Source organism: Hylaeus volcanicus, chromosome 6, assembly GCF_026283585.1.
Source record: "Hylaeus volcanicus isolate JK05 chromosome 6, UHH_iyHylVolc1.0_haploid, whole genome shotgun sequence".
Classification (NCBI taxonomy): domain Eukaryota; kingdom Metazoa; phylum Arthropoda; class Insecta; order Hymenoptera; family Colletidae; genus Hylaeus; species Hylaeus volcanicus.
This window is the reverse complement of record NC_071981.1, coordinates 21,971,350-22,115,528: the sequence shown is the minus strand read 5'-3', so window position 1 is coordinate 22,115,528 and position 144,179 is coordinate 21,971,350. Positions and strand designations below refer to the sequence as shown.

The window sequence follows — 144,179 nt, the reverse complement described above, 5'->3', positions numbered from 1 at the left end:
GAACCGAAGAAGCAGATGGAGACTTTTAAATCTTCTTGTACGTTACTACTGCGACAAAGCTACTTCGAAGCCTCTAATTTTATTTATTTAAGCGCGAATCGTTAGATGTTTGAAAGCGTTGAAATACCCGTGTGCGCCTATACATATCTCGCGAGGTGTGAGAACGAAAACACGATAAGTTTGACGGGAATGTGTAACGTCGTCGCGGATGACTGGCTTTGACGACGACTGCTTGAAATTTTTACGAGCTGCGAGCCTAAGTCGCCTAGTTCCAGACGTCATTTGTCAATATTACTCGACTAAGGTTTAACTATTAACGTAAGCAACTAATGCACGCTAAGAGACAACTGAAAATTATCGCGGAAACCGTGTAACCGCAGAATTAGTCACCCGAGCGTGGCTTAAATTTATTGTACTATGATTTGGATCATCTCTGATAACGCTTTAAACCCCGGGGACATTGTAAAGGCAAATGTTGTTCGTTTAGAATTTACAAATGTACGTGTTGAATAAATAATAATTTTAGTAGAACTAATTGAATACTTCGGTTCTTAGCGTAAGAAGTCATATAAACAAAGATTACGAAAGAACGACGAATGTTACTCATTTACAATTTATAAATATATGTATCGAGTAAATAATAATTTAATCGATGCAACTCTTTCGTCACTTTCAGTATTAATTTCTTGTCATGCGTTAAAAGTACGCGAAATAGCTGCAGTTCTGTAAAATCAAATATCAATTCGACTGTATTAATTTAATTGTAACATTCTTCGTACATTTCCCTCATAGGCACACACCGTATACGTAAAGAAATAAAATCCACAGTCAAAGTTCAAAGAAACCTTGACCGAATTCAAAAATTAATTCACTTTCGTTCGATAATCTTGCGCGAAGGATTCGCGAAGCACTGTATCACCACTGTTTCACAGCTGTCAGACGCGTTGTACTTTAAATTTCTTGTTTCCTTTTCGATTGTATCGATATTATTTAATATCATTGGTCGCGGCTAGCCTGCCAGAGGGATAAAAACTGTCGATTTATCGTCGAGCATTCGTGTAGATTCCACGACACGTTGGAGAACAGTTGCGACGGAACGCGAACCGAGCACAGACGCCTCTTGGAGCATTCATCATTCCTCGAACGGGCCGTAACGAGCACGGAGGCCAGGCCCGGCTCCGAAATCGATTCCGCGAACGACCCCAGACATTGACAATCGATTCCCGTCGATCACACCGAAGCTCGCCGCCGTGTATCGAACCGTCGAGGAGTCGCAGCCTCGTCAAACCTGTCGGACGCGGAGCAGCGACGAGTGACCTTTCGTACTCGCGCGAATTCGCGATCCTCGCTTCGAGTCGACGAATTGGAGTCCTCGAATTTCGAAAAAAAAAAAAAAAAGAATGACCACTTTCGACGGAACGAACGCGAGCAACAAAAAACGAAGCTAGAAACAAGCAAAGCTAGACCGTAACGCAAAAATCTTCACGAGTGGAGATCAAACGTACTCGTACTTTTAGCGGTTACTTCGCGATATTTAAAATAATTTAGAAATTAAACACGCGCTATCCCTGAAGGGGATTGAACTACATCTGCGCGTCCCGATAACCGTTGAAGAACAGAGTCCACGATTCGACCGAAGAATCAAACGGCGAGGAAGAGGAGCGGATCACCGCGATCGATGTCTGTCCAGGGCGCGGATCGACGACGGATTCGCGGTCCCGGAAATCGGAAGAGACGGCAAAAAAAAAAATCTCGCGAGTTCGAGGAGATATTTCGCGATGCGACAACAAAAAAATAATAAATAAAAAAAAAACTAATGGTAAGAAAAAAAGAAAGAGAGAAAAATGGTACCTGTGCTGCTTGAGATTGTCCTGCCGCTTGAAGGACTTTCCGCAGACCTCGCAAGTGAAGGTCACGTCGTCCTTATGGCTGCGCTCGTGGATCATGAGGTTGTAGGGCTTCGTGAAGCGCCGCTGGCAGTACTTGCAGACGAACTCTACCGTGCACTTGGCGCGCATCTTCTGCCGGCGGCCGAACTCCCTGCCGTGCCCCTCTGTCTCCATCGGCATTATCGCGAACATCCTTATAAATTCCCACCGCTCCTTCTCTTGGTCGACTCTCTGTCTCCTTTCCCTCTACCTTCTCTCTCGCGGTCCACTCCCTCCACCTGGTTTCAGGCCTACCTGTGCGTCTTTGTCTCTCTTCCCTTCTGCACTCTCTTTTTCTCTGTCTCGCCGTGAGAGCTGCCTCCTGGTCTCTCGCTCTCACTCGTTCTCTCTTTCTCGTGTCGGCTCTCTTCGTGTTCGCTCTTCACCTCCCGCGCAAACCTAGTCCCGACCGGCTAACTTCTGGGAGTGAGATCACTCCGGCTGTACCTCCTCGCGAGAAGGTGCTCGTACCTCTCTCTACCTGCGGGGAAATAAAGGAGCAATGATTTTCGGGATCGATTCACCGCGATCGTCGCTGGGTGGTATCGTCCGCTGCCGGATCACCGCGCATTTTTAGGATTTCTGGCGTTAACGAGGGAATCGATAGGGCCCGCGTTGGTATTTCGCCCGGAAATGGTCGCCGGGGAAACTCGTTGGTTGGGCTGGCTCGACTCTAGCGAGCGACCATCGGAGCCTGCTCAACGGGTTTTCAAGCTGTCAACTTGGAATACTCAATTTGAGGAGCGGGTGAGGTTATCGGTTTTGGTACACTGTATTCCGTACGAGTACGTCGTAGGTAAACATCGTTCCGAGTCGGAATTGTGTACTTGGAGATGTTGATTGAGGATCGGGTCTGTTTTGCATCGGGGCTCTCTTTGATCTTCGCGTTTGCGTACGAACGAGATCCACCATTTTGGTTCTCAGATCGTCGTACGACGAAAGGTACGATAGAGAGTAAGTCGGAGTTATTTTCGATGTACGATGAAACTCCTTATCTACGGCTCCAAGAACTAACGATTGTTAACCGAATACGTCGAACTACATTTTCTAACGATTCCTTTTAAGCTTTTCTTTCGAACAGCGTGGAACCGTGCCCGATTAAGGAGAAATCGCTGAGTTCGCGATTGGTAAATCGCTAATAGGAAGCGCAGGCTATGCTATCGTCACGATAAACGACGAATAGGAGAAGAGTTAGGTAAACTCAAGAATTTATCGTCGTACAAAAGATATCGGAAAACGCAACATGCATCAAAATCCAGTGGCTCGTCTCGTTACAAAGTTTAGAATAACCAGGCAAGTAATCTACGAAGAGTCGACTACCATAAAAATCGAACAACCCCTAACTCTTCAGGGTCAGGCATCCCCATTTCCAACGCAACTGAAGACTGTATCTTGAATAAACCTGAAAATCCACGAGAGGACCTGAGGTCACCCTTCAAGAATCGAACGACCCCTATCTCCTCAGGGTCAAGCATCTCCATTCCCAACGCTTGGCAATCGAAAACTGTGACTTGAATAAACCTGAAAATCCTACGTCTACGAGAGGCCCTGAGGACACCTTCCAAGAAGTTCTCCAATCCCCCAACGCGAGATACCACTGTGAAAAGTGAAGTTCGATAGAAAACTGAGGCTGACAAACCCCAAGAACTCTCCAATTCCTCAACGCGTGGTACCACCTTGAAAAAGCGAAGTTCGATGGAGAGCTAAGGGTGACAACTCCAAAGGGATCCTGAGGACACCATCCGGGAAGTCTCGAAGTACGTCGAAATGGAAGCATCAGTGAGAAGAGGCTTGCTGGTTGATCGGTAGTCGAAAAGAGTGGTCCCGCGGAGTGGAGAGGCAGCAATAAAAAAGGCCCCCGGGGTCCAATCGCGCGGTGTGGCGCGGCCATTGTGCAGGAGCCACGTCCGGTGCTACTGGTAGCGCAAGGTAAGCACACGGCGCACGCTCGAATAAAGTGGCGTGTCCGAATGAGTAATAAGCGTGGCTGGGCGTATCCCGGTTGGTTAGGTTGCCTAACGGCGGTGGGGCCTAATCGGAGCTGCGTGTTACGCGGGAGTCTGCTCTGCCCGCTTTTCGTTTTGCTCCTTTTCGCGTCACGTCGGCTCCAGGCTGACACGGACACTCCAGCTTCAGCGACTCGCGAGTTTCGAGTAATTGGCTGCTCTTCGTCTAATTACTCCATCTCTATGTCAGTGAGCTCATTCGAATCTTCTCAATGAAATTTAGAAGGGATTTTTACGGAGTCCTTCGCTCGGAATCTCACTTTATTCGATGGTAGCAAGGGACAACCTTCCTCTATAAAAAATTTAGCCAAGCAGGCACCTCGTCCTTAACCGTAAGGGATGTTCTCAGACATCGAACGTGAGCATCCACGCGTCAGCTGACTCCCTACGAATCGCGTACATTTTATTCAACGACAAAATCCAAGACGCTACTTTATCGATACCAAAGCCGAGTCGCCTCGTTAATATTTTCGCATTCCTCGAATTTTCCCCGAGCCAGCCACAGACGCGGCAATCGCAGGGCTCCTCCGACCCCGGCGTTCACGATTACCATCATCGACGTCGAGCCCTATTCCAACTGGCAAGTTCGTCTGCGCGTCACTCGCGATCGAGAGGTCAAAGCTAATGTATGATAATGTATGATAATGCAATGTATGTGAAAGCACGCAGTTAAGATCGCGTACTACGTCGGTGGTATCCACGAATGAGCATACCCACGCGAATAGCGCGACCATATAAAGCCGTGTTTCGCCCTATCCGAGGAGGATCTCGGATTTCTTTGAGGCGTTGCGCAATAAAGGATGAGAGATACGTTTGAAAAAAAAAAAAAAAGATCCTACGAGGAGGCGAATTACGGTGCCAGACGACGCGTGCAATCTTCAATGTCATCTAAATCGGTATCCAAACTCGATACCGTGGAACACGAGGAAGTCCGCGATAACGCTGTTGGGGGCTTTCGCGTCGTTTCGCAATTTCGATTCGTCGCGGGGAATAATGGAGACGTTCGAGCGGCTCTGACGGGAATACAATTACAAAATTAAACCGAGGGGGACCCGCCGTTGGACGTTGGATTTCTTAATCCTGTTAGGCACGCGTCCTGCAATTCGATCAGGCTGTCGTACGCGAGGAACGGCGACGCTAAACGCCGGTTTCACGAATGCGAGCACGTCCGACCGAGCCAAAGGTCTCGTGTACTTGTCATCCACCGAAAATTATCGTGGCTGCCCGCGTCGTGATTCGCATGGATTACGGCGATCACTGTCGCGGTAAAGTGATGCTTCCTAAGTAGCTTCGTTGGACATTAGAACGCGTGGAATTAATTTCGTGGGTGACAGAGCATAGAACGACGGAGTAATCGAGCTGTCGTGAAATCTAGTACGTAGTCCCAACGTTGAAAGTCATATTTTTTGTATCGTGATATTTTTTCACACTGTAAATGTCGCACAGGAGGACGACACCAGTGAGTGGCAATCTACAAGACATCGGCTTCGACTCGAATCGTGCTCGAGAGGGAACGCGTGACCATTTCGCCGTCTGCTCCAAAATTGGTCTCGCTCGAAGTTAGCGCTCTAAACTGTCCAGGATCCAAGACACCCCTGCGCCCGAGGCGTCTCACCTTTTCGGCGGACCTTTCATCGAGAGTGTCCAACCACCTTCGGAGCCACTCGGAGCGTCGAAGTCTCCATTTCTGGAGACTTGAACGGGGTTGGTCCCTCTCGCGACCAAGACAAGGGACCACCGCGCTTACGCTCCGTCTCTCGCGAGCAAAAGGAGACGAAGGACGGAGGGCACGGGTGAAGAGGCAGCCAATCAAAGAAGGACGGAGTGGAGCCAACCGAGAAGCCCGCTCGACGTGCGTGCACCCGTTCTCGTACGTATGGAGGAATAAAGAAGGGAGCAGTAGCCTTCGTTCGTTCGCCGGTAGCCAACCAAAGAGGAGCTGCTACCGTGAACCGCCCTACCGCCGACTACCGGTTTTCGGCCAGTAGCTACCGAACCACCAACAGAAATCCACCAAGCGGAACCACACCCTCCACCTCTGGAGAGACGTGGTACCACTGGGGAGCTCCCCGTGGAAGGACCCCTCAGGGAAGGGCAGCTTTGGATCGCGATTACCTACCGTTCTCCATCGAGAACGGAAACACGGTAAGTTCGGTGGGTGAGCCACTTTTTCGATTTTTATTTTATTTTTTTTTTTTTGAGAACTCGAGTAGTTGGGAGGAGCGAGGTGAAGGGTGTCATTTATCCTTCGAGTATTGGGGTATTTTTCTTTTGGAGAGGTCAAGTGGATAGAAGGAATGGGGAGGAGGGTGACATTTATCCTTCGAGTGTTAAGGCACTTGTCATTTGGGTAAGATTCTCTGTGGATAAGATCTGGAGTTGGATGTGCCAGAATTTTAGAATGGGGTTATTTTGTTATTAACGGAGACTTTAACCATGGATTAACGATAGACATAGAGCAATAGGGCTGTTATCGTGGAAGTGTATTTGGACACTCGTTCCTCGAGTATTTTACCTATTTTAACTTTTGATAGAATTCGTGGAAATTTCATGTATCGCGAACCATCGAATCGATAGGATTATTAGTACGGAAGAGTAATCAGAAGAAAAAGAAGGATTTCTCTGTGTCGCGAATGGCACTCAAGGGCGACCTTTATGGCTGCAGTATTTAAGTACGTAGCGCAGGCTTTAACACACGAGCCATGTTTCATGTTCGTGGATTGAAATTAATGTTTTTAGTACTTCAACCAGTCTGAGAACTTTCAACCACACCTAGATTCGAAACAAAGGAGTTGGAATATTAAATATCTACTCACAGGCAATCGGAGTAATTACCTTTTTAAGAAAAAACTCCAGAAAAATAAAAAAGAAACGAGAATCCTGAGAAAACATGGTTTTAGAAAATGCGCATTTGAAGTTCGAATAATCCTAAATCGACAGAAACGAGAAACACCTATGAGTAAAACCTGAAAAGCGAACCAAACAGAACCGATTCGTAGAAATCATCTCGTCGTAGAATTTTATTTTTCCACGACAAGAATAATTCAAACAAGAATAATTCGTTTACAACTCGCGATAGTACCAGAGTCGAACTATCGACTTATTCCCGAATTACTCCCGAAACAAAATCAATGTTCGATCGCCCATCGCTCCGAAGAGGGCCGCGAGATTGGAACGCGAATAAGGATCACGAGAAAGTTCCCAGCTATCGACGAATGAAACTTTGGGCCAAAGTCTTGCCAGGTAGCCAATCAAAGCGAAACGGCTACCGTGTACCGCCCTCTGGCACGCTACCGGTTTTGGGCCAGTCAACACGAAGACTCGCGTAGGATCAACGAATGCGAACCACACCTCTTCCCGCCCGCTTGATTCGGAACACAACGACATATCGAACAGCCAGCTCGCGACCAAACTCTCTCACCATCGGCCTGGCATTCACGATAACAGTAAGAGTCGAATCAAGTTCGATATGTCACCAAAGTACACATCAACAGAGAAATTCGTAACGTCTACGATCGTTTGAAATTTTTCGCCAGTTCGATGGAAGATCCAGAAGATACTAGATATGCATAGATATAACGACTCGAGGGATCAAAAATTAATCGTGTCATCTACGTAGTTTCGAAAATTGAGCGCGAGTGTCGTTTATCGTAGACCTAACTGTCGTTTGAAACTATCATTGTAACTCGTTGAATACTAGTCGAATGGGAAGTGTTACTTGATCGTTTACGCATAGATCTAACTAACGGTTGAAGCGTTCAAAAGTAAATAGTGTCATTCTCCTAAATCGCAATTCTCCTAATTCGCAAACCGTTTTCCAAGATCGAACACGGGCGTACATCTACATAATCCTTGAATTAATCGAAAGTAAACCCTGTCATTCGCCTAACAAGCTACTTTCTATACGATACAACCGATTACGAGAATTAACGATGTAACGACCGCTTAAATCTAATTCTTGGAATACTCAAAAATGAATCCCGTCACTCGCAAACAATCTCCCAGAGCCAACCATCGGACTGACGCTCGAAATAGTAAAAGATGAATCGTGTCATCCGTTGCGCTCGGTCGAAAGGCGATCTATCCGCGGCGGAAAGGAGCCAGCTCCTCTAAAAAGTGATCGGAGTCTCACTTACCGGTCGAAGTTCGCCAAAAATCTTGCACCGTAATTCCCTCTGACGCTGAATCTTCAAGGATCTTCGGAACGTGGAAACCGGTCTCGTTGCGGATGCAATTTCTCGTAACTCGTCGAACCGAAAATCGTGTCCGTGGTTAATCGCGCGGTCTGAGCGATAAGACGTGTGCGAACTCGTTCGTGAAATCGAGGGATGCGTCTCGAGGGATGCTGTCTTCCGGGCTGACAGGTCTGGACCGTTTGGGTGCGCGGCGTCGACTGAAGCTCCGTTTGCCTGCTCGGTTCGCTGGTAGCCCGAATAGGTAGGCACACCAGAAGACGGTAGGACGCGGTGTGTAACCGCCAAAGGTCTCCTTCGTCGTCGTCGTCTCGCTTCTTCTGGTTGGAGGACCGGGAGACACCTCCCTACCGAACCGACTCACCGATGCCCACCAGTTTCCGTCGTTACGTCCGTGTGAGGCCTCTCTCGATTCAACCAGAAACGCTCCAGGATCTTCCTTCCTTGAACAGCCGATGGTGGTGGTGGTGGTGGTGGTGGTAGCGTCGAGGAGCAGAAGAGTGGCGCGGCTCGCGGAGACCGCGCGAGCGGAGGAGGAACGGGAGCAAGAAGAAGGAAAAGGAAGAAGGAGCGAACGAAAAGTAGAGGAAGAAGCGCTCCTTATCCTGGCGGTTCTCTTGCGTCCTTGTCCGACCCGAGTCGCCGAATAGCAGCGCGGTTATTCACAAATCCTTCGACAACGCGGCTTCCTGAGCTCCTGGGAGAGTACTCGACCGCCCTCCCCTCGCCTCGAACTGTCCCGCGGATCCGCTCCCTCTCTTCCACGATCCCTTCCACCTGGGCCCCGATGGGACCGCCCTCGTAACCGTAGGATCAGAGCATCCCTCTTCGCCCACGCCAAGGGGGACCCTTTTCGAAACGCTCTTCCCACTCCTCCGACGCTCTTTCGTTTTCGCCCTCGCTCCTTGCATGCTTGCCCCCCGCGGGGGCGGTAGCCGCGCTGGGGCACAAAGGAGGTAGCCGAGGAGCCACCGCAAGGCCCCGGGTCGTCTTTCTCTACCATTTTCGAGACGTTCAATTTTTAGTCGCGCGCGGATCTCTCTTTCGCCAGTGGCGTGAACCGATTCGGCTGTCTCGGGGTTTATTTGTTTTTTTTTTTTTTATTGAAGTGCATGGGTATTTATACCCATTTTGCGCTCCTCTTTTCTAATTTATGAATAGGTCGCACATTTGAGTCTTATTTCTACTTTCACATTTAACTTGTCTTCTGATACAAAGTTTTTCATTGAATAACTGTAACATTTCTATAGGGGGTGGCTCGGGGATTCGAGAGCTGGTTCGCCACTTGCGATCGCGGGTCGGGGGATGATCGACGAAACGCTCGCGTTGATCGTTCGATCGCGGAGGGATCGACGCGGGTGCAACGTCGAGGTTGCGAGCCGGAAGCAACGGAGTAAGCAGTGATTACAATAAAAAAGAATTATGGATTTCGTAGGACTCTCGTTGCAAAATATTAGATCGTCCCATAAGTTATGTCGTATTTTATGTTACTGGAAGAAGACAACTTTTTTTGAAGCAAGTGTAGCAGAGACAACGATAAAGGAAAGTACAAATGGAGTCTTTTCTCGCGTCCACCATACATTTTTAACCTTCCGATTACCGTCTATTTTGCAACAGTTTTTGACCAGAAAGGGTTATAGAATAGATCAAATGACCGTATTCCATTTTTTGGGTATGATTCTTATGTACAATACAAAAATTATATATGATTGTTTCGTGTATTATTGAATTTAGTGTCATGTCAAATATTTTTTCATGCAATTGAAAAAGGTGTCTTTAAGAGGGTAAGTTTCGAATACTTTTAGTTTTAGTCATAGTTTTCAGTTTCTAATAATTTCGACATGTAGGAGACACAAGTCCAAAGGGTTGGAAACATTTCACCACCTGGACCAAACTGTCCTGGACCGGACGATTGCACGTCCTTGGGTCGTTTGTCGATTTTCCATCGCTATAGAGTTAAATTGCAAAGTAAAAAAAGGACGGTCTTACAGTCAGGGACCAGTAGAGCAAGCACGCGCGTTCCCATTTCGAAGCATAGCAAACTGTCGTACAATGGCGAGTCATTTGTACGTCCCTAGCCCGAGGGCTCTATCCAGCTGTCGACTTTCCATCGCGCAAGAGTTATCGAAGGCGGTAAAAAGAATGGTCTTATATAGTCAGGAGAACGAGGATACGCGTTCCTGTTCAGGCCTCTTATTGCGTAGACCAAACTGTCGTGCGATGATAAGTCGATTGAACGTCCCTCCGCGAGACTGCAGACTCCTGCGACGAAAAGTATCTAGAGTCTAGTATCCGAAAGAGTTGCGCATGGAAAAATCGGTAGTTGCAACTTGTATCCTTATCGTTGTATAGCGAAGGTCCTCTTCACCTAGAGCGGACTGTGGTGTTGTTGGCACGTGAAGAGTTATAGAGCTCAGGCCATCGACTCTCCAACGTATGAGAATTGGTAGTCGTCGAGTAGAAGCGGTCAATAGCGATCTTCCATACTCGACGAGCGATCCACCGCACCGTGCGTTGTATCCTAAACAGGCCCACCTGGCCTAAACATCCTAAACAGCCTAGCGACGGAAAGTCACTCGAGTCTGGAGGTGTCCATCAGCCTCCCGACTCGTCCGTAGACTTCCGTTAGAGGCGGTATTTTCTCGACGTCATCCTACATCCAGAGACCCAATGCAGGCACCGTATGGGTTTTTCGGTAGAAGGGCGTTCCTCTTCCCAAACTCTCGTCCCGAGGGAAAGTCGGTCCACCTCTAGCCGACCTCCGCGAACTCTCCGAGGGAAAGTCGAAATCGCGGTATCGCCCTTCGCTTCGATTCCACGGCGTTCGTCGTCGTCGTCGACGCAGCCGAAACGAGTCCGCGTCAATCTGCTCGCCCACGCGAAAAAGCGGATCAACCGAATCGGTTTCTCGGAAGAAGATCCGCGGGAGCGGTGATCTCTTTGTCTTTATCGGGCCCCTCGAGGCCAGAAAGAGCGACGCTGACGAAGGTGTGGGAGGAAGCGGAGGTGGAAGGAGCGTGCAAGAACGAAGGAGCGGGGGCTGACACGATGCCGCGGGGGTTCCCAGGGCACGTGGGAAATGCACAGTAGTCGATGTCAATCCCCCCACCACCGAGGCTCTGGGTCCTGTCGGGCCCCGACGGACCCCACCACGGGGCCCTGCTGGACCCGAGAGCCATCGCCAGCGTCCCGGGCACCGCCCAGCGAGATCTCGCGGTATCGCATCATTGGACGATTCAATGGGCTATCGCCTCCTTCGCGAGCCACCGGGATGATCGAGTGGTGGAAAAATTCCACGGGAAAGGCCGCCTGGGACCGGGAAGAAAGAACGAACGCGAAGAAGACCAGTGAGCGATCGGCAACAAAGAGGACGCCGACGTTACCGCTTGGAATCCAATGTAGCCACCGAGCTCACCGTTTCGCTCGATGATTGGGACCAACGACGATGACCAAAATATTTTCGGACTTACTTGGGCTCGCGGGGGACCGGACGGAGGAAGCTTGACGACTAGACGCGAGACGATGGTTGGATGTTGGATAAAATAAAGAAAAAGAAGGAGAAACGTTACTTTTTCTGGAAGAAATTGAATTACGAACTTTGTTTAACTTCAGGTTTAACTATGACGTATCGATGCGCTGTGCAACAGTGTACTACTATTTAAGTAAAAGATGTTTCGACGGTACGTCAACTTTTCATTCATCCGAATCGATCGAGGGAGAACCAAGTTCGAATCCCTTGGCGAAGGAACACTGTACGCGATGTCATTTTTCGAAGATGCATACATTTTTTATATCGTTCACGTAAACTTTCATCTTCTTTTAAACCTCGAAGAATCCTGTATGTTTGTCGATTTAGTTCATTAAGTAGTACTTAATTTTAGAGTAGTATAAATTTAAAATGTTTCCGAGCTATCAATGAAAAGTTAGTCTGTTGAAAACAAAAGAAAAAGAATTGATTTTTGTTCTATCATTTAGTCAACCATGGAAATGTATTTACGGTAATATAAACACCAGTTTCCCTAGCAAGGATCTCAAACATCGCCAAGGTTTCCGGGGGTCGAACCCAGACCTAACCCAGAACCCTTAAGGGGGGTCCTCCAGTCTGGAAAGTGGTGTTTCTTCACGAATTTTGTCCTCAAACACGGTTGATGATAGCTTTTCAGCAGTGGTACGAAAGCACGTGCAGCTCTAAGAATAAAATAAGTAAACGAGATGAGCTGAAGGGGAACGTACAGGTCTAACAACTTTGACAGGCGACGCGATGGTGATAAAAATGTTTGGAGAGGACGCGTTATCGGAAACCGTGTAAATACTGATTTTAAAGATAATATCCGAGAAGTAGTTTTAGATCTGAGGAGACAAAGGGAAGCGGGAGAAAAGATTTGCCGCGCATGTTACGCCATCCGCAGTCTTATTGTCACCCCTCTTGTTCATTCTTCCCGGATTTTCAATTTCAGTCTCATAGATTCGTGATGTTATTGAAAAAATTTGTCCAAATCGAACGACAGGTCTGACGTTTCAAAATAAATGTTTGGCGATAAATACACTATGTACAGAAATAAACTTTACACTCGAGGTCCTATCCGAAACTGTTGATCCACATCGAACATTCTCGAAGCTTATGACCCACGTATACGAGTAAACTTTACACGCGTATATAATTATAACGAACAATCGATTTGGAAACGTCAAACCTATTTAAACAAATTTCTTCGATAGACGTAGAGGGTGCGAATACTTATGAGACTGACAGTAAATCTTCGAATAATTACATGGACGCGCAAGGCCTGCCTTTCCAGTACTATAAATAAAATGTTAAACGCTGCTTAGTATTTCACTAACAAAGAATTCGCATCGATCCGTTACCTTTTCTTCGCACGGTAGACCAACGCGCGTAACAAATGGTTTCCACGATCGGCTGACGTCTCCTCGAATCTGTTCGTTGGTTGCGCGCCGATGGTCCCTGAACATTACGTAATCGAGAGTTTACAAAGAAACCGCACAACTCACCTTATGTGTCGTTGTCGACGATATGGCACTCGTTACGTAAAGTTAAAAACAGCTCCGCGATGCTGGACTCGATCGCGGCTGGCGCTCGAGTTTTTTAACGCTAAGTAGAATAGGTCTAATAGTCAGACCAGGGGAAAGGAGCACGAGAAGAATCGGCACGCGATGCAACGACTCGAAAGTACGGCAATTCAGAAATGCATCCGAATCCTAAGACCCTAAAAATTCTGTTCCGCTTCGGTTATTATCGTTCTTAATTCGTGCGGTTCACGTTCGCTTATGTTCGCTCGGTGGTCCAGGAACGGAAATAAAATTCCATGCCGTCTCGGTCGCCAATTTAACTTCCTATTTATCGGTCCAGAGTACGAAAATCAGATTCAATGGCCATATACAACAGTCCACTTGGCCAGCATGTCGTTCAGATCTAGACAATCACCCAGACGATTTTAATCGACTCCGAACGTTCTCTATTCCCATGATTCACGGGTCCACGCCTGTCTATGGTTCGAAATAATGAAATTCGATGGGCTCGTCGCGGAGGAAAGCGCGTATTCGGTGAGCGGATAGATCACAGAGAGGCCGCCGTGTTGGCGCAGGAAACGGAAACTGGCGGAAACAAAGCCTCGGCAAACAGACGGCATCCCACGGGGAATGTTACCAGGGCAAATAGCGCGCGTCCTCGCTATCGCCAGGCCGCGACAAATATTGTCACGTCCACGAAAGAAAAGGTACGCCACCTCGTTTCGGCCTACGTCCCCCGGCCGATAGATTAGGTCCTAGCCACACGATACCGTAAACGCCATCACACGCCCGTGGGTAGAGATAACGAGGAACGATCGAGACAGGTCGTCGAATTAGCAGGTAGATCCGTGTGCTTCGACGTCGAAGAGGGTCTGCGGAAAGTTTTCGGGATGTAGATGTTAGTGATAGCATATAATCAGCCCCGTTCCGAGCCAGTTTAACGTATGATTACAGAGACCGAGCTCGATTAATCTCGATCGATATCGCGAGCTATTGTTACACGATATCGCTCTTCCAGGGAATCGTGTGAATTTTCATGCGGGGGATGAGGTGGATGTGGGACTTGTTCAAATAGTGAGTTGACATGATCGAGCGTGATGGATTCGAGTACATGGTCATCCTTGATTCACCTTCCTCGTTAGCTTAATTTAATTTGTAAAGTTGGAAAATTCCTCGAAGACTAGTTTAAATAATTGCACTTGTTGAGGTCGTTTCAAAGCTCGTCCACACCGAAGGCTCTCGAAGCTTATGGTGCACGTGTGAAATTTCACGCAGAGAAAATGAAGAACTGGAGCTGTAATCCTCGTGGATTCCTGCGAAGCTCGTCCAAAAGTGGGAATATCGAGACTTGTAAGTAGATGGGGACGTGAACGAGGTTGTTCAACCCTAAGGCTAGGCGCGCACGTAGGGTGACGAGGTGCTGGTTAGGTCGCAATAGCGCGAAGAATGCTTAGGGATCATTGCGATGTAGTTTTCTATTCCATCTATGTTGTATCGCAATTACTGTTGCGATCATTTTCCTGCCATTTTTAGGTTCGACAGTGGCCATCGATGATCGGTGTTTAATAACACAAGGGACAGAGAAGACCACGACTTCAACGAATTACTATTCACAGATAATAAACAGAATATGGTAGAATAGTAAATCTGATAAAATTTCAGTTCGAGCTGGATCTAACGTGACCCTAAGAGTTGCGATAATTATATGGCTAAAGGAATGAGAATACAAACCGAAGGAATAACTATTTCCGGTTGTGGTGGCTCGATGCATGTAATTTGAAAAAGTGTTGTTTCTAATTGCCGGTTGTCGACGAGGAGGTATGATTTCCGTAATTGAAGGGTTGCTATCTAAGTTGACGTTTGAAAATGAATTTAACTGCTGACGCAGCGGACGAGTCGAGGAGTACCTACTCTGCGATTACCGATTTCGGAAGAGCTTGTTCGAGCACATTTTAATTTAGGTAGCATTCAACCGCACGCGTAACAGAGAAGAACGAATATATTTAAAGAAGGAACCCCTTCCAAGGGAACGATAAATTTTTCTTCGGGCCACCCAGTTGGAAAAGTAGTTCAATGTGTCTCGGATCATTGCCAGACGCGACAGCAATAAGTGTCACCTGGAATGGCGGTCACATCAAAGCACCACTCGCGTTCTTCGTTGGCGTGAAGTCGCAAGCTGAAGATACGCGGACGCGCCCAATGGGAACGCGTCTGTATGCACACGTCTCTGCTACGTCTCTTAATGGTTCTTCCACAATCGCTCGTTTCGATGTCGCCTGAATTTACCTTCATTACCGTCCACGATTCCATGGTCCCTCTATTCTAGTAGGAACAACTGAAGGGATGCTCTTCTATTTTTGATAAAAAAATGAGCGTTTCTTTTTAATATTCTTTACGCTTGAGGTCTTTAAAATGTTTCTATCAGGCTGGTAGAACAAGAAACTGTAAGAGTTTTTTTTCGGGTCAAAAACAATTGATTTGTTCTAAAATAATGTTTCGTAATCCAAGTAACGTCATCCAAGCCTGCCATGCCAATACCATTAGGAAGCATTCTTTATAGAATTCTGGTTTTATCAGCGTACGCTTGACACCTTTGTACGCGGTTTATACTTCATATTTTTATTTCACAGTCGGACTTCTATAAAGGGTAAGCACTTTATTGTCCGGCGTTATCAGTTGCACTTGTTAAGACGCAGATACACAGGCTCGCCTTTAAAATGCTCGACGATCAAAGCAGCGCACAGTTATCGAATCGCACCAATTATTCGAACCAATTCTAGTAAAAATATTTTCGGGAACGTCTACTTCGTCTATCAATATTTTATCTTGCTTGGAACTCGTTTAATTACAACCGTGTCGTTCATAGACCTGCCCTTTCGCAATTAGTCACGAAATGAGTCAAACGGTTATCTCCGACTTCGATCTTATATCTCGATAGCGAAATACAAATATCGTTGTATCGAACGACTCGCGTCAATTTATCAGAACTGGAAGATTCAATTAGAAGAATCAATACCTCTTCGTCTGTGCCTGTAGATATATGATCTCGCCGCGGATGTTTATGCACTTTCGATAAATGAAAATATGGAAAAATATAGGATAAATGCAAACCTACGCAAAATATCAAGAATAAAATGGAGGTTGCTCTGGTTAGAAGATAAGACGTGCTTATATTTAAATCTCAATTCTTCAAACATCCACAGTCTAACGATATTTCTTCTTTTCTAAAAAACGTAAAACTTAATAAATTTAACATGGCGTCCCATGTTTCGACTACCATAGTTACGTACACAACAGTAATTGATTTTACCTCGACAGAAGAGACGGATGCAGATTAGACGATTAGGGGACTCGCGACGCTGTGAACGACGCTTAATCGAGGGTCCACGGAAAGGCACCACGAGCAGTTCGCTGGCATAATGGGCATAGGACGAACCCGAGAAGAATCGTGGACTAAAGCCGCACCTTGTGCCGGCCACATAAGTATGCGACGTGCACACGTTATAATGCTACGCCCGCAAACGTACGAGAGAACTAAGGTTTTATTGCGACCACCGTAGCTCTGCTTTCACCGACCGATCTTCCACCCTCGTTGCGTTCACCTGGCCGATTCGAGCCACGAATTCGTCGAGTGTCGTGACAGTGTTGCGACAAACGAATCCATTAATGAGACAGGCTAGAGCAACGGTAAACCCATCTTTGGAGGGAATTAACACTGGGAATCTGACTTCTCTTCGTACGTGGGTGGAAGAGAATAATTGGGAAGGGGGACATTTTTTAGATGTTTTGGTTGGCTTGAAAGAAATGGTAAGAATTTCTTAAATAGGCTCGTAACGATTCACATTTAATCAAAGAACGATCGAGCGAAATTTTGTTAAAATCTTTCGTTGAATAAATCCACAGAACAACTATAATCGTGTCAAGCGCGTTGAATTCGATTATGTCATTTACATTAAAATTTTGGCATAGCCTTGTAATGATTCGTATTAAATCGAAGAAAACTCGATCGAAGTTTTGTTAAAATCCACGGAACAACCTACCGTAATCGGACTGTGGCGTGTTGAATTTGATTATGTCATTTACGGCTTGTATCTCGCGGCCGATTAGCGAATCCATCGGATGCAACGTGTTCTCGCGGTGCCATGCCTGCTTCTACAAGGAAATCGCACGGAAACCGTGTTTGCCGAGAGATTCATGTACACGTATATGTCGAAACGCGAAGATCCCGTCCGCACACGCGAAAATAACGTGACGCTAGGAGGTGTGTAACACGAGAAACCGAAGGCAAACAGCATCGCCGAGCCACTGAATTACCTTCGAACCTGACTCGAAGTTACGCGCAGACATTCGATAAATTTCAAATTTTTACTTCGACAGACCAACGTGGAATTTGGTATCTTAAAAAGGACATTTGACCGGCTTCGTTATTTTTTCGAAGGTAGCGGAATATTTCAAATGTATCGTATTTTTTTCAATTAACCATGGGCTCCTCTTCCATTCAATTTCGTGGTTGTAATTGAAAATATTGTTTCTTCATTTTACTTACGCTTTTGATTTATTAATCACTCCTATTTCAACGAAAGGGTCCATATATTTAAATATTTCTACGCGTACTTTTATCTCGTACGTTTCATTTCAACAATCGCCTCGCTTTGAATGACCTCAACCGCAATTGTTAACTAACCAGAAATTGATGACACACGAATGCAATCGTCACAAGAGTAATCTGTATCTTTATAGTCGAACGTCCTTGGTATTTCTCAGCGTTGAGCGTGCCGACCATTCGTCAGACGCGGCCATTGATAAAAGGCGTTCTTCGTAGAAAAGAATGAAAATCCAAATTAAACGTCGCGCGATATCCGAGTTGTCACTCCGATGGTATCTGAGAGGTCTAACAAAAGCGTTTCTTCGATCAGCAAACAGAAGACACACCTGGGGCCTCTTATCTTTCCTCGGGGACGCTTCGGGGAAATTTGCATACCGAAATCTCAGATGATGGTGTCAACGCCTACGTACAATTTATGCACAAAATTTCGTGATTCCTGCACAGAATTCGACGGTATCCTCAGATTGACCACACCAGTGTCACGAAAAAAACGGCATAAAAATTTAATTATTTTAAAACATGCAGACTTTGCATAAATTTTGTTCGAATTTTAAATCAAAATGCAATGCAAGAGGCAACTTGATGAAAATTTCATGCGTTGTAAAAACTAAAATTATGAACCATTAAAAAAAAAGAAAAGAGCACCCAAATCTATTTCGACGCGTCGTTGCACGTCGCGATAAGTCCTGTGTCTCTTGTATTCGTCGGCGAGTTCCAGTGAAAATTTCGGCGCAACTCAAAAGCTGAAGTCAAACATGGGCGTGTTTCACGAGGTGTCTCGGTAAATCCGGTAAAGCGCCGAAAGCAAATCCCTCTTCTGTCAGCGGCGCGCGACAAGCTGAATGCGAGGCGTTATACAGTGAGCGTAAAAAGTATTCTCGACGGTGACAAATGGCAAATAAAAGATACGCGGCACGTTTCAGAGCGGTTAATTGGCCGATTCTGGGTAAATTGGAAGATCTAGGGCCGACGTTTTACCACCTGTTTGTTTTACTTACAACTTCTTCATTTTAAGTAGTTTAAACAAATCCGTGTTTTGTTTCGAACCTGAGGAATAAAGACGACGAATGATACCACGTGTTTGTTTACAGGAAATTTCCGAACATCCTCGTGCACTTTCATTATCGTTTAACGAAACTTCGAGAATGGCACTCGTGACAAGTTAGTACCAAGCCGAGAATAGTTGTGCAAACGTATATTTTATATTTATATAAAATGTAATTATCCTTGTCGTATTGTTATAGTCATTTCTGACGATTGTCGTTCTAATCATCGCCACTCCATAAAGTAAGTACAGAATACTGATTTTCCCGATTTCAGTTTGTTGAATCAGCTTAGTTTTCGCGGGAACTGGCTTACCAACTGCTCCTAAAGTATTCTTTTCCTTCGCCAGCTGTTGGCAATGCAGGAAACTTTATTAATCGTTTACCAATTGCCCATCAGAACGCTGCCTTCCTTACTCAATGTTGGTTATGTAGAAAACATGGTCGTTCACTGCTGATACCATAGACATTCTATTATCTGCCGATACTATCGGTTCAATGACTTACCTACCGATGAAAATGTGCTGGCGTATCGTATACTTACAGTTAATAACGTCGAAAACTTGATCGATGCTATCAAATCAATAAAAATAAATAAATAAATATTTATTTAACGATATAAGCCCCGTTACAAGCAGCAATACTGGCATTATTAATTACGATTAAACTTAAGTAGACGTACGAGTGCTTCTAATATCTTTTATTTCATTTTTCTTAATATAATTTACAAACTCGCTTAACTCTCCTATATATCTAAAAATATAGATGCTCGTGCAAGACGTAAACTGATAACGTATAAAATAACAGGACACTTGAATCGTCCGCGAATTTGTAATTGATCCCGCGGACGACGTTCGTTGTACATAGTATATTGTACATTTTCCATATATCACTATACATTAGGTATGTTTAAAAATAGTACAAAATATTTTAATTTCCTTTGTCTTCCACTCTAGCTACACTTCGCTCTACCGTTACTTTCGCACGCATACAAGGAATTTCATTCGATGAACTTCCTAAAAATTAATTGCAAATGGTGTCGTCGAAAGTACAAATATGTATGTATATAGCAAATATGGGCTGAACGGGAATAGTTTATTTAATATTATAATAAATGTAAGGGATTCGAATCTAGACCTCGTCTAGACCTCCTGTCTACAACTTTTTAAATAATAACTCTTTCCTCGTATAAAAAAATCATGAACCTCTCTCAGTGGTAAACAAATATGTTCCTAAAATGGTCGATACGGAGTTCTTTGCATTTCCTCCGAAAATAAATCGCGAGCACTCTCCATGGTTACATCCCTCCAAGAAGAAGCTGGTCGACGAAAATATTAACGTTAAACGAACTAAGCCCGATCAGCCCACGTTAATTACAACATGTCCCGTCACGAAAGGTCACGAAAAACATTTCTCCGGATGAACACGCTCCCGCATGAAAGGGTTCGACGTCGAACCAACGTGAAACGAGGCGTGGAACGAGTCCGACTCACGAATTCCAAGAGGTCCGTCCCCTCGTCCCCTCGAGATCCAACCGAAAGAAAACGCGTTTCGGGTTGGCAGTAAAACCGTGGAGGATCGTTGCGGTTAGGTGCATCCCGGGTCACAAAAGAACCCGTAATGATCCTCGCCGGCCGAACAACAGAAGAAAAAGGAGAGGACACGGGCGTTGGTCTAGAGTCGGGGATATATATTTTTAGAAGGGAGCAGGTACCACCGAAAAACCAAGTAGCTTCGACACCCTATTGCACCTGTCACCCGTGGCAACGGTGGCACAGGTTGCTCCCGTGGCCACGAAATTTGCATTACCCCCTCCTGGAAACCCCGTGGACAAAGGAGCCATTCTCCGTGGACCTTCTTTTTCGACCAACTCGACGAGCTCGTCTCCTCTTTCCCGTGGGACCTCTTAAAGATCTCACCTCCGCTTTGAAAATTCACGCGTCATCCTCTCTATTTCAGCGACGATCTATATATTCGCGACATCATTCAAATACGCGTTCATTCAACGGCGTTCGCTACCACGTGTCACTGGTGTTGTTAATCGCGTTAGGAATAAATTAATTTAATTTACAGTGTGGCTCCTGGTTAACTCGGACATCAATTATAACGCTAGGTAACAATTTAAATTCTTGGAATACTAACTTTTTGTGGTGGATGATACTAAGCCAGAATTTTCTCTGATACTCTTATTCGTAGGGTGAAAACAACCCTCGAAATTCAGGATGAAGTACCGCGATGTTAATCGAGTTATATTTTTTTTAAACTAACAGTCATCGCTCTTCAGGATGCGGTGGTAGCGAACGTGTTGCAGCAGGGTGTCCCAAATGCACCGCTCAAGACGATCGGAGGATCGATCGATCAACCAAAACGTTGGAATCTAAAACGAAAAATTTTACATTCGAGAGAATCTCCTTTATCTCCATACGGATAACTTTTGAAATTCTAAATCCTCCGAACTATGTCGAACGGTACGCGCTAATTACACTCGGACAGAATTTTTTTTTTTTTTTTAGAACGGGCGTTTAACTGGATTTGTTTTTCTTATTTCTACGTTAACCCTGGGACACTCGTGCAAAATAGAAATTCGAAGATTGCACAGATTTTTAACTTATAAACGCAGTCCGCCACGCATGATCCGACGGTCACGAAATTGTTCGTTCACGCGCGACTCGTGAAATAAAATTTAGTATTCCAGCGTCGACTGAATTTCAACGTATACTTCTATATACACAATTACGCGCGCAACGCGTTAACATAATCTTCGTCGAGGTTCATGGATTCGACTGTCTACATTGTACTTTTCCCATCCTCTCCCATGCGGTATCATGGCCAGAGATTATCGTCGAGCAACAATTTAAATTGTTTTCGCAAATCAATCCTCTATGGACCGAGTGTGTCTTTTCTGCGGACAACTAGCGAGACGTTTACTTTGATATTTCAGGTTGACGGTGCCGATTGTTGAAATGAATTCAACGAATTACCAAATCTACTTTGAACCGTGCCTAAGATATTCTCAAAGTTGTACAAAAATTAGGGAAGTTTCTCTATGAAAAAAAAAAATCACTAAAAACAATTAATAGTTGAAGGCCTGAAAGTCACGTGGGCTCATAGAGGGTTAAAATATCGCGCGACAGCAAAAATATTGTCACGATTTGTTAATCGAATCGTAACCCTCTCTCACGCGCAATTTATGCAATCACTTGCTCGAAGCACATCTGTTACAAAATTTTTATACAATTTCATATAATTTCTCTTTTTGCAAATTCCATTTTGTTTTCCGCGGAAAATCAACAATCACGTGGACCCACACATTTTCTTAATTATATATCGATATGTACAAAAGTTATAAAAATCTGTATTTACCAACGTACGTTCTATTAATAGTAGCTATAAGAAGTAACGTGAATACTTGACGCGCTTAATTCTTAATATAAAAAAAAAAAAAAAAAAACACAAAAGGAGGAAAAGTTAGAAAATGCTTTGACGTTCGCTAATCATTGAACTCGACGATATAATACATGATCGGTAATTCAATTTCGCTCTCGACGAACCTCGGCTATAAAAAATATATATTTTTACATGATTTGCTAATATCGGTTGCAAGAAATGGCGTCGTACGAATTTCGTGACAATATTCCTACCGCGGTTAGGCGAATCTCTACGAAACGAGAGGCACAAGATCCAGGCAGGATAAATTCACAGTTCGATAAAAGAGCCTCGATACTTGGATCCACGCCATTCGGAGAATTCCTTTACCCGGACGAAGCGATTTACGCGTGAATTTTCAGAGGTAGCATGCAGTCAGTTGGAAACTGGATACTCGGGATGGTGTTGAATGAAAATTCGTGAAACGTGCGAAATTCTAAAGAAACAATCGCTGCATCTAATAGTCGCGCGATAGTTACAGGACGTAATATTTGAATACTGATATTTTGAGTATCGACTGAAAGCTACATCCGAAAACTAGCGCGTAAGTCGCCTCGCCTGAACAATGCCTTAACAAACACAAGCCACGTCCCTTTCCCACTCGATGCAAAACGGAACATCACTCGATCGATTCCCAAGCCAACGGCGTTTTAAATCGCATCCTCCCTGAATTCACTGGCATTCGTCGAACGTTCCTTCTACCGACGCATGATGTCCGCGATGGTGAACCCTTGCCTGGCAGGAGCTGGCCTAGGTGGCGGCGGAGGTTGAGGAGTAGGCGCTCTTGGAGGACGAGGCACCTCTTCCTCTCGTTCTCGTTCGCGTTCCCTCTCCCTGCTGTGCTCGATCTCCCGTTCCCGTTCCCTCTCGCGTTCCTGCAGCTCGAGGAGCACCCTCGAAGGACCCGGCGAACCGATTCTCCGTCTGTAGGAGGTCAGTATCAACGGCGGCGGGGGTGGATGAGCAGGTGGTGGATTCTGGGCGACGGAATGACCGATCCCGCCGCTGGTCACCGTGGACGGCTTCGCGGCGGGCAGCAAGTCTCTTCTGATCTGCAGCTGAGGTCTCTGAGGCAGGGAGGACGCTGGAGCTGGAGGTGTCTGCGTCTGGCTGGAGGATCCTTGGGATTGGTACGCTGAGTTCGTCGTGGCGGCTGTCAGAGAAGAATTCGCGGACGTGGAGGTCGAGGACGACGAGCCAGCCTCCGGTCCGTCCTCTTCGGGGCTGTCGTCGTCCCTGAGGGCTTCCTCGAGGGCCTCGGGCGGCACGTCGCCCACCGCGTGCGTCAACGCGTGCCGCCTCAGATCGCAGTTCCTGCGGAAGACCTTGCCGCAGGAGGTGCATTCGTACGGCTTGTGGTCCGTGTGGGTGAGCAGGTGTGTCTTCAGGTTGCTGCGCTGGTTGAAGCTCCTGGCGCACACGGGACACTTGTGGGGGGACTCCTCCATGTGCAAGATCTTGTGCACCGCCAGCGTGCGGCTCTGGCAGAAACCCTTGCCGCACTCGCCGCACTTGAACGGCTTCTCTTTGCTGTGGATGTACCTGGAATCCGAGAGGGGAAATTAGCGGTGCTGCGACGAGAAGATATACTTGCAAAGGAATGTATACATCGGTAGTTACGAAATATAAAATGCTGTCAATCTTCATAATTCGTAGGACGAGGGTAAAGAGGGATCGGATTAGAAAGGGAAATTGGCAATGGTGAGAAGAAATAGTTGTAAAGGGTAGTATATATTGGTAGCTATGGAATACGAATTACTGGGGACGTCTCGAATAATTTACAGAGTACACTACCCAGGACAGACCACATTTCGCCTCCAAAAGATTAACCCTGGGACCACTGCCCTATTTAGAAAGAGTTTACAACTTAGAAGAGGATTTCCTACGATAATATGTATCGACGTTAACTATCGTGCTCTCGAAAGCTCTGCACGTTTCCCTAGATCGAGTACTGCAATCGGTTCGAACGATTAAACCCGTGCCCATTCGCTCCGCGCCATCGTTCTCGATGAACAACGTAAATTACCTATGATCCCTGAGGTGATCCTGCCTCCTGAAAGCCTTGCCACAGATGTCGCAAGAATACGGCCTCTCGTCCGTGTGGGTTCTCTCGTGGATCAAGAGATTGTAGCTCTTGGTGAACTGCCGATTGCAAAACTTGCAGATGAACTGTTTCTTGGGCCTGGAGGCTCTTCCAGGAGCCCTCAGCAGTCTTCTGTCCAGGTGCTGATGGGCCAGAGGGCCGCCAGGTGGGTAGAGAGCCGATCCGGCTGGGAACGGACCGGCGAACACGGGATATCCAGGGGGTGGCTCCAAGAGGGGCGGCGGAGGCAGAAGGAGAGCTCTCGCGGCTAACTCCTTCCTCTTGTCGGCCATCATCGCCATGATCTCGTAGCTGGAGGAGGACTTTCTGGCGACGGAAGGCTCCGCGCCCACCTCGTGCTCCGAATTCGACGTCGACGACGAGGACGGGGGAGGACCTGTCAGGTGGGGATGCATTTCCCCGGGATAGGGCGCCAGGTGTAGCCTGGATGGCACGACTGGCACGAACGCTGACGATTCGCGATGATGGGGGTGACCCAGACCCGCCACCAGGCTGTGTCGATGATGGTGATAAGCGGCCAGGGCGCTGGATGGGTCGAAGCCTCTGGAGGTCGACTGCGCCCCTGAACCCGAGGACGAGGAGGCTGAAGAGGCGGCTGACCTTGACGACGGCCCAAGGCTCAGGTCTCGACCTCTGCTGGTCTCTTCCGAGACCGTGGCCGAGGCCGAGGCCGACGAAACCACGATGTCCGTCGGCATACCGATGACACCTGCAATTCAGACGATGACGATTGGTGATACTCTGGTAGCTCGTGGCTCGTAGCGAGCCATCTGGACTTGCGGGTAGCTTCTTCAGGAGTCAAACGGGACACCGATACGAGCGCAGACGTAATCTAGACGGTGGTATATCGGAAGATATCCCTCGATAGCTTATGGTAAAAGGTTGAAAATATTGAAAATGCTTGTTTCGTATTTAACTGAGTAGTTTATGCTCCGATGTAATCCGGACTTAAGTTATCTACGAGATACCTAGGCATCACTCTGTTTGTAACTATTATTAAAAATTGCGAAGTTGATTCATCGCAGAAATTTTTTGATTCAGGATCTACTTTGGCACCGATTTCACCGGGATAGATCTATCGTATCGGTGTGCCAGTCGACCCTCGAGGAAGCTAGGACGCAACCGGATGCCTCGATTGGTATTAACTGTAAAGAACCAGATCGTAAAAGCCTCGAATATCGGTTCCAGTAGCTTTCGGCCTAACTATGGAACTACTTTTATTCGGACATTTCTTTGTATTAAAAAGGGAGAATATTATCGTAGCCTGCGTAAGATCGAAGAAGTCGCTCATTAAATATTTTTCCACTGTCATTTATTTATATCACGTCTAGCCTGTGGGAAATTTAAAATACCCGAAGTGGAAATCCCACGAGCGATATCTGAAGTAGCGTGATTATTAGCATCAAAGTTACTTTCACGTTCTTGCAAAACGGTAACGTGTACCTCGATTACGAAACGCCTTGGAAACGCGATTCAAGGACTACGGCAGAGTTTACAACGCTCCTAAATCCTCGTTTAATCTACCAATCCATTCGAATAAAAAGGAACCAAACGGTTCGTTGCAGAGGTAATAATAATAAGAACAATGAGTGCGAACATTCTCGCGTACAATTATCCTTTGGGTACTACAAATCTATTTGACAAGGCTAAACGTATCCGCCATCTTGGTACTAGCGCGAGTCACCCGTTAAACTCGTGTTATTTTCAAGCGATAAATACCAGGATATTTTAATAGCGTTTTTATTTACTGTCAACATTGTTGAAAAGTTGTTTTGAACCTTCACGTGTCTCGAACACTAGAGGCAAGTCGAATCACCGAATTTTACTATTTGTATTAATTTATTTTAGTACTTTCCTTTATAACTCAAAATCTAATTTTAATTTCAGACTGCGTTTAATTTCATAGAAAAATTTATATTTTTACTATAATATCAGCCACGTGACCTACTTTCATAGATTACCGTTTATGATTGATAAACTAGTAATCGTCTTTAATGGAAGTTTTTAGTAGGAAACTTGTAAAGCGTTGTACGATAAAGTTTATCAGTGAAACGATAAAACATAACGTGTTGTATCATTTTATTATACTTGCCGCGAGATACACCGTAGAAAAGCGAGAATAAAATATTAATAGCGCGAGCACAAAAAGGTCAATAGGAACTGGATAAGCACCGACAGACAAAATTTTTCGTTGATTTTTGGCAGCTACGGTAAATTTCGAAATGTCTAACATCGTAATCAGAAAAAGAACCTAAATAACTTTAGAAGGTTTGAGAGTCGATCGATCGACAGAACCCATAGGCATTGTATGGTTTCCTCGGACAACCCTCATGTAACAGTTAAAGGTTCTTGTTTGACGTGAAAAAAATGATTAAATATCCCAGTTTATTTATTTCCATTTTTCTTGGTTAGTAAGAAGTCTTGGAAGTAAGAAGTCTTATATTAAGAAGTCTTCTCAGTTTGGACAACGACATTACTCGGAGCGATTAGCCACGGGGCCCTGGTTAATCTACACACGCCACTGCCTCAGAAGTTCCATCGTAATTTGCCTGGAGAGGTTTGTTTACTCTTTTCATTCATCAATCTCCAACAAAAATTTCACAACGGATAGTTCGATATTCCTGTTCAGGTTAGCCCTTTTACTTTTCAAAAATGCCAACGCATTCTTTTCCTCTCCCTTATTGTGATTTCGTCTGATGTAATTTTCAAGAATCATATTCATCACTAATATCATTGATATCGTTTAAAAGGTGTCCAGATTTCCTCGAGATTTTACATGTATTTCTATACAACGATATCACTCGCAATTACTTCAAATAATTATAAAATAAAATAACATCCCAAACGACGTTATTTTAAAAGTGTTCGCACGTACGAAAACACTTGAAAAACAATACAACGCGTTATTAAAAACAATCCACGAAACGATACCATTTAAAAACCGCCCACGGCTGCCCTACGGCTTCGACCACTCGTAATTTCCATTGAGCGCACCTAATCAGCCCAGGAGCCTGTACGCGGTACAACCACCGAAGGAACCCTCACTCCGAAAAACCACGAAAAATCGCGGAAAATTCATGGCAACAGAAGCGTATCCACGATTCCTCGATAATACGTGGAACCCGTTCCAGTTCGCCAGCCGCGTGCGTTCCACGAACGTGAACTGGTTATCTCGAGTCGAGCACACCTGCCAACATGGCTTCCGCGGACCCAGCGGTCACGGCTAGTCCCAACGGCCATGTTGAAATCGCGAATGCCCAACAGGAATGCACCTCGAACGTGGGCCCCGTTCGTTTTCCCCGTATCCCGCACGAAAACCGCCAGACGAGACCGATCCTCGATGAAAATGCTCACCAGGTGTACGCCGGCCAAGGAACGTTCCCAGATCACGCGTTTATTATTCTCGAACGGTCCACCCGTCGCATCTCCCACGGCGATTCTCGATCCTTGTCCAGCGATCGATCGTCGACGTCGCTGACGGTAGGAATGCCGCTTAAAGAACGGCTACATCGAGTCCTCGGCGACTCGAATTCCTTCTTATCGTGGAAACAACCTATCGGGGCACCCACGTAAGCACACATACACTGGATTCCACCACTGGCGACACTGAGAAACCCACTCGAGCTCGATCGCAGAGGATCCACCGTTTCGGTGGGCTCGATCGCTCCCAGGAGCGATCCTACTGCCTGGATCGCGGCACGTCGCTCAACACTGTCACGTATTCGAGCTTCCTGGACGGAGATCGTCGAAACAACGCGATAGAAAACCGTGAACGGCCGTTCCCTTCTTTCTGGATCGTGGATACCAAAGAGCGCGCGGTTTACTGCGTGTCGGACGCCGCCAGGTAGGCTACCTCGGCGCACACCCACGCAGACCGTGGCACACGCATGGTCCACACGCACATGGTCACACAGGTAAAAACGACCACGGACTCTTGCCTGGGAGTCTTTCTGTACGGCTGCCGCTAGTAGCGCTGCTGCTGGATGCTGTGCTCAGAGTGGCTCGCTCCTGGCCGTCGACGGTGCGACAGAATCCGACGGTGCCCAGCCAATCGGAGTAAGACCGAGACGGAACGAGAACCTGGAGCACAGGGCTCTAGAGATGGGACTGACAACCTCGCAATACCGTGTCCCTGATGGAACAAGTTTCTCCGCGGTGGGTTAACCCGAGACGTTTGACGGGCAACCGTGACGCTCGAACGGAGGAGGGAGCGATGCTCTTATCTGGATCAAAATTTCGACGTGTTTGTTGGGATTTCTTTATCGGGCAGAATAGACTGGGTTCGCGTGTAAGTTATTTCGAACGGGAACTTTCGGGAAGATTTATTTCTTCGGGAGGATCCGGAGAACGCACACTTTTTACGCGATGTTGCCTAATGGATCATTTCGAATGACGCGTTATTTTCTTTTGTAATTGTTTTCATATCTGAGTGCTATCGAGGAATTATTGATACTTCTTTTGGCGTGAATTTTGGGGGAATTGTGTGAGCGGAGGGTTTTTTTGGTGGTTGCACCGTGTACAAGCTCTCGATTAGGTGGACTCAGGGGAAATTATGAGTAGCCGAAGCTGTAAGGCAGACATGGGCACTTTTTAAACGACACTGTTCGATGGATTATTTTAAATAACACGTTCTTGTGTCTTATTATTATTTTCATACCTGTAAATACTTTTGAAGGAGTATTGTTTATTGAAGGAGTATTGAAGGAGTATTGGATTATTATTTTATAGTTATTTGGAGTAGTAAATGACGTTGTTTGTCAAAGAATATTCTATTCAAAATAACTCTCCTTATTCTGTCCTAGCGAGTACGATGTATGGTCGAGCGTTGAGTTCTTTTATGTCACGAGCAAAAGTAGCCCTGAGACGACTGAGATTGAGTGACTTTGGGCCCAAGTCTCCGAGGACCTACTGCACCGTTTGACACCTGAGTCACTGTGTATATTAGAACGGCGTAAAGCTTCCCACAAACGTTTTTCGTGCTAGCGCTTAACGTGGAAAAAATGCACGAGGAAAAAGGGCAAAATATAACGAATACGTTAAAAACTCGTTGAAATTAATTTCTGAACAAAACACGAAAAACACAAATCAACCGTTTTCGACGTAACTCTTTCTACTTCTACAAAATAGAATGCGGTTTGTCAAAGTCGATAGCCTCTCTCACCATCGCGCTAATCTAATCTGAATTGTAAAAGTGTGTATGCTTTAATCGAAGTCGTCAGTCTAACGGGAAACACGGGAAGCGAGTGATACCAGGCGTTAGATTCGCGTTTACATTCTAGGGAAGCGAGGCGCGATTAATAAAGCGCGGCGGAATTAGATAAGTCTTCTATTTCTGGAAATGTCCAAGATAATAGTCTACCAAGAAATCGGATGCATTAATGCGTTTTACGTTGTACGTCTAATCATCGAAATATTTATTGTCCGCTACTGTTCGCTACACCTCCACAGGTCTGATTCCCTACATTTTACTTTAAGCGTCAATTAACGCCAGGTTAAAACTCGCGGAGGCTTCTGCGAGATTAAAATTTGTTTTCAAGTCTATCGAAGATTAGATAACTTAAGATTCGTCGTAGTAGTTAATTTGTTCATCCCCGCCAAATTCACGACACTTATACAGATTTATTTTCGCTATCGCCTCACCTTCGGCATTCATTTTTTTAGTGGCTTAACGAGCCATTTGGTCGATGATTGGAGCTCTAATCGAGTTCGAGCCCATCGCTAACAGAGACGTAGAGCAAAGGGGACCAGAAACGAGGGAGGGAGATCCGCGGGTATTCTATCTACCAGTACCTACGATGCGATGCCGCGCAGGTTGAACGCAGAAGGTTTAGGTAGGGACGTGGTATGAGGAACAGGTGCGTAATACTAAGGTTCCGTGCCCCCCTCCACGTCCGATAAACACTGCCTACGAATCGTCCTCCTTTACAAACTAGAGTCGTTCGTCGCCTCTTTCCTTGGACTCCACCGAAATCGTCGTTTCGATTTCATCGTCATCTAGCTTCAATTTTCCCGGTAAGAATCTTTCGCTAGAGACACTTACACACCTGGCCGAGTCCATTCAAAGGATCCACCGCGTCCCAAGTCGTCGTTTCCCGTTTCGTTTGCGTTTCCATCCCCCTTCTGTGACACCTGAGACTCCGGAGGTAGCGGCACCGACTGTATGCGTTATTTATTAGGTACTTGCGCGCTTTGGGTCTCGCTATCAAGCGAATTTTTGTTTGGCACACCGCCCACGCGTCGAGGCGATTACCTGCCCGCTGAGATTCGAATTTAGAAACTAAACGAACAACGAGCGAGTAGCCAATATTAATTATCCGAGTCAATTATTTTTATTTTATTTTTATTTTATGTGCACACCATGTTCTCATTCGCTTCTTCGTCCTACTTGAATGGAAAACTCGACGCGAAGCATCTTTGATAAATTTGCCTGATCTCCACCTGTACGATCGCCTCGAACGTCACCCCAGTCCGAAGGGTTGAAATTCCAGTAGCTCCACGAATCACCCTTAATAAGAATCTATTTTCTTCCTCCTTTACCGAAAATTCTGTCCCTTACTGGATACCATATTTTCATTTGCTTTTCATTTTCAACAAATTTGCCTAATTTTCACCTGTACAACTACTTTTCACCCCAGAAGGCGCAACACCAGTCCAAAGGGTTGAAATTCCAGCAGCTCCATTTATTTCCTCCCTTACTCACAATCGTGTCCCCATACAACGATACTACCCCTCCTCTTTCCATGTAAAGAGATACGTAAATTTCATTGCATATACCATATTTGTCTAATCTTCACCAGTACAACCACCTCGAACAATGTCACCCCATTCCAAAGGGTTAAAATACCGATAGCTCCCCCAGAATCGCACACTGTCTATTTTTGTGGTCTCTCGCTAAAAATTGTATCCCCCGTAGAAAAATTCCGTCCAAGTTTGGTGGAAGGTGAAAAATCGTGGGGCAGGTTGTAGGTCCACCTGTGGGGATCTCGTCCGGCGCCGGCACTGAAGAAGGAGATCGGCTGGTGGGCGGCAAGGGGAGAGCCAAGCGGCCAGAGGCACTCGGAGAGATCGAGCCTCGATCTTTCCTCTCCTTCCACTTTCCCGTGGTTTCACCCTCTCTTTTTCTCCATTGTCCAAGATCCCTGTCCCTCTCCCTCCCCAGCTGTGTTTTCTTTTTCTTTCTTTCCGTCTCTTTCCACCGCGCCGCGTCGGCCAGCAGCCGCCGACGCCCAGCCGGTTTTACACCGACGGAATCGATTCAATCGAGTGTCTCGAAGGAACGAGGGCCTGAGTGGTGGGCACCGCGGATATATCGCGGATTTCCCTCCACTTGCCTAGAACAACCCGTCGTAATTGTTCGCCTCCCCCTCCCCCCTCCTCGAAACTCCGATACGACGATTTTAGGGGGACTTTTTCCAGGTAACGTAATCGACGTAGGCTTTTCACATATGTTTAGTTATATATCGTAACTTGTTCCATTTGGATCAACTTTTAAACTTCGGCAATTGCTTTCTTACCAACATGCTTTTCAACGATGACACCAAGGTCAGTTCCGATTTTTCTAAACGGAACCTTACACATTTATATCTATCTATGTACATGGCATTTATTTAGACAAATTTATCGACCTAGACACGGTCGTTCATCCTAACACGAAGTCTTAAATCGAAGTGTGGAGTCGGTAGATGAACTCGCGTTCAAGACTCTGTTAAATTCAGGACACATTTCGTGGACACTGTAAACCGCAAAAACCTTGAAGAAATTTCCAGTCTCCCCGATTTTTAAGCTCCACGGTCAAATCCGTTCCGATAATTCTCGCTCACGTTGGACACGGAACGTGGTGAAAGTTCGGGATAGAAAAGCGAATTTCGTTGAAAATAAACAGCATCGGGCGAATCGTGCTCCGATTTTGCAGTCACGAAGTGGAAGAATATCGAACGGAGCAGAAGTCGGGCGTTATTTGCGCTTTCACGTGGGGCAGAACAGAAATTCACGGTACATTGAAGTAGTTGATGAACACCGATAGAACGTCAATAGGAGGTTTGTTTCATCGACGAGAAAAAGAATGGCCAGGCCGGCAGCGCGTCGATGGCGTCCGAGAAGATCGATGCGCGAGGAATTTGTTTTAATATTCATGCCAGGAGGTCAACGCGATGGACGATCTATCGATCGGTATTCGAGAACGCGTCTATTGACGTCTGGGAATGCCCATTCGCGAACTGGTTTCGAGGGCGATTTTTCAAGGAGAGTAGAAAGCAAGGCAAAAAGGAAAACCTTATGATAGTTGAGACACAAAGCGATCCGTTCTTGCATAAGTAATGCCGGCACCGCTTCGAATCGAACGATCTAGCGAACGAAACTGTCCGAAACAACTCGGGGTTATGTATTACTTTAGCAGGCAAGAAAATGACGAAAAGTGGCTCGAAACTGGTAAAAATAAAAGGATCGCCCCTCGAAGACAAGGAAGATCCGAGTGGAGATGATCGATAGAGTGTCGAGAAAGCGATGAACGATCGTGGGCGTTTCCGAGCGTAAATGGTCCGGGAGTTTTCCGTCGTTTGCGCCATAAGCTTCGCTCGTGGGTCAACGTCTACCTGCAGGTGTATTTGTATTCACGGGACGACGACACGCGGTCGGGTGCACCGTCGTGTAAACGCTGTAGGTACCTGCCAATGCGGACGAATCAGCTGCGGAGGAAGTTTTTTATGCACCATCTCTGAGAGATAATGTAGTCGTTTTTTTCACTGGTCTCCTTATTGCTCAATGCGCCGCCAAAGACCGGTTACGATGAAATCGTAACGAAAAATTATTCGTGAGGTAGCGCATTTTAATAATTATCAGCCACTGGAAAATGTTCGTGATTTTTAAAATACAATTCGATTACTCGTAACTCTTTTAAAACGTTGTTTCGTTTAACGAAGCATCTATTTGCACAACTGTTTTCCATCGTTCTACGAGCTTGTACATTCCTTTTTCTTTAATGAAAGTATCGAGTTTTATTCGTTACAAACGAATTAATCCATTATTTTTTAACTAGAAAATATACAAGAAACGAAATGTCGACTAAACATATTTCCTAAATACTCGGTAGCGCGACTTTCTCGTTCGATGTTACTGTTATAAATTAAAGTCGCGAGATTGCGACGGAAGATATTAATCAGTCTTATCCTGTACGGATGCAAACGAAATCAAAAAGTGTTGTCCAGTAACCCATGGACATGACAGCAGCGAGCCATGAATAATGTGAGCGCTTGCCAAACAGCTTCTAGATTTCCTTCGACGTGTACATCACGGTTATACGCTGTAGAACTTACATCCGATATTTAAAAAACGCTATGATGCGGTGCGTCGTGTATGGAACGAGCCGAAACTGTCCCCAAAAAAACAAACGAGTTTCTCCGTCGATGGAGTTATTTTAATTATTATTCACGGTATCTTTCGGCCATTAGCTGTATCACGAAACCTCAAATTGTCGATAGGATTACTTTCATTGTCATATATGGTATCACCAGCAACCTACGTCACGTTAACATCGAAACTCCCAGGAAATTCAATCTTTACAATGTAACAATACCGCATGAAATATCAGCAGTCGTTCAACAATGTTCAATACACCATTAAAATCCTCGAGAACCAACCCCTTCCAGTTACAACGAGTTCCTCCACCGATAGTTTCGCAATCATCCATAGCGTCGCCCGGCGTCGAAGTCTCCGCGACACCTCGACGCGATTTCTCCCAAATTCGTCATTAATTCGCACGACATCGAAATGGATACCATTGGATACCATCGCTAACTAAGCGCATCGTCCTCACGCAGGATATCCATAATTTGCGGGCGGGGGGGTCAAAGAGGAGCCCGGTACAAGCTTTTAGGGCGAAGCGACAGCGTCGAGGCGTTGCTACAGCGTGCAACTGTCTCTCGGTTCGTTTTGTTCGCTGAACTAGTTCCCTCCGCCCTTTCCTCCCCGATCCATTCCAGCCACTACCACCGACGCCATCTCACCACCACCACCCCAGCGAAGCGTTATCAAGATCACCACCGTGCTGGAAGCTAAAGGAACACGGAACGAGAGAGCACTGGAGGAGGAACGGCCGCGGTTCGAGTAGGCTGAAGAGAAATCCTCCTAAAGACGTTCAGCGAGGATTCCACCGAATTTAGCCCCCTTTTCGATGAAGATTCCTCTTCGAGGTGACGTCCACCGTTTTCACTACAACATGGAGAACCGATACGTTCCAATTTGCACCGTTTAAAGGGGGATACCACGCTAGGAGGCCAGATATTAAGTGTTTTTCGTGTTTCTTTTTTACGGAGAAAATTTTCTTAGATTTAAGGCTTTCGAGGGTACTGTGGCTTGTCACTATGGCTTGGCACTATGGCTTCATGGTTTTCGGAAGGTCGACCCGTCTGATTTTGTTCCTGACGTTTCGCAAACGTTGTCCTTTCTTAATTTTTCTCTTTCCTTCCTCAACTTTGAAAATATTTTGCGTACGTTTCAAAGTGCATCCGGTAATTTTTTCGATTCGTTTCATACGAAAACCTTCGATAACTTTATACTTCATCGCGCCATTTTGGACAAGGTTTAATCCGTGCCTCGCAGAAGTCGTCGAAGAGAAACGCGCGACAGAAGTGCGAGCGGTCGACAAGAGGACAAAAAAGGGGGGCAAGAGCGAAACGCGCAAAGGAAAAAGAAAAATAATGTCCCGAGCCGAAACTCCACAAAAGTTATGTACACTTTTTGCGCGATTAAGTCCCGTCCCAAGAGAAATCAAAAGAAGAGGCGAAAGATGAAGACGAAGGTTAAGAATGCATCGCGTGGAAAGGGGATGGGAAACCTAATTAGGGAAGAAATATAGTTAAATATAAGTAGCCCTTCGACGATTTCCTTAAGTGGATTTATATTCTCTTTCGCATAAACTGGAGATTGATAGGGAACGAGGGCGATTAGGCGTGTGACCATCGAAGTGGAAAGAGAAGAAGTATACAGAGAGTTGAAGAACTTCACCGGAGACTGGTGAAAGAGGTGTGAGAAGTTTGACAGAGTAAATTCAAAGGAAGAAGTAATGGGAACAAGAGTTCTTTTTAAAATTTGTTAATTAAGGAGGAGGAAGAAGAAATAAATAATACAAAGAATATACTTCAACTGAAGCCACCTTGAAACAAAAATAAAAGAGTGTAAAATGAAAAATATCGAAATATGAATGTTCGAGGCATATAAAACTTGACCGATTAAAAGAAATAAGATACCTGTTCTGCAGATCTCCGGCAACTCTCAATGGAGGTCCAAGAAAAGGAGAAAAACGGATGCCAGGACCAGAGGAAGAAACGAAGGGCCAAACTAAAAGGAAGCGAGGGGATTAAAAAGAAATATTACGTCGTTTAAAGGTATTTCAAGCGGACAAGTAAGGAGGAACAAAATTAACGACGAAAAGAAGTATAATTTCAAGATTAAGCAAGATTCTTCGGAGAATTCGAGCAGCACGAATATTATTCTGCATCGAAACAAAAAAGTTGCGTCGACTACTAAAAATAACCGTGAATAAAATGATTACTTCTCCTTGGTAATTGAGAAGAAACCCAATGAACTCGATCTCGATATTGTGACCAAAATTATTACAAACAAGTTCTACGGAAACGTACATGAAAACATAATAAGAAACGTCCAACTGGTACGAAATTTAAAGCGTATAATTAATAATGATAATAATGATATGTGTAAATATAATATATTGTATCTGATACGTCAACGATAATAATAATTATCATAACAAACAGTGAACTTCTTCTCGATCGCCAACAAGAAGCAATAATCTATTTCCAACCGTTTCTTCATTTCGAAAATTCCCTGCAACAGAGTACAATAAATTGATTTATGGTGCGCGAACCAGAGGAGCAGACCTTTGGCTACAACCGCGTAGCCACTCGAGACGAACAGACTAAGCTAAGAATAATTGGCGAACGTCGAAGGAAGCGAGGGTTTGGGCGGGAAAAAAAAAAAAGAAGAGACGAAGTCGTCGAAAAAGTTTAACTCGCAGGACGATCAGGAGCACGAAGTCAGTGTGGACGAAGCTTCAATTCCGTTCTGAGGAGCATTGGTGGAGAAGGACAAAGAAGTCAGGAAGAAGAAGACGAAGGAAGACCCCAGGAAAAGAACGAGGAGAGGAGAAGGAAAAGAAGAAGAAACGTGGTCTCGCCGCCGCATACCTTACACGACGCGTAATGAGAACATACCAGCGTCGTTCGGCCTGCTATCTGCTATCAAACGGATACCACCGGTTCAACCATGGATAAACCGTGTATCGGGCCCCAACGCGAATTCGAATTTGTTTTACACTCGGAATATTAACAGCCACGTTGCTTGGAATGTTAATAAGATAACGATGCTTCAATATTTACTAAACTCTTGATTTTATATTATAGGTAACACGAGTATCGATCAGAGGAATGCAATACGCGTGCTTATATATCGCAGAGATTATGAAAAAAATTCATTTTTTGTTCGGGAAAGATTAGATAGAAGACTGGAAAATAATTTGCTTTGGACTAATGGTAGAAAAAATAAAATGAGATTCTGTAGAAGTGCAGGAATTACAAAAGGAAATTAATTACGAATTTGGTTAGGGAAAATTGAATGATAGAATTGAATAAAAAGTATTTAATAAAAATGTAGACATATATACAGAGTGTCCCAAAAATGTTGTAACATCTTAAAAGGGGTGGTTCGGGAGGTGATTTGAAACAACTTTTTCCTTAGCGAAAATGTTCTCCGAGACTTCGTTGAGGAGATATTAACGGAAAACGTCAACCAATCAGAGCGCGCGTATACCGTTGGAGCGGCCGCGGTAGCGAAGACTACGAACTAGGCGGACGCGCTTGTACGCGGACAAGTGACTCGACGTGCATCGAAGGACATTGACACAGCCGCCTAGCGCATAGCCTTCGCTACCGCGGCCGCTCCAACGGTATACGCGCGCTCTGATTGGTCAGTGTTTTCCGTTAATATCTTCTCAACGAAGCCTCGGACAACATTTTCGCTAAGGAAAAAGTTGTTTCAAATCACCTCCCGAACCACCCATTTCAAGGTGTTACAACATTTTTGAGACACCCTGTATACCGGTATTAGTATCGGTGGCGCCATCGGTGGGAAAACGCCCAAGTTTGTAGTGAACATAGTTCACACTGTAGCCGCTAGATGGCGAGTGATCTAGTGTGAGTGGCGCCATCGATAGGAAAACGCCCAAGTTTGTAGTAAAAATAGTTTTTATGTCGGTAAAGACATCTAAATGGCGCCAATAGTAAAACCTGTATATATATATATACATATATGTATGCATGTCTCAATTTTATCAAGTAGTTTTTATATTTTTCAGCACTTCAATCCCGAAAACAATTTTTGTTTTAGACGGAAATTCACTGTAAAGAAGTGAAATCAGTCCTTAAATTTATTAGGTAAAACTTTTCGATGGTACGAGATAAAATAAAGCTGTCAATTTAAAACTGATTCAATTTTTTATGCTCTATCGCAAGACTGAAAGAACAACTTTTCGCAGTCCGTCATTTACGAACAAATTGATTCTTCATACTAGCGTACAAGCACCGGATCCTCAATGATAAGTGTAGTTAAGCTTTTACCATTTTTATTATAAACTTTTAGTAATCTTATATAAAATGTAATAAACCTACACACGATATATGTATGTATAGCCAACACGCATAGGACTGTCCTTGCGTGTCCTGCAACTATAATATATATATATATTTATATATATATATTCATTTATTTATAACGATTCCACAGCATAACAAAGAGAGCTTATGAATGAATTACGTCGATAGTTAAAATTTAGGCAACTTAATACAGTTTAGCTCACTGTCAGGCCTTTGCTTCAATCATATTTTCAAGCAAGCGGCGAAGATCACGTGTTCTGAATTGTTAGGAAAAAAAAACAATACAATAAGCGCATTGTATTTCACACGGATATGTGTATTGTGTAAAAAGTAAGAAAAAGGTAAATAAAAGTAGGAAGTATCAACATTCTGTTTTAATGTTCCAATTGCGATGATATTATATTAACAATTTCAAAAGTATAACAACCCATAAAATGAGTGTTGTTGAAAAATTTGCAGAAATAAGAACTGATTCTTTTTAAATGCGTTGTTAGTACACTTCGTTTCTTAGAAAACGTGAAAAAATGTTAGAATATGATAAATGTTTCAACGATCATTTTGAGAAAAACAAAAAACAAAAGAGGACGACTGACGCGCGGATGTGATCGAACATCTGTAGAAAGAAACCAGTAGCAAAGACGATAAAGCAGAAATAACGTGTAAAGAAAGCACTCACAAAATGTCTGCTTTGAAAATTCTCTATATTAACTTCTTTCGGTTAAATCTCGACATTAATTTTCTTTATCGCATTATAACGCTATAAATCATCGAAACTCTTCTGGAGAAGCACAGTGTAAGAACATCTGGTGTTATAGACACGTAGTACATCGATACAATACACGAACCTTGGCGCCATCAAACACGAATCGTATTAACAGAAACAGTACGTGCAAGAAAAAGCAAATCAACCAATCATACACATGAAACTATCTTATCAAAATTAGAAAAGCACAATTTTGCTGCAAATTTGTTTTTAATGACAATGTAATAAGAAACAGTATAATAATAATCATAATAATAATAATAATAATAGTAATAATAATAATATTAATTTTTATATTTATAAATTGTTGTGTAACACTATCTGGCTGATTTATTCAATAAATTTCTGCTTTCTTTTTCATTCTCATTTTTTACCACCGATGTAATAATAATTATTCAATAATAATTATAATAATATTAATAATATTTTCCTTAGTTTTTATCTCGGTAATCGGTATCGTCTTCCTTACGCTCATTAATGTCTCACACCTCAGAAGAATAAAAATATCGTGTTTTATATTATTAAGGAGACACCGTTCATCATTTGATCATTATCCATTTGTAATTAACTCCCCTGCGAGTGCTGTCGTTCGACTTACCTAATAGAAGGAACACGCGCTCTCGAGTTTTATTTTATTCTTTTTTTTTAGTTGCTTGTCTCCTTTAATCTATATAATCAAATCTATTTGCTTTTTTCTTTATTTCAGGTTATAAATACCCTCCCGCCCCCCCAGTAACCCCAAACCCCAACCCACATGTCTGTGCATACGATGTATGTGCTTTTCTTTGATGTAGAACATTTTTTTGCTTCTTGTGTAGATGAGTGTATGTTACAATTAACAGTAGTTCGCGAATAGTTCGTCTTGCCGCCGATTCCGTTTACTCTTTTTTTTCTTTCTCGTGCGTACTGTGTTCGGCTTGCGTCTCTTGCGTTATTATTCGTCGTTCTCGAAATTGATTAGCAATCCCAATCTGTGGTCACAGTTGAGCAACTTTACTCCACCACTTTCAGCACCTTACCAATTGCGATAGTCTTATCTGGAAATTACAGGATAAAACCGGTTAGTTCGATTAGCGTGCGCTTATAATTGGATCTCGTAAGTATCCGCTTATTTTAAGACCAAAAGTCGCGAACGGTTCGACGCTCGCGATACGAAGTTATATAAAATGAAAATGTATACTTACTTTCATCCCTGAGGGTGAAACGTCCCATCTGTGGAAATAGTTTAAATCTTTCAAGGCATATGACACCCGCGCATTCGATTCTCATTATTGCCACTTGATCTTGCTTGACGAACCTCGGCCTGGTTTTACTCTTGTCGCCTGTTTTCTTGTCAACCAGACAAATCAATGCCTTCACTCTAACTTCTTCCGCGGCACAATGGATATGCATCACAGCACTGTATCCAGCACAAATGATACTCTTATGCTCCAAAATAACAACTTGCGCATCAAAGACTTTTCCTGTTTTTATCGGATTGTTGTTATCGCACAAAACGAATCCGGGGCTAACATCTTCCTCTTCGATGCCTTTTAACTTAATCTTTACGTTCTCTCCCGGACCAACGGATGTCACCTCCTCGTCGTCCGACCATAACTGATCCACCGTCACTGCCGTCTATGGAACACGACAAAGTATATGAGACACGTGTTATCGATTAATAATCGAACAGCGTGTACGAAAACGAAAGGATTTATCGTCTTTCTTACCCTATTCGGCATAACAAGCAACGACTGTCCTTTCTTTGCTTCTCCAGCTTCAACTTTTCCCATCACCACTGTTCCCATATCCTTATATTTATCAACAATTGGCATGATGAAGGGTCCGTTGTTCTTACGATTAAGCGAGGGTAAAGAATCAATGAAAGATATGAATGGTGGACCAGAGTACCACGTACAAAGATGTTCTGGTATTGGATCTTTCAAACCGATACCAAGCTGCCCCGAAACTGGCATAAACGTAAGGTCTTTCGCAGGATTGAATCCCAGTTTACGAAGGTACGGCAATATTTTGTCCCTAAATAACAAAGCGATAGCAGGATTTAAAAATTGTAAAATCTTCTTACTCTTAATCTTCGTACACATGCAAGTCGTATATTACACACCTGCACTCGTTGTACCTTCCCTCGTCCCACTCTACAGTTGGATCATCCATTTTATTTACTAGCACAACCAGATGTTTAACGCCAGCAGTTTTAGCCAGCATAGCGTGTTCTCTCGTTTGACCGCCCCTGTCGAAGCCCGTTTCAAACTCTCCTTTTCGCGCGGAAATAACTAAAACTGCAAGATCGGCTTGCGCCGCGCCGCCGATCATATTGGGTACAAAACTTTTATGACCAGGTGCGTCTAAAATCGTGAAATGCTTTCTTTCGGTTTCAAAATACGCTCTACCAACTTCCACTGTCTTTCCCTTCTCCCGTTCCTCTTGGTTCGTGTCTAGCGCCCAACTCAAATACCACGTTTCTCTACTTCTTTCCTTAGCTTCTCTTTCATATTTTTCTAAGGTCCTTTTATCAACCATTCCAGTTAATGCCATTATTTGACCACCGATCGTTGATTTTCCTGCATCTGAAATATACAATTCCATAAATCTGTCTATCGTTTTGTTGATAAGTTATCGATTATCAAATTCATTACTTACCAACATGTCCTATAAAAACAACATTAACATGTTCCTTTTTACTCTTAGTGTCTTCCGTTACTTTAACAGGCTTTTTTTTAGGTACTTTAACAACCATTTCTTCGTCCTCCTCAATGTCACCCTTAAACAGTACGGAGAAACAAAATTACTCGCAATTAATAAAAAAAATCTGTTAAATATTAAATGTTCAAAGCAAAACAATTTAAGCGTACTTCTTCATTTTCGGAAGGTATGAGAGGATCCACATCCACTGCCGCTTCTTCCCAAGAATCGGCTGGTTGATGTTCGGGGCTAATATTTATTTGATCTGTGACGTTTGGAGGCGGAGCCCCTCCTCCGGCAGGTGGTTCCTCCACACGACTGCCCACTGGATCTGGTAGAACTGCTGGAGTGGCATTGCCTGTAATGGTTACAAAAGTAATTATAAAGCAATTTGCTTTCAGAAAATATTCTAAATGAATTTTTTTGTAGTTTTCATAACAAATGGTGGTTATTATTATATACTTAATAAATAAAATGTAAAACTGCTTTGTAGATACAAACAAGTCAGTGTAATAATAAATATGTGATACTAAACGCCAATGTAATTTAGAGTATGAATACGAGTGGGAGTAACTATATAAATGAAAATATCTGTTAAAATGATATCTGTATTTCATCTTGGTGTCTTTAATCGATGTTTGACACACGCATCTTACATCGGAGCGTTCTCTTAGATTTGATTTCTTAATAAAGTAACAGTTACTTACATCGATTCGATACAAGTACATAGACATGTGCTCGAGTTTAGAGACAATCTCTGTGTCTCCCACTTGTTATCAAGAATCATTTCAGAAACAGCCATACATGTGGACACAGCAACAGGGGTTAGTCGAAGCAGTTGGTAAAGGAAGAATAGCATTGACGGTAGATTTGTTTTGAGGAAAAAGTCTAAAAAGGTTTCTAGGGGGTTGCTGCAAGATCAATTTGAATTCTGTTTGATGACTAACCATGATGTATTTCGGGGGACATAGAGGTGGTTACAGTATTCGTCATGACAGCGACATTGCAGGAACTGTCGGCAGCGTTTCTGTTCTGCGGTGAAGAATGAATGCAGAATGAAGGCACGAATTCCGCAGCGTTCACATTCAGGGTCGAGAATTTGCTCTCTATGGACTTATCCTGTGGCGGAGCGATGTCTCCGTTGTCCGCCTGCTGTTCCCACGAATCTGGAGCTACACTGTTCGCCATATTTAACAGAGTTCGGTAGTCGAGCCGGCCTCGTATATTAATCGTACACAGAAATCACGCTACGCTACGTGCAGGATTTCAATTATAACCGCGATTACAATTGGGACGGGGCTTAAAAAAATAATTATTTACGATATCCGCGCACACCGTAACACGCGTATCGGTACCCCGCGTGCGACCCCCGTGGTCTGTTTCGTTGCTCCACTTCGCCGGAACTACAAACATCAAAACACCAACTTTCAACTCGAGAACGTTCTTGAGTTTCGATAGCGCGCGCTTCGTCGATTCACTGGCCGCCACGAAAAGAAATTTCCGCGTAGAGAATTACGGAGGCACAACAAACGACCTTTAATTTTTTTTCTCCCAATTCCAATTTTACCTGAAATATCTCTAGCCGCGACCGGTAATGTTGGTACCGCGAACTCCATTCTTGGCGCAACACCAAAAACTGTCTGCGATAGCGTGGAGGTTCCGCAAAAAAACATATGCCAAAGAGAAGCTTCGTTTTCACGACGTTACATTCTCTCATAAAGATAAGAATATCTTCCAACCATACGTTCGTCGATGTTTCCGACCCTATAGTTCTGTTATATTGCTAATTAACCTAGTATGCGGATATACATGTATGTACATAGACACACTGACAAGTCGTTATAAATACATAACACTTTATCAAGTTATGATTAAATCGCATATGTGGACGTCTGTATACAATCATAAGAATACAAATACTTTTTTTCTTAGAACTATTCATTTCTTACCGAGGGGAACAAACATGGTTCAAGGAGTTTTTATTATTTCGTATGTTAATTAAATTTTATATTTGTCGAGTAAAATATTTACAGAGGTCCCTTACTTCATTTTTCTTTATATTTAATACACACAATATACAAAAACATACGGAAAAAAAATCTGTCAAAAGATCAAAATATCACATTATCGTTTCTTTCGTCTTCGTTTCTTTTTGCTTCCTTCGCTTTTAGCCTTATCATCCGATGGTTTTTCTATACACGCTGCATCTATTTTTCGTTTCGACAATTCTTTTGTACTTTGTTCTTGTATAGTGTCTGAAAATTCTGTGTTTCCTGAAGGAATGCTGAAACCTGGGATCTGTTCAAATATAATTTTACAAGCGGTTAAAATAAAACGTAAAGAGTTTAACGTAATAACGATTAACTTGATATGATTCATTGCGATAGACTTACGTGTGGTTTAACAAGTTTAAATACTAATTTCTCGTGCTGTACATTAGATCTGTCCAAACTTATTTGCACTATAACAAGATCGAACGTTCGAAATACGATGTCCCCGCAAGTTTGCGAATGATCTTCGTCATGGTATTTGAACGATACGGATGATTTCTTATCGTTCAAATACAACGTTCCTTCTAATCCATATTTAGGAATCAGTATTTGTAGCGCGTTCTTACGTACAAAAAGTATATAACCTTCTTCATCTTGAATTTTACCTCTGAAGAATAACTGGAAAAGTGAGAAGTAATACTGTTAGCGCGAATGCAATTGAATCATAAATTTAAAGAAAGCGTAACAAATACAAACATGTGTATTAAGTGCAACCGATGCACGGCCAGCGAACTGAGCCATTCTGTTTCGATAATTTAGATTGTGACAAAGCGCGTGATTCTTCTTCTTGTCCAGTAAATCAGGATAAGTCACGTCAGCCCCTATGCAAACTGCCAATAAACGATGAACCATTACATCGGCGTATCTACATGATAAAATAAATAAAAATATTCAAATCACGTTATTTAAGTTACTTTCATTTTTAATTTTGGACTTTTACCTCCGGATAGGCGAGGTGAAATGGGTATAGATTGGACATGCTAAACCGTAATGGAAGTATTCGCTTTGTTGGTGCATACCGCTAACGAAGTATACAGCCTGCATCATACACCGTGTGGCAAGTATTCTTAGCATAGTATTGAAGTAAGGATTGTCCTTTTTGTAACACCTGTCTAAAGATTCTGCCAATTCTTTGCCGCTATTAATGTTTATAGTGAAACCCTGTTGAAAAATTATTAGTTATTATCATTGTACGTAAAACAGTTGTATTTGATTCTTCTTCGAATAAGTTTTCCATACTTGATTTTTTCCAGCCTTTATAAGAGGCTCAAAATTAGCAGGCGGTGGCTCAGGATGTCTTCTTAACACTGCGCATTCTGGAAATTCCTCCACGATCTTTTTAGCAACCGAAATATTTGCTAGCAGCATAAATTCTTCGATCATGGAATTAGTGTCTTTAATTTTTTTCGCTTCCACATCGATGGGATCGTGTGTTTCATCGTCAACTTGAAAACGGATTTCTGGAGATGCTAACACTAACGCGCTACGATTAAAACAAATTCAATTAAACGCGATTAGTACCGCAATCGTTGAAAAACAAACTAATTTATTATTGGAACGCCATGTTTCGTACCCGTTTTCTAAACGTTTCTTCTTTAATAGTTTTGCTAAATTATTAAGGTTTCTTAACGATTTTGCGATTGAATCTTGTTGAGTGGAATCATCAATTTTTAGCTGAGCTTCGTCGTAAGTCATAGCTGCTCGCGAACGAATTACAGATTTACAATATCTCGTATTAATTATATTTGTATCCTTGTCCATTTCCCATATACAGGAAAACGCTAATCGTTCTTCGTTTCCTCTTAAGGAACAGAGATTCGTGCTGAGCAATTCTACGATCATTATTTTTAATATTACATTGTAAAATTCGACATATATTACGAATGAAAAAATTAATGTATATTCGAAAGTTAGAAGTTATTTTTACCTGGAATCATTTGAATCCTTGTATCAACCAAATATACAGTCGTAGCTCGTAGAGCTGCTTCTTTATCTAATGCTGTACCAGGTCTAATAAAATGTGTTACGTCCGCGATATGTACACCTACTTCGAGATTACCATTCGGCAATTCTATACAATGAAGCGCATCATCGATATCTGTGCACCCTGGCGGATCCACTGAACATATATCTAAATGTCTAAGGTCCTCTCGACCTTCCAAGTCCTGTATCGTAAAAAGATATATACGATTAACATATATATCTAATTATTTTAGTCGCATTATTTGTACATACAGTTTCCGTGATGCTCCAAGGCATTTTTGGAAGTGAGCTAAGAACATCATCAGAAAATCGACTATGCGGGACATCGTGCTCTAATAGTATTACTTCGTTTTCAGTTGCTTTATCTCCTATTTCACCTAATGCTCGTACAAAGTGACCCAAAGGAGACCTAGAATTTCGCGGCCACGAATCAATAGCAACGATAATTCTTTGTTTACTCAACACCTTGTATTGTCTGGTTTCGATTCTTATTTTAGGTATTTTTCGTTCGGCTGGGACGAACAAATGACTTATACTCTAATTAAATACAAAACAAGGTTATGATATACAAATAGTACATATATAATAGACGTTTGAGTTAATTATTATAACTGTTGCAATTACCCCTTCAACATTATTAGGCTGCAATATTCCACAATACTGCCTCCAGTTCCTTCTAATGATACCAACAATCCTTCCAGTTGGAGTTTTTTGCATTTTGTTCGAAGAAACAAATTTATCTAACACTTTCTCTGTTTCTAAAATATCGTCCGCGTCTGCTTCTCCCTCATCTTGTAGAATAATATCACTGGGAGATGACCACTGGTCTTCTGGTAAAAGTTCAATTGCAACTGTATCGCCATCAACAGCTCTATTAAGGTTGCTTCGACCTTGGATCAAAACCTACAACAAAATATATGTAATTGAAGACATATTTAGTCGAGATGAATAATAATAGAAGACAAGTAAGCACTCACGGAGTTTTCCATTCCTTCTGTATTTACGTATCCCTCTAAAAAGTTTTCTCTCGATGCCGAAAATTTTCCTTGCATAAGTTCCCCCTTTTTTATACCATTGTGTAGTTGTGTTGGAGCAAGGTGACAAGGGAAAACTTCCCTGCCTTCGTTTTCCGAGCCATAACTTAGTTTGCATAATTTATCTACTAAATAGCCTGCATTTTCCAACGATGCCACGTAATCCTCCACTGAAAAGTAACAATAGCATAAAGTGAAATAAAGGTTATAATTTATCTACAACTTCAAAAAAAGAGCTTTACTTGAAAGAACAGGGATCCCTTCCTTTTCTGCTAATTCTCTGTTTCGCGCGTCGTCTGTTAATAGTACTGTCTTAATATTACAATTGTTGGAAGCTAAATGCTCATTGTACCATCCTGTCGCGACTCGTATAGATCGATCGTTTCGATCGTTTGGGCTTTCACCAGGATTACGTTCTATATAAGTATTTCTACACAAAATTATAAAATATGATTTACAACAATACATAAGATAGAAATGCTACTCTGAAAGTGGAATAAATAAAGTTTAAACATACTTGTGATGTTCGTTAACAAATACATAAAATTTCCTATGCGTGTGACTAATTATATCCTTTAACTTTTTATATACATTAGAACTTTTATGTCTTACTTCTTCCAACACTGTTTGCAAAATTATTACATTGGAAATAACATCTTCTTCTAAAACGTCAATCTAAAATTATGAATGAATTAGTAGATTATGATTAAATTAGTAATGGTATTAAAATGTGGTAAGATTATTCTTACCTGGTTTAAAATAATATTGGTATCCAATAAAAGATAATAAGGATATGGTAGTCTAGAACTTTTAGCACCTGAATCTTCGTCGTCTAATATAATATTTCGATTTCTATAAAGACATTTATCGCAAGCTTTGGAACCACAGTGGATATCATCTCTGAGGTAGTGTTCACGGACAGTCTAAGAAAAAGTAAAAGAAAATGTAAATACTCGGAGATTTTTACCTTCAGCAATGACAAATTGTAATTAATGAATTGTGTATTTGATCTTGGGCATCGCTTAAATGTCAATCAAAACATGTCAAGCCCTAACTCTGTTTATATTACCTTAAACACTTTTCCTCCCTTTGTTTTTCTAAAGAAAACCTTTGTTTTCAACATCTTGCTTATTTTTATTACACAGACAGATGTTTAATTATTGATGCACCCGCTTTTCTGTGAAAACTAAAAAGCGTCTCTTAAATTCGAACATGTATATACATAAACGATCAGATACTACACGTGGATCCAATCCTCCATTATACGAAATATCAATGCATCGTCATGGCAGGAAACTGTAAAAACTAAAAGTAACCATAGTTAAAGAAATTTAGTACTATATTACCATACGATCCTATTTCCATTGACATAGTAATAGAGTTTACAAATTTATTCCACGATTACTTTTTTCATTTTGTAAATTTATGTACTCGTCTACCGCTGTTACCGTCATGCTTCAGAAGCAATAAAATATCTTTAACTGAGAAAGCTTTCTTGTTTCCTGTTTTTCGAGCAAGGGCCTCGCAAATTACGTAGCCAGCTCTAGTGACAGCTCAGGCTCTAAATATGTAGGGACTATAACGACTAAAGATCGTTTCACATTCAAAAGCACGTGAGTCTCGGCATTTTTTTCTTTTGTTACCAAGTGCGACTCAATCCACTACAGTAATTACTCATCGGTAAAATCGTTATTAAAAAAAAAATTTACCAATTTCGAATAATATTCTATGTCGTTGAAAAATCGCCTGTTATCGAGTGTGATAAAATTTCTGAATACGAAATTAGTCGATCGATCGAGAACGCGATTGTGAATTTCGATTTATCGATAGGAGAGAAGGTTCGTCACTGCGCTCGCACGTAGGAATCGTAGGTGATGGTAGAATGACAGTTCTCTGAGCAACTATTGCGCGAACATGCATGATCGTTTATTCCACTGTCAATTAATCCACGTGATGATCGAGGATTCATGATTGTTCCTTTGATTGTTACGCATTGTTTTCTCGGACGCGTGGCTCCAATGAAAACCTCTTCCACCGATGTCACGGCTGCGTGTCATGGATAATCGAAAGGGACCAATTCGTAAAGACACACTGCGCTGATCTAGAACACCAAACGCAAGGATATTCGTATAACAAGAAATGACTTGTAGGCGGTTTATCAAATCGTCGAAAATGTCGTGTTGCTGATGTAACTAACCGATTGTCGTTTGGAGTTCCGCGGTATACGTTCTCGACGTATCGTCAGCGAGAAATTTGAAAATTACGTCGTACATTTCGTCCCGACAGTTGCTCAGTTGATGAAATTTTATTTAAAATTTATCAGAAGCTCCAAAGGAATGTGTTAAATGACCTCGCGATCAGTGTAAACAACGTTAACGACGCAATGGAAAAATTTGCCGTTGATTTGGACAAAGTTCTCGACGATTTTGAATTTAACGAAGGTGAGAATTTCTTTTTTTTTTTCATAGAATACGAATAACCATATCTTTGTTTGTAAACAGTTTCAAATCCAATATCTGTACTCCAAACTCAAATTGAATGTTATTATAATTATTGGTCCTATTTATTATAGATTCCTATCGAATAATATAATAAACCTATCTTTCAGATTGTGCAGAGCAAATAGCATCTGTTAATCCTTCTGCAAACAGTGCATCGTCTTCTGCGAGTAAGAGTAACTTGGAACCATCGGATTTAAAACCTTATAATTATCATTTGATAGAGTCTAGGACAGCCAACAAAGAATTGGATGTGGTATCTCCTCTGGAAAGGCATAAGGATCCACAGGAAACGGCTGGAAGGAGTATATGTGTCCAAGACAAGAACGTAATTCCTGATGCTCTTACCTATACTAAAGATGAAACGTCGCTAGATAGCTTGGACAGCGTAAATCATTTTTATATGCAAGAATGCGCAAACGACAATAAATTGACGCAAAAACAAATTGTCCCGCCGTATAACTCCGAGCAGGTTCCTTTGACGATACATAACGACATATCGCAAAAATTAATTCAAAAACAGCAAAATGGTAGTAGTAGCCCAAAGATTGACAATAGGTATGATAAAAAACTGAATCAATTTAATCTCAAACCCAGTGTTAGCAATGTCTTCAGTAGTTTAAACGACTATATAAACGCGCCGCCTGGAAGTTCGGACTGTATTCACCCTACGTTAGACGAGCAAGAAAGAGAATCCAATATAGAATCTAAACCTATTTGCCACGATAGGGAAGCACCTCGGTTAATTCAAAGTTCTGTGAAAAATACAGACGAAAGTACAGCGATTAAACAAGGAAGCAATACGATTAATAGTGGTAAAGAAGCTTCCATTTCAAGTCATCAGGATGTCGCGGTATCCGTAGCATCGGAATTTCCCGATACGCGTGAATCGAATATCGAAGAAGATAGTGTAAAAAATATTCATTTACCAAGTTATGAAGAAATAAAAAATGAATCTGAACTCTCTAGAAACACAATGGTAACCGAAACATACAGATTAAGTACCGATGCAGAAGTAGTAAACGAGAAACTACATAGTAAACTCAATTTTGATCGGGTGCGTGAAAATATTGATATCGTAAGCAGAGAGAATAATTCGAGATTTGAATATCTTCATGGCGCTCAGGCGACTAGTTGCGAAAAGAAGTCTGTAACACAATCGGAAGAAAGTAAACCGTTAGATGTAAAATGTTCTGTTACAACTGATAAACATAAAGTCAGTTCAAATCTAGTACATAAACCACTTGGATTCAGTAGTATCAATGATTTACCAGAGGAGGAACTGACTAAGTATTTAGCTGAAATAGAGGAAGAAGATACGCTAAACAAAGAAAATAACAAGCACGAAACTGTATTAGAAAATACAATGCAAAGTACATCACAAGATCAAAAGAACGAAGTTCAAACCTTGAAAAATATTATAGAACCTTCAACGACAACAGAGGAAGAATTAAGCAAGAAAATAGAAAATATTTCGGTAATTGATTATACGAAAGAAGATACAAATAAAGAAATACAGACTGATTTATTAGAGAAACAGAATCAACAACAATACAACGATCAAGCGAAAGAAGATAAACGTAGCGACGTGTTAGATAATACAAGCAGTAGAAAATTCGAATTATCGCATATAGACGATGATGAGAAGGAAAAACACGAATATATTCATGTAACGTTAGAAAGCGGATCTATATCTAATACAGAGAGTATTAAGGACGTTCGAGAAGATTGTACATATGATTTAAATATAAATCAAGAATCATTGACTAACGATAGAACTGAAACGCAATTAAAGGAGCAGAAAGAAAATTTTGGGCAATATAGTCAAGCTTGCGAATTAAAAATGCAAAGCGACATCGATAATAATTCCGAAGAAAGCATTTCGATATCATCCGAAATAAAAGTACAAAGTAATACGATAACGCATTATGATGATACAATGCCTAAATCTGTGGAGGCTTCCATAAGATCAAACACAAGCGATACCAGCGATGAATCAGAGAAGCCAGTGCGACCTCAGACTTTGGATATCGTTTTAACAAATAATACAAGCGAACATCCGACACTTGGTTCTACAAGCGATACATCTGGTCAAGTGCAATCGGATGTCGATGCTATGAAAGAAGATCAAGGATCTTTGCCAGATATCTTAGACAATTCCTTACCAGAATCTAGTTTAGTTTTGGGAAAGCAACCCCCATTTTGGGTTCCAGATAGCAATGCACCCAGTTGTATGTTCTGCGATGTAAAATTTACAGTAATCAAAAGGCGACATCACTGTCGCGCGTGTGGAAAAGTCTTATGTAATAAATGCTGTAGTATGAAATATAAATTAGAATATCAGGGAAACATTGACTCCCGTGTTTGCGTTTCCTGTTATCAGCTTCTCACCAAAGGTAATTTCTACGATATAACGTTTGATTATTAGAACGTTGTTAACTGTATAAGGAAAGAGGGAATATAGTAACGGAAATTTTATTTTGCAGCTGAAACTGAACAAGGTTTGGGAGAATGGACTTCTGGTTATTCAACGTGCATGAGTAACAATGATATCAATTCACCTCAGGTACGTTGAATGCAAATTATTTTATAAGAGATTGCTGTGTATTTTTTTCATGTATGGACCCATAAATTCTAATAGTAAATATTAACTACCAGTAGTTTGTCACATTTATTTTCTATTAATAAAGCGTTGAATTATTACTGTCGATCATTTACTATTTCCATTATTGTACTAACTTAATTCAATTGTTTACGAGAATTACAACATAGGATGTTACATTCCTTGCTGCCTGGTTGCATAACTCCATTAGATTCTTATTTCATGTAAATATTTGATATTCTTTTGTTTATTAATTCCTGAGTTTCTATTGGTAATAAAAGATCTCTAATTTAGTTATTAGTTGCATCAAATTTTTGAAGAAAATGATAAAGCTCATATATCATAAATTACATTTAAATAAAACATTTTTTCTTAAATTAATCTAAATGTTAGCATAAGATTATTAATCACCTATAACAATTTGTTGAATACTTCTTTCTTATTATTTCACATCGTTTCGTAGATGAATTTAGATTTAAGACAGAAACTTTGCAATCTTCTCACAATTATAAAACAGAATCAAATGTCTAATGTTTCAACTGATTCACAGTATTTAAAATTGATACTTATAAATTACGAGAATGATACGATTGTAGTAGCACGTTCAATTTGTTTGCATTGTGTTCTTTTTTCATGTTATAAATATTTGTTTCTGGTTCGTTTTTTGTTAGATATTGATTTTCGTATTACAAATATAAGGCATGCTTTTTTTTTAACTAGCATTATTTGCGAAGAGTTACTTGTCTGCTTTATATTTTAGTTGCAAGAAATATCCAGTAAACAGAAAATTGTCGCGATTGAAGTAATTAAGTTATGCGAACATACTAACTGCGATCATTTGTAGTTTAATACTTAAATGTCGTTGAATTTTTATTATGTTACTGATTGTTTACTGCTAATATTTTTTATTTTTTTTGTTAGGACTTTCAAACATTTTCTTTAAATAAAATTTTATCGTAAAGCGAATATTTCTAAATAACAAAGTATCGATCGGATGATTATCGTATGAATAAAATATATAGATCATAATTAAATGCAATAAAGGAACATTCTATTATTTTGTGTGTGCAATCTGTGTTTACTGGATGAAGAAATAAATGTGAATGTTAGGAGTATTCGAGAAATGGTTATAGGGGAGACAGCCTAATCCAAATAATCCCATGGAGTACTGTTCAACTATACCACCCTTGCAACAGTTATCTGGCGGATTGGCTCCACCGCCTACGGTCATGGTACCCGTCGGAGTTCTTAAAAGAGAAGGTGGTACAAAGAACAGGCCTGAAGTTTCAAAATCTGTTATGTTTAGCGATGGTAGGTAAAAGTTATATACAGTATTCAATGATGTTTAAATTTATTCATTGCAAAAAGAGTGAAGTATGTTTGATTTTTAAGACTTACAGTTGCTCAAGCACTCGAATTGCATTTTGTTCTAACAATAGAAAGTATCATATTTTTCTAAACTTAATATAATTAATTACTAGACAATTAACACGTAACACTGTAGAGATCGTAGATACAGCAACCCTACACTTTAATCTGAACCTGATACACCTTGCATTAAGTTTTGGTTTTCTTGAGTTGACGTTATATTCCTATATCTGTGTGCGATATTATTTTTTTGCCTCCCTGAAACGTTTCACCTCGTCAATGGCCCTGTTCCTTCCTGTTTGTTTTGGTTTTATGCACCTATAACTAAAACACAGGAATAAGGCCTGGCTGTGACCTGACAGAACTAGACATGTCGTGGGACTTGAAACGGCCGTACCGGAAATTGGCGAGCATGATTATACCGACACCTGGATCGTCGGTGCCGAGTACTTCTGTCAAGAGGCAGAACTTGCCGCATTTGGATCCAAACACTGAAAGTTACGTGCCACACGAACCGAACGCCCTTCCGCCAACCGTAACGATACATAAAGGACGTAAGTAATAGATCTATTGACAGATAACTATGTTTTGCTTTAACATAACGTTATACAAGTTTATTTAACTTTACAGAAGTATCGTACCACCCTGTAACAGACGAGGATCTTCTCTACAAAACACTAAAAAATGATTGCGAGCCACCAGTAATGTTTGCAATTAATCGGAATCTCTATGCCTACGTTAAGATAGTAAATTGTAAGCGTGAACTGGTAGTAATTATTGCAGGTATTAATTTGATAGTACTTCTAACGAAACGAATTCCATGCATCATTTTTAGTAAATTGCTGCGTAAATAAAACATGTTGGAACGTTACATCGAAAGGACTCGCTTGCGTAGGACAAGACGAGGTAATACTGTTAATTGAAACGTTGCCCGATGAAACCCAGATACCGAAGGACCTCCTTATTTTCATCAACGAGTTATATCTCGAAGCTATCGCAGGTATCGTTTTGCATGTTTATTTCTAACGAATTTACAACATAATTTAATAAATCATCGATACAGGACACACGGTCTCCGAGTTGGGATTCTCGAGATATCATGGAGGAAATCTTTTGGGTTCTCGGAAACATGCTGGATTCCTTTTCATACGACAAACGTTTCAATGTTTACAAAAGATCGTTTTACCTCCTGCCCCTTTCCTAGTGGGTTTACTGGTGCACAGGTTTGTTTCATTAAAAATTGCAATACAACGATTATCCATTTAACATAAGTTACATAATTCGCATTTTTTTTTATCGTTTTAGGTGGGAAACACCGTGGGCTAAAGTGTTTCCGTTGCGTCTTGTCCTACGAATTGGTGCGGAATATCGCAACTATCCTTGCCCGCTATTCTCCGTGCGATTTCGTGATGCCTTGTACTTCGAGATAGGACACACTGTTATGAAAGTGTTAGCGGATTTTCGAAACTTCGGGTACACGTTACCTACCGTGAGAGGACTGACTATACATTTCAGGAATCGAATAACGGATGTGATGTTCCCAAAGAATCGATACGATCAAGTGATCAAAGGTTTGAACAATTCGAACGACCACGTGCTAGCGTATGCTTCGAATTTCAGCATGGCTGCCGACTCGCACTTAGTCTGCATACAAACCAACACTGGCGACGAAAGCAATTACCAAACGCAAGCGATAAGTATCGCGAACAAACCAAGAACAGGTACGTATTTGATTTATAACGAATGTAGTGAAGGATTAATTGTATTTTCAAATGCTAATTAGTCCTTACAATCGATTCAGTGACAGGAACGAGTTTTATCGTTATCAACGGCGCGTTAAAATCGTCGATGGGTCTCTCGGCCAAATCAAGTATAGTGGAGGATGGAATGATGGTAGAAATAATGCCAGAAAAAATGGAGGCTTTAAAGGCGGCTCTCAGAAACATGCAAGATTTTTCTATTGGTTGCGGTCGACAAGGAGCACCCGAACCAGACGAAACAGTAAACATAAAATGGGTCGAAAACGATGTAAACTTCAACGTAGGGTAAATGTCACGGCAGTTAATTTTTCGATTCATTTTTCATTTTAACTGCGAACTATTTGAATTCGTTATCTGATTTTAGAGTTAAAAGTCCTATCGATGGACAACCAATGGATGGTATTCCATCGATTAGAGTACGTAAAAGTATCCATTGCAAGGGAACAAGCAGATTTATTTGTTGGAGGGAAGTATTTATTATTAAGGTATGCGCAGCGACGAATATAATTTTACTTTCGCCCTACTTATGTTATCAAGCGTAAAAATATTTTTGTTTCTTGAACTATCTCTCATTGATCAAAATGTCATTAAATAAATGTATTTCAAACTGTTTATGTTCAAAGTCTGATGATCATCCGAACGGGGTTCACGATCCAGTGGATATAGATAAATTATCCGGAAATATAGCGAAAGCAACGTGCACAGCTTTGGTGAAGCTACTAGACCTTCTAGCTACTGCTGGTTTAATGAAACTTGGCGTAAGAACTACCATTCATCCCGATAACGTGAGTTCCTTGATATGATATAATAATGACGATAAGCAATTCTATAGCACTTAGCAGTTTGGAATAGTCTCTCATCTGAAATTTAAAAAGAAACGTATAATGAAGTTGTAATATAACACTAGGTGGGTTATGAAGCTGGTAGCGAAGGTATGAAATTGCCACCGATCTACATGAACAGTTTGGACAACGAATTAATTCAAGTTCTGCATAAAGCAGCGCAAAGCAGTCAGGATACACATACGGTGCTTGAATTAATTTTTTACATACTCGACTATTGAGACTTGTCCCTGTTTACTCCTGTTTTGTTAACATCTTCATCGAACAAAATATTGACACGCATATTGTCGTGCAACATTTGTACACCCGCCATGTACAATTTAAGGATTCGTGGAACTATTGAAATAGATGATCTGAAACGAGGGGGAAATATTTTCTATTTAAATACTAACCACATACATAGACGACACAAAAGCGCTTATATATATGTACATCATAAAATGTACCGAATCATGTCCAGTAAAGATACAAGAAAATAACTACTAATACACAAATATAAATAGTAACTGCTGAATATGAAGGTACATACTCACATTTGCTTTAAATTGTATTAGCCTCGCTCCTCTGGGGTGTGGCAATCGAATTCTGTATTTATAATTGTCTTTTATTCGAAAACATTGACGATAAATGTATTGTTTTGTATAAAGAATTTTAGGAACTTTTTGTGGCTGGAGCCGAATGAAGATACCATCATTTTTTATTTGCATTATGTAAATATATACGTTTTGTTGTTATTCGTGTAATATTTGTATAATGATAGTTAATAGTACTTTTTTGAAGTGTTAACTTGATAAATAAAATGGTTTTTGTTAATCTCTATGCGTTTTAAAGAGATCGAAACTATCTCTGGTGAATAATTGAAAGAAATTCGCTGGAATGTTGGGCTTTGAGAGATTGTATGAGCAAAGATGAAGTTAACCTAAGTAGTCCAATTACGACATAAGGAAAAGTGCAATTTTGTTTAACAAAAAATTATATTTGTTTGTTAGCTTTATTAAACAATTTATATGCAATCGTACACATAAAGTTGAAAAAGTTGAAAGACATATTGTGACGTTAAGGTAATATATCAAATTTATCATTTTTATGAATATAATTATTATGTAATAATAATTATCGATCCTTTAGTTAGTGGCGAAATCTAGTAGGAACATTGAGAACTATTTTCACTACAAACTTAAGTGTGTTACCACCGATGGCGCCACTAGTAATAAAACCAGTATTAGTATTCATAAATGTGTATATTGTAAAACTAACAATAACGCACTCTAAATAAAGCTAAGGAATATCTCCAATAATCCTCTATCGTTTTGGTTCTGTTGAATTCCATTATTTTATATATGCAAAGTACTTCTAGAAGTTGAACGTAGCAGTATACGTATCCCATAATTCGATACAAAGGAAACGCAACAGTCGATATAATATCGATATTCGATATCGATGTACTCTCGTAAATGATTGACCAATTGACTTCCGAGTTGAGTATAGAAGTCGGTGACAAGCAGTTATTACGGTAACAGAGAATACAAGCATTGACTTTTTTAATTATTACTTAGCGTTCGTATTATAAGTAAATGGCAGTATAAAACAAAAGTAATTATTATTCGCAATTGGTTATAAGCAGTGAGTGCGAAAATGACGCTCACAAATAGGGTAAGTGGGTTAATTTGAACTCGATATTAGATTTCGGGCAATTCTTTATTTTTTAAACACTTTAGATGGAAATAGATGAAAAGACTGCGAAGGGAGAAGGTTTTAAACCTTATTACATTACCAAAATCGAAGAGCTGCAGTTAATTGTAGCAGAGAAAAGTCAAAATTTAAGGAGGTTACAAGCGCAACGTAATGAGCTTAACGCGAAAGGTATGCTTTACTTTTTATACCTATATATCACATCTACTATGATCAATAATTTCTATTTCATTGCTTTTAATATTTTTTATACTAAAAATATTGTTATTATCACTAGTGCGCATGTTGCGAGAGGAATTGCAACTTCTTCAAGAACAAGGATCATATGTTGGAGAAGTTGTCAAACCAATGGATAAAAAGAAGGTCTTGGTTAAAGTGCATCCTGAGGGCAAATTTGTTGTGGATATTGACAAAAACATTGATATCAACGATGTAACTCCAAATTCAAGAGTTGCATTGCGTAATGAAAGTTATACTCTGCATAAAATCTTACCAAATAAAGTCGATCCACTTGTTTCTCTTATGATGGTTGAGAAAGTACCAGATTCTACATATGAAATGGTTGGTGGCTTAGATAAACAGATTAAGGAAATTAAAGAGGTTATAGAACTACCTGTTAAACATCCTGAATTATTTGATGCTCTTGGAATTGCTCAACCTAAAGGAGTTCTTTTATATGGACCACCAGGTAGATGAATAATCAGAAGAAAATGCTGGTTTATTTCTTATCAGAAAACGATACATTATAAATGAATTTACCATTTATTTTCAGGTACAGGGAAAACTTTATTGGCAAGAGCTGTTGCTCATCATACAGAATGTACCTTTATTCGTGTATCTGGTTCTGAATTAGTACAAAAGTTCATTGGCGAAGGTTCGCGTATGGTTCGTGAACTTTTCGTAATGGCAAGAGAACATGCTCCATCTATAATATTCATGGATGAAATAGATTCAATTGGAAGTTCTCGTATTGAATCGGGATCTGGAGGAGATAGCGAAGTATGTTTTATATTTTGGATTTTAAGGTTCAGGAGTTCATTGAAACTAAATAAAAATTTTAATTAGGTTCAACGAACTATGCTTGAATTGCTCAACCAATTGGATGGTTTCGAAGCAACAAATAATATAAAAGTTATCATGGCGACAAACAGAATTGATATATTAGATCCTGCTTTATTGAGACCGGGACGTATCGATCGTAAAATTGAATTTCCGCCACCAAATGAGGAAGCGCGTCTCGATATTTTGAAGATCCACTCGAGAAAAATGAACTTAACTCGTGGTATTAATTTAAGAAAAATTGCAGAACTTATGCCTGGTGCATCAGGGGCTGAAGTGAAGGTATTTAATATTACGTCTGCAGAAATAATGGAGTGTTTTCAAAGATTGGAATTCTTTAGTCATCTTTCGTACGTTCTCATATTTTTAGGGTGTGTGTACAGAAGCTGGCATGTACGCTCTTAGAGAACGTCGCGTTCACGTTACTCAAGAAGATTTTGAAATGGCTGTGGCAAAAGTTATGCAGAAGGATTCAGAAAAGAATATGTCGATCAAGAAGTTATGGAAGTAATTGATTGTACTTTCTGTATTTCATTATTTCTATATTGTTTGCATTTTTTGTAACTCCATGTAACTTCAATTGAAATGTGTATGAGAAATAAAGATTATAGTTATAAGAACAAAGGAATAATTTACTTTTTGTTTAAGAAATACTTTAATTTTTTCACCTGAGAATTTTCGGTTATTATTACAATAAGATTTATTTTAACACTGATTTACAAATTAAAGGTGTGGGTGTCTAACAGTGGGGTTGAAATTATTTGAATATTTTTTAGAATGTTTATATGCTTCCTCAAAACATGAATAGCCAAAATATTCGAACTACAATCGCATAAGATTGTTAGCAAAACTGATTTCAGAAGCGAGAAGGAAAACCTGTTCTTTCTTCGATCTCCGCTTGTCCCCACCAGTCCCCACTCTTGTCAACTCTTGTATGGTAATAACCGCATGTGGTTTCGCACGACATGTGTTCCTTAGTAATTCAACATTATTTATTATAATTGATTTTCACTAATTAGGTACGGCTGTTTATAGTTCAACATGGGTAAAAAAGGGAAGATTGGAAAACAACGAAGGGATAAATATTATCACCTAGCAAAAGAAACCGGTAAGTGGAAATATTTTTGTTACAGACTATATCATATTTCCAATATAATTAATTCGATGAAAGTTATGGAATAAAATATTTAGCAATAAATTAAAAACGCTTGCCAGCTTCTATGTTTGTTGTGTGTTACACGTTCCTCACAGGTTATATTTTATAGGTTATAGATCACGTGCTGCTTTCAAATTGATTCAGTTGAATCGAAAGTTTGAATTTTTACAAAAATCTCGAGTATGCATAGATTTATGTGCAGCTCCTGGTGGGTGGATGCAAATCGCTCGGCAGAATATGCCAGTATCTTCCATAGTCATTGGCGTAGATTTGTTTCCCATAAAACCAATTCCAGGATGTATCAGTTTAACAGAAGATATCACGACAGATAAATGTCGTGTTTCAATATCTCGTGAATTAAAGACATGGAAAGCTGATGTTGTGTTGAATGATGGAGCACCAAATGTTGGAAAAAACTGGCTCCACGATGCATATCAACAAATTGTTTTAACTTTAGCTGCTCTGAAATTGGCAACACAATTTCTGAGGCCTGGAGGATGGTTTGTTACAAAAGTTTTTCGATCAAAAGATTATCATGCATTGATTTGGGTTTTGAAACAGTTATTTAAAAAAGTACATGCAACTAAACCTCAAGCATCACGATCAGAATCTGCTGAAATTTTTGTTGTCTGTCAATATTATATTGCTCCAGACAAGTTAGATCCTAAATTCTTAGATCCAAAATATGTTTTTTCTGAATTAGAGATAGATTCAACAAATAAACTGAATGTATATAATCCGGTAACGAAGAAACATAAAGCAGAGGGCTATCCAGAAAACGATTATACTTTATATCATAAGTTATCAGTTAAAGATTTTATATCACATGAAAGTGCTGTGGAAGCATTGCAGAATGCTTCTGAAATTGTTTTCGATGATGAAACAATAGCAAGTCACGAGAAGACAACCAAGGAAATAAAGGAATGTTGTAAAGATATTAAAGTATTAGGTAAAAAGGATTTGCGGCGTTTACTTAGTTGGTGGAAAACAATGAAGGAATGTTTGAAAGAAAAACAACCGGTAGAAGAAGATGCAGAAAAAGATGTGGTGGATGAGTCAACAAAAGTACCTATGACTCAAGAAGAACTAGAAGATTTGGAAGATGAAGAAATTATGAAACAAATCGAGGAACTTCGAACTGACGAAGCTAGAGACCTTAAGCGAAAGAGGAAAAAGGTTAATAAAGAAAGACAAAAGTTAAATGAACGTCTGAATTTAAAAATGGTACATAAAGGAAACGAAGGACCTATATTGGAAGGAGACGAAATGTTTAGCTTGAAACAGATTAAGACATTACAACAGTTAGAAAATGTAACTGATCAGAATCCTGATGTAGTAGCAGAAAGTGATGTAGATTCGGATGAAGGGCAAAGAAAAGTCAAAAAAGTTACATATAACAAAGATGAAGGACATTTGGATAGCTCTGGATTGTATTATAAAACAGAGAATAGCAACTCAGAAGATTCAAGTGATTCATCAGATGATGACTCTCATAGTGACAAATCAGGCTTAGGTTTGGATGAGTCTGATAATGAAGATAAAAATGAAAGATTTGCAAAGAGAAAGAACGTGGATGAGGATTCAGAAAATCCTTTGTTAACTGATTTAGATCATAGGGATAAGAAGACTAAAAGAATTCACAAAGCAGAATTATGGTTTGAAAAAGATGTATTCAAGAATTTAGAAAACGAAAAAGATGAAGATTTTGAATTAGATAAAATGGTAGAAGAGTACAAGAAAAAAGGTGGACATTTAATAGGGGAAGATAACGAAGAAGAAAACACAACTATGCAGAAGAAAGTTATAAAAGAACAAGATGGCGACGATGGCAATGGTAGCGATGACGATAATAGCGAAGATACAAATTCTGATTATGACATGCAGGAAATGATGGCTACTAATAAAAATAGTGTTAAAAAAACTCAAATTGGGGGCAAAAATGGTTTTGAAATAGTATCACAGACAAATGGTATAAAGCCAATAAAGAAGAAACGTTTGTCAGAAGAAGATTTAGCATTAGGGTCATTATTAGTTCAAAGTAAGAAAACTCGAAGGGATCTGGTAGATTCAGCTTGGAACAAATATGCGTTTAACGATGAAAAGTTACCAGATTGGTTTGTGCAAGACGAAGAAAAGCACATGAAGAAAGAAGCACCTGTACCTACGGAACTCGTCGATGAGTACAGAAAGCGAGTAGAAGATGTGAATGTTAGGCCAATTAAAAAAGTATTAGAAGCAAAGGCGAGGAAAAAGCGACGAGCAATGCGTAAATTAGACAAAGCAAAGAAAAAAGTGGAAGCAATTATGGACAACACAGATATCAGCGACAGAGAGAAGTCGAAACAAATACAAGCGTAAGTATAATTTTCTGTCTACTATTTTTTATAATGAATAGATAGTAGATTGTTTTTTTATGTATACTTGTTTGCATTTTTATTTTAGGCTGTACAAGAAAGCTCATAAAGAACCGAAGAAAGATGTTACTTATATTGTGGCAAAGAAACATATGGCACAAAAGAAAGCGGCGAGACCCGCTGGTGTTAAAGGACGTTACAAGATAGTCGATCCCAGAATGAAGAAAGATTTACGTGCGGCAAAAGCAAAAGAAAAAACTAAAGGACGTGGAAAGAAAAGTCATGGCGGTAAACCACCTCGAGGAAAGCCTAAAGTTCACAAAGGAAAGAAATCAAAATAATTTCATGTACACAAAAAAAAGAAACAATAAAAATACAAAACACACAAACATCTTTCAGGTGTATAGTAGACGTCACTTTGCAATGTTTTGTAATAGTGTATATAATATAGTGCGTTTTGTATATACATGTGTATTAATGTTTATTGTGTTTATTACACAATAAACGAAATTAAACTATTTTGTACATAAATATGTTCTATATTGAAATTATATTGTTTTACTAAAATTCGGTTCAGAACTTAAACGCGTCCATAAACAGAGTCGAGATAGGTTGAACATATTTATACTATTACCAAATTTATTCTAGTGATTACATTATAGAAGGCAATATCGCGTTCCAATTTGTAATCGAATTATTTTTGAGTTATAGTTGAATATACAGATTATTTTTGTTTTGCAAAAATACATATACGATAAACATAGAAGTTCCAAAAGGCAATGCAATTTATAAAGCGGTGTTCAAGGTTTATCAGTATAGATCAATATCACCGCCCACCTGTTTAGTCTACGTGAGCGTCTCCCATTATCATTGACTAACATTCACAAGCTCCCCACCTTTTAGACCTTACAATGCTAACGGCATCTTCGTTGGGTGTATTCCGTGCATCGAACATTCTGATGCAACCGCAGCCTGCGTAGCGTCGGGACGCTGCGGTCGATGTCAAGGACAAGGCCGATAGCATTTAGAAAGATACTTCGACGTCGTTGCAATGAAAGTGGCGTCGACGAAATTTTTTTGGCTCGTCGCCAAAAATTGCATCACCGCCCTTCCGAACGAAGTGGCACGACTTCTAGAAACATACATTTGAATTTCCCACCCACGAAAATCTTAAAGTCGAAAAACTCGAAATCAATCGATAAATCAATTTAGAAAATCCAAGATGATATCGAGGTACTCGCATACTTTAATTACGGTAATTGCTTTAATTACTGGTTGTAGCTAATACAAATATAATAATTATAATAATAACCTCCGTAGATTCAGTTACCATCAGAAAGAATTCCTCTATTACCATCGGAGGCTATACCATGCGTGGGTACTCCTAATAGGGAAGTTAAAGAATAATGTGGAAAAAGGGCTATGTATACTGTTTTATCATAACGTGAGACTGGTACAGAAGATCTCTATCTTTGTTCGCACCCTGATAGATGGCAACCGGAGCGACAGGCCGACTGGCGGGTTGCGTTAAATCTACCGATAACGAACAGGAGTTCCAAGCGATTCACAAACTCCAATTTAAATTTGTATACTTGATATAATTGATCTCGTACTATAGATTAATAAATTTATTTAAATAAATGCTATCTTATCATGGATAAAAATACGTGGTTCCATTTAATTTTATAGGGTTTCATAGAAAATTCAAATCGTATTGCATATGAAGTCTGGTTTAGAAAGTCATAACAGGTTTAATTTTAAAGGACACCGGTAGATCCCTGGCGTAATACCCACTTGTTCCAATTTGATTAGGGCGAGCCAAGTTCGCGTCGGGCGCCAAACACTTGTAGGTGGTGCAACCGGGACTCGTAAATCTTGACGCACTAGCGCCGGTACCGAAGTGCTTTTAACTTTCGATTTTCCTTGCGCTTACGATACTCTTGGCATTTCATAAATTCATCAGTTCCGTTACAAATCGTACGCTCGGGCCTGCGTATACCACAGACGATACATATCCTCGTTGCAGTTTAAACTATTTCGATGTAATAAATGCAGGCTCCGTGTGCTTCGTGTAATAATAGTAAACAATCGACGTGCACTGCACGGTGCAATTTTCTTGGCGTAGGCAGCTTCTATGAAAGGCTGTCAGTGTGTCCGAGTATCTTTACGTGGTTGGCGCTTACGTCAAGGGCGACCTCGACTTTCCACCGTCTAATCTGTGCGAGAATCGGTCGAGACAAGCATTTCGTTTCAACTATGTGACCCCAGATAAAAGTCATGATGCCTTTCATGAAAACGTTGCAGGCCTTGCCTTGTTAATGCTACGACGTTATTCAAATTAATTCACTCATCTCGCTCGAGTGAAATCTCATTCAGTTCTTTGGTCAGTGGCGTTTTAGCGTTTTAGAGCCTTTTGAATTAAAATTTTCTTTCGCCGCAACGAACTAAAAGAAAGTTCTATGCTCTGAAAAGACAACAAATTTAGATTCAACTTTGGTTCATTTTCGAATAGTTTGATATTTATTATTACGGATTAGCATTTCTGTAAAGGAATTATTCGCGACATTTGTTCCCTCGGACACAACGTTTTATTCTCCTGAAATATAATTTCGTTTCAAAATTCAAATTCTAATTTTTCATTCAACGAACGACTGGTAGGAAGTTCATCTTCTATTCATCGAGAAGGATTTTGTCCACGTCTGTGCTCGTATACGAAGATAAAATAATTCAAGCTTTTAGCCAATGAGCGTTTTAGACGATATTAAACGATCCTTTTGGTTTCGTTACAGTAGGATAAAATTCTGTGATACAATTTAAAGATAAAGTTGTCGAGAAAGTTCAAGGGGATCGGCTATTAATTATTTGGAATAATTACGTGTTGTTGATTAAATACGAAAGTGGATGACCCTGTTCGATACTGACGATAGTTAACGATATCAAATTTCATCCTACGAGGAATAAAATGGTGTCCGTCTTCTAAGCCTAGCGTTTGAATAAGAATTGATGCGAATCGTGTGTTGCGTCGTATCGTAAAATCGTCAAGGGACGAGATCAAGAACGTTCCTCGATATCGAATGAATGCTCATTGACTGGAAACATGAGTTCATTCGATGTGTAACCGAGCGATCGAGCGGACCAGAAGTTGTTTTGATTGATAGTAAAAGTTAACTCACGCGATCGTATCGGAACGAACCAGCCAGACGTTCGACGGAGTAGAGATCTAGGCGTTGGAAAAAGGGATAAAAGGTTGGGCTGGGGCCGTTGATATAACGAGACAAGGGCTGACGTGCGGTAATTGAGAATCGTTAACGCGTCCTCGAGGGAGATCGAGCGGCTGGATTTTGTCGGTTCCTCTCTTACTCTCAACCGGCGTTAACCATCAGCTCGTCTACCTCTTTTCGTCCCGGCTTCCTGGCCACGGTGCTGGTGACCTTCAACCGTTCAGGAGTGGATGGACCTTGTTGGCCAGCGGGCCGAGGTATAAGGTCAAGGTTACCGTTGTCGGTGTGCACGGGATATGCGACCTCCGGATGCATCGAGCGAGAAGCGCGCGCAGCTTGCACATGCGCGCTCGTAGGGCAGCTTGTCGTACGTCGCAGCACGTCGAGCAAGCCATTGCCAAGGTCTTAGCTGGTCACGGGCAAACCGTTATAAGTAGCGATGGGCACGATCCAAAACTTCACTCGACCAACCAGATACACCTATCTCACGATTTACACGGAAGATCGGCTCCTTGGAATGTACTCTGTAAAGTTTGTTAAATCACCTCTTCTTAGAAACAATTCTCTACCTAGTCCCGATTACAGAAAATTGGTGGTCTTTATACACGGCCTTTAAGAGTTGCAATCACTCTATTCGAGTAGTATACTATGGACTATATATCAAATTATATATAGTAATTCTTTTTTTTAAGTATCCAAAAGAAAAGAGCTTACCAACAATGTATTGCAGATAATATTTTTACCTGAAATACCGTCGGCAACTATATCGAGAAAAACCCAAACTTTCTGGTTAAAATGTTTATAATAAATCATGTTTGCGAAGGGTACATGTATTCGTATTTCGTTCGACTTCGAATTACTCTATCGCAATTCTTTTTGGAGTGACTGAAATTTCCAACGTTAGAACACGAGGGTATCAGATCCATCGCTATCCGTAAGTTGCTGGTCGAGACTGATGCGAGGTCGTCGACGATTGTTTCAGGATAAGTTGTACTATTAACGCTTGCCCCACCGATCTTCTTTTATCTCCTACGCTGGGACACCGTACGATGAATTTCATCGGATTATCGAATATTATGGGTGTGATGTTTCAAAGCAATACCAGTTGGCGTTTGGAAAATTATAATCGATAGGAATGTAAATTTAACGGTTACCCCATTATTAACATAATTGAATTAGTCTTTCAATAGTGTCGTAGATTAACTTTCGTTAGGGTCTTGGAAGACCATAGGGTTTGAAGAAATTTATGCTTATTATGATTAACGACTATTTTACCGAGCTCGAGTGTATTAAAATACGAGTAATTATCTAGCTATTCTCGATAATATCCTGAATAGTAGAAAGAAAACAATAGGTATATAAATTTCCGCGCAATTGAGGAAAATTTCGTAAAATTTATTCGCTTCTTCGTTTGATTTCCGCTATTATAAGTATGACACAGATGTTTTTACCGTGTCTCGTTGATACTACGATCTCTTTTCTGATGTAACCTAGTTATATCCTTACTATAGAACGTATTTTCCAACGTACTCGCTGCTCGTGTATCCATAAAAGGGATTTACACAAATCTGGCGTCGATGGAGCCTCTTTACTCTATAGAAAACTGAACTGCAGGAATGCTGAGGCTGCATCGGTGCGGCCATATGACTCAATCTGATAATCCGATTGCATCTAGGGGTCTATTATAACGCTCAACAATATTCGATCATTGCGTAAGCTCTGTTTGTCGAGTTCAGCGGGGCGCGTAGTATTTAAACATTCTGACGCAACGAATTATTTTCAAAAATAGACATTTTAAACAAATACACGCATTTTATTTTCACCAAAGTCAGAAGGTCGGAAGTTCTGCAGATCCTCTCCGTGAAGTATCGATACTCTGAAACCATTTAACGAGCCTTTGAAATGCAATTTCTCAAACGAAAATCAAAGACGTAATTTACGAGTTAGCCTTCGTGGAAAAATACACAGTGTTCTTTGTTTTCGTTCTTTATAATTGTGATGGAATCATCGCTTTCAACGACAAGGAAACTGTAGCAAGCGATAATTAATATATAGCTCGTGAGAAAGTTTCGTCGTTAACGCGTGTTTGTTTGTCACTTTTTCTCTGAAATTATGGCAGGTAGATGGGTTCGTAAAAAGAACAAATGCGCGCGTCGGGGCGCCTGCGTCACGACACCAGGCGTGCATCCATGGCCAAGGTCCTCCCCGGTCACGGGCAACCCGTTATACGTGGCCGGGAGCCGACACTTGCTCGAGGTCGTTCATGATTGTCTTGTTCGCCCCCAAGGCTCGAGAAAGGTTGATCTGGAGACAGATCCCACCTAGGGCATTATGAAAAGGCGCTAGGTTTACAGAGATAATCGGAATTTCAATTTCATCGAGTTTAACGATCACACGAAGCCACTTCACGTTGCGTAATAATTTTTAAAAAAAATTGAGAATTTATATTCTTATCGAATACAGAGTAGCAAGTATTTATTCTTTTAGAGTACAAGGTTGTAATTTTTAATATTATTATTCGAGTCGATAATTAAGTAAACCTTGAACGCTATATTTTCGCGAGGTACGTGTGTACGTATAGATACAAGGAGAACCAAAAATCTAGTGTAACTTATTTCTTTGCTTCAAGTTGCGCGAAACCCGAGAACCTGTGCTTCGTTTTCGGTTAAACGAAAAGTTGGGGTGCTAGGAAAGTCGATAATGTTTACGCGTACGAAAGCAGGCTCGCGAATTTTCGACGCAGCAGTACTTTCAACAGGTGACGACGCCATTATCGTGTACCCGTACTGTCGCTATCTCGTTGGATCGTGACCAATTTTTAATTCAATTCCGCACGGTCGCCAGATACGTGTTTTCAACGAACGATGTTTTCGCGTAGGTCAGTTCTCGTTTTGGCGGATACCGCGAGCGCGGAAGGTTGCGACCTGTCGTGGAATGCGGTACACTTTAAGCTCGGGATATTTTTCTTGTCTCCGTTAAGAAAGAAATCGGATTAATCCTACGTTAATTCCCAGAAAAATAATTCCTTCGTCGAAAGGTCGAATAAAATTCATGCAACAGACGTTTCAATTAACTCGTGTTAGTCGAAAGACGTAGTGTTTTGCGCTTCAAGGCTGAAAACGCGAGAAGTTTAACGACAGAACCGAGAGGTAAATTCCCAGTGGTGTCTTTAGATTTCTGGTTATTTTCTTCCCTTCCTGAAGCGTGTTCCCGGTATCCATACTTTTCCCAGAATGGAAGGGGATTGGGGGTTGACGTTGGGGGGTGGCAAGTTCAAGGTCGACACGCCCGGGCCACGTCCGGGCATGCTAACCCAAATACGATTACGGTCTGAGGACAGCGGAGAGTCGAGACAACAAACTTGAGATCCGGTTGGAATTCGTCAGGGTTAACAGTAGTACGATATAAAATCCAATTCCTCGTTGGGATTGCCTCGAGTGGACTTGCTGTTAGGGTTGCCGTCATTGGATCGTAAAAAAAATAATCACAGGAAAAAAGAATTACGTTCTTTAGAGGGGAACGCAATTAGGGCTGAAATATGATATTTGGGATTTTTTTTTTTTTAACGACATTGCCGGTGTAATATAAGTATTTTGAACGCGTGTCAAGAGTGCATACATCGAACAATATTCCTGTCGATTTTCATTGAAAAATGTTAATTTATGTGGAAGATATGAATATTCTTAGACATCATGCTAGATTTCTCTGATACTAATGATTGGAATTGATCATAGAATTTTTGACGCTAGAATTTCGGCTAAATATCTCATGAAAGTATCGTCGAAATGTTCAATTTTATGGAAATTCGACAAGCGAGGAAATTTACTTTTTAAAGTCGTGGAATAAGTGTTCCTCTTTAAAGAGATAGTCTCGCGTAACGGATCCAGAAGTGGGCAATCACTGCGATTTTTTTTTAGCAAAAACTACACGACGGATTAGAACGAAACTTGTACTTATCAACATACTCGTGAAGATATCACATGAAGTTTTTTTTTTTACATAATTCACTTGGTCGATGCGCGTAATTTCGTCCGCCTCTGTTTGCGGCTCTTTGTTTTTTACAATTATCGAGTGGCTCGCGTAGTTCGACGATCGTCAATATTTATCAATGACGGGACGGCTTTCAATTGTGTAGGTGAACCGGACTACTTTTCATAATAAGCGGTTTCATGAAATATTCGCACCTCTTGACTCCACCGTTTTAATTTGACATCGACGTGTTCATGAATATTTATAGAGGACACTGTTTTTTTTCTCTATTTTTTCAAGAGATCCCCTGTTTCTCGTTTGCGTTGTTTTTCGCAACGTTCACGAATTTGTCCGCGATGCTCGAGGGAATTGTATATCTCGACGAGAAACCAACCTTTTCGCACGTGATGTTTTAGGTGAACATTAGGTAAAGAAACTGTTCGTCAGCAAGTGGGAATAATTCGCGACGTTTAGCATTAAATCATTTATTGTACTTTAATATTTTCATGGAGGGTTCTTTCCAGGACGTTCATTTGTAATATTAATAAATAATCCTTACACGTATCGAGGCGCTGTCGAAAGCAATTAACGCTGATCTCTGATTATACCTTTAAATCTGGTTTCATGCTTAATCGCGATTCATGAAGTTGCATCATGCTTGCAAAAGAACAATAATACGTAGTAGCGAGGCTTTATGTCGATTACCTTGAACACTGAGTCCGTGCATTGTGGATACAATTTTAATATTTTAATGTCAGTGGCTAGACTATCTGTAGCGATACGTTTTTTTTATTGTTTAGCTAACTAAATTGTATTTATGAAACTACAAATTGGAGTGATTTAAACAAATAAAACGCGAAAAGTATAAGGTCTATATTCGAAATAAAATTTACATTTTACAGTATATAAAATCATTTTAATTAACGGAATGCCTATTTACGTCTGGAAGGATTATTTTATTTCAGTCACATTCTTAATTAATTCATTGTATCGTCCGTTTGCAATTAAGCCCGTTAACGACCAACTGCCGATCACGTATGTTTCTTTCTTTTGTAACAGTTAGTACTAAATCTCAAATATGTAGACTTATCAGTTTTGAAGTTATCTCGTAACTTACATAGCACTTTGGCTCGTCATGAATTAAATCTTTTGGCGCTTACGCGCCTCAGTGTTTCGGTATGCGTACGAAGCGCATCGAAACTCTATGTGGGAGGATGCAGTGTGCCATAAGTTGGCTGACATCGTCGTTGCGCTTAGTCACGAGGATTATCGCCTCGTAATAATGTCGCTAGGACGTCTCATTAGAAAACGCCCACCGAACACGCGGCTCTCGGAAACGAGCGAATCAGACGAGCAAATATTCTTGTTTATCGCTTCCTTGAATTTATCGGTAGCTCGTAGCACGCCGCAGGTGCATCATCACCGATGTCATCACCGACACGTAATCGTAATTAATGGTCTTACGTGTTCGTAATTACCCAATGGAAACGAAAAACTTCTCGACGTTATTTACCTGGTGAATTGTCGCGATCGATCCGTTGCCCTAACGCAGATGATTCTTATCACAGGAAGGGCGTGTTACAATTTCGTTGTAACTCGGTGACTATGTAATTTCGAAAATTCGATAAAAAGACTGGTTGCAAGAAAGTTTGTTGCAAATTAGAATGTCAGAGTGGATCGTAATCTCAATTTATGAAAAGAAAGAGAACAAGAAAAAAATGAATGTTTTGAATAATGATCGAAACGTTCGAAATAACATGTTAACGGAAATAATTATTAACAAGTTTGCTTACGAATTACTCGAACAGCTGTTCGTTAAGTATTACATCATTTTTGAAATCCAGCTTACATAAACATCCAGGAGCAGCGAATATTCGCGAGTCACGTTAGAGTATCGTAATACACGACTCGTTATCGCATTCAAAATGCGTCTCTGATGTTTCTTTTCGGATGCAAAGAACTGTGTATTCTTTATGGTTAAAATGTCGAGCGAGCAATTTCATGCTAATATCGATTATCCGAAAAGAAACTCGAGAAAAGGTATGTATCGCTAATGAGAACGCTTCGAGCGAGTCTCGTTTCCAGTCGTGGGAGCTGTCGATTAGAGTTTGGAATGGTCGATTAGGAGATTGCAGTATCCCTCGAGTAACAAACTTCGACCATGGATTTCCTTGTAGAAATCGTTCTACACCCTCGACATTCGAGCACGGATAGGCACAATTTAATTTGGATAATAGTAGACGAATAAAAAGACACTATAGTGATTTATCCACAATATATTAAAATGTAATATATTGATACAAATATAATTCAGAATAATAATTTTATATGTAGCAGTTTCCACTAGTGTTCGTGATTCGGAGTTGTACAAGGGTACTATTTATAGTAAAAAAAAGTTTTATTATAGATTTTGCCCCTGATCATAATAATTTAATTACCACCCTTCTCTTCTGGAACCGGCCGCTTTTCAAATGAAAATCGTACCTATCGCGTACACTTTTCGAGCTTCCAAGGAAAACGAGGACAGTTTTAGTTTTCCTGATAATCTTCCCCTGGTTATTCGAAATCTTTTATTCGGACGAGTATTCTGCCCTTCCCTGGACCGTTAACGTTTTTTCCGCGAAGCTGGGAAATCCGCTCGTCCTCTTTTCCTATTTTCCGCGTGGGACGTGCATCCGTACGCGGTAACCTTGAACTTCATCCGCTATCCTCCCCTCCTCCGTCGTCGCTCATCGTTCCTTCCTCTCTTTTTGCGTTCTATCTCTGTTCTCCTCGCTCTCCATAAACAAACGGTCTCCTTCTCTTTTCCCTCTATCGCGTTCCTCCCCTCTCTGCCCTCCGTTCTTTTCTCCCTGGCCGTGTGATCCACTGACGTCACGGCTATCGACCCGAAATCCCGAGCCGGGGCGTATCTATAAATACGGAAAAGATTCTATGCACGTGGAACGTTCGCACGTGTACATATGTACGCTCCTCTCGCTGCGTTCTAACCATTTACGCGTGTTTACACGAGTACGCACGATTCACCAGCCGGTGTACGCTTCCGTTTTATCGGAGCAGCCCGACTTCAGGCTCGATGACGAAAGTTCACGACGGGGTTTGCACTTTGATAAACGTCGTCAGCTGCGTCAGATCGTATCTTTTAAAAAGTGTACAGGAATTCGTATTTGATAGCGATAGAGGTTTTTGATATTTGAGAATTACGAGGACGGTCTCGTGTAAATAATTAAAGTCGAGTGTCATACTTAAGGTATTCGTACTCTTTGTGTTTTTTCAAGAAATTTGTCCGAATTAAATGGTACGTTTGATGTTTTCAAATAAGTGTTTCATTACGAATACGTACACGAATAAATTGTACACGCGTGTATATATATATATATATATATATATATATATATATATATTTATAATGCAAAATTAATTCGGAAACATCAAACTATCGTTTAATTCGGACGAGTTCCTCTAATGGACGCGAAGGTTACGAATAACTATGGGACAGACTGCGTATGCTTTATTTATTTTTACTTCTCGTAGTTTTATTCGAGTTCCCGTTTCTCAATTTCTATCTGTATAATGTAAATTTACAAGAAAATATAAAATAGCCAGAGTAAGTGACGCGAACCCCGATCGTTTGTTTATAAATGCATTATTGATTTTATCGATGATACTTTTTCCTTTCACTGTTTCCAACGCATAACTATCTAGCGGCGAGAGAATCGGTTCCCTCGACCTATCCCTCTTCGATTGATAGCTAACGTCTAATACTCCAAGGTTTCGAACAGTAAACGTTATTCGAACGAAGATTAGATAAATTTAGCTGACCTGTTCCCGTATCCCGATGTAAATACAATTATTTATTGCTTTTCAAATGTTAATAAAACTTCAGTAATTCCTTACGTAATTCCTTGCAAGAAGGAAAAGCGCCGACAAAATATTTCAATCTAATGTATCGATACATAGAGAGGAGGTGGGGGCGGCGGGGGGAGAGGGGGTGAGGGGCAGAACTGCAAACTTATGCCATCTAAAAACTCTCGTTTCGCGGTGGCCGATAAAGTGCATCGAAACTCGGATAGTAACTCCTAAGTAGAGTAGAAATCCGGAGCAATTTCGGCGATTGAACGTCGAGACCTGCCATTTTCCGGATTGCATCCGTTACTTTCTCATATTTTTGTACCGACATCCTCCGAACGTCCAGCCGAAAAGAACAGATATCTCAGAATTCTGTTTCTTAACAAAACTCCGCTCCGTTCGTGTTTGTTCAAAGAAATAAAACGTCGAAGCCTCTTTCGAACAAATCCTTTACATCCAGGGAGGTTCAGTCGTTCGTTCGACGATCGGCGAATAACGCAATCACGATCTCCGTTGCGCAACGTCCATTTCGTCCAATTGCGGATGGTACATGGCGGCGTCTTTGATCAGCTGACGACCAACGTTTCCGCGACAGTTTCTCCGCGCCGCGCATCGAGTGATTTTTGTTGACGCACGTGAAACCACGTGGTCGTGTGTACGTATTCATGCATCGCTCGACACGTCACGTCCTCGTGACCTCTGCGCAGTGTATGCGCAAAGTGCACGTCAGCGTGGACTCGTGTAAGTCGCGTAGGGGCATCGCCAAGGTCGCGAGGATTCGCGATGGAAAATCACGGTTGCGACGACGGAAAAAACGAGGTGAAAATTAGGTACGTAATCCTAGATGCTTCTCGCGGATAAATGCAAGCAAAGGATAATTGGGACTGTTTGTTCATCGTCGTTCTAAAATGTAACGATGAACAAGCCTCGTAATCGGCACGTTATTAGTGGCAATTGGGTGATTTTCCAGTGGATCACAGCGGTGTACGATCGATCGAATGGTTTCCTTTTTTTTTTTTTCTTCTTCTTCTTCAAGAAATTCCGATCTTAATTAGCATGAAAAGTGCTCTCGCGAACGTGGAACACGCTATGATGGATGTCGCAGTGGAACAAAGGAAGAATAACGAGCGATGGCGCTTATGCTTACGAAACTGGCGTCGCAGGAATGCGAAACTTCCGATCGTTAACGATACTTGATGCAGGAAAAACGCGCACCTACCGAAACGGGAATCAATTATGGATTTTAACGGAACATCAGCTTTCGAGAGGTCGAGTACATTCTTCTAATACAGTCTGATACAGTGATAGAGGTCGCAGATATTTTATATTGCTGAGAATACCAGAGACCCTCCCTTGATTTATTCGCCAAAAAACCAGCAGTCTTCGGCCTATTATTATCAGCTAGTCGAACGTCAGATCGATCGCTATTTTGGTTGAACGGAGAATCCTCAACGATCATTCAGTGGCGATCGATCATTATAGCGCGCGAGAGGAAGTCAGGTGCGAGAGGAACGAGCGAGGCGTCCTTGACATCCACGGCCTTGTCAAGAATTTTTCCGCGTTTGATTGTTGTTCCAAGCAAGCTCCGCGAACTGCACTTCGGTGGAGGGAGAACGAGGCAACAGACAGAGATGGAAACAGGGAAACTGAGCACGACGAGGAGATCAGCTACTGAATGATAGACGCGGCTCGACCTTCGTGGAGCTGTAGGATAGAAAATAAGACGGATATAGTCGGTGGAACAAATATAGCGATCTCGTTAAAACCGCAGGACGCCGAAACCGTAGCGTTCTTTACCAACAGTGTGCTCGCAACCGAAAGCCACCAGTCTAGAGAAAATACTATTCCAGTCTTTAGAAAAATGCAGAAAGATAGATACTTTGAAAACGTGAGATTAGAATACTTGAACGAATTTTTTGGAACCGACATGTCGACGGTCGGTGTTGCCAATCGACACTTAGAACTTGGAACGCGTGTTTAGAATACTTACAGCTGATAAAGTTTAATACTTGCAGACTTTTAAATTAAGTTATTATTGCTGGACGTGATAGAACATAGCAAAGACTCAACGATGTATCGGATATTTCTATTTTGCAAGGTCTCTTCGAGGACGAGGAGACTAATAGAGAAGAGTTGGACGCTGATTACTATTTTGTGATCACTTTCGTAATGATCGATCAACGAATCGTGAATCACATTTTTAATCAATCATCTGTAATCTTTCAGAGCATGTCTGGTCTGATTATTCAACTATCGTTAATAATGAGTAGACCGCGGTTCTTTATGCATTTATACATAGGAAATTTGAACGTGCAAGAAACTACAAAATGCAAGAATATAAAAAAGATTGAAAGTAAAGTTCGCGTTATAATATTTGCAGAATAAAATAAATTCCTATTTAGGTTCAATTTTCGGAGGCGCGTTCGCGAAAATTTGATTTTGCATAAAGATCCGCGGTGTAATAATGAGTTATGTACTAATCGTAATAACGGATTAATTCTTGCCCATCATCGACCCACAGAAAGTTAAACACCGTTTCGAAAATCTGTTTTCAGTCTGTCGGTCGTCTCCAACGGCTTGCCTTTTCCGAAAGCGTCACAAAGACCCCGAGAAACGGACTGGCAAACGTTTACGACCTCAACTTTTCTCTCATAATCGACTACACCTGAAACTGGGAAAACATCATGTCGTCCTCTTTTGACTGCTCGGAATTTACGACACCTCGTGGACCGTTACGCCTTGAATACTGACAAAGTTTCGGCCCTGAAATGTCGTAATGGATTTCGGGGGGAGGTCGAAGGGTAAGTGGAAGATGATTTACGGCCGCCGTTACTCCTCGTTCTTTGTCATCTCTTCGCGCGAAGAACAAAATCCTTCGGGGCGAAAATGAACATTTTTTTAAAGGCCAAAACGAAAAATCCTTGAGTTGTTCTTTTGTCGCGTTTAATCGACTCTGATACTCGAGAATCTTGGAACCATTCTTCGAGAGGTCACTCTTAGGAATTTGGAAGAATTTTTAGTTGATCGACGGGCACACGAGTACCGATACATTTTACGTTTCGAAAATGAGTATGAATTAATTAATATTCGCATCGATTCTTACAAACCTAATAAATTAGATGGACGGTGGCACGGGGAATAAACGATTAGGTAAATGACGTATTAAGTCATAGCTAGCACAAAAATATTAATATTTGCCACGTTTTTGCCTAATGGTAGCTCTGATAATGTCCCCATCTCACACCGATGACATCAAACCATCTTCACCTGTTCCTTTTGATAACGGACTGTCTTATAATCGACATTTTGAACAACGCTTTACTGTTCGTGTTTCCATTGAAGTGATCATTTCCTTTAAAAGACCTCGAGTCCGGATAGAATTTTTCCCTTGAAAACGAGTGATTTATGGGCGAATCGTCGTAAAAATTCCCCGAGCTCGTCCTTCGACTTTATTCGCAAACGAAAATCATGTCTCTTTTGAAGCATCCGAGACCTCTAAACGCTTCCCGATCGACAACAGGCAGATTGCTTTATAAGCTGCACGACGTTTCGAACAATAGCTCGTAAAACGCTCGATGACTGCAGGCTCGTGTCACAGTCGCTTCGTTGCAGTCAGTGTGCGATCGCTGCCGATGCTCACAGTAGTGTTTGGTAGGGTTACCGACCGTACATTTTTCTATATTTGTACGTGTAATCTTCTCGAATTCATTTCTTTACAAAATTTCAATTTCTTGTAGTACAAAGATTACAGTCTAAATCACCCACAGAATAAAATATTCTACAATTAAAATTTCACCTTTTCGATAGAATGAACGTCACGAGTAGGATTCGAACGAAATATATATATTTGAAAGAATTTATCTTTGTATGTAAACCTATGTCGAAAGAAAAGGACGGTACGTGGATCCTAAAATCGTTCGCGACCTATACATCTTCCACACAGGCGTTCCTTCCTAGCGTTCAAATTAGTCGACACATATCGGTTCCATTCAAGGTCAACCTGTTATATAGTTGTTATTAATAACCGTAGTCAGTGGCGAAAGTCACGCCATGTCGTACCGGGATACCCTTGCACCGGAAATAGTCAGCTTTCTGAATGAACCGTCGTCATCCAGACCGATAGAACATACGGAACTCCGTCTGAAAATGTCTATTATTAAACGTGACTTCGAGAAACTTGGTGGTTACTTGGAAAGCTAGCCAATTGTTATGACATTCGTTGTACTTCCTTTCGATTTCAGTTTTAGCTGCGACACATTCAAGAACAATAACTGACACAAAATGAAATTCAACTCACAATGCTACGACCTCAGCTGACAATGCTACGACCTCGAGATGATCATGAACTTCGATCGCCATCCTCGAACCTTAATTCCAAACTAAAATTACCAAAGGTAATAGTCGAATCAACGCTTATAGTTCGCGATGAATATATAATGTCCAGAGCCGGGTGGAGTAGGTTCGCGATCTTTGGAGCAGGCGAAAAAGCCTGACGTGCTATTCCAGTTTACCGAAGTCGATTCGATTTCCGTGTGCGCGCCACGGTTATTGTTAGAACAACGAAGTTACGTGCTCGTTTACTCAAGTGGTTGATGTGCCGGCTTTAACGTGTGAGCGCGCGTTGTGTAAAACAGAGGCCAAAGTGCACCTATGCCCGCGATTTCAGGCTAAAAACGGAGCCAAGGATATCGGGACAATAAGCAGGGCTAGAGTAATTCGAGCCCAATACTGCGCTGGTTCTTTGTTGACCAAGGACTATCATCAATTCCAAAATTGGTTTCGCACGCGAACCGTAGACGCATCATTGCTTCTTGGTTTTCTTCATTCGTTGACTTTCGATTGAACCTTTACTGCACGGTGTTGGAAAAAGTTGTCATACTACCGGAACAGTCGAACGTACTTACAATTAATACGAACTGAACAGTATTGACACCTTTGTGTTCGTTACTTGTAAATGTTATTTTTTTAAATGCACATTTTTTTTTTAACATCACAAGTATGACGAGGTTAGAAGAAGAATATCGTAACTATTCTGTCATTCCATCGATAAATCGAACTGGATGTAATTGCATTTAGCGAAGAGCGTAGAGAAAAATAATAAAAAATTGAGATTTTTCTATTTGACCCGACGACAAAAATTCATATATAAATTAAAAAGCCCAAAATCTTTGGAGCTCTCGGTTCGGTGTTCATATCAATAAAGACGTTCATCTTCCTTTCCACGTGTTCGATCAATCCCCAAAGCGAGTATTATTACTCCGTTTACATTCTCATTTTCGTGAGAGAACATCCATCACGATTCAAAGTCCATGGACTTCCCTTCTGTTCGTCTGTTCATCTTTGCCCAAGGCAGTTCGGGATCGCTTTTCCGTTGAACATCCTTGGCGAAGGCGAGGGTCCGCCAAGGTAATCTGGATGATTCGTCAAGGGTCGTCTTCGTTCCAGAGAAAGCGCGACTTTCTAGAGATGTTTACGAAAGTCATGAGGCTCCAAGGGCGACTTCTCGAAACCGAGTTTTCACCGCACCGAGTGCTCGACAGACCTCGCTGCGGTTTCTTACCTTAAATTTCAGATCGATTCACGCTGGGAACCGAGCCCGATTTCACGGTTCTCGTGGCCCATTTGTCCCGAGTGAAAACGACCGAAAATTTCGGCCACGTAAACGTCCTCGTGGTGTTCGTTCCATTATTCGAACGGTTTCCTCTGTCTTCTGTTTTTAATCTGTCCTCGATCAATCGATATCACGTAGCAATTAATAAGTATTCGTGGCTATTTCTCCGCGATGATGTACATAGTATTCTAACGTTAAACACGTTATCGTGCAAAAACAGACGGAAAAAGTCGAATTTATTATTTCCCGTAACGCGCAGAAGACTGTAAAATCTGGATGAATAAATATGCCGTCACTCGATACTGTATATTACCACTTACATCGGAGGTATAATAGAAAACTATTTGAGAGTTTGTATGTTTTGTAACGTAGCTTATCGAGGAGACAAAGGATCAAACAGAGGAAAGTAAAGAGCCTCGTAAAAGCCAGCGCGGGTAAATATATGGCTAGTGGCTACACGGGACGACAGGAACGAGCTCGGAAGGGTCTGTGATTTTCGCGTGCAATAATCGTATTTCGCCGGCGTCCGTCACGCGTTGGGGAAATTGACCGTTTTACGCTCTCCTCGTTGAATGCGAAGTAATTGGATGAAATACAATTCGTCAGTTACAGGCGGTCGTAAATCTCGGCCAGCTATAAACGAACGATTCTTTTCACTTTCGTTGAGACGAGCGGGAAATGTGTGTCAGGAGGTCATCGTGCCATTGGCCGTGTTCCACTTTCGAGTCTCCTTTCCCTTTTCGAGAGCGAACACACGCTGGGTATACTCGGTGTTCGAGTTTCGAGAAAGGAAACCAACGCAGAAGGTACGAACTCTTTTTCCTTCCTGCTTCTTTTTTTTTTCGCGCCGCGCAGGAAGTGGCTCGCTGAGAAATTTCGCCATTTGTTTCGCGGTCGTCGAAAATTGTCGATTTAAAGTAGGTAGCACGGGAGCCGAGATGAAACGAATTGTAAGGGAATGCTTCCTCTTCGAAGAATATAGATTTCTATATCTATTCGGATTTTCACCGAGTCATTTAAAATAATTGAGAAAGGTAAATAGATAAATTAAAGTATTTCGTGCACGAATTAAGAATGGAAAATGTCAAGTATAGAACCTGCTATAAACAAATTAAAAGATATCATTCCATAGTTACGGCATGATCTATAGTCGCGTATTATAATGTAGAGGAAAACATAAACCTGAAACTGTGTCGATAACTGGGACGCTAATCTCGTCCGGCAGTTGTCTTATTATAGTTACGGCAATATTTCGTATCGTGTTCGGCGTATGATCTACATCCTGTCCATTGGTACTTTCAACTGCAACCGTTTGAATACCTTCGCGAGCCATTGACCAAAAATACCTGCGAACACAGGCGGAAATAAACCCGCGGCGATCGTGCCGACATTAATATCAGCCCACCCTTTCGACATAAAATTCTTTTCTCCTCCATAGTTACATAAATCCATTTCAACGGTGCAACGTCGCTAAACTGGTAATACAGGGTGTGCGTTGTCACACTTTCTACCGTAATTACTCCATCGGCCAGGGACCAGATTTATCATCGCGTTAAAATCACAATGCGAGTAGACCGGCTTTGAAATAGTACACCGTAGGCATTCGACGTTTCGTCCAGCCGAAAAATACGACTGGTCGAAAAATCGCACAATAGGCCGGAATTCATGCGTAGCGTGACAAAAATAATCGAGTCATTCACCGACGACTATCCACGGAATTCGATAATTTATCTAACATTTTTGTAGTGGATTCAATTTGATACTGTTCACAGGTGAAATCAAAATATGAGAAGCACGTAAAGTTTCGATTTTAATTGTATCATAGCGTAGAGATTATTCTAGGATTACGTTAAAATATTAGTGTTTCTTTTGGTATTTAAAATTCCTATGATTAACCTTCGTTTTGTAGGCACAGCGATTTCTTACGTAAACAATTTGTCATACTAGAATCTTAAATATAAACACAGAAGTAAAGGAATTAACACGAGATGAAAAATTAGGAATTTCCTTAGTGAAAGTGGTTATCCTATAACGCTACCCTCTGTTAGTTATCCGATTTATCGAGAATGATTACTCGAATCTAAAACCGTAGTCTCGGCCAGTGTCGAAAATATAACCCTTTTTATTCGAACGCGGCGTGTCGTTCGTTCCAGACATCGTAAATACCGGCGCGGATGGACAGGAATCGTGTAATCGGCTGGCCATTAATATCAGTCCGCCTCCTCGATACAATTTCAAGCTCAATTCAGCATGCTTATCCCGGAAACGGCTTTCACTTTCTCCCCCTCCGTGGTGCCAAGGTAACTTTCACTAACGAGGCCCTCGTGCGCGCACCTACGATCGCGGATCAGGAAAAATGAGAGGAAGAAAGAATCGGGTTTCTGGGTCGCAGGGGACGCAAAGAATTCCCGCCTTTTCTTTCCAACAGACGACCTCGTGAACTTGTTTTGTGTGTACCTGTCTGGTATAAGCGTGTACCGGTACTGTTCTACTGTTGTCTACGAATAGGTTCGCCATCCTTGAATGGAGCATATGTCTCGCAAGAAATGAATGTTCTTTAACCCTTTGACGAGTAGGATAGCGTATCGGTGTATCAGGACATTTTCTCGTTTATTAGAAAAGATGCATGTCGCGTTTAGTCGTTTCAGTTTTCCATGTCCAAGTATCACTTTGCGATACTTTCGAATCACAGCATCCAGAATGTACCATTTCTAACGGCGATAATAACATTTTCGTAGAATTTTTCAAGTGTCGAGAAATTGATTCGTCGGAATTAGTTTAGGGAAAGCGTGAGCCACCAGAGGCGAAGATGGCGACCAACGGTGTTAAATGGCGAGGAGGAACGCGTGCAGCGTTTCCCAGGGTTGCCGGAGGGGCTCCGACGAACGGTGGTAAAATCGAATATACACCGCGTTGCAGGCAGACACTCGCAATTATGGCCGGGCAATCGAGGCCCGTGTCAATAATCGTAAATGCATAAACCCGTAAATGGCGGGCACGAGGAGGCACGCGAGGGCCACGCTCGTAGCCTCGTAAAAGCGGAAAACGTCCCCGCATGCCTCGCGGTCGGTTTTGCGAACAGACGTCAGTTAGCATCGATCGATGCGACCTTTGCTTCCTTCCTTTTTCGGCGTTTGACGTTTTTACGGCCGATGGAAGCATTCTCTTCTAAATTCCGTTTTCGATCTCGAGCCAGGATGGACGCCCTCGACTCGTGGCCATTAACGTGACTGCTATTTATTTCGACGATCGTCCCGCAAGAAATTTCTGCGTTTATCGTTAGATCACGGTGGGCTCAAGGGGGTAGTTGAGAGAAATATTTGTTTGGGAAGTTACGATGATATCTTGTCGAAAAGAAAATAGGATCGTCTTTGAACTGTGCTTGTTCAATTTTGAAATTAGATAAAGCAAGATTATAGAGGGAATGGTAAAGATAATCGTTTCGAATAAAAGTGCTCCAAATGGAGGCCACCTGACTCTGTTTGATAGAAATGATCGTCTAGAAAATGAAAACAGGTTTTAGTTGTACGACGGAATGTTTCGTTTAAATAGAGGATATTTCAATTAGAAAAATATAATTTTAAATAGAAAAATAGCGTTCGAAATAATGGTTCTGAATTTTGTCGCGTGAGCGTAATGGGGTCAGTCGAACGAGCTATGGTAGAAAACGGTTAGGCGAGCACAGACGGAGAGGTCGATGCTCGTGTAACACAAAGACTGTATTATGCGACGGCGGAGCCAGCGATTCGAATCTGGTGCGCGTATCGAGATGTATTATTCGGACTGATATCGGACGTATTATTCCGTCGGTTCGTGGCCTTCGCAAGGGATCGAACAGGGACGTGGTAAGCACGCCTCGAAGAGCTAAAGTGGGTCACGACCCCGAAATATATGCCACCGAACTGTCTCCTCGCGCGGGTTCTATAGCACTCTGGTTTTAGGCCGTCTGCCTTTCGAGGTTAAAGGTCAGCCGGCATCTACGTCTCACTGAAAATATATTTATAGAGGTAGGATTGTTAGTTCGACTCAGCTATCGCTCCTATCGATCTGGAACGAACTTTCGCCGACGAGGGGATGGACTTTCAATTGGAATTTATTATTAGACCGAACGGGAATTCCCTGCGCTGTGCTCGGTGAGAGATAAAATTGTCTTCTTGTTGAAAATGTACGTTCGATCAATCGTGAAATTAATTATTCAGATAAATGAATGAGTGAATTAATTCTACACTCTTTTCTGATCGTAGAAAGAATCTATACGTTGGATTAAATAAACCTTTAATTTGATTACCTTGAACCTAATCATTTATACATTGTTTAGCTTGTCTGAAATTGCTAGAATATTTATTTATATGTTTTCGAGCGAAAATACCGTAATTTGTACGAGGATCAAGAAGAAAATCAAAATAAAACAGCTAACGCCACATTACTCTATTTCGTCCCAGATTTCCCTCAGTTCACCAAGCAGATCCTGCCTCAGACGCGACCCTATTAATCGTTAAGTAATCTGTTCCGACTAACTGTGTACTAATGAACGATCGAGTAATTAGATGCTGTTCAAACGATCGATAACGTCACGTATAAGGCAAATAAAACTAACGACGAGTTCGACCAGCAGATCCGTGATGAAAGGCCACGATATCGTATCGAACGTGTTAATTATTATGAACGCGATTGCACCCGCCCCGAATAAACGAAATTTCATTACCTATGCCCCTCTCACCCATAGGATTCGTAAAATTTGGAGTTTCCCCGAACGGAAAACACAGATTCGTCGATTTTTCAAAGACCTCCGCGTCTCAGTCGCCCGGCAACCACCTTCCACGGTTCGATTCACTTTCTGCGCGATTCCGCAAATAGTTTCATGCGCGCGAACGGGACTGATGCATGCCGATGGGTCGTCGGCAAGGAAAACGATCTCTCGACCTTGTTTGCGTTCGTCGAAAGTAGAATTCGTGCGAGCCGTCGTCGGGACGAATTCCTTCGGGCTCATTGTTTGTTCGCGAACAATAGGGAGGGGAATAAGCTAAACGCGAAGTGGGTGAATAGGTCAGAGGAGGTACAGTGGAAGCGGAGCAACGCGGTCTTTCTCTTTGGGAGGAGAGGACCGCGAGACACGGGGCTAAATCGAAAGTCGACGCCGCGTGTGGGAAAGCTTATGGAATGATACACTATTGAAATTCGTCGCCGATTCCTCGCTCGCTCGCTTTCGCCCGTGATACTTAACCGAATGTAAAAGTTTTCGCCGCAGGTTTACGCCGGCATCTTTCGGAATCGAAAATGGACAAAATTCTTACTCGACCCGGCGCTGTTCGTCGTTTTCGACTGTCCCCGATATTTAATCACGGCGTGAAAAATAGAAACGGGTTTTCGATATTCAAACAGAGCGAAACATTCTTTGTTTTGTAAAATTCATATTCAACGGTCGAGCGGGCCCTCGACCCTTGACTGCGGTCTGAAAAGTGGAAATATTGGATGGTTCATCGGGGCATCGTTACACGTGCAACAGGCACATGGGGTATTTTTGGGAAAAGTAAATTGTTTTTTTGGTTTAGAAATTTCTTACTTAACGTGTAGAGAGTCTTAATCGTATTTTATGGAGGCCCTGGTTTACTGAAATAAGGAAACCTAGTGTGCATCAAACAGGGCGCCGAATAAGAAGTACAGAGTTGCTAAAGATTGTAATGGGAAGGTTAGATACGGGATAGTTAGAAAATAGTCCAAAGTTTGCATAGATGATACTCACTCGTCTATGATATTCAAGTACGTTTCATGAAGATAGGTGTATCAAAATTCCTTAAAATGGATACTTGACTACAATTTGTTATTCAAATGTATAATTACACATATCGCGCTAGAATTAACTGACTCTATTAAACGAACAAGAAAATGACTTTACGAAATGCCTTTACGGATAGGTTGAAGCTGTTTGTTTATTAAGGTAAACATAGGACAGACTGTAAAAGGCTAGGACACCGTCAAGAAGTGCTGCCCTCTGGACGTTGGTTCCCCGAGCGAGTAGTCGCGGTGGATCCCCGATCCACTGGATCGTTCGAGCCAGCAGCAGCTGCATCACGATCGCTGTGGAGGTTTGCTCGATCGTACTTTCACTTTCTCTGCGATATTCCCGACGACCCGGTTTCAGGCGACACAGTTTGCCCCCGTGAAACGAGAAAGTGAACGCAGTCTCCTTCTTCTTTTCCGTCTCGTTTCCGCGGGAGAAATCCTTTCTGCGTAGGTGAGACTGCCACGAAAGCTTTTGTCCACGCGGCGCACCGCGGTAATCAGTGACTCAGGGAATTATTACTTTCGTGGAACGACAGTGATAAATCTGTTTTAGCGACTTCCTAGTAAAACGACAGACCTCGATACGGAGAAAGCTTGGGCACCAGGCTAGACGCAGCTTTTCACGTGTGGGTTTCCGATTCGATATAGCGTTTGAACGCTGCGTAGAGACTGTCACCTCTTGGTACTTTGCTGTAGGCTATCTCACGCCTAGGAATAAAAGTGTCGAATGAACTATATTCTTATACTATATTTTCTTGAACTCGGGTGCGAGGTCTTTAACTAAAGGAAACGTTGATCGATCAGCGGATGGGGATAAGCTTGCTTTCGAATGTATGATTCCTCTGAACAACGATACGCTGGCGTAAGCTGATATTTCAAGTGGGATGATAAATGCAAAGACAGACTGACGTCAGGGATCATAAATGACGGCATCATTGTCACGGAGGTCGACGGTTCGTTCCGTCGTAAGAGGAAAGCACGAAAGTCATAGAGGAAGTAGTTTATTAGGGAGGTTGCTTAAACAATGTGCATTCGATACGTGGTGCCTATATTTAGACGCTACCGAACCTCATAACCGAGAGGACAATCTTGGTTGATTCGTTTGCTTTGTACAAATGTTTGTTTCATCTTCCATTTACCAACGATCTTGTTTTCGGTAGTAATTAATTTTCAAACATTTTACTTTGGAGCAATTCGTCCGTCCAGTCCCTTTAAACGAGAAAGACTCGATCAGACTGTTTTTCTATCATCGTTCGATTGGTGTTACCTAATCTATATGATGGATGGCGTACGTCGTCCATCGATGGCTATGCAAACAAGTTTTCTTCGTTTCGACGAATGCACTTTCGTTCGATGACGATTAAACGTTTGATAATTACTCCGTTCTCGCGTTGATGCGCGTTTCTGAAAATGTTTCGCGCGCGTTGCGCACGCGTGTTGGATCGTTCACACATCGAACGTTCTTTCCTACGTGAGTCAAGGTCGGTTTCCAAGGTTCACCGAAGCGTTTCCTAGTTGATTACGTTCAATGGAACGCATTATGCATGCGCGTTCGACTGGATGTCAACCGATAGCTAGTCGTCCTCAAACGCCTGAATTTGCTCGCCAGATGCAAGTGTAATTGACGTATCGGTTCTCCAACGCGTCACTAATCGAGACGGATCGTCGATTTACTTTTCTTTTGGTCGAACAGATCCAGTCGTCATCGATTCGACACTCGATTCTTCGCTTTTCATGCTCGATGCTTGTAGCCAATATTAAATATGCTGTCAGTCCCATAAATGCTTCTGTGTCTATTGAAGTGTTTAAATTAAGTGGTAAGTTCGGTGTTTCCAAAATGTTTGTATAAATATGTTGATGTATATATAAATATATGTATGTATAAGCTTATTCGTATATATATATTTTAATGAAAAATTCATTTGGTAATATCAAATCTATTATTTAATTTAGTCAAATTTCTTCGATATATATAGAGGGTAGGACTATTTATGGGATTGACTGCACGTAGAATATTCTTTCTAATTAAAATGTATACAGGATGTCCCCAAAAAGGTTGAAGGTCCTTGAAAGGGGTGGTTCAGGAGGTGATTTGAAACAACTTTTTCCTTAGCGAAAATGTTGTCCGAGGCTTCGTTAGGGAGATATTAATAGAAAACCCCGACCAATCAGAGCGGGCGTATACCGGTGGAACGTAGGCTTACGCGCTAGGCGGCCGCGCTTATTCGCTACCGCGGCCGCTCCAACGGTATACGCGCGCTCTGATTGGTCAGTGTTTTTCGTTAATATCTCCTCAACGAAGCCTCGGACAACATTTTCGCTAAGGAACAAGTTGTTTCAAATCACCTCCCGAACCACCCCTTTCAAGGACCTCCAACATTTTTGGGACACCCTGTATACCTGAAAGCAGTCTTCCTGTGGATAAATAGAGCTTCTCACCTTACCACTGGTTCGCTGAAACCATCGATACCCAGGTCTGCGAAGAGAGAGGCAACAATGGAAGGTTGCCTCGAAGAGCCGAGTCGAACAAACAAAATGCAACGGGATCCCCTCCGCGCATGCATCGCAATGTTACACGAATGTGTAATGGCGACAAGGTCTACGGCTCGAGCAGTTGAACGAAATGCTTAGACAAAGGAATCGCGAGTCGAGGCCTTCGTAGCACGTGTGTAACTGCCTTTGACGTTATGGGGAAACATAAATAAAGTCAGGGTCGAGTGACCACACGTCATCGTCCCTTCGTGGCACGCTGCCGTCCCGTTCCGCCCAGTAAATGATGGTTATTCGCTAAACACGCATTAAGCTCGAAGAAAGTTTTACTGCCTGAGACATTCAGGCTACAAGGACTCCGAGACCTAGTATCCGACAAAATGTTGTTTTCTGGCGCACCAGATGGTGTTAGCTTATTAGAAGAAGGAGAGAAATTACAAAAATTAGACGTACACTGGTTGTCCCGATGAAAATTTTCATTTGTGTTTCGTCATATCCGTATTACTGACAAGAATTCACTTCGATGTGCTACCGCCTATTATGAACTCACGAGGTTTACTCAGTCTCAAGATATAAAATCGTTACTTAGGATACCTTCGCGATATTAAAAGAAAATATTCGACCATCGAGCTTCGCGTGTACCCCATCTTTTATATCCACGTGTACAAAATTGAATACTGTACATTCCACAGATTCCACGTCCCTCCAAATCTTTCTAAATCGGCCTGTTTCTGAGGCGGTGTCAGGGTAGTCATGCGCCGCCTTAAACGCATCAGACGCCTTAAACGAATTAGGCTCGACATCGTCTAATGGGCGAGTCGGAGTCGGAGTTTGCAGGGAGTTACGCGCCTAACTAGGACAAAGACAATTTGCGGCGTCGGAGGACATCTGCTCGTTTGTATAGACCGAAGGTCCTACGAGGCTTTTGTTGCACACAATGAGGGGGGAGTTGTTCAGTTAGACGTGGAGGGGGGACACGCGCGATATTTGCTTTAGCCTCTGCGCGCTATGATCCGCGCCATTAACGCGATTGTTCCAGGTAGATAAACAGGTGTGGTAAGGAAGCGACATGGAAGTCGAAATGATGAAAAATCCAGGTGTGTTGGTCCTGTGATCCTTTGGATGAAATTTTTGATGTGTAGTATCCGCGTCTCCCATACCCAAGAATAAGGTATCAAAGTTATTTTTCGTTTAGTCGCCTACGATATCAAGGGTGGCGCTTGGATTACCTTAAAACCATCGGTGTCTGCGACGATTGGCATTCGACGAAGTTGCTAATAGTAATTGGAGGCTGGGAACGACAACGACCGTCAAATATTTATCAGCGTGTTGCCTTCGACGCCGTGTACATAAGGACGCCTTCGGGCGAGGACCGTTCCCAGTTTCTTTTTGAGGCCACTTTTGCCCGAAGGACGCGTGCGTCGACCGATTAAGCCGGCGCAATTATCGCACGGGGACCAGTTCCCGCTATTCCAGTTCTACTCATCGTTACGTAATCCCGATTGTCGGATCGCATAAATATTCTCGCGGGATCCGTTATGCCGTTGCACGCGTGAATGAGCCAACGCAGGCCTTTATGCAACGACCTTCTTCCGATTCGAAGCCGCGCATTCACGGCTGCATTCTTCCACGGCGATTGCTCGGCTTCGGGAGAGGAAACGGTGATTTCATCCGATGAGGTCTTCTTTGGCTGGAGATGACCCGTGGAAATGTTCCTCGAGATCGTTTCGTTGACTGCGAGGGTAGCCAGGAGATGGATAAAAGTAAAAACTGGGTGGTTGGTTTCCAGCAATTTGAAAGGATAAGGAAAGGGGGTTGAAGTCGTTTAGAAATAATCGAGAAGGTTGTTGAAGAAGATTACCAGTGTTGGATTAGGAGCTTTCAAAGTATCTTGGGTCAAATATGGCACCCCTGTGTCAATGTCTCATCATCCCCCAAAGATCAAAATATTGAATGGCATCGATGCCTTATACATAGAATTTATTATACCAAATTATCTTCATACCTATAGAATTGTGGTTGTTTTCGCATCTTGAAGTTTAAACCTTCCCAAAATTTCACCAAACCTCCCTTAATCTATTTCATGAAATTTTTACATACTTCTATCTTATCTACAATTCCAACAAATCACACGCGATTTACGTCCCAAAAATTTAAACAAGTTATTTCAAGATAACCTCTGCTCATTAAGACCAGGAGAAATATTAATTTTCCCAAGCAAAACAAGCACGGGCTCGCATTATTGCCATCATAAAAACAATCATGCCTGAAAGACAATCGTAATCTTGACAGTCGTCACACAAAGACGTTACGATGTAATTATAGTAATTGCTACTGGTTCTAATTGCGGCACGGCTAACTGCATCGCCGACAATGTTTTGTTTAGACCGCGTCGGTCTAAACAAAGGTGGCATCGGGACGGCGAGTAACGTTAGTTCTAGTTTTCTCGAGAAAAAAAAAATCTCGATCGAGAAATCAAGAGGTCGTGGTGACGTGTTGCGAGTACCGCTATCCTCTCACCTGCGTGAGAGGTGTCCTTCATCGGCCTTGGAGTCTTGTCCGTTTTCTTCAATGACAGCGCGAGCTAATTATTCATCCGTGATTGTTCCACATTTCTCTCGTTTCCTTTTCCACTTCGTTGCTTTATTAGCGCCGTCGGTTCTACACACTTCAGATTCGTTTCTCCGTCTATACCAGTGTTTTTTTCTTATCCTTTCCGAGCTGAGGGAGACGATTTAATGGAAGATCCTCGGCGGTTTGCACTTGCAGGGTAATTTAGAGGGGAAAGTACCTTAGACACTTTTTAGACTGGAAAATTAAAGTAACGCGTTCAGTAATAAATTGTTTGCGGAGCGCGGATGGAATGGGAGGCGAGATATGGAGCAAGTGAAAGTTTAAACATAAATAGAGAAGAGGACTCCGTCTGATGTTTGTTTTCCAAACCGTGTAAAATCAAAATTGGTCACGGCTTGTTGTCACAGATTAATGTCACAAGAAAAACAACATGGACGACCAAGTTCTTTCTCCATTTCTTACCGAGATACGTCTCACTTATTAACGTCCCAAGCAAGAACGGATCGGTCTAGGTGTACCGTACCGTGAGTATTAAGCAGCAAGTACACGTTCAGTGAAAAGTGTACGTTAGAGTATCCTGTGGTCAGAGCTGACCATGGTCTACATTTCCGATGACGTGTGCGATCTTGAAAATTGTTTCAATGCGTCTTACAGAGAAAAAACGTGAATACTTTTTCCTACTGGAATACTTGCGTTGTCCACTTTTCTATAATTCGTATTCTAGAACTATTTTTACGCTGATCGATCGTGCGAATTGCCCAAAGAATGGCACAATCGAAGCGATACGAGTACTTTCTCGAAGTGGAGAAATACCAATGTGATTTTCTATACATAAATTAGTAGTTGTTGTTAATTATAATACAGTACTTACTATTCTAGTCTTTAGTCTAGTACATCTTTACCCGAAGAGTACTTGAAAGAAGAGAACCAAAGTGTTGTGCAATAGGAATGTTCTCCGCGTTGTTTTTCTGTAAATAATTTCTCGTAGACATCGACAAGACGGTTTCGAACTCCGTACATTCCGTTTGTTTCGAATAATTATTTTCGCTTTTATTGCAACGAACGATTATGACGAATGCTTAAGTTTGTTTGGTTAAGAAACGTCGGTTTACGATTATGCAGCTGTGTCGAGGATATTTCAGTAATGTTTATCTCCATCTACATCTCGAAGGACACCGCATAGAGAATGACACGATCGATATCTTGGAATTGTGCTTCGCATTGTATGCAGTTTGCTATAACGGACCTCCGGCTAGCAATCAAGCTGACCTTTGTCGCGTCACATTCTTTTCACCGTAATTGAAAAATATTGACTCGACAGTTCCCTATGATGGATTTTGCTTGACATTGAAAGGTGTTGTCGCGAAACTCCTGTTTCTTCTTCGACTTTCCTATAAACAAAGGCTGTTCAAGCTTTTTGTGTCGTCGACTTTGAAAACTTGAGAATTTTGAAAGCTCGAAGATTGAAAACTCGACGATTCTATTACTAAATTCTCTAATCAAATAATTTACGAACGAAAACGAGAACTCATTGGTTCGCGAGTAACGAGCTCCTGGTTTAATTTCAAAAATATAAAGTTCACGGACCAATGTTTATCGGGACTTTTGTCTCGGTTACCAGACAGCAAGGACACTTTTAAACATTCCCAGCTTGTAAATTCTTTTTATATCTATCCGTGGTAGGAATGAGAGCGAATAAAAACAACGAATCGATAGGAATCATATGCATGTCGTGTCTCGTCAAAGTGTCAAGGACGTCGTAACAATTAATTGCCCGCAACGTCCAGATTGTCAGCTTTAAGGAAGCGTTCGGGATTCGTCTAGACGGAAATGTTGGTAAAAGGAAGGCATCTATCAACCGCAACGTCCTGTGTCGCATTACGAACTTTCAGGGTCGCTGTGAACGTGAAAGAAAGCCATCATACTTGCTACTTAACCTTAAATGTTTTTTGATCGAAATTGAAATTATTTATACCGTTTAAGACGAATATTTAAAAGACGAACGTTTTCGAGGATTTAGAGGTGGAAATTTGTATAGCGATGGAAATTGGTGGACGTTTCTCTAACAATAAAGTGGAACCAACAGCGAGGGATTACACGTTCGCTGATGCCAAGTAAATATCGCAATGTATCGACATCTCCAGTATTCATACTGCCATTTATTCGTGAACACCAACTAGACGTAGAATTTCGAATTGGTTGTCCTCGAATGGCTTAAAGTTAAATCCTTCCAATCCTCTCTCCATATTGTTGGCACACTCTATTGTTCAACTACATTCAGTCCGTCTCGCGTTGTTGTTCGATCATGTTGTTATTCGTGCTTAGGTCCATACGAAGATGGACGCAATTTATTTGAATAATGCACTTAGAATAAAACCAACTCGTACACATGAATTCGACGAACAGTCAAATTTTTATTTGTTCACTGGAAAACATTTTATTCTGTAATTGGAAGTTTTATTTTCGTTCCAGGAATTGATCGTTTTAAAAGCTTTCCGTTTTTTCCTAGGATTATTTTGCGCGATTGTTTGAACCGACTGAATTTATTTTATTTACACGAGCAACTTTGACCAAGAATTAGGGTTGCTGGCCACTCTGAGATACGATACTCGCGACAATTTGGAGCACGCCTGTCTAAATTTTATGCAATCTTAATTCGCATCGGCCGAGGCGTTTCGCAAGGGCCGCTTTTTCGCATAATTCCAGAACGAACTCATTCCACGTTGGAAGAGGGAAAGTACAACGTCCCCGAATTCGCTAGCTGCGGGAAGTTGCGGTTTTTAAACGCGATTGTCGTTCCCACCGTCAATGGGAAATAACATCGTATGGTCGTTGGTGAAATGTGACACAGGACATTGCGGCCATCCTCGACAACGTTTACTCCTTGCATAAACGCAGCCCTCGGAAAGCCATGCGATTACTTTCCCACCATTATTAACGATGTACGAATGCGTCGCAACTAACGTTTTCGAAACAGAGGGGTTGCTTGACAACTTTCATTTTATTCTATTCGAACAGTGACACAGGAACTGTCTCAAACGTTCAAAGTAGGATAAGGATCTTCGAAAGAGAAGAGAAGAGATTCTTCGATGTATCTTAAATATCCTTACAAAGGACTCAGGATAACATAATAATATTTTTGAAGCTTAGAACGTTTCCGTTTCCTGATTATTTGATTTTTAGCAGAATCTTTAGAATTCTTAATATAGACATTTTAGAATAGAAATTCTTAGGATTCTATGGTTTCTGTCTCCATGATTTTTCAACAAACAATCGTCTCGTTATTTTACATTCCAAACGGTAGAGAAAAGGTTTTCGAAAATATTTACAGACAAGTCCTCTTCCCTTCTCAACGACAAACTAACAGATTGTTCGCTGAAACTTTCGCAAACTGTTCCTCCGCTACTCTCCAATTTTCTGGATACTTAGTCTTCGAGGTTCCGCAAGACGATACGAAAAGGGGTCAGCGAAAATGTCCGAGGTCGCCGTATCCTCGACACGTCGTTATTTAGCTTTGACGGCACAAACTCGAGTAGGTTTCAATTGAATCCGCTCCTATTGATCGCGCGGGTTCAACAAACTCTTCGCGGACGGCGATAGGAAAATAAAAGAAGAGGAAGCTTTATCTCGGTGCTCAATTATCAGCGAGCGAGCGATTCGAAGTGATCTCGGTCACCCTTCAAGATCTGACCTGACCTCGGATCAGAATTGAATGTCGGGACTTAAAGCGCGCGAAGCAGCGCTGCAATCCTAACCAATCAGCGAACAAACAGACGCGCCGGGAATAAAGGTGAGCCTAATTGGCGCAATTCATATTCAAACGAGGTCCACGTCCTTGACTGTTCATCGCGCGTCGAGCAAAATTGATAACCGTTCGCTTAAGGGTTTAGGGTACGTGCGGACTTTAACGCTGAACCTGGCTACTTAAACCCGGGACAAACAACCGTGTCACACGCGTGGCTTCATCCAATTTTCGGACCTGCTCAACCACGGTTCATGAGTTTTTATTTCTTAAATGCACTATCGCGTGCTATCTATATTTTTTTGGAGAACGTATTTACGCGAGACGGTTTATTTCTTTTTAATTAATTGGTCGATTACTTTCCTCGGTTTTCGGAATAATTTCATGCCAAATGTCGCGAGGTATTGTCGTTTGCGAGTATCTTCATAATTTCTTTAATGTAAATGCGAGTTTGCGAGAGTGCTTAATTGAGGCAAAGATCGATATGTACTTTAATAATTAAAACTGATAACAATATTTTTCATTTTAATAATGAATACTGAACGAGGAATACGACCTTCGTTTGTACCGATTAATTCATGACGTTTTCATTTACATTGTTTGTTAAACGAACTAGTTGATAATTCGAACTCTCCTCCTTTCAATATTTTAGAAAGAGTACCAAGCTTCCGTTTAAAAAAAAGTGTTTGCAGCCCGTTAACAAAATTTAGACTGCACACTCCCAACTCGACAAACGTGTCTGTCCATGCTTGAATTCCTCGAACATTCGGTGAAAAATAAATTGCAATAATTACCTAATTAATCTCCCCGCTAATAGGGATCCTCGGTCGAAAAGAATACCACGCACGGCCAGGAATGCGGCTTTAGGTGGCGACAAATCCTGACGAGACGTACTCGTTGTCGTGGTCGTTGTCGGGGTCATTCTACGCCATTATCAGCCTTTTATTTTACTTTCCTCGCGGGGACGTTGCACCCTGAGGAAGGTCAGGCTGCGGCATCGCTGATTCTCCCTCGCGAGGAAAACAAGCCTCGAAGAAACCGCGCTCCATTATCGGAAATTTCAAACGCATACTCGGAATCGTTGAGCCGTGATCCCTCGTTGTGCAACGATTCTCATGCCTCTGGCAGACCGACTGATGGTCCAGGGAAACATTGGGTCGAGCAATGAATTCGTTCGAATTCCTTTAACGGAATGTCGACTCATGTTATGTCTGCGCAAACAATGTCTAGTCGGGGGCGAGTAGGCAGGGTGGAATCGCTATGACATTTCAATTTTTTTTTACATCTCGAGTACGCGTTAGCATACTTCAGATATCAGGTTTCAGTTTCGAAGTGCTCCCATCGAATTTAAAAATAATACAAAAGTCAATACAGCTATGGTATCTTCCTTTATAAAAATATATCCAGTGTCCAAATTGTCCTGTTATCTTCAAGTTAACAAAATTGCATATTTAATTCTAGCCTCTTTGTATGGCTCTCGTATCTAGTGCAACGTTTTCTAGAAGTATCTTTGTATTTTGATTCCATTTACTTCAAAGAATACCTTTGTTGTTTTAATTCGTTTATCGATAGTTCAGGATAAGCGAATCGCGCGGACAGAAGACACGGAACGCTGTTTAACAAATTTTACCTGGCTCGAATCGTGAGGTGCGCTATCTAATTAAATTACCATTAACACCGGCTTTCCAGTTATCGTGTCAGCTATTATTGCCTCCTGACGCGGTCTGATAAGACCCGAAGGGGTCATCCTGCGAGGCCATTGGCGTTTATTTTACACCTATCAGCGGGATATCGCCCCCTGAGAAAGGTCAGTCATGGACTTTGATCGCGTTCTCACAAAGAGGTGGTTAACATTGGTGATTGCAAGCCGGCGGCACTTTATCTTTCTCCTTTATTGTTGCGACAGGAGCAAGTGTTCCAAGTGCTTCGCGATTTCATTTGGCTTTGTTTCGTTTACAATGAAATTGCAGTTTCAAACTGTTGCCGGATATTTAAAAAGACCGTACGAATACTTAACCTCTTTCATCGTGGATTTTTTTATTTCTCGAGAGCGGAGCTTGAATCGTTTCAATTTTTTAACGTTGGAATTTTATCGTTGGGTTACTAATCCAACGCGAGGCGATAAGTCCGATTGCTATTTCTATCATTAACTTTAATTCGAATTTCGGCAGACTTAGTTTACACAATGTGGTCCTCGTTCAGTCGCGAAATAAGCGCTGAAATTCATGGGTATTCAAATGTCATTCGCAGGTCGCCCGTTTGAAAGTTTTAACGAAATGATCGCGGACCTTGTTTTGACATCGCTAAATTAGGATCGTTCGCATTGGAAAGGGGGAGAAAAAGGAACGACCAATTACGTAAATGAACGAGTAGCGAATCTGTTTTTTTTTTGGTTACTACCTTCTTGGAATTTAGGTAAAAATTCTCTTTTCACTGCAAGGAGGATTTCCCTTCAAAATATTTGAAAAATTCATGCGAAATATTTAATATTTATCTACGAACTTAAAATTTCCTCAGAGATCGTATCGAAGGATTTTCCGAAAAGGTGTTCAAGGTTTCGCGTTTTAAGAACAAAATACGTCCGTAGACGACCTTGTATTTCGCGTTAAGCGCATTTCATTTACGATTAAAAAAAAAATCGGATATATTCCACACGACCTGTGTATTACTTAAAAACAAAACCTCAAAGCCTCTTTTAAAGAGGCTTTCGCGTTAACGCCACGTCTATAAAAGCGTCTACTTGAACGTCCTCGTCGCCGGGAAAGGCGGTTTTTCATCGCGGAGGGTGAAAGTAGTAGCGCAGAAAATGGTATTAGAGATGACGCGTCTCGATAGCTCGCGGTACACTGTGAACTCGAAAACGGTCGAAGGTCGACGAATTCGACCTTCACCGACGCGTTGATTACTTGAAAATGGTCGTCGTTCCAAGCAACGCGTGTCCAACACGATGGAGATGTCCTTCGGTCGCGTTCTTTCGGCATTCCGCGTATGTACGCATAAGTACACACGTGTGTGTTTGTTCTGTGGATACACGAACACGCGTTTGCGTGTTTGGTAACGATGACATCAAGTTCAACGTGTGTATTTAAAAATATCAATTATTTCTGGAGCCCAATGTTCATTTTGACAGAATCGAAGAGTGCCTGTGGAAATAAACGTTTTACTCGAGGGCCGGGAAGGTTTAAAATTTGTATTTAATAATTCCATTTAATAAGTAGAGTCAATAAATGCAGATACAGCAAAGTCACAGCTAATTAATGCTCGTTGAACTATTTAAATTTATACAAAAACAAAACAAAAAAAGAAACAAGAGTTTGATCTGGAAATATCCAGACAATTCCAAGAGATAATAGTTTTGCCCAGTTTGCTCGTTTGTTTGTCTGTAAACAACAAACAACTTCGATAACCTTTGATCCTGAGCGCAGCACTTGGCCGTCATTAAGATTTGCTTCATTCAAACTGGAATAATTAAAAATTAGAGCTACGCTATGTAGAGCTAGTACAGACTGGACTCGATTATTGCAGAATTTTCAACCCTAATTTTGTACAAGAATCAAGGTTCTAGTATGTTCTTTTTACTCCGAATGATTTACATGGAACGTTACATTAAAAAGACCAAGTGCAACTAATATTCTTATGCACGAAACAATTCGTATCTTATTCAGAATTTAAGAAATTTTATAACAACGTTTAGATGGCATCAAATTCAAGATTTTCCTCCACAGATGACCAAGTCAGCGGAAAGATTCCGACATTCAATTAAACGGACGAGCATGTAAACATTATCTGACATTGCTTGGACACGATAGTGGAATGTAAACAGTCATAGTTACACACCGAGCGACGATAAGACCGATGGTTCGCACTTGGCGTCGATAGCGCCGTGCAAATATCATATAGAGTAGAAGTTTTGGTTAGCAGATAACACTAACAGCGGCTGCACTTTCGTCGATTAGCTGAGTGTTCAACGCATGAATGGCAGGAATAAGAAGAAGCACGATAATTCCTTTTTTTTATTTCCATCCTCCTATCAACAATCATAGCTTCTGTATTACGTTTAAAACATCGTAAATATTTATCGAGTTTTGGCATTGAAATATATCATTGAAGGTTATCCATGGATAGATTTAACTCGTCAACGATAACGTACGTACGAGATACGATTTAAGTAGATTCAAGTAGAAGACTGCGACATACTCCAATTTGCACAAAATTTGAGATGCTGCTCCGTGACAGAAGGAATCAGAGTTCTTAGACTTCCTCTATATACAAACGAAAAATAAAGAAAAATTTCTCACGATTAATGTCTTCAATGAATACTTGTACCGAACCGTGATTGTTACTAATATGTAATGCTAAGTATTGCTATACAGGGCGAGGCAGCTAAATGTTACAGGTAATAGAAAGTCACCCCTTTTCAATCGTTGTTACAGTAATTCTAGCTTGAAAGTGGTCAAAAATAGGAGTGCAGGATTTTTGCAGCGTTTTCAATCGGGCCACGAAGTTCGATCAGGTGGATCGGTAGAATGCGCTTGGAAATTCGGTCAAACATTTATCAACAGCCCGAATAGAGCGGTCTCTTTCTATGAACGAAAGTTTCGCCTATTTGGACGTCGTTGTCCGTTAAAAGGCAACGTCCACCGTTCACGTGTAACCCTACGGGGTGTGCCCATTGCAATCCCCTCGACCTACTTTCGCCCGTGTCTAGTGGAAATCGAAGAGGGTCAGGCCCGATGACAGGATATCCTGGGATCGTTATGTGCGTTGCGAACGAGCGAGAACGTAATTTGCCGCCATATAATTTGCCGTCATTTGTACACGTTCGCAGCGCCCCTGCGTTAGCTGGAGTCAAGTTCACGGGTGGAGAAGACAATGGCCGTTTCTTATCGTATCGCACGGTCGATGCCACTGTACTTCCACGATAACGAATTCTCCGAATGTTATCCTATAGAAAACCGTTTGGAAAATTAACAAAGGCAGTCCAGTCGCGTGAATTATTTTTCAAAATTCTCTCGATTTTGAAAATAGTTTGCAGGTACTATTAATGGAAAAGAAGAGCGATATCCTGTTCAAAAATTGTAGAATTAAATGGGATTGAATGCTTCCTCGACAACTTCGTAACGTACCCTTTGTCAAATGACCTCTTAGATATCACTTCAAAGCAGAATGTGATAGCAATTATTATTACGTTTCTCCAACTCCAAACACTCGCCAAAAATTATTGTAAATTAATAGATAAGGTACAACGAAGAAAAAATTTAGATTAATTGACATCGGTAGAAAAGCTTCTACGCAATAACCAGTAACGGTTTATTGCATTAAATATCGCAATTTTTAAATTAAACCACGTTTATCGAACTGTTTCCGAGCAAATGACTGGACGCGTCGATGCATGGATAACATGTTGTCTGCGCAGAGAAACAAATTCAGGACCCGGGGGGTCAATTGCACACCGTTATCGAGTAATCAAGCGATACTTCATCGACGCGTTGCGATGCTTGCATAATGCATTTCCACAGTGTCAAGGCGACGCGGTACCATTGCACGTGAATAAGCTTACGTTACACGGCGAAGTGTCTAGCTACCAGAAACGATTGACCTTACGATACCGAGAACTTTGGTACTCGTGTTACGCGAATAATACACACGTATATGCACCGTGGATGCGTACCAGTTGGCTGTTCAGTAAGATGCACGTGCCCGTAGAGCATGTGACTGGAGTAACTTCGTGTGTCGTAAGCAAGATATTGCGATGTTCGTATCGTGGAATTCTAAAAATCTCGAATCAATTCCGCACGAGAATCGTAGATAAAAGCGGCGATAAAATAGCGTTAGATTTGTCCCGAGCTGAATATGTGAGAATTTTTATGCAGCCGTGCGTTTTATTGCAATGGAGCACTCGGTTTCGTGGAAGTATTTGTTGATTTCATTGTTGGAGTAGTATCTTGCTTGTTGGTTAGAATTTTAGCCTTCTTTTGGGCCAAATGAAACCCTACACCTACGTAAGAATAGTCTACGAGAAACGTAATCATTCTTTGAATTATGCCTCGAGTTCAGAGCGAGTTTCGCTTTCGTTTCGAGGACGGTACATTTCTTCGCGTCGATTTTATCTACGTATCTACTCATTGTGTTCTACGTTTTTCCATGATTTCTTTTCCCAGAGACGACGATTAGTTCAAATCAATCTTAATTCGAGCCCAAAGTCTCTCTTATCGTTACTGTTTATTCTCGCATCAGATTAAAGCGACGCGCGTCTTGGCGCCGGTTTTTCTTCTTTAGTTACCTTTTCCTCGTTTCACATAAACGATCGCATATATATATATAAGTGTGTATACATATAGACTTCCAATTGAAAAAGTTAATCGTCGAGCGATGTGTCGCGATTACTTCTGCGTAAATGTGACGCGACGCGTCGCACACGACGGCTTTTTACTTTCTTTGGCAGCCAATGTCACCGTAGCCTTGATTCAGTGATCGATTAAATCCCCTCGTACTCGCAACTTGTTACGGAGATTATTACTTTCTTTTTTTTTATAATGCAGTCTCTTTTGTTGCGAACGAAAGAAAGTATTCAAAAATTTGATTATAATTTTTGCCATCGAACGTGGTTGTAAGCGGTGAATCAAGCTCAAGTATCCTCTGTGTTTTTCTTTGTGTTTAGAAAATCTTCGAATAGTAACTGAAAGCGAGAAGTGTCGTTTTCCGACAATCGTTTTCAATCAGAAGGCATTATACGGTTGGCATCGAATTAGCATAATTCGCGAACTCAGTTGCATCTGACGGCTCGTTTCGAAATTATGCATTTAAGCTTATATACGATGTGTTTGCGAGTTTTAACTCGGTGTATCGTGCGTTGTTAATTTTAAAGCGAGCCACCGATACGATAAACATTGCGCAGTTGTTTTGTCGTTTTCAGGGACGCATAAATTTGTTTTTAATTCATGCAAATTGTACATTAAGAGCTTAGTATCCTCAATCCTGGCGAAGATACGGAGAGAATTCGATTCGTATAATAGGCGAACGAAAGGTCTGATCGAACAGTCGTTAAAATAAGCTTTCATTCGATCTGTATAAAACGTTATTCGATTTTGTAATTCAGGTCGCGACTTGTATCGAACAAATAATGCATCGTCAATGTATATTTCATTCGTTAGTAGGAATTTTGATTTAAACGAAACGTTCCACGCGTTTGATCATTATTTTGCGTGGTTATTAGGAAGAGGCTTGTTTTAAAGACAATTGCGGGAGAGTGTGTTCGATATTTTTAACACAAAGCATATGTACGACGTATAATTATTGGAAAAATATTCTAAAAGGTAGCACACGGTATGAAAGAAAATATTAAAATTTTTAAGCGACTACTTTGTTCAATTTGATAGAAATTAGTACAGATGTTAATGTCGCGTAATTAAAATCTTAAAGAGAGAATCGACTTCGAAGTCCGCGCGTCAGTTGAGAAAACGCTGTTTACCATCCTGTTTTCATCAAAATTGTCGTTTCCCTGAATAATTCGAGCGCAAAGATAGACGATCACGTGTCCGCGTATCCTTGAACTTGACGGCGGTGACGCACCAGCTTTTAACGTTAACGCGACTATTTGCGCCACGCGGCTGATAACGCACGATTGTCATTCACGTGCCGTTTTTCTCTGTCCTTCAGCAACGAATCTATATTTTTCCGTTCAATCACGGCATTACGTGCCACTATGCAGCAAAAGTTACACAAGTGTAAAGACGGCCAGCGAGCTTTGTACAAGCGAGATACGCACGCGAAGGGACCGATCGGTGAAACTTTTTGGCAACCGTTTAAAAACACGATAATCTTGAAAGTAGCAAACATGAAATGTTACGCAAATGTTTCTGTTTTTGCGCTATCTACAATCGGACACCGCAAGGTAATCCTCCGGTGTCCTTGTCGGAATGGTTCGTAATCGGTTGATTGTTTTGTTTTTAAATCAATGTTTTATGGATCGTTAAGAGACACGGATACGTGGGATATAATAAAATTTAAAGAAAATTGGATCTGTGATATAATAGATAGTTTTTTTATCAGGATTGTGGACAAATTAGGCTACGTGTGCTGCTAACGATAATGTTATCGAAAAATGTAAAACACCGTCTCCTCGAAGGTTTATCGTTGTATTATTCATTATTATATATTATTCATAATTTTTTGCCCTCATTGTCACCGAAGTTTCCAGTATTTATTTTTCACACATCGAGGCGTTCGTACATACTCAGCTAAACCGTCGACACATTAAACGATATAAATATCGAGTATTCTTAAAAGTAACCAACGAAAACACAATTTTATTCTTACACATATTACCGTTGACCGAGCAAAAGATTTTTAATTCGAAGTTGAAGTAATTCTGAATAATTAAGAATTCGTTAAAAGGCATCTATGACGATATTACCTAAGCTAATTAACGTCAGGTGAACGCGATAGGTAACGATCCGGAATCGTCTCCGCCGCGTAAACGCGTTTGTTTGAGATTATTCGCGAGAGGAGTCGACCTTTCGTAATTAAGATAGGATTCTTAATAAGGTGCACCGAAGCGACGGGAATTAATTGGATGACACGATCCACGAGGTGTAAGCTCGGTTCACTCGGCGTACTCGCGATAATCTTGTAATGATTAAAACGGTCCGCCGATGGGGAATGACAATTCCGTCGATTACTCAAATTAAACGAAGGTGCGTGGAGTCGATATCTGCGAGTTCCAAGGGCGACTATCGTCCCTGATAACGAGCCACGATACGCGTGGAAAGCTGCACAGTTTACCACGCAGTTTCACGGAGAACGGGAAATGAAAATTAACGAAACGTGAAACCGCATGATCATCGAAGACTCAGAGACCGCGATACTTATCTGGATAAAACTTCTAAATATCGAATAAAAGATAAAGTAAACGTCCTAATTGTTTATAAAGTTTCCACCGTCGCACCGAATGGTAATAGGAGAATGTTGTATTTTATTTATATTTGTTTATCGTCGAGAGCTTTTGTTCATTCTGTTCATTCTTCCCCAAAGACAACTGGCCGTGGTTGCCATGGTTGCCAGAGATTGCTTCGAGACCCACCGAGCGAATTTTTGTAGAAATTGGATACAATCATCTCTGATGGCTTAAATGCATCTTCCATTCTACGGATGAGTAATCGAATTCAATTTTTAAGAAGCTTTATGCCTGCGTGCATCGTTACGCACGAGTATGCTGTATTATACTTTTTACTACTTTCATTCTTTGCATCAATAAAATTATTTCCGTCGAATATCGAATTGCAGTAACTGGACATTCGTTTGACCTTTGCGAAATAATAATCATCGTTCTTTATTAGGCTTCACCCTCTCAAACTTTTTCTCTACGTTGTTTCGATCCCCACAGACAGTTTATTTCTGTACAGCGGGAACACCATTAAGATTAAATGGCTCTCCAGGTGACGAGTGTCGCGTTAAAAAGTCGAGAAGCTGTAGGAAAAATTCCGAATGAATCCGTGGGAGTCGGTACTCCCTCGTAGAATTTTTTTAGCCTTGACCTCTGACTTGTCTTCTCACAACTGCGTCTCTTTTGATCCAAATTGGCGTCTACTTTTTCTCCGACCTTTCATTATTTTTTTTTTTTTTTTTGCGAGACAGCACTGCAACCGGAGGAACGTGTACTTTTATTTTCCTTTTATTTCGTTATTGGAAATAAAACTGAAAAGAAAATTACTACTATGCTTAACGAACAACTGCTTTTTCCATCGTAGTTAACTCGATCGATCCAGACATAAGATATTGCGATTAATCTGATGAATCGACATTCAGATTTCTTAATTATATAATAAATGTGTAAAGATAGTTTCTTTCCGTTCGAATAGAATGTTTTTCAACGAATTCGAATTCGTGGAAAATCAACTGACTTCGTTTCTTGCAAATCCGTGGATCAATCCGTTTCACTTTCGTCCTTGGTTCGTCCCCAGATTGTTTCCGAACTAACCATGATTAATACACCCTTCGGTAGCTTTCATGGCGGGGGATGACAGATTTCATTCTTTCCAAACCCTCTTCGAACGGCCACGCGGCCATTTCAGTCGATGAAAATGTTTCGCCCTTGGAAAGGAAGAAGTTCCAGCTCTGTAGAGCCACGCACGTGTTCTTGGGATATTTGGAGGTCATTCAGGAGTGAAAACGACGACCACCCACCCCTTCTCTGGCGAGCTGCCTTCTGGGTATATCTTCATCCCTCTTCTGTTTACGCGCGACCCTCTCGGACTGCCGCGAGTCCTTGAATTTTCGAGACCTTGACTTCCATTCCAACGACTGTCCCTTCATTTTACAGCGAAAGCAACCCTCGGATTCGTCTTGACGATTTAAACCAAGGCTGATCTCTGATTAAGCTTCGCCGAGCCCTGGGCTCTCCCGCCACGATAATAAAGTGGCCGAGCTGTCTATTTCCGATTTCGTTTCGCAAGACCCACCCATCGCGGAGGGAACACGAGCTAGAGAGCCCTTTAATTCTCGTTACCAGGCAAATTGTACTGCTACACGAGTCCTCTTGTCACGTTACTGGCCATAAACAGAGGGACCAGGGTCTGTTCGATAATGTATCGCGGGGGTGGTTCTCGCGAACGAATGTTTAAGGGGTGGTCGCTGATGAAGACGCATCATCGGTGGCAACGTCCCCACGCGAGCGAACTTTTTCTCTTTGAGACCAAAGAACGACCCTGCTTCTTCTACTTTCTCCCTCTACGGGGCTAGCTTATGATCCACCCACGTGGAAAGGTGCTCCTCGATGTCTTTTTCTCGATTCGAGTTCCTGGCCAGAATCCTCCTCCCACGGGCGAGCTCGATTCCTTTGAAGCACGTTTCCAATGGAAAATTCTCCTCCTCGAATGCAAAATCGTGGCAAAGTCTGAAATGGTATTTTACTAATTATCCGTGGAAGTGATAAAACGGACTTGATTTTTATTGATTCTGGGAGCAGTTTTTCTTTCATGGTCCACATACATGTGCTTTAGAGTAACCTTTCTCGCAAATTCGAGTTATTTCTCGAAAATTTCGAAAGGTCGGTTTAAATTAACATCTGCTTCCAGAGACTTCGTACCGGGGCAGTGAAATGTTAGCTCAATCCCTGTTTCGAGATGAATGTTTGTAGTTCACTTCAAATAATGGAATAACATTGAAATTTTACATATTATATGAAAACTTGCACAATAATTTAATAGTAATTTTTGTATAGGCAAGCCGTAGAATTCCATATATGTGGATAAAACTATAATTTAATAAGTTGATAGGATAAAATTGGCTAGAGGTAATTTTCTAACGAGTGATAAAGTTTTCGAGTGAATTTCGTAACGTAACTTGTACGTCTCTCGCCTGTTTTCAAGTTCAATATTGGGCTGAGAAGATTCAGCTTGGCACACTTTGCATTCAGATGCGATTGAATTAGTAGAACGAAGAGTCAAGTGTGCCCTTGGCGGGTGACATCGTAGTAATAAAGCGGGAATTTAGAAGGAAGAAAACGTTGAACATTTAAGAGAAGAGCTGCGACTGTACGCTTCTTTTTAATATCTCCCATTTTGATGATAGTCTTTTAATTACCGTGACGTTCGCGCCACCTTGTGAAGCGTTTAAAGGCTCGTCCTCTTATTTAAGTATTAAATTAGGCACTTGGTTTTATTCGAGTATGGAGATGTAAATTGACCAAGAAATGGGCAGCAATTAAAAATGAAAGGGAGAACGTCAATTAAGACAGTGGTTCGATAAAATCATAATAAATATATATTATGAAAGTTTTCGTCTGCGTTAGTCGAGTTACATTACGCGATAATAAACACCAACTATTACGTTATAGTTACTTTCATCGAACAAGATACAATTCACGTAACATACTGTATTCGGTTTCATTTAACTTTTTCAATTACCAACTTCAAAGCACTCAGAGTCTATTCATCCGAGTCAGGAGCAACGAAACGTTGTATATAAAACCCCCGAAGCTTTAAAAAGCATCAATTTGTCTCGATGCTGTTTCGAGAAGTCCAAGTTGTCGCTCGATCAGGGAAGCGAACTTAATACGATTCCTCCGTTAACCGGAGACGCGTAAATAGCTGCCTGTTGCTATGGTTGAGGGGGTGGAAAGTGGCGGGTCGTTGCTAGCTGGGTTGTGCACCCCGCTGCAAGCTGCATCGATCCGTCGTTCTAGCCGGTGCAACAACCCACGCGTACTGACCTCACACGTCCTTGTAGCTCGCGGAAGGATCTCTGACACAAGGTGTTTTTGAACCTCGACATTTCCTGCGCTCGCAGCGCAATTGGCGTCGATAACGCCGACGTGTCTCGCATATTTAACGTTTTCTTGTCATCTACGGAAGACATTATTTACATAAAAAAATCGGCCACCTTAATCGATTACGAAGGATTGCAAAGCATTGCAATTTTTCACGAGATTGAAAAAGTCATTACGGCTAGGGAGAATTGAGATTCGATTTAGTGTTTATATTGAAATAAACTTTGTAAAGAATTCATTCACGTTTGTGGAGCCATCGCAATTTTCCAGGTTTCCAGGATACGAGCGGTTTTTTTACGCGTTTATTCGCTGTATACATTTCCGTATCGAATATTCGTTTCTCTCGACGGGAAATTGTCGAAGTAAAATAATTGACGCGCGATCAAAGCCACTTCGTCTCGCGATCCTGTTACATACGAACACAGATTTAATTATGTATAGAAATTGTATAAACTGCCGTCGTTCGAAACGTTGCGAATTAATCGCGTAACAAGCTTGTTTAGGTTGGTTTTTCGTTTTGTATTTTACAGCTGGAAGCCAAGCGAAAATAATTATCGCTTTAAGGGTTACAGTTAGGAAACTCGATGGATTTCGGTAATTGTAATTTCGAGTGGAAAAAGGAGTAAACGGTGTAGAAGGAACGGTAAAGTGATATGATTTGTCGTTTGATCGTATATATCGATCGTTTAACAATTATTAATACCGATAATTGGGTTCCATTTTCCCTTGTCATTTTAACTTTAGTCTATATTAACCGCGAGTGAATGTGCAATTAAGAAACATCGACAGCGAGAGAACAGCTGCTTTCGTCATTCCGGTGGGGTAAAGTTTCCTTTGATCAAATTTTGCCTTTTGTTACACGAACGTGTGGAACTTGTATGACAAACTTCGGAATATGTCAAAGGTTATTCGGCGTGAACATGAGTGCAAGGGTACGCGAGAACGAACAGAAGAATATTAAATATATACATGTATAGACATGTTCGATATAACCTACAAATCGTTTCTTAATTATGGGAGATCGGAGCAACACTTTGCACTCTTATTTTTTAATAACGAACTGCGTTTGTAATCCACAATTGTAATTACTTATTTGATCTATAATCATTCAGAAATAATTGATATAAAATAATAGAGCTATTTAATCGGTGACAATTTTTTTTCTATTTTTTTGTTATAATTGCTTGTTAGTTATGTATAATTTTTCTGATATGAACCATTTGAAACGATGTTTATTCCGGGAATATCGAAGGGTTCTACCAAGAGACTTCGGTATTCTGAAGGAACGCATGGTATCGCTACTTGACTGAGATCGTTATGCAACTTGCTTAGGAATTCCTTTGACGGCAAATGACCTCTCAGGTGCAACCACTTACTTCTTGCGAGTCGATAAGATATCCTGGAATACGTCAAAGCGAACTTTGTATCGAATGTTGTGCAGCTTATCGGGCCAAGGTCATCCAATATGGGAACCGAATTTCAGATCAATACCGGTATCGCCAAAAATTATGTACAATTTACTCGTTGATATCAAGAAAGGTCATGAATAAACAGCGACTACTTTTATTTAGTTTCTCTATTTGGTTAAAAATTTGTATGAAAAATTTGTTCGGTTTCTGTAATTAATTGACGGAACGTTAACTAAATTTTTACAACTTTAAGAAGGCCTTTCTGAAGGCCGGTACTTCGATCGACTGGTTAAACTCGATTCGCCGGAAGCTGAATATTAACCTCAATTAACACCGATATTCCTATGCCGTGGCGCTTTGCCATGAATAATGCGCGGGTGACTAAGATTCCTTCTTCCTCTTTCTACCATTGATTCTTAAGTGATTTCATCGCGTCGACCCACCGAGACCTCGACTTTATTTTGTTCGCCACGCTGCTCTATTTACTAGTCGCTGGGGCCGCATTAATTGCAACTCTGGCTATAATCGAAACACTTCAATATGCATTGTCTGAACTTGCGTTTCGCATTGAATTTCAAACCATATACCGAAGCGCGAATCTTATGTATCGTATCGCAGCGCGTGGAACTACTCGTTGCTTCGATGGGCAAGAAAACACTTCGGGGCTCTCGTTTTGCTCTCGGCGGAGCCCGTCACGAATATGTCGATTTTCCGTCGAGTAGTCGTGAACAACAGATGGGGAAAATTGCAATCGGATAAAGGGTACCTAGCACAATTTTATTATATTTTAATATATTTCGAACTTCTTTTCAAAATTGTTCAATTATTAACAATGCCTTTGGCTATATTTTTTAAGACGATTATTACACTAGAATACAAATTATATTTGACTTTTGATACTACAAGTATTATTTACTTCTAGCAATTCCAGTTGGTTGTGCAATAAGTCTCGATAGAACGTTGCACAGATGCAGATTAAATAGTATCCCTTCAATTTCAACGCGAATGTCACGCGTACACATACATTACCTTCGCGGAATAGTGCAGCCTCATCAACGAATTATCTTACTTTCTGGCTGGGTAACCACCCTTCGTTTGTTCCTACGCGATGTCGCTTATTAGCGCACGCCCGCGTTCTGGATTACATGTGCGCGACTCTGTGTACATATAATATCGAAGTTTAGTCCAGCGAAGGCCTTGGCACCGTTTCACGTTGGTCAGGGTAGCGAGGTGAAACAGCGGCCAACAAGAATGCCGCGTAAGGTCTTACAATTAGTTAATAATTCCTGGCCGACCGTAATTTCGCGTCAACACGAACACGGCTGTCCGCTTAATTAAACGTACCGATCGAAACAAAAACGGCTCGTTACGTGTCCCCGACATTTTAAGCACGTCCGAATGGAAATATTACGATCGCTATCTTTATTGTTTCCACTTTCGCGGAAACCATTGTCTCCGTTCTTGGTCGGTTCGCCATTCGATCAGCGTCGAACGCAGGTTAGACGTGTAACGGATTTATTCTTCTCACGCGAGCCAATCTTTGTGCATAATCTTAGACAAGAGTATTCCAAAGAGTCTCGAAGAGGCTCTTATTTTGGGTCTGTCGGGCCTGTCACAATTTTTTACTTGACAGGAATCGTCTGTTGATTCTTTTTATTATTTATTCGCTTTCTCGGTTGTGTTTGTACATAGTAATGTAACGTCATGCATCGCGGGGTTGAGAAAGTGATGTTGTAACGCTAATCTGTGCGAAGTAGCGCGTTCAAAATTTCTACTTTCTGTTTCTTTCTGCAAACCTAGCTGAACTGTTGTGTACGCTCGAGCTGAAGCAATTTTGTCAGAATTGGAGGCGCGTTTTATTCAGAGAACTTGCTCGACAAATTAAAACACCTACTTAAAATTCTCATTCAGAAAACATACGTTCGTTCAAGATTCAGCATTCTAATCGATCGATTTCTGATCGTGTCGTAGGTAATCGTAAGTCGCTTGACATCCCGTCCTTCGTAAAGTGCAACCTTGGCTGGGAATTACCGTTCGATGCGGTACAGCTTTTAGGTATATTCGCTAGCTGGATGGAAGGGTTAATGGTTTAATTAATTTTGCGTCGCTTTCGCCCCGTAAGTCAATTGAGCGCAGCACTTTCGTCTTCCTCGGTCAGAAGAGCTAAATGACGCCGGGCACGAAGAAACAACTGGGGCGAAAAATTTCATGTAACGTCAATCGAACATTTAACGACGGTTGGACACGCGCAGGTCTCGAGTATAGCGTTAAAAGAACACTCTCTACATTTATACTTCCTATTTCGAACGGGCAAAACTTGAAAAACGAAATATAAAAGTGTAAAAAATTCATGTAATCATTGCCATATGTTTGAATACCATCATACTGGGTGGCGTCATACTCCGCATTATTTACATTTGTATTTTTTTTTCTTGTAAAAAAAAATAAACACAAGCAAAAGTTTGCAGCCTTTGCAAGCTGCAACGCGACTAATTTATTTCTTTCCAAAAAGGAGGATCACCTGTTTGCATCGGTTGGCGTTCCCCTAGAATGCCAGAGATCGAATTGTCCGTTTCAAAACGCGAAGGACGATTTCACCTCCTTTCGTCACTCGAAAGAGTCTGCGCACAGAAAGTATCAGGACCTTGAAAAGGGGGTCGCACCTGCGACCGACTGTGGTCTTCAGGGTCTTCTGCGCCTTCCACCTGAGATAGGAGAACTCGCGTGTTCTTTGGCCGATTAACATAACGAGGCTGATCTTGCGCAAGAGTTTTTTTTATTTATCGAGGCTACGAGCAGCTCTTCGACGATTGATGTCGTTACCGTAACGTTTCGAGAACTTTGGCGCGGTCTAATCCGTTCCAAAGAAGAAACGGAATGATTGTTTATCGAATAATCTCTCAAAGGAAAACGACCGTTTTCCAAACAAGAATGAAACGAGTTGTGCTCCACTCGAAGGGGTAGTTCCAGACTCGTCCAATGTGTCGAGAGCCCTAGATTTCTTTGTCTGACAATATGGAGGAGATGAAGCGGGGAATTGGGTTATACTTGGTCGCGAATCAGAGTTCCCTTCATCCTGGAGTTATTTTCGGAAGATTTCGGTCCGCAGGATTACACGCGTTTCGACTCGACAACGGTAACTCGTGACTGGTGGCACGTGGTTGGGCTGCCACCTTCGTCGTCGATGGAGAGGGCGAACGAGGACCCCGAAGTGTGAATACAACGTGTGGAATACATTCAATAAAAAAAACGGGCAGGTGGTTTGGGACGCGGGCAACAGCGGTTGGCTCGTAACACCTGCCAGAGTAAAGTACTTTTTATGAGGTATCAAACTCGTGCCTGACATCTTGCCTCCGCGGGATCTCGGTCATGATCGATCCACTTTATCCCCTTGCGTAAGAACAAAGCACGTAGTTGGGTAATTAAAGAAAACATATTTCCAATTGAGGACACCATTAAAATCCATAATTATTTACGCATACAGCGTTAGTGGTTCTGGTATCGAAACAAATCGAGACGCGAGCGTAATTTTATTCTATCGAAGTAAACATTTATTCCATTACCATCATCATTTTGTTGTGCTATGTTTTTTTCTTTTTTACATTATAAGTAACTGTTCTTGTATTATTAGAAATGCGAAAAAAATATTGATAGTTTGATGCGACATTTAATTCACAAAACGTACCTCTCTGTGACATCTTTTTTATTTTATATTCACGAACATACTTACCAAACGTAAAAATACTTCGAGAATACAAATTATATTTATAGAATCCTAACAGATTCGCCTGAAAACGCCCTGAACATTCGACAGGGGCGAATCGTTGCGTTAGAATTCTCGTTCGTTGTATTTCGGTGATAAATTAACGGAATGGTATAATTCACGCGAATCCGTTGATCCATTATTTACGGTTTGAAATTTCAATCAACGGGATATGTCCGATTTCTCGACCTGCGCGAATAATTGGACTCCGATAGTTCTCCCAGAATGAATATACTGTACGCACACGAGCGGTATAGCGCACATATGTACGTACCTATGTAGGATATATCCCAAAGTGACCCGGTGCTCTTTCAGCCACAACTGCGGACGTTATAACCCCATGCAAGACTTATGACCTACATAACAATATAGATGGGCTGCCACAGATCATCTGCCAACTGCACTCCTCGTACCTCGTAACGCTGTTATTAATTTCGTCGTTTTTCTTCTTTGCAAACATTATTTTCGACGTATCGAATTTTTGGAAAATGTCATCCTCATTTCCTAACCGAAGTTGGAATCCCAGGCGTAAGAAATCCAAAGAATACATCGGTATTGTTAAGACAGATATTTTTGTATCTACTATTTTACAATTAAACGCTATATATATATTACATATTCGCCAAACTAAATTCCTAATACGTGCTGCAGTTTCTACGTCCCTCGCTCACTATTCTATACAGATGAAACTGAATTAATGCTGTCAATTAAAACTGAAGTATACATGCAACACTCGAAATATATTTTCACGAGCTTAATTCTCTTAACATTCCCGTTAATGGTTTTCTCAACAAAAATTACCCCGGGGAGAGAGAACGTTTCGTGGAGGCGTGTTTTTCGAGGCATAATCTAGAGATCAGCCGAGAGGTTTAATCAAACCGTTCATCATAGGTCCACGCACGGCGCGTGTGACCTAGATCTTGCCAGTAAAATGTGTTCCCGACAGTCATGTGCCAAACGCAGGATTCGGGGTGTCCGTCTGGCGTGACGACCCAGAAAATCGGCGTTGTTTGGTTGCCCGCCTGAAACACCTGGCGGCCTTCCCGGTGTTGGTTCGTTTACGCGATCCCCCGTCTGTCGGGCAGGCCTTGGCCAAATACAAGAATTATTAAAACTGAAACGTTTAATCTGCCTCTGATAATAGCCAGCTGGACGCATCCGTTCCAGAAATCGTCTTTTACCTCGTCGATCCAAATTATTCGTTTCCCTTTGCGGCCCTCCGATTCTTTGCCTTCCGTTAGCCTTCGTTTGACTGTTGGAGCTCGTTTGCTTCTTCGGTTGGTGATTTTGTGTACGAGTTCGGCACGTGACAGTGTTTGCGATTAAAAGTAATTCATGGGGGTAAATGAGGGTGAATTCTTCGATGAGCAGTGTTCGTTATGTCGCTCTGCTGTTTATGTTCTTATTTGTTATTTAGAGATATCATTTGGATCTACAAGGTATTATAATTGATGTTACTTTAGCAAATTTAACGTATAATTTAGAAGCAGTATTTTGTAAATACTGAGCGTGTCTAAACAAAATATAGAAACTTAAGGAACGATAACGCATATCGTTATAAACTAATTTTGAACAGACTTCTGTCTCTCATAAATTCTAACAAAGTACATTGAAATTAAGAATGACGCAGAAACGAACGAACGAGGAGATGCATTGAATTTAAAATTAACCTTCTGTGCGTTATAACTTTAATACGGGATCGCTAGCATTTTGCTTCGCTATTGTTTGAAAGAAGCTCGCGTTTTTAATAGCCACGAAATAGTTAAAAGCCTGAGAAAAATTGAAAACGTGGCCCGTTCGTTCTTTTTCACGTGCGATGTTTTTAAAAGCGTGGCGTTTCATAATTGGACATACAAAAATTAATTAAAATTAACGCTGCTATACTTGGTCTTGTCGTGCATACGTTGAGATCAAACGACGTCAGGGGAATCGTTTGATGGGTGGCGTCAAAAAAATTCATTTTACATTCGACTGAGTGACAGAATTGCGAGCACTCGCAATTATCAAGCGACGGACGTGATTTTGCTAAAACAATTCGTGGAACATGAAATTTTCATTCGTTTATGCCAGACATGTCAAAACTCATTTTCGCCCGGGGGCCAATTTGCACTTCGCTATCGTGCCGTGCAATTATTTTGTCACTGTTGAAAATATTTTGAAGGCCATTTCTTTAAAAACGAACATCGAAGAAGAATTATAATTTCCACGGAAATGAGCATAAAGATAAATAATAATTCGTAACATTTAATGATTCTTAAACAACATTTCATTTCTGTTTCAGGGTGGAACCATACTGCGGACACCGAGACGTCAACATGGGAAAGGAAATGTATTTGGAGAAAGGTATGCACACGTGAATCGAAGGTATTAATTATCGCTAGGCTGCGGATGTTTTGCATTTGCGGATGATATTTTATTTTATATATCATATTTCATTCTACATGGATGGACAAATACTCGTCATCATTTCGTATTTTTGTACAGTTCCAATTCGAGTGTTCCCAATAAGAATCACCATCGACAAAGATCGAGTTCCCGATACTTATTAACCGTTATGAAGAATTACAAAAAACATTTCTTGCAAAGGGCCAAGTACCGTTAACTTTTATTCGGCACCTTGCAACAGTTGCATGCACACGTAACAGTCACGTCAGGCTCTTCTTAGCCCGAGGGCCCATTTGCAAGTACTTTGCTATCGTGTTGCAGGCTGCAGATGTACGACAACCTGCACTTGGAGCTTAATTATAATAATACATTCCTTTTATTAACATTCGAAAAACATGCTTAATATTCATTTCCAACTAAAAATAATCAACTATCATGATCAAACACACTGTTCGATATTGAAACGGAAGGGATCTTAAAGAATAGCCACGTTTCTTCGTCGATTCGCCACTATTAGAAGGTAAAACTGACGATTCAACAGCGTGATACCTTCACCATTCAAGTGCGATCGATAAAACGCTTCTCGAGTCTCCGCAAGTTTGCATCTCCTTAAACTGCTCTCGTATTCGAAAACGAGCAACGACCTCGAACCAGCAGGATCGTTGGGCAGGTGGCCGACCTGTGTCCCCACGAGACGAGGATGGCCAATCACTACTTCAACCGGTGGTATTAAGTTCGATCCGGTCGGGATTCTCCCTTTCGACACTACCAAAACCATGTCGAAGAATTACGAAACTCTAACATTGAAATGCTAATCGAAACGAAGGATTATAGTCACAGTTCATTGGGAAATAAAAGACCGGAGGTTTCGGTGTCGTACATCCTCGAATTTCGATCGATTCGAATAGGCTCGAATACATTTCTTTACGCTTGGGTATAAATAGTAACAGTGATGCAAGTTTGTTGCGCGTGTTCACTTTGAAATTATTTTAATGTCACATAAAAATTGGCCCTATTTCGATATTTTTCCGTAAGGGAATAGGAGAGGAAACATGGACGGCAACGATGATGCTTCGATAGAATTTGCTGTAGTAGTTCTTCCAATGTTGAACTTTGGACTATTGCTTCAGTTTCCCAGGCTGTGTCATTCAGTAAGAGGATATCGATCGCAGATTGCGAGGTTGCAGGTTCATTCGTTCGTTGCAGACGCATCCCTCCCTACGCTTTTCAACTCTTCTTCGTTTTTGGGCAATGGACCACCCGAAAGCGGCGCACCCATCCGGGTGGACGAGGGTAACTCGAGATTTTGAGGTGCTCGTGCTGGTACCCAATGTCAGGACTCTTCCGTTGGTCTTTGTTTCTCAGAGGAAGCTCGAAGATCATTGAAGAGGGAGGGTCCGCTCCAGACACTCGCTCTCGGATCCTGTCAGCGTATCCTGCGGGTACGCTCGAGCTCTTCTCCTCCTTACTATCGACTTTTCTTCTTTTTGCAGTCTTAAACCTGCAATTTCTTATTTGAGATATTCTTGAACCACTCTACAAGTTACGAGAATTGATAAAGAAATTTCATCTTGTTCAGAAATATGACTCTGATCTGTCGAAAGTAAAAACCGTTTTTCACCGTTTTGTCGTATCAAATAAGAATCGAACAATTTAGTTTCGATATTAAAATATTTTAAACGGCCTTCAGGTTATTGAAAAATATAGTTTCTGACCTAGAAACTAGCAGTTAAAGGTACAGCAATGACGTACAAATAGGGTATGCGTTGAGAAAGAGCACGAATAATAGAATTGATATTTAGAAAGTAAAGAAATGTAGAAGGGTAAAGGAAACTCAACGCGTCGTAACGAGTCTTGAACTAAGGAATTATTTTGCCAGCGAATTTCTTAACACATTCATCGATGACGGCCGATGCAGCAACAAGGAAGTCATTAACGAAATCGCAATCGGGTTCAACCTTGCCGACCCAATTATTTTACCGCATCGGCACACTCTTTTCGAATACCCTGTATTCTTCATAAACGAGGGCTGAAGATCGAGGTCGATTCAAAGGCGACGCCGACGAAGGCATTTCTGTTTTGTATTCGGCGCACGAAGCCAATTATTGGAAGAGTTTCCACGGTGTTCCTCGAGCTTCGACCTTGGACGAATGAATAGTCGATCGGAGCCTCCCTGGGGCAGATACGATTAGAACGTTTCAATGGCGTCGCTTCCCTCGCAGATGAGAACCAATTTGCCGATGCCGCATTCGGCGAAAGACAATGGCGTTGGTTTAAACTGGGATAAGTGATATCAGTTCCCTCGAAATCTGCTTTTAATTCGGAACTTGTCAGTTCGAAAGGGCTCGAGCTGATAGTATTTCTTGATCGGTGTTTCCATCGGGGATGGATGTATTTTCTTCGAGTAAACGGGAACTAAAAGCAGATCGTTTGGAAATTTTTAACAGGAAACTATACGACGTGTAGAGGCTTAAAGAAAGCTTGAATTGTTTTCATGTAATAAATTGCAGAGTAGTTATACAGTAAATTTCTTACATTTAATTTTGTTTAATTTAATCCGAGGGTAGTTTATAGAGTACACCGCGGTATTTTATTTACGAAGTCGCAGCACGTTCAAACTTCACTCTGGATAGCTTTTCCACAAGAGCTGAATATAGTTTGATGGAAACGTTCCGAGTGCTGGCCGATGATAGCTGAATATCGAGAGCTTCACTGTCTGTCTGAACATGCTTGATCGTGATTTAACCTACTTTGTCATGCGGCGCGCAGAACGTTCCTTTCCGCGTCTATATTTCATTTTAGCGAACTTTGATTGCCTTTTATCATCAAATTTATATCGAAATCAATATGTTACTCCGAAACTGTATGTAATTTATAATTTCCCTCTTTCTTCTAAAAAGTTCTCGGTAGAAGATTCGTCGCGCGAAAATTAAATCTTTTAAAGTTACTTCGTTTATTTTTAAGTAATTTTTAACTAATTCATATTTAGGCTACGTCAAAGTTTGACCACGACTCCACGCCGACTAAGAGCAACCAACTCGACTGCTAGGATGCAAATCCCAAGCATCGAGATCGATCAAAGTCCTTTTTCAACTTCCATGGCCTATAGAGGATCCTGCGCGAGCTGATTAGCCACAACTGACAGGGCAAGTCGAAACTTTACTCAGCGATACGAGGCCGTGGACCACCACCATGACGGTGCAATCTCATCAACCATATCGGCGGATTGGAAACTAGGAACTTCATCAGGCCTCTGGTTTGCAGGTTTGGGAAAAATTTCGACCTCTTCGCCTGACCCCTGCGGGAACTATTTAGACCATGGCCGGGCTTTCGTGACATGATCACCAGCGTGTCCGGGCTAGTTCTGTCATGTTTCACACAGATCCAAAGTTTAAGATACGGTCTTGAAAAAGTTCATACGTAATAGATCATCGAGAAACGCAGTTTCCATTCTTCTAGATGAAGAGACATTGCAATAACACATCAATTCTTCCAGTACGTTAAAATCGTTTCCACCCGAAATTTAATATAACACTAGGAGTTTAACCTGGACTTTTACCTGACGATTGTCAGCAAAAGTCTCTTTATTAATCGCTCACGAGTTTCAAGGTCTCAAAGGCTCGAGGTGTCGGGACTTCTGAACAGTATTATCCTCCTATATCCTACCCAACGAATAACCACCACGATTCGAGCTAACCCCCTCGTCGTCATCCAATTAATCAAGAATCGTTCCGGAATTAGATCGTTCCCTTCAGGTTCGTTCCTCGCTTCTGGAGTCTGATATACCGCCACCAAGTTTAACCCAGTAGAGTAGCTATTTGAACGATGCACGAGGGTTAAGGTCGGCAGTCAACACTTGTGGCCGCGTCCATCGATCGCTGGGTGCACTCTCCGTTCTTGGGGTCCCGGTATTTTCCATAACGAGGGCTCGAGTTTATTCTCGTCTAGATCAACAGGTTGGGCCGCCTCTGTGGCAAAGCAGGACGACGAGGCGCGGCTTGCCAGTAGGAAAAGGCCAGCGTGGTCTGGTCGCGGCAAGAGCGGCTCGGAACGAAGGAGTAGGCAGGCCCGTGCAAGGGCGAAAGAGAGGCTGAGGAGGGTGTAAAACGAAAGGGGTTGCGCTCTGACGTCAGGATGACGCAATGCCGATGCAACCCCTCTCGCCTCGTCGCGCATCTCCGCCCTAGGACTGACATTGACACTGCTCGAGGCATCGATCTGTCCTCGAACGAGGTGAGAGCCGACCGACGAGGGTCACCGCGACCGTTTCACTAGGCGTTGTTTGATCGGAGGTCATCTGAGTGATTTGCCTCCTCGGCTCTGTTAACCGTAACGCTATCGATCAGCCGGACGTCGCTCGAGAGTCAATTGCTATTGGATTGGAACGATTTGCTCTGGGACACCTCCGTCGACGGGGGATGATTTTCAAATCTCGGATAGCTCAGACCGTAACTTGATCGATCAACCCCTAGGAGTGACACTGAATCACGTGTTCCACGATAATACAGCGACGATATCGGCTGAACGTGCACGGGTGGATTTGTCGTGGGTAGACTTTAGTTTTAGCTTCTTTAAACTGATCGTTTCTTTTTTTATTGTGGACTTTTAGTTTTGGTTGCTTCAAACTTGAACAAAAATCACTGTACAACCGCGATAAGATTTTTTTTTTGTTATCGATACCTTTTGACTGTATTTTGTTCCTTTTTAACCAAGGCACGATGTAAATTTCTTATTAGAAGCGGCCACGTAGAATCCGAGTTATCGAAGATTGCTGTCGCAGTTGTAATTGATGTTTACAGAAGCACTAGCGTTTGAACTGTCAGTCATTGTTTCCTTTGTTCTTATCGAGGACAGAGAAGTGTGAAATTCCGTTCGTTTCTTAGAGATCATAACTCTTGGAATGTTTTACGTTCTGCGATTCTATTATGGGAACGCGATCGATTCGTTGACGTTAATAACGAGAATATAAAACGATCGATTGTGCTCAACTGGCTCGTGTTATTATTGGCAAGGGTGATCGCTCAAACTGAACTGGACAAATTTCAGCTGACAGAATGCAGATTCTTCGAGCGGGATGGAAAGAGCTTATTTTTACTTAGTATTTATTAATTGGCCATTTTTCACTGGTCCTTTTTTTTATTTTCCTATCGTAGAGATAAAGATAAAGGTTTTTAGTTTCCTTTATCGAGTAGTACGAATGGCTTCACGAACAGACACTGTACGATCGAAGTCCTTGGTCTGTATTATAGTTCGATGCTTTTCCTTCGGTGTTAATTATATCGAGTTCAAGGCTCGTTTGTGGCACGACGCCTGTACCTTTTGTTAACATTAGAAACAGTGCTAACTTCATGTGCATTTCATTATGTAAATGCATTTCTCCAACCGTGCAACTTTCCTTGATACGTCGCACATTAGCACTCGTTCAACCAAGATTTACTACTTACGCTTTCATCCACTTTCTCAAAATACAAAATCATTTCGCGTTATTTTCGTCACATTTCACGAGTACCTTCGACTTTCGTTCTATACATAAACCATAATATTACAGAGTTCTTCTTTTAACACACGAAGCGTTACTACAACTCTGCGCTCTGTACATGTCTCAAATCATCGGACCGCCAATTTTGACGCACCCTGTACATTCTCAGAACGATATTCCACGATCGAGACGCGTTCGCTAAGTATTTATACATTTGCTAACATTAGCGTTATTACTCGTCGACGGAAATATGCCCGCTATAATTAAACAACCCAGATTTTACTATGGATTCATCGAGAAGAAACTATTAATGGAAACCGATAATTTTAACGTTCCGATAAGCAACGCACTCGCTATTCTCCGCTGGCTGTTAGGCTCGGTCCACTGTTTACGAATTAACCCCAAATGCGATTAGCCGATGAAATTTCACCAAATGGTAACGAACGATAATGGCGGAGTTGGGGAAGACGGAAGCAACGGAAAGTCCCTTTGTTCGCCCTGAGTCACGAGACTGAGTCGGTTCTCGCTGAACAGCACGATAGCGTTTAAAATGTAAATCCACGAGACACGACCACGCAGCTCGCCTTCCTCTTATGGTGTTTTACTGAAGGTTGAATTCTGGCTCAGACCATCATTTACGAGGCCCTTTATTTCAGATGGTTTTCATAGCGACGTACATGCAATAGTAAAATGAATTCTGCAATGAAATTAGATATATTTGTTTGTTTCTCATGGCTCGTGCATAGAATAGAAATTATACGTCACACGAATGCGTTCGATAAACTTTCGAGGAAGGATATACGCGCCTTTCGCAGCGAAAGGGTTAAACGGGCGCGCGCAGGGTTCTATTCGTCGTTTCCATGGATAAACGTTCGCGGCACGGGGGATGCAGAAGACGTTCCGAGGGGATGCAATGCACTGCGTGGCAATCACGAGCACGTGCCAAGGTCAACCTACCGGAGGATGGGTTTAAGGTCAAAGCTGCGTCTCCTTTTCAAGGGTATCGTCGCGGAACTCGCGAGACCGTACGATAATAATAATAATACGAGATAGACGTAGTCGTGTTATATACATTTCATTTAAACAGATTTTGCCACGAGGCGACGAATAAAATATACCAAATAAAATATACCACTTTATTCGATTTAATAATTAAATTTTTGTTTGATCAACGTAACTGCGAGGCACTCCTCTCTGTAATCTAAATTTAAAGTTTATAACCCCAACTATAATATTATATTTACAAATACAATAAATAATTCTTCCCTAAATAAATGCAGATAAAATAAACGTGAAAGTTAGAAATTGAATTGGACATTTAGAAAGCTCGACGCTGAAGCGATTGAAAATATATGCCCCGGGATCGATCCACAATTCTAGTTTCGATTACAAGGAGACATCAGTATTTTTAAATATCGGATGCGTCACGCATAGCCGCAGATACGGGATTTTTTTTATAACAATCTATGTGGGCGTCGCGGCATAGGGGAACATTAATTTAGCTATTGATAACCATAAGACCTTGGCCTTGCTCGCTACATCAAACTGCTCGCATTCAATCAAGATGATTCACACGTGCACTTGAGCGGAATCGTGCCCCCTGATATTTTTAGAGCAGGCCACGCTGTTCGTTGTATTTTTTTCATCGAGCCTTTTGATCCGCGCGATAGAACGAAGGAAATTCTACCCATTTGATTTTTTCACCGTACGTTAGATTAATCGCGTGAAATACAAATGACAACCTCTTTAAAAGTACAATTATTATTAACCAAATGATATAAAACTGTACCGGTCGACAGTATCGGGTCTGCAATAATTCATGATACGTGCGCCAGCATCCAATCAAGACTTAATTAATAACTTTTGATTACGTTTCATCCTGCGAGAAATAATATCTTAAACAAAGTCTCTAGAATTCTATTGATCTCCAAAATTCTATGGAATCCTTTGCTCTCGAAAGAAACATAGGAATAACTCGAAATGATTACGAAGACCAGCTATAGAACAAATCTTATAGCTAAAGGTATGATTCACGGAAACTGGAAATGTCGCGTCGTTTCGTGCTCGGTGACAAAGCGATTTTCTCGCGGAGTATCCTCGCGGAAAGTTTCTTAATTAAAAGACTGTGCAAGGAGTTAAAGAGGAGCCAGGGAAGCTTCAGAACTGCTTCAGCAACACAGTAACTCCGGAGCAGCAATTAACATCAAGAATTTAACAGACGTTTCCCCGGATTAAGCGCACAATCGTTCCGAGACGATGCCGTGAGCTTTAGACGAAGATAGATATGCTAATTGGAGAGACTAACGAGTGGAAATGTTCGTGTTTTTCTTGCAGCTAATAAACCGAATCGTTAGATCTAGGCGCAGTCACGAGATCCTTAAAGGCGAACAATTCTTCGACAACAGTATGCACGTGTTTGTATCCACATATATATATATATCTAAGAACGAAGCGGCGAAAAGTATAAATTTCCCGGCAGACCGTGAAACGTTTAAGTAAACTTTCGGCTCGGATATTCCAAATAACAGTCCCTGAAGATGGAAATACAGGGAAGCGAGACACATGCGATTCATCTAGATGTTGACTCTCCAGAAATAGTGGCGAAAGTGTACCGTAAACGCAGGGCGCTGGTATGCGTGCATATAGCGAAGTGCCATTGAATGCTCGCGTGAACCGCGTCGCTTCTCCACTATCCTTTCAAAACCGCTTTTAGTTTGGCATTGAAAACCCAAAGGGTGCAAGGAACTTTACACTGCTGGTAACACTCTACAGCTGGCGTTTCTCGCGATGGATCCAACTGCTTTGCAAGTACCTACACCGGCGCCTCTTCCTTCCTCTCTATGTTCCAACCAAATGATCTTCGAGTATCGATCCAATCGACGTATAAACGTCGAACTGGGTCTCCCACCCAATGATAACCGCGGTTTCGTAGGTAACCGTGTCGTCGATTCGTAAAGAATGCGCCGTTGGTTAACGAGCAGCACGACAATAAAAATAATTTGGCGATGAACGAGGGTAGACGGTATTCGGGAGGGAGAGACCGACGTAAGATATTTTTATTGGACGTCTGCAGTCTGGATGCACAGTCGGACGTTCACCCTGGTGCACTCATTGCTCCGTGCCAATCCATATGGGATCCACTGGCTCGATTCCTCTTCGCTCTCCATCTTCTTAGGCTACTCTGCGCGCCATCGCACTTCATAACACTCGTGCCTCCGCGTCGCGTGACTCGAGCCTCCACTCTCGATACGCATTTAGACAGAGGCTCGACATTGAAACCAAACGTGCCGTACCAAAAATTCGAAAACAATACGGTTTGTTTGTCTCCTTGGAAATCGGACGTGTCAAACTCATTCTGGACTCAAAATTGATTCGATCTTTGGTACCGAGTCGCGGGACTGCGTATGTGTTATTGTTTCAGGATAGTTTAGATTGATTTAGATCAGTAGGAATCACTGTGAGTTTTAACGCAAGCTTTCTATAACGTTCTTTCTGCTGTTGGACGTACAATCGTTATTAATGTTATATTTACTTATTAACGGAAGCCTTCAGCCCGAGCTCCCTGTAGGCCCATTGGCCCTTACACGTATTTATAATATGTTGGACGCGTTGTTACCACTGTTACAACCACGATGGAGACGTTCGATGGAGTCCGAAAATATTAGGCAGTTTGCGTTCTTCGGTGGGTTGGTTTCCAAGCATCGAATCATCATAGCCGTTTGTCTTGCGTAACAACGTGACGCGCGCGAAAATTACGGTCGTGATTTAATTGCAACAGCCGGGAGAATTATAGACGAGGCTACCCTTGTATTATTCGGAGCCATGTGAAATTTTAATTTACCGCCGACAGCGCGCGTCCACATGCCGCTCGTGAAACCGCAAATTACCGCGACGGGGGTAAATCCAACGCTCATCCCTCTTTTTCCTTCTTGCTTTTTTCTCAAAATTTCCCAACACTGGATCACTCGAGCCAGTTCATTATTCGTGGAAGCTTGACGATACTTTACAAACGTTCTTTAAAGGTTCTAAAAATTCTGTTATAATTAGGGGCCGATTTTCACGATGTTTATAGCTTGCTTTGATTTTCCCTTGATTAATAAAAACGAGAAAATTTGTATACGTCCTGCAAGTAAAAGTAAAAAAATTCCGAAATAACGTTGGCACATTTTTTCGACGCCGTAACGCAGTCTGGACGCGGCCCATACGGGGCGAGCAAAAGTTTCTCCGGGTGGTTTCGAATTCACGTGCCAAGTAATTCGTGTTCCGTTGTCGTTTTACGCCTTCGCGGACGATTTACGATTCGCGACCGTAGTCACTCCACGAGCGACTCGAACGTTTTCCTTTCCCCATTCTTGACTGCCGCTGCGAGTGGTTGAGCTGTAACATTGTCGTGTCAGTGGTAAACAGAGAGTTGGCAACGGTACAAATGTCGATGGCAAGTGGCAGACAGTATCATTAATCCCTACTTCTTTTTCTTGTCAAAATTTAGGTGAGTTTGGAGACGAGACCAACAGATTTTCCTGTTTATACTCCTCTGTTCCAGTTGTCTTTTCATTCAAAAATGCGGTACTTACCTTTCCAGGTAAATGCCATTGCGATTCCAATGTTTCTTTTCGATGTTTTAATAGCGGTCACGGGGGTTCGATTAAAAAACCAAAATCCTCATCTAAGGGACCGATCGACTACAAAGATTCGATTCTCGTCAGAGTATAACCCTGATTTCGGAGCTCCCCCTCTACAGAATTCATTTTTCCTCGTTGGATCCCGAACGCGTAGATCTCGATCATGCTCGCGTATCCCTGAATCCCGAGGCGTAGGCCTCGATCATCTAGCTCGCGTAACCCTGAATCGAGTCAGCCTCGTTGCGTCGATGATTTCGGCCAATTGGAGGGGATAACTGACATCGGTCGTCGGTGGTGGGGGTCGAGGGGGCGGGTCGAGAGACGGTCAACCGTGGCACGGACAGACGAACGTACAGGGTACCGATAGGGATGCACCGACCTTGGAGGGATTTTTGCGTCTACCGTCGTACGTTCACCCCGTCAGCAGCGGAGCGAACGTACCCGCGCTTGGTGCGCCGAGAAACGCGACTCCCTCTTCCTTGGGCTCTTTGTCTCCCCTTTCGCTCTCGACCCTTCACCCATCCTCTGCCCACTACCGCTGCCTGCCCTTTTTCTTTTTTACACCGTCCACGTCTCAGGCCTACTCGAGGCTCAAACTCGACAGGAATCGGCCGCCTCACCCTCGGATCACCCCGGCGACCCTCCAGGGGCGGAATTTTTCCTGTGGCGTCGTCCGCGTCGCGACCATTATGGTCGTTGACTAAAGAACGGAGTCACGTATATCTTGTGGGTACTTCTCGTGTAAATTTGTTATTGATACTACTGTGCGAGCGGAAGAGTTCACTATGATCTGGGTTAGAGAATAAAGCCTCGATTGTGTGTTTCGGTTAGCTTCGAGCTAACACGAAAATAATTAGAAACGAGAAGAAGAGTGATACCAAAAGCCTGTTTTACTAGGTATTCTATTAAGCACCGAGATTCTTTTAACGTTCCTGAGCGCAGATAAAACATTTTTAATATAAAAAATAATTGAAGTACATACTCAACGCGAAACGTTAGTACGAGAAGTAGGAGTTGCTATCACAATAGGATCCTTCTTTCTCGAGTTTGGTAAATGCATCGCGTTGGTGGCGCGTGGGTATCACGAGCCGGCCCTGGCGTGGCGATGCATCCCACAGATTAGGCTGCACGTACGCAGCATGCACGTGCGTGGCGTGTGCCTAATAGTGCGTGCATCGCTCTCTGTACGAGGTAGGGGTCGTGACCTTGATGGCAGCTGTAAAAGGGTCGGTGCTTAGGCTGGCGATTTACGCGGTCACGAGGCATGATCTGGGAAACTGATAGCGTTGCGTTTAATTAACGATGCTTTTCACGTATTACTCGTATCAGCGCGTATTCATGGAACGGAGATAGGAGCAATTTCGTTCGAATAACAGATAGCGAACAAAGAATGTATAATTCCTCTGCAAAGGTTCTCCCGAAAGAGACATCAGGATTTTCTTCTGTAATCAAATGTAAATGCTATGAAATATATATCTTTTTTTTATTTTAAACGAAAGTACATATGATTATAATTAATCGTGAGCAATGATGCTTAAAATCTACCACCAATCCTAAGAATGTTTTTCAATTCCAAAGTTTCTTTTGGAAAATCCTTTAGAAAATGAACAAAGCAGGAATCATTCCTTTGTGTAAGATTTATCGTTTGTTTTCGATGGGTGACTTCGTATTTTGTCAACATTTTAAAGGTAACCGCGAGGAAGTAGCACCGAAAGTTCCCTACCGTAGCCAACTTTTAATCTAGGAAGGACTTCTGTTCGACAGGAAAATGAAGTTCGTTTACTTTGAATTCGAGGGGTTCTTCTTTCAAAGCAGAGTTTATTTATTCTATTAAGTGTACACGCGCTGAGCCTCTTTGAAACGTTACTGCTTGAGAACCTTAGAATTTGATCTTTAAGCGAACGGATTAAAGCGTGAACGGGAAGAAAACAAACAGCTGTGACATCTTCTTTTTGTCAAGAAATCACATTCTCAGTTGATAGTGAAGTGTTTCAGCAGGAACGTTTCAGAAGACGAGTTTCGAGCTGCAGTAGACAGTTTATATAACGATGTATGTACTCGAAGACTTACGAAATATAAAAATTCCTAAATTCTACATTTTCATACAACTATCATAAACTTGTGGACTCGTACCTTTTTCTTCATTTTTACCATATTCAAATGCACTCGTTATTTATAAATTGTACGAATATTCAAGTTTTCGACTTGTTTCGCAACAGTTTGAAATAGTTCTAAACTAATAGTTCCTAGATATGGAAGGTTCTACGGTATATGCAAAATCTTTTAAAAAAGGGATCTCTGGGGCTGTCCTTGCTAAAAGACTCGTCACTGATCCCAGAGGTCAGACTTAATTAGTAGGAGAAGCTCGACGACCATTGTCGTTCAATTAATTGCCCGTCGGCCCGAGCCAGATAAACCCACGGGCGTGTACCCCCCAAGAGCTTCGAATCGCTTCATAATCGCCCGGCACGCGATAGAGAACGACGAATGGATCAAGGTCCTGCTGGTCGAAGAAACGAGATTGCTCCTGGAACCGACCATTTTCCACCAGCGAAGTGGAAGAACGATTCGAAATGATTTTAACGGATCGTAAAAGGTGATTATGATGAATCCTGAAAAAACAATTACATTTTTTTCCAAATTCAATGTTCTTCGGTGGGATTTCCGTGGACACCGAGGGATCGATCGATCAGTGGACGTTTTCGTTAATCGCTCCCACAACCGGGGGAACTTTTTCGCTCGTCGAGTAATTATCGTTGATTGGTCCTGCTATCTTTCTTCGATGAATATTGAATCACGAAGCGTAGTCTGTAATTAACTCAAAGTACTTTCCATTCGAAGGTCTTTCGGCAGATAGCGATTGAGCGAAGGAGTAGATAACGTGGTCAAAATAGTGCTTCCGAGTAGAAAGTAGATACCGTTGTCCTTCAAAATAATGCTCTTGTCAATGTCTACTATATCCTCCATTATTTATGGCAAAGTCGAATGCGTGAATATAACCTGTGTAATTTTCAATAATTCAAAAAAAAAAAAATTGTCGTCTGCCAGATGTTCCACGAATATCAGACGAGGCTATGCTAAAAATCTGACGCGACGAGTATCGGCCTGGTTATTTTCCGAAGCCACGAAACAAAAGGGATGGACGCTCGAATTACTTTCAATTGAAGCAGCGAGCTGCATAAGAAAATAAGGACAGTTAACAGGCAATTAATAAAGCCACGAGCAGAAAAGGAAATAAAGCTGGTCGTGTGGGAACGAGATGGCACGACCTCGAAGGGCGCGGTCGAGTTCAGGCTAGACTGAAGCTGCCCTTGTGCCTAACCGTCCTTGAGACAGCCCGTTTCGCCATACCCTGACTCCAGCGGCCCCATGCCACGGACGCATCCTCTCTTGCAACACAAAGACTGTCCTCACTGGGAGTCACCTACGTCCCTACGAGGAATTTTGCAAACGGAGTTTCGTCGTTTTGCGGGGACCGTCCTCTAGGAATCTTTTGGACAGGTGTCCGCCAACCCCCTCGTTCCTTTTGTAGCCTCCCCCCCCCCCCACACAGTTTTAAACGACGCGCGACGGCCGAGTATGCCAGCGAATGGCAAACTCGTTTTCGTTTTTTTCAGAAAAGATCACGGACAGCTTTAACGCTAAAGCTTTGTTTATCGTAACGATTTAGTTTTCCGACTCGGGTCGCGTCTTAAGTTTCAATTATTAGAATTACAATTAAAATCTTTACTTTTACAAGTTTCGATATATAAATGAGTACTCCTGAGAGTATGTAATTATTACGACTGAATTGAAATTTTTATTTTGCTGGGTTGGGTATTTGAAAGAATATAATAGGAGTACACAAATTTATATATATATATATATATACATGCAAACAAGTCAGTAGAGTAGATGTTGTTCCTAAGGAAATTTTGTTTTTCACGCAGCAGAATGTTATGCGTTAAAAAGTTGTTAGATACACTCTGCAAGTAAAAATATGAGTTTGATGGTCGAAATGCATTTCTCTGATGTAATTTTCAGTCCGTTGCTTGGAAGTGTGAAATTAATAGTTGTATTAAATCGTACAATGAATAATTAGTGATTCATGGAAAAAAAAACAATCATGTTTCCGCCCGGGATCGAACCGGGGACCTTGTGCGTGTGAAGCACACGTGATAACCACTACACTACGGAAACGTTGAAAACCACATCGTTTCTTACGAATCAGATCCTTTAGACTAGTTGAACGTAAATTTGAATTAATATAATAATTCGATAGAAAATTGGAGTATAATATAAAAACAAAGAGCTATAAAAAACAGTGGAAATAGAAAGAATATTCTTCGAAATTTTTCTTCGCTCTAAATTTTGATAGCAATACATCACTTATTGCTTGTCTGAGATTTTCTATTCGTTTATATTAGCAGTATGCGCGCATAAAAATTCTACCGTGATTTTTTCAGCATGTATTTTTGAATCTTTGCGAATGTTCGATAACTGTGCAATTATCGTAAAATTGTTTTTTGGCAAACTGACGCACAAAATGCCCGGGAATCAAATTTATGCAAATTCCTGCTCACATTCTGATCACGTTGTTTTGCACGAATTTGACGATTCGTTGGTCCCAGTTTCGCGGGAAAAAGTGGAATTCGGACGTAAATAGAACTGACCTGCGCTATCGGATCCGATGCGTGATCCTTTGTTCGAAGCTTTCTGGAAATACCGTTGTTTGTTCTCTGCAGGATACTGATCGATCAGTTTTCTTCTTCGTGGAAGTCAGCAATTCGTTCAATTTCAAGAATTCAAAGTATTTATTCCATAAAATCTAACCAATCGATTGCTGCTACCTTTACTAATAAATTCTTCATTTCAATTTCAGTAGTAATAATTATGAATCACAAGATGACCTAAGTTCAACTCTCATGATCTTCTCTCCCCGTACAATTCCTCTCAAATCACCCGGAACCAGAAATTGACAGTCCTTTCTCTTTTTCTCTACGATAAAAATGCCTTTGGAAGTTCTGGCTCGTCCACAAACGAACATTTTTCAAATCACAGGTTATCTATTTTGAATGATGCTCTAACGATATCAAACGGTGTACTTTTTACGGTGAGAATCAACTTCGAATTCACAGCTGACTCTTGATACCGTGCAAATCACGAGGCGGACCACCGGTTGAGCTAATTTCAAGCCGCGAGACGTTTAGGATGATCGTCGGGCTGTGTTTCCCGTCTGAAATACGCTGAAATTGCTACAGTGCGAGATTGTCAGGTTGCAAAGGATAGGATTCGAGGTGGGCTTCGTGGATTGGCGTAATGTCAGACCAGCGAAACGGTGGTCGATTTTAGCATAATCGAAAGCCGGAGCAACGCGATCCTGCCCCCGTAATGAAAAGCTGCAGCGAGAGGTTGACGTTCTTGCAATAATAGAAAGCCGTGGTTCAACCGACAGACTTGCTAAACTCGTTGTTGCACCGCGTTGTCGCAGTAGACGCTGGCGAAACTTTTACTTTTACTAGGGAGAAAGTGCACTGTTGCTGCACCTATCATGATCTTGCTTAGAATGCAACGTTCCGTGTAATTCGCGATAGTCGAGCACGCGTGCGAGCCTCCAACATCTATCGCTCGTTAAAATCATACATTTTTATTGCGAACGCGGTGGAAAAATGTAACATTGCTGTTTTTGTTGCTGTGTCGAGTACTTTGAGTTTTCGAACATCGTCTTTAGATATTTTCTGAAATTATTCCTCATTCTAGTAATCATCGTAATAAAATTTCCAAAATACAATATGTGTGTCTATTATTTGTGGCTACACTTTAACCATTTAACAGAATGCTCGAGCACGTGACGAAACTGTTTAATTAAATTGCATCAGTGTCAATCCATCTTCGAATAGAAAGTTTGTTTCTAACTCGCACAAAGTTACTAATGCCACATCGCAGACAACAAATGTAATTAGTGCATGATTTATAGGCTCAAATATTAACTTCCCTGTGTGCACTTGTTACGCGAATTAAACATAAATTACACCTATTTCACTAATTGAGTTGCATCTGGCATCGATCGAATGTTTTATTTACCCGTCAGATCGACGTTGTAAATCAAACTATCGAACGTGACGGTAGCGATCATTTATTTTTCATTCTACGTTACCGTTTTCGAAGAAGACAATGCGTTATATCATAGAAGTATTACTTCATTAATTTCAGTTCAGCATTTCCACATCGTTAATCTCATTTCTGGTTCTGATTTGGCATCCATTAATCATCTTCGTTTGCCTCGCAACCCTCCTTCCTCCTCCTACTTAATCTTTGCTCCGATCGATCCATGACTTGTCTACGAAGTGTTGCACAGGATGTTCTTAACATAAATTTCTGAAAATTTTAAATAAAATAATTGTATTCGTCGTTCGTTGAAAAAAAGTACCACGAGTTATATTTTGATGTTTATATTATTCACAGTTTTCGAGTAATAGACAGAGGTATTGATAAACGTAAAAATAACGTAAAAACATTATTTAAATAAAACATCGACTAAAGATCTCTGTCCCAGCCGTGCAACGGATATAGAAACAAGAGTTTCAATCGTTGGCCCATTGATCAGTGTTTAAGGCAGATCCTCCGTGTGACTTTCGACGTTAACGAGTCTGAAGAACGTTAACGGCATTGTACTTTTCCCATTTAAGGGGCGACACACTTTCCGCAGCCACGATCGCGTGAAATACGTACAACTCCACGGCGGTTCGATTCATTTCCTGGTTGGAGCAACGATCTGGCCGGTCGTTAGCCGCGGCACGTTGCATCGTGTACACTCTATTGCATATTGCATCGTCCGATTGTCTGAACTCGCAATCATAGTGAAATATAGGAAAGCTGCGAATCAACCAGTCATCTCGTAACCAACCCTATTTTTATAAAGTAAAGGAGCCCCCTTAACATTTCCTCGTACCGCTCCGATCTTCAAACAAGGAAGAAAGATCTCGTTCGACTCTGATCCTACTAAACCTCGCATTTTTCATCGTGTGAAAAGTCGTTCACACAATTCGGTTTGTATGATTACTTTCAATCTTATACGATTTTTTAAGTACGTATTATGGTCAAAAGAAATTTTACAATAAAATATTGTCGACAATCTCTATCAACTTGCTTATAACTGTGCTTTTCGTTAGTTCGGTAATTTTCTACTAGAATTCATTGTATATAGAGGCTTCTTTTCGAGTGGCCAGCTGCTTAGTGACTCTAGTCGCCTAGGAATCGGTGGACCACACAGCACGGGTGTCCTACGGAAAAGGCTCGACCCAATTATCCATGCGCCCGTAATGGAAAGTGGAGCGACTGGCAGAACTTTCGGTTTCGCTGGTGTAGTCTTTCACTCTGTAACCTCCATCTGTGTTGTCAGTTTCGCGCGTTCCCATTTAACACTTTGGGGTCGGCGCAAATCCATCTCGTCAGGTCTCTTACTACGAATTTGCTATTTAATATCTTCGTCAATAATAAACAGTGCGAGAAATATTCCAATAATACCAACGGGTCTAAATTCTATCTTCCAACAGAGAAGTTATTCCCATTTCAACGATGCAATGTTGCGTAAAATGAAATTTTCCAAGATTCCCTGCGCCCTAGCCCATAATTCAGCCAGAACGAATAGCCTCGTCCCGATCGCTTCGCCGATTCACCGATCAAAGCGGCGGATTAGGTGAAATTCAGGCTATCCCGATGGCTTTTCACGCCGTGCTCCGTAGTCGCTGAGATCCAGGAAGATGAAGAGCGTCTAGATAGCGTCGAGTTTCACAGGCCACTCTCTCCTGCTCGGCGGGGTCAGCGGGTCACCCACGCCTCAATTACTCGAGTTCTATCGATGCGAACGGCGGAGGGGCCCCCGTGGCTGTTGCGACACCTCGACTTTACGACTGGCCCCCTTTCGTAAAAGTTCGCAGATGCTACTGGGTCAGAGCAAAACTTCGTCGTGGTGGTTCGTGCACTTTCTTCGAGACTCTTACTTTTCTTTGCTAGCACCGACCGCGGCGAGCGTGCGCCGCTTCTTGGATCAACGACACCGCCGATCCAGGAAGATGAGCGGTCAACTTTCTCCGCTCGAACGGGCCTGCGACTATTTAGCTTCATTGTAACGGGCCCCCTTTGTCCCGTGGTGAAATCAAAAAACTCTTGTTTACGGACGCTGGTTATCGATGGTACGACCATAACTAACAGACGCCATTTGTATTGCGCCAGGGAGCACCGTTCGCGAAGATGTAATCCCGGATTATGATTGCTGAACAAACGATGAACACGTGGATATAAATTATAGATCGTAATTGCACGTATAATTCGTTGAAAGATGTAATTAGTGGAAGACGAACGTTTATCTTAGGGGAGAATGAATATAAAATTGCGTAGCACGAGCATTGCTGTTGGATACTTGAAACGTTAAACGATCCTATTATGTAAAAATATGTCGAAAAGATAAAGTAATATATAGTTATTGGAAAAAATAATAGAAATATAAAATATAAACCTGAAAGTGCGATATTGGTATGATGTAATTGATTTCCTTGGATAAATGCAATGTTTATTATATCAATGTAGATTAGCATTGACGAGTGCAATAATAAACTTAGGTCTTGCAAAATAAAAATTGTAATTTTCACTTGAATTCCAATTTTTACGAACGTTGAGTTACCAAAAGGCACTTATTAAATTACGTCAAAGTTGAATTATTTTACGCCATTTTCTGCTAGGAAGAATCAATGCTACCAGTCGACTAGGATGACTTTCGGAACATCCTACTGCATCTCTACCGATGCTACTTGTTTCACAGTCGCTTAACTGCTCGAGCGGTCGTCTCGATTTTATTTGTCCGCGGAAGTTAACGAGGAAGATTGAGATCAGGTGTTGCGACCAAAGCTCGAGCCTCGAGAGCAATTTGTCGAAAAAGTGGGGAGTTATCGATTCGAAATGAATCACGAGAAATTTCGAGAAATAATTGTTGCCAGTTAATGCCGTCAAGGTCTTGCGAGGCGTAAATATGCGCAAGGCCGTGATACGTGAATTACAATTCTTATCAATTCTACGCACGGCAAGGTCATCACGTTTATTATCAACAAGTCGTGTCGCTGCTAATATGGTTACACGTGTTCCCTGCGATTAACGGCGAAAACATTTATCTGGCCATCACCGTTTCAGGGGCATTGTTCGATAATTCCGCTGTCCTTAGATAAATTGCCCTAATTATCAAAATATTCGAGAATTAGGAGAAAGAACGTACACTTATTATTCATTGGAACGCGTAACTTAATCTTCGTAATTAATTCCACTGCTCCAGGGGACACAGAAAACGGTAAAATCTCCTCTTCGCGATTGCGAAAACGTTTGGTTTGGAGGAAGAGAAGGGTTGCAGCGTGGCGAAGGTAGAGTTTCTCTAGGCGGACGGTTAACAGTTTTTTCTTTTTCTTTTTGGGCGTCAGAGGTTGACGTAATCAGTCTCGCGAGCAATGGCGACAAATCGGGACAACTAGACGCGACCTACATATTGTTTCGACTGTGTTACACAACCTGTAAACGAGCGTGAGGTGAGGTCACTGGCCGCCACCGTCGCCATATTGTGAAAGCGGGAGCCGCCACCACGTGCACCACGTGAGCGACGCGTAACGTAGCGTCTCTGAAATTGTCTGACAGGTCTGTCAGGGAGTGTCCCATTGTCGATGTTTCAAAGTCGGATAATGAGTCGTGCTATTGGCGGGTAACGATGCTTTTGGGAACGTGTTGCCGCTGTGCAGAACAAGTGGATCAATTTTGTTTACCAAACGACAATGTTTACATTTTGGAGCAGTCCTTGCTTACTCGACGCGGTGATAGGAAAGAAAGAATTCAATAAATTCAATTTATAGAAAGGAAGACTGTATCGGTCTTTTAAATGAGCCTCTCCAAAGTGTTCATAATATTCTAATAAGAACAAGATGTATTCAACTATGTATCTAATTATTCTCTTAATTGGAACTAATAATTGTAAACGTTGTACCGTGCACTTGTACCCAATTATCTTCAGATTTAATTTATCGGCAATATGACACATGACCTCGGAGTGGCTGTATCGTCGAGGCTTAAATTTTGTTTACATTTTTAACAAAAACGCGAAAACAATTAACGAGAAATCTGAGAGATGCTCAGGCACGTATTGCTTCTGCTGGTAAAAAGAAATTTTAACTGGTAAGGAATTAGATAAAAGATACGACAATTTAGTAATATCGGTTCGATTAATGACTCTTTTCAGGAGACAGCGTGTATTTAGCCAATAACAGAAATCTGATCGATACCTGATGAATTGTTATGCAACGTATTTTCAATCTAGGCGAAGGTTTCCACCGGTGATTCAAATAGATTCATTGATCGTGCATTATCCAATTGCGAAAGATATTTTGTCGACACTCTGATTACCAGTCTGCCATCATCGATCAGATGAATAACGCGAGTCTCGTTAAAATTCTTTTTCAACACGAAAGAATTTAGTTTCAGAAGGATCCACGATTAGGAACAAAGCATCATGCGAAATATACGTGATCGATGCGACACCCACCTGTTATTTCGTACAAGTACCTGAATATAATCCTCAGTTTACTACACAGCAGTTACTTAATTCGCTCTTTCTGGACTGCGATTAATTTGAAAGAAAAGAACAAAGTACAAAGCTCCGGCGATAGAGTATGTAATCTTCGAGTGCTCGTAGAAGTATTCTCCACTTTTGACGAATCGTTTCGTTAGCATTCGCCTCGGCCAAGGTTTCAATGGCAGATTGGGTTCAAGTATTCGAGATAAACAAGAATTTGTTTGTCTCGAGTTCTGTGGCCACGAAAAATGATATCTGTCCACGATCGACGTTGAGTCTCGTTTCGAAGACCACTGCAAATCTTTGGCACGAGTCTTGGTTTACCGTGCCAAACCAGCGTCAGGATAATTACAATTACTCGGAAGTAATTGGGAAGGAATTCGTTTCGTTCGCGTGTCTCGAAACCTGAAATACTTTCCCTAATTGAAATTGGCGAATTAGTCTAAAACTTGAAATTCAGAGTAAATCAAGTACCGATTGGGAAAATTTCAAGTTAGACGTTCGTTACACCATCCGAATGTCGATGTCGAGAATAAAGTTGTTAACTCTGAAAACGATTATGCAATCGAAGGAAAATTTACTTTCATTATAGTAATTGTGATTAATCGTGTCTGCCGCGAATCAAATCCAATTGACCCCCTTCTGTGGCATCGGAGAAAGCAATCCACGAGGTATACAAATTTTCAGTGATCAATAAAACACACATAATTGCATCCTTTCCCGAGAGTTTCGCCAAGGAATGATAAATGAATAAACGTCTTGCAATGGCACGTGAATGACGATTTCATTTCCTACTCTACTTCTACGCCACGATTTACTTTCGATGAATGTACATTTTATATACATTTATGTTCTCCGAAGTTGTTCTGGTCGTGAAACGAAGTCGAAAGTTGCTCTTCCCGCGAGTGAAATCATAGTCCGTAATACTGATTAAGTCGCTTTCAGTTGGCAGCAGAGCTCCGTTATTCCTCTGAGCGGATGAGTAAAATTCTCATTTAGATGAAGCACGAGTAACTAATAATAAAATTACTATTGTAATTATACAATCATCGAACTAGGCTTCGCGTTTATCTGAATAAATTTTGGATAAAGTAAACGTGATGAATAAATCGTTGTGCAGTATTTCTAATAATTATCTATTATTCGAATAAATGTAACGAATCGATCTTAGCTAGAGCTTTTATTCGTCATCCATAACGCAAATAAAAGTCTGTTTCGTTGCGAGGGTCGAACATTTGCGATTATTTCGACGAATTTGTTGTTTTATCAGCGAGGAAGATAAGCCACGCTCCATATTGATATTTGGTAAGAACGATGGAATCGCTCGATGCGAGCCCATTTGGTTGATGTAGCTTCCCGTCGGTAATTATTCTGGCATTGACTCGCCATGGGTAACCAGACCACGTGTCAAGGACACCGCATTAATTACGGCCACACGTGCTGTTTTTAGGTTCCTTTGGCGTTCTTATACTCCATAATCAAATTGGAAATAGCTCGGCCCCAACGCGGAGAGAAAGATGAAAAATAAAAGGTTGTACCGTAGGACGTGGAATTGACTTTAATTAGCTTTATGGGCCTTGCTCCAATTAATGAGGTTAGCCACTTGACCCTTTGTTTCATGCTGCCTATTATTTTGTGCTACATTTACTTTCAAACGATTCGGTGGCTTAAATACTTGGCGACCGTCTTCCACAAAATTTGGTATTCGAATTATTCAGAACAAATACTTTTGTATTTGCGAAAACGATTCTTATTTACCATAAATGGTACACTTTTCATTAAGGACCTACGTATTGTTAAATAAATATATTTAAGATATATTGGGATGCAACTGTGGTGTACATGTAAACAATTAATGCAAGAAAACACGAAGTAATGGCATTCTAAAAAAAACTCTCTTTTATCATATTTGACATATTTTATTCGAGTAAATTCTTCTGATGATATTACTATAGTATTCCTTTTGTATGTAAACTATGTAAATAATTTAAGAAACAACGACTTCCATAATCACTTTCATCTGTGTCCAAACAAAACGTATCGAACCATGACGTCTCTAATTCCATCGTACAGGCCAATCGATCCTCGATCCTAATCTCTCTATGGTTTCAGGCCATTTTTTCCTGCGAGCGTCGAGCGTGGCCGCAAACGAGGCCAATCTGGGTCATCCGAGAGACACGAGGGACGCGCCATCACGCTCTTTATATCAGTCGAGAGTGGATCATGATTATCCTCCGAGGAAGAGTCCTCCCTGGCTGCTGGAGATAGTCCACTCTCACTGTCGGACTCGGTGAAAGTAAAGAGATTACATACTTTTCCCGCCATCGCTCAGCCACCTCCGCGATGCCAACTTCTTCGTGGCTGACAACGACTCCGCCGTCGCTGGAATGGCCAATAATGCGCGGGATGAACTTTCTTTCTGTTCAAAGAAGGCTAACCTTTCCGTGGGAAACTGGAGCCAACGACCAGTTAGAATAGTTTGGTAAGTGAGGTTAATTTTTAACCATCAACACTGGTAGCACACGAGTCATATTTGACTCGAGGGAATAAAGTTTCTTTTTTTAACCCTTTCGGCTCCTAAGGGAGGGGTTTCCATTAGGCTAACGATACTTCGACCTTGAGGTTCTCGAGTATTCCTTATTCACTTTTCAGAACTACGTGTTATTTTTATTTTTTGTTGCAAGGACAGTATAATTTTATTACGACGTTGTCACTCGTAGCCAAACACCTCTCGACGATGTCTTCGAGCCATAATTATTTAGATATACATATTGTAGATAGTTTTCCTCCATTTTAGTCGCTCATGTTGCATTTAAAATTGCTTTTCAGCTTTCTCTAACTATCAAACAAACTTCCTTCTACGTTAAGAAATCATTTAGTTTACGGTGCAAGGGGACACGAACCGCCATCAAAAGAGCGCGATCGAAGTTAACGTCACGTGGAAAATTGCTCTTTTAAAACCAACTAACGCCGAGAAAGAAAAAAATGTTTTTATGACCGTGGACTCCGATGGAATGGAAAGGTCGAACTTTCAGCCTCGAGCGTTTCAGTGCTCGCGACCCGATTCGCTTTAATTTTTACACGATTAGAAGAAATTCTCGAGTTATTTGCTTCGATGGTATCCTTGGAACGACTCCCTCCATCCGTTTCCAAACATCGCCTTTCAATTTTATCGGTGACAGTAAAGGATTTCACGCGCGAACGAGCGAGAAAATCGTCCCCAGGAAACCTTCTCTATTTTCTACCCTCTTCATTCTCTGACAATGAGATAGCATCATTCTCCGAACGTCCACTTTCCCTCCCCCCTCGGACCTTTTATTTCCTCGAGGACGTCTCTCGAATCCCGACAATGAACTTCCGCTCTTTCTTTCTGGATTACCGCTGCTCGCGTCCACCCCCGCGTCAAATTGACTCCACTGGTTTGGTTTGGTGGCAAACGTTGCCGATGGTAACAAATCGTCCGTTGATCCATAGAGCGGCATTTCGAAAATTTTATTGAGTTCGTGACAGATACAGCAAAGGAAAGGGTGGCCCTCGGGCTCTTCAGTTCCTTGGCTCGTATCTGCCCGCAGCTTGGCATATTTAGGGTTAATCGAACGCCGTAATTTCGAACTTGTCCACTTCTACTTGTTCATTGCACCGTGCATGGAGAGAGGGCCGAGGAACGTTTCTAAAAAAAAAATGGAGGATCAGCAAGAAACGAAGGCGAAGAACATTGAGAACGAAACGACACCCCTGGTCCCTGCGGCGAGGCGTCACGGCTGAACGTCGACTGTAAACATGCAAACTTGATTGTCCTGTTTGCCCGAGTGGTGGCCGCGTAATTTCCCCAAAAGTATGGCCCACTCGTAGGAGGTTTACGACACCCAGCGAAACGCCTCGCGAGCTGGTTGCCAAGAACGTCGTCGATGACCAGCGAGAAGTGCAGACGTTGAAAAAGCGCCGGCAGAAAAAGCGTAATCGCGCGAACGTCACCCCGGCCGGAGAAAGTTTCAGAAAATATCGACCAGCCTAATTTCGGACACTGGGATTGTCTCTTCTCCTGCCCGCCCCCTCCCCCCCTCCCCCCCATCCGAATTCGTGACTACAATTCGACATCGTGGTTCGGCTTTATCGTCGCCACGCTTTTTGCCAACTGTAAACAGAGCCGTGAACGCGACGATGATTCTGACAACTTTATCCTAACTATCGGTTCTGCGGCGCGTTGCACCGGCTTAATATGCGTATTGCATCCGTTGTCTTCTCGATTTCGGTCTGCTCGCTGCTTCGTGGAAACAATCGGCGAACAAAGCGTCGACTTTCGGTGACGGTGCTGTTGACTCGGAGTTCGTTGAGGGCGTTTGAGATATTGTCGCGTTGGTACGAGTTGCCGGTTTCGTCGAGGGGTAGGGGATGAATTCGACGATTTTTCAGTGCTGGAGATGGATACTGATTCGAAAAGCTTGGGTGGGGTAACCGAGGGATAAGCAACGGTGGATGTATCTCGACGAGGATTTGTTTGATACTTGGTTGTATAAAAGGAGATTCTAAAGGAAGCCTGAGATTTGCGAATTTTCGAGAGGAATGTATTTTTTAAAAATATTCTTTCACAGTCGCTGGGAATACAGTTTGCGAAGAAGTTGGGACAAAAATATTGACGTGAATGATTCAAGCTACAAAATTTAACAACAACTTAGGATCTGCAGCTCATCTCTACATTAGCATCTCTACTCATACTCATACTCTGTACTCATCTCGCCGATTCTATCACAACGATACCCGAATCAACCTAACAACAGTCGCCATCATCGCCTTCTATTCACATGAGATCACATATTCACTTCGAGCAAGAATCGCAGGACTAACGGATACGACCAAAAATGGTCGCCGCTGGATCGTTCAGTTCCAGTGGGGAATAGGACTCGTTCCGCGAACTACATTCTCATTCCTTTCGTCTCGATGATTCCAGAACGAAAGACGAGCGAAATTTTATTTCGTGGCAAGGGAAAGAAAAGGATACGAAGTACAAAGTACAATGGTTACGGTGAAATTACCAGAACGGGTCATAATAAATTCTGAATAACAAATAAATAAGTTTTGGAGCAACATTTGTTCGAACCTCGCTGTGACAAACGTGCAAAATGTCTTGAATATCAGTTTTATACTACGACTTGCTTATTTTGCAATTCTAAAGTAGATACACGGAAGACTTGTCATACGTAGTATTTTACAATTGAAACACTCGCGTATATCGCTGAGAAATATGAAAACGTGAAACGGCGTACGTGAAACATTCGGTGGGAATCGAGCGTGCCCGATCACGAAACGAACGTTTCGCCAAGAATTTCCGGGAGTTTGATACGGTGGCAGATAGGCCACGTTCTGGACGTCCTCGAGCTGGACGCAGGAAAACATGTGGTTCCAGCTGAATGGTGCCACGTACCGTGCGGCACGTGATACATCCGAAAGACATGCTCCCCGGCCGTTTGATATCGAAAAGCCCGTGACATCGATCGTCAGACCCGACAGTCCACGGTTTCTTTCTTTGACATTTCTGAAAGAGCAAGGTCTACGCTAATGAATCAACATTTCGATGCCTCGAAGAGAATATTCACCGAGGCGCCGAGGACTTTGGTGCAAAAACTGGTCGTCTCCATTTTTGGTCATTTCTAGGATACTTTTTGGTCATTTCTAAGGACTTATCCCAATGATTGAAACGAACGTAGCTTTTTTTTTTAATTCTTAGAAGATGTTCGCTTCTGAACATGATCGATTCCTTCATTCGTGGCTCTCGATTAACAACGGAAGTTTCCGTTTCGAACGATGCTCGGATTCGTAGAGAAATTTCACGTTGTCGTGTCCCCCGAGAGGGTCCGTCCCTCTCGATACGAGCACGAAACCCTCCCTTCCCGACTGGAAGCCTAAACTGCGACGACGCTAAAAATACCGCGGGAAGATCGAGTTCGCGCGGATCCGAGCGACGGAACAATGAGCACCAATGTTTATCCTCCCTGTCTTATTATTATTGCCCGTTCGACCGTAGGAGGACCGCGAGCTGCCCGCTGAAGGGCACGCGTGGGCGTGGAATCGACGAAAAGGCTGCGTAAGCGGGAGGAGAGTGCGTGTTAGCGGACTGCCTTTGAGTTGAGTGCGTGCACACGCGACTCGTGGCTCGGGCTGTCTACGTGCAAATGTCAATGACGTCTAAAAATAGTCGGACGGGTACGGAGCGTCTCCTCCAGATATACTGGAACGGTTGCTCGGCCACCAGTCGCAGACGTTCTGGATCCTATCGCACCAGCGCGACCTTGACACGGCTCGACCGAGTCGAAATTACGGGGGGATGGTCACCTTGACGCGACGATGACAGGATACACGGGGCTCTAGTTCTTTTTTGCTGGTCGCCCGTTGGACGGATGCGGTTCTTTCCTGTTATCATTATTCTCGTCTTCGTCGCTGCGACAACGGACGTGGCTCTCGCTCCGCGTATTATTCCGCGTTTAACGTCGTCCAAGGTATTTTCGATAACCTTCAGACGGCCGAGGATCGGGTTAAGGAAAATATTTTGGCGGAGCTTAACACCGTGTATCGACCAGCGACACGAAATTGCGCGCGATTGACATTATCGTGCGACAAGAATTAGGGATAGGGTATCTCGTGGGTTTTCGAGACGTTCGCCGCGAATTACGCGCATTTCCCTCGGTTATCAGCTTCGTATGCCAACGTTTCCGACCTTAAAAGTTTCCAATCCCCCTCCAGAGGTACGGAAACCTTGAAATAACACACCGAATGGTCGGCACCCACGATTCAACGCACAGATAGTTATAATAGAGCGAGTTAATGCAGCAGAGTTCAACTTATCCAATTAAACAGACAAGAACGTCGCATGAACGTGTTCAATTTTGTCTGCGACATTTATATTTCCCATCGCCTGGGGACAGGTGCAGATTTCCCCCAAGCATTCGACCTATTAAACTGCTCAACTATCCGACTCGTGGGATATTCTATCGGAGTTTGTACGGAGAGCCTCCAAAACCGTTTATCAGCCGCCACATTAACATCTGTATCGCGAGGCAGATAGAAAAAGTCGGAGCGGAGGTCAAGAACGCGGGAATGTTATGTAATATCTTTCTAAATGTGTCATCACTCTTTCCCGCCGTGTCCACGCCCACGATCCTCGGGAACATCGTCTCCTATCAACGGAACGTTTAATTTTACATAACGAGAGAACACTTGGGGAAAAAGGTAGTTGAAAATTCGAAAACTGTTACCCTCTCGTAATTAGGTTGTGATTAGATGACACCAACAGTTTTGATTCTAAGAGTAGAGATTACACTGTGTCCTCGTGCTTGGATGAACTAATTGACGTGACATTGTTTGAACGGTCTGTCGAATTAATTGTGTACTAGTAAAGTATCGACGAAAATATGTTTAGCAGAACCAGTTACGAATACTCTGTCTGCTATCCAGAATCACAGGGGTATAAAAATGACTGTGACTTGGGAACACGGTCCAACGAGGCACATGGCGATGTGGATATTTTCACTCCTCTTACGTGTTCTTAAGCACCCTGCACATAAATTTGTCGAACTAGCCAATCTTAAGCCGATCCATTCGATATCCACTCGGAGTGCGTCCTAAAAATCAAAGGACATCCAACGCAACCTCACGCTTTATGAAATTTGAGACATGCTCCACCGAAATTTGGGTTACGATGAACTCAAGGACGATCGTATATTTCATGGCGAAGATTTGGAATTTCTGGTTGAGCCACTCGAATCAGTTAAAAGAACCGCGGTGTTCCGTAACAGACTCCATTTACCTACATCTGCAACGGAGCGTGTCGATGACCTTGTAACATTCAGCTCTAGGTTAGGTTACGGGCGGGCAGACCTTGCCGTCCGGACGACAGAATGATTAGGCGTCGAAAGGAATGTCGTTAGCGTAACGAGATACCTTTTTAACCGACTTCGAAAAGGATGTTACTCAATTCGACGTGCATATATTTCTTTTTTCTTTTTCTGTTCGGGGAGGATCGTCGCGGTTACTTAACAGCTAGATGTTGGTAAATATAACCTTCTCCGCTCGATCGGAGGTGGCTGTGCAAAGGGCGATAGCGCCGGTTCTTTAAAAAGAGCGATTACGGAACAGCGGATGAACCTTGACCCACCTATTGAAAAGTACGACGATGAGGAATCGGATGAACCTTGACCTGTCTATCCGAACGCATGATTGCGCGGATACGAACGGACCTCGACGTTCTGGCGGATAGATCATGAAAAAAAAAAAAAGTGGACCTATCATCAAGAAAGCGGCGTAAGGCCGATTTATCTGTGTTTCGAGAGACAATAGATTTTGCATAACAATTCGCCTGGATAATACTGACGAGCGTTAATTGGGCAGTTTTGTGTTTGCAACGATCGATAAGTTGATGTATTTGATGTTTGAAGAATAGATCTCACCTTGCACGAGGAAAAGATTACATTTCAATGGAATAACGAGTGAAATTAATGTACAGCACTTTGTCAGTTACATTTTTTGTCGTCTATCGTGAAATATTTCATTCTGTAATTAAAATTCTTATTTTTATTTGATACGCATGTTTTTGGAAAATAAATGACGAAAAATGATCATTAAAGGAATAGATAAAGTATCATTAGTTTATCAGTATCGACGATGTTTAGGTGAAATGTATCATGGCCTTCTTCGGGTCATCTTGAATATAAAGATTAGAATAGTATAAGATAAACTAAAAATACAATATATAAGAGAAGCTAAATCGAACTTTAAGCACTCTTCTTGTTTATTCTTGTATCGAGTGATAAAACTGTAAATGAAAAATTGCCATCATTTTTTAAATTGACAACTTTATCGCAATCGGTTGCAGTACTTCTTTGATTTAAAAATAGAATATTCACAGAAACGAGTGGTCCAGGTCAACGTACGCTATTTAAATATGGAAAACTGTATAAATTCTGCATTGGTACACATTTCATCACTCGACGAGCATGATCGTTAATATTGGCCTAACTCGAGATAAGTTTGCTGACCTCCAGTGCAAGGTATAGACTCGGCGAGGGTTAAGGTTAAGAATAAAGAAAATAAAGAGTACGGTTCACTACCGTCGGGCTTTTGACCGGCGACAAGACGGCTCTTTAATTGAGATTCAACTCCTGGCACGGGTAATCGAGTGAGTCAGCGTTTGCAGTTGCCTATCTGCCTCCCTTTCTGCTGGCTGGAATTCCAGCCTGACGAATCAATCGACGATGAAAGCGAGTCGCAATCTCTTTATCGATCGAATCACGTCGGAAAATCCAGGCAACGATGCTCTATCGTTTCTCATTGCGGGTTAAAGGCTCTAGTAAAGATTGAGGGGTTGGTCTGGTTAACGAGATTCTAGGATTTATTTGCGAATTAAACGAGGAAAAGAAGTAGTGAAAATTCGTTTCTCGAGTTATTCATTGTAAAAGTACAGAAAGCTCGGTTTTAGTTCGAGAGCTTGGTCGAGTCTAGAGATCAGAGACAAAATTTAGGAATATTACTAAACAGTAAAAAAAATATTTGTGTATTTTGTCACGTTACTTTTTTCGCTCCAAGAAAATCTTCTCCTCCTCTGATTGTATAATGTTCTATTTATTTTTCGTCGAGTGTATTTCCACGTTTACACTCCGGTGTCGCTTCGATTCTTTATAAATTCCTGCAAGGTTTACGCGACGTTCCTCGTATTCGCGTCGGTTTCAATGGTATATGCAAATCCCTACCTGTTTCTCTTGAAATGTGCACATAACTGTGACCTTAACAAAGTTTACAGTGCTTCGCAAACATCCTGTTCCGTGCCGTCGTCATTTTTGTCTTTTCTATTCGATAATAATTTCACTCGGTGTTTACGGTAATAAACGCGGAATATTAATAATCATTATCGCAATATTCTTTAATCCCACAGCTTTTAACCGGACCCTTGAATAAATATTTTAAATAAAAAAATCTCGTAATCCCAGTTCCCTCTCAGATTTTTTTTTTTTTTTTTAATTGACATGTTATCGTTGGGCGTTGGAGAAGTTTACCGATCGAGAATAGCTCTTTGATACCGGGAACAGCATGAGTACCATGATCGTTAGGTCTCGAGGTGGACGCACGATATGCGCAACCTTGGAGGTTCGAAATCAATGCGAGTCGCATTGTTCGCTCAAACGAGCGTCCGGCGGGGACCTTGGATTCGCCTTCGTTCTCTGAGTTATTAGGGCAACAAACGTCAAACGTTTGATTTTAATTGGTCGAATAACGCTATAGAACGCGCAAGCGTCCGCCGCGAAGGGAGAATTGCTCCTTGAGTCGCGGTGGTACGAGGTCGACGGTCATTTAATAATTTTCTGGGTGCACGTTGCACGGGCATCGTGATTTGCATCCGTCCATTACTCTTTCGTCTTTAAATACATTAGAGCGGTCTTGGCACTGTTAACCGAACGAAATGATAGGGATGAAACCGCTTGCTCGAATACCTGTCGCAAGTTCAGATGCGGTTCATTGTTCCATTCGAAGCAGGCCTGCTTTTCATTATGTATTATTAAAGGAGGAATAAAAGGAAACATTTTTTAAAAAGGAAATAT

The 144,179-nt window shown here is 41.7% G+C and overlaps 7 protein-coding genes, 1 long non-coding RNA gene and 1 other non-coding gene across 16 annotated transcripts in view; 4 read left to right on the top strand and 5 right to left on the bottom strand.

Moving 5' to 3' along the window:
• LOC128878307 (protein drumstick) overlaps positions 1 to 9,675 on the bottom strand; it is a 12,072-nt gene extending 2,397 nt beyond the window's left edge. The window contains exons 1-2 of one of the 3 annotated variants that reach the window (XM_054126419.1): positions 8,071 to 9,675; positions 1,852 to 2,409 (exon numbers count right to left, since the gene is read on the bottom strand). In XM_054126419.1, the coding sequence (XP_053982394.1) occupies positions 1,852 to 2,081 (230 nt within the window). In that variant the 5' untranslated portion in view covers positions 2,082 to 2,409; positions 8,071 to 9,675. Of the gene's footprint in view, positions 1 to 881; positions 2,410 to 8,070 lie in introns of those variants that run through there. The other 2 variants (XM_054126420.1, XM_054126418.1) reach the window with 2 other exon arrangements.
• A 9,814-nt stretch (positions 9,676 to 19,489) lies between these two features.
• On the bottom strand, positions 19,490 to 28,426 carry LOC128878355 (protein bowel-like). 3 transcript variants are annotated; one of them, XM_054126487.1, is made up of 3 exons: positions 27,689 to 28,426; positions 24,257 to 25,043; positions 19,490 to 23,772 (listed from the first exon to the last, which is right to left on the bottom strand). In XM_054126487.1, the coding sequence occupies exons 2-3, from the start codon at positions 25,030 to 25,032 to the stop codon at positions 22,929 to 22,931; spliced, it is 1,620 nt and encodes a 539-aa protein (XP_053982462.1). In that variant the 5' UTR covers positions 25,033 to 25,043; positions 27,689 to 28,426; the 3' UTR covers positions 19,490 to 22,928. The 3 variants fall into 3 exon arrangements, with proteins under 3 accessions (XP_053982462.1, XP_053982463.1, XP_053982464.1); XM_054126488.1 differs by lacking the exon at positions 27,689 to 28,426 and adding an exon at positions 27,266 to 27,680; XM_054126489.1 differs by lacking the exon at positions 27,689 to 28,426 and adding an exon at positions 27,329 to 27,680.
• Positions 28,427 to 38,357: 9,931 nt separating this feature from the next.
• Positions 38,358 to 42,940, bottom strand: LOC128877795 (eukaryotic peptide chain release factor GTP-binding subunit ERF3A). Its single transcript, XM_054125327.1, has 7 exons — positions 42,391 to 42,940; positions 41,614 to 41,801; positions 41,402 to 41,522; positions 40,866 to 41,328; positions 40,471 to 40,777; positions 39,946 to 40,378; positions 38,358 to 39,798 (listed from the first exon to the last, which is right to left on the bottom strand). The coding sequence occupies exons 1-7, from the start codon at positions 42,629 to 42,631 to the stop codon at positions 39,755 to 39,757; spliced, it is 1,797 nt and encodes a 598-aa protein (XP_053981302.1). The 5' UTR covers positions 42,632 to 42,940; the 3' UTR covers positions 38,358 to 39,754.
• A 479-nt stretch (positions 42,941 to 43,419) lies between these two features.
• LOC128877794 (exosome complex exonuclease RRP44) lies at positions 43,420 to 47,782 on the bottom strand. The gene is made up of 14 exons (XM_054125325.1): positions 47,581 to 47,782; positions 47,261 to 47,434; positions 47,029 to 47,186; positions 46,754 to 46,941; positions 46,455 to 46,681; positions 46,102 to 46,380; positions 45,730 to 46,014; positions 45,422 to 45,659; positions 45,068 to 45,326; positions 44,734 to 44,977; positions 44,435 to 44,655; positions 44,191 to 44,359; positions 43,837 to 44,112; positions 43,420 to 43,741 (listed from the first exon to the last, which is right to left on the bottom strand). The coding sequence occupies exons 1-14, from the start codon at positions 47,632 to 47,634 to the stop codon at positions 43,568 to 43,570; spliced, it is 2,946 nt and encodes a 981-aa protein (XP_053981300.1). The 5' UTR covers positions 47,635 to 47,782; the 3' UTR covers positions 43,420 to 43,567.
• A 377-nt stretch (positions 47,783 to 48,159) lies between these two features.
• On the top strand, positions 48,160 to 56,400 carry LOC128877792 (zinc finger FYVE domain-containing protein 9). Of its 4 annotated transcripts, none has more exons than XM_054125322.1 (13): positions 48,160 to 48,952; positions 49,120 to 51,405; positions 51,496 to 51,575; positions 52,745 to 52,922; positions 53,342 to 53,533; positions 53,610 to 53,732; positions 53,815 to 53,979; positions 54,043 to 54,202; positions 54,285 to 54,700; positions 54,781 to 55,024; positions 55,104 to 55,224; positions 55,363 to 55,524; positions 55,647 to 56,400. In XM_054125322.1, exons 1-13 carry the CDS (start codon positions 48,895 to 48,897, stop codon positions 55,800 to 55,802), a joined length of 4,341 nt encoding a protein of 1,446 aa, XP_053981297.1. In that variant the 5' UTR covers positions 48,160 to 48,894; the 3' UTR covers positions 55,803 to 56,400. The 4 variants fall into 4 exon arrangements, with proteins under 4 accessions (XP_053981297.1, XP_053981296.1, XP_053981299.1 ...); XM_054125321.1 differs by having other exon boundaries at positions 53,315 to 53,533; XM_054125324.1 differs by having other exon boundaries at positions 48,161 to 48,952; positions 52,808 to 52,922.
• A 648-nt stretch (positions 56,401 to 57,048) lies between these two features.
• On the top strand, positions 57,049 to 58,963 carry LOC128877796 (26S proteasome regulatory subunit 8). Its single transcript, XM_054125328.1, has 6 exons — positions 57,049 to 57,234; positions 57,300 to 57,444; positions 57,551 to 57,961; positions 58,046 to 58,272; positions 58,339 to 58,614; positions 58,703 to 58,963. The coding sequence occupies exons 1-6, from the start codon at positions 57,217 to 57,219 to the stop codon at positions 58,841 to 58,843; spliced, it is 1,218 nt and encodes a 405-aa protein (XP_053981303.1). The 5' UTR covers positions 57,049 to 57,216; the 3' UTR covers positions 58,844 to 58,963.
• A 289-nt stretch (positions 58,964 to 59,252) lies between these two features.
• Positions 59,253 to 62,421, top strand: LOC128877797 (pre-rRNA 2'-O-ribose RNA methyltransferase FTSJ3). The gene is made up of 3 exons (XM_054125329.1): positions 59,253 to 59,440; positions 59,598 to 61,842; positions 61,931 to 62,421. The coding sequence occupies exons 1-3, from the start codon at positions 59,374 to 59,376 to the stop codon at positions 62,181 to 62,183; spliced, it is 2,565 nt and encodes an 854-aa protein (XP_053981304.1). The 5' UTR covers positions 59,253 to 59,373; the 3' UTR covers positions 62,184 to 62,421.
• Positions 62,422 to 73,568: 11,147 nt separating this feature from the next.
• On the top strand, positions 73,569 to 136,038 carry LOC128878463 (uncharacterized). Its single transcript, XR_008457408.1, has 5 exons — positions 73,569 to 73,711; positions 75,437 to 75,682; positions 112,804 to 112,865; positions 115,897 to 116,171; positions 135,706 to 136,038. It is a non-coding gene; the product is annotated as an uncharacterized LOC128878463 (long non-coding RNA).
• On the bottom strand, positions 127,115 to 127,187 carry Trnav-cac (transfer RNA valine (anticodon CAC)). Its single transcript has one exon. It is a non-coding gene; the product is annotated as a tRNA-Val (tRNA).
• Positions 136,039 to 144,179: the final 8,141 nt, after the last annotated feature.

Excerpts from the sequence above, each read along its gene's own strand:
- LOC128877797 (XM_054125329.1), top strand. The coding sequence starts at position 59,374 with ATGGGTAAAAAAGGGAAGATTGGAAAACAACGAAGGGATAAATATTAT. Across the intron at positions 59,441-59,597 it reads TCACCTAGCAAAAGAAACCG|GTTATAGATCACGTGCTGCT; the intron begins GTAAGTGGAAAT and ends TATATTTTATAG. Across the intron at positions 61,843-61,930 it reads AAGTCGAAACAAATACAAGC|GCTGTACAAGAAAGCTCATA; the intron begins GTAAGTATAATT and ends TTTTTATTTTAG.
- LOC128877794 (XM_054125325.1), bottom strand. The coding sequence starts at position 47,634 with ATGTTGAAAACAAAGGTTTTCTTTAGAAAAACAAAGGGAGGAAAAGTG. Across the intron at positions 47,435-47,580 it reads AGGGAGGAAAAGTGTTTAAG|ACTGTCCGTGAACACTACCT; the intron begins GTAATATAAACA and ends ACTTTTTCTTAG. Across the intron at positions 46,015-46,101 it reads AGCCTAATAATGTTGAAGGG|AGTATAAGTCATTTGTTCGT; the intron begins GTAATTGCAACA and ends GTATTTAATTAG.
- LOC128877792 (XM_054125321.1), top strand. The coding sequence starts at position 48,895 with ATGGAAAAATTTGCCGTTGATTTGGACAAAGTTCTCGACGATTTTGAA. Across the intron at positions 53,980-54,042 it reads ATATCTCGAAGCTATCGCAG|GACACACGGTCTCCGAGTTG; the intron begins GTATCGTTTTGC and ends TCATCGATACAG. Across the intron at positions 54,203-54,284 it reads GTGGGTTTACTGGTGCACAG|GTGGGAAACACCGTGGGCTA; the intron begins GTTTGTTTCATT and ends TTATCGTTTTAG.
- LOC128878355 (XM_054126487.1), bottom strand. The coding sequence starts at position 25,032 with ATGCCGACGGACATCGTGGTTTCGTCGGCCTCGGCCTCGGCCACGGTC. Across the intron at positions 23,773-24,256 it reads GATCACCTCAGGGATCATAG|GTACATCCACAGCAAAGAGA; the intron begins GTAATTTACGTT and ends CTCGGATTCCAG.
- LOC128877796 (XM_054125328.1), top strand. Across the intron at positions 57,445-57,550 it reads TAATGAGCTTAACGCGAAAG|TGCGCATGTTGCGAGAGGAA; the intron begins GTATGCTTTACT and ends TATTATCACTAG. Across the intron at positions 58,273-58,338 it reads GATCTGGAGGAGATAGCGAA|GTTCAACGAACTATGCTTGA; the intron begins GTATGTTTTATA and ends AATTTTAATTAG.
- LOC128877795 (XM_054125327.1), bottom strand. The coding sequence starts at position 42,631 with ATGGCGAACAGTGTAGCTCCAGATTCGTGGGAACAGCAGGCGGACAAC. Across the intron at positions 40,379-40,470 it reads TGCTTGTTATGCCGAATAGG|ACGGCAGTGACGGTGGATCA; the intron begins GTAAGAAAGACG and ends CGTGTTCCATAG. Across the intron at positions 39,799-39,945 it reads TTTCACCCTCAGGGATGAAA|ATAAGACTATCGCAATTGGT; the intron begins GTAAGTATACAT and ends TGTAATTTCCAG.